Source organism: Erinaceus europaeus, chromosome 7 (assembly GCF_950295315.1).
Source record: "Erinaceus europaeus chromosome 7, mEriEur2.1, whole genome shotgun sequence".
In the NCBI taxonomy this organism is placed as follows: Eukaryota; Metazoa; Chordata; class Mammalia; order Eulipotyphla; family Erinaceidae; genus Erinaceus; species Erinaceus europaeus.
In genome coordinates this window covers 112,804,213-112,910,948 of record NC_080168.1, presented here as the reverse complement: position 1 = coordinate 112,910,948, position 106,736 = coordinate 112,804,213, and the positions used below count along the sequence as shown (strand labels likewise).

At 49.7% G+C, this 106,736-nt stretch overlaps 4 protein-coding genes across 14 annotated transcripts; all 4 read left to right on the top strand.

Annotated features, from left to right (window-relative positions):
* Positions 1 to 6,319: 6,319 nt before the first annotated feature.
* Positions 6,320 to 14,787, top strand: TAMALIN (trafficking regulator and scaffold protein tamalin). The gene is made up of 8 exons (XM_007518235.3): positions 6,320 to 6,703; positions 8,679 to 8,728; positions 10,597 to 10,651; positions 10,742 to 10,844; positions 12,041 to 12,134; positions 12,239 to 12,305; positions 13,065 to 13,131; positions 13,548 to 14,787. The coding sequence occupies exons 1-8, from the start codon at positions 6,455 to 6,457 to the stop codon at positions 14,039 to 14,041; spliced, it is 1,179 nt and encodes a 392-aa protein (XP_007518297.1). The 5' UTR covers positions 6,320 to 6,454; the 3' UTR covers positions 14,042 to 14,787.
* A 21,108-nt stretch (positions 14,788 to 35,895) lies between these two features.
* Positions 35,896 to 65,447, top strand: NR4A1 (nuclear receptor subfamily 4 group A member 1). 7 transcript variants are annotated; one of them, XM_060195326.1, is made up of 9 exons: positions 35,897 to 36,163; positions 37,389 to 37,446; positions 41,773 to 41,891; positions 57,348 to 58,225; positions 58,966 to 59,095; positions 59,446 to 59,597; positions 60,316 to 60,518; positions 60,605 to 60,783; positions 64,618 to 65,447. In XM_060195326.1, the coding sequence occupies exons 4-9, from the start codon at positions 57,350 to 57,352 to the stop codon at positions 64,875 to 64,877; spliced, it is 1,800 nt and encodes a 599-aa protein (XP_060051309.1). In that variant the 5' UTR covers positions 35,897 to 36,163; positions 37,389 to 37,446; positions 41,773 to 41,891; positions 57,348 to 57,349; the 3' UTR covers positions 64,878 to 65,447. The 7 variants fall into 7 exon arrangements, with proteins under 7 accessions (XP_060051306.1, XP_060051309.1, XP_016041538.1 ...); XM_016186052.2 differs by lacking the exon at positions 37,389 to 37,446 and having other exon boundaries at positions 35,897 to 36,155; XM_060195323.1 differs by lacking the exons at positions 37,389 to 37,446; positions 41,773 to 41,891 and having other exon boundaries at positions 35,896 to 36,155.
* A 9,853-nt stretch (positions 65,448 to 75,300) lies between these two features.
* Positions 75,301 to 85,039, top strand: ATG101 (autophagy related 101). Of its 4 annotated transcripts, none has more exons than XM_016186025.2 (3): positions 75,301 to 75,419; positions 80,681 to 81,001; positions 84,363 to 85,039. In XM_016186025.2, the coding sequence occupies exons 2-3, from the start codon at positions 80,750 to 80,752 to the stop codon at positions 84,765 to 84,767; spliced, it is 657 nt and encodes a 218-aa protein (XP_016041511.1). In that variant the 5' UTR covers positions 75,301 to 75,419; positions 80,681 to 80,749; the 3' UTR covers positions 84,768 to 85,039. The 4 variants fall into 4 exon arrangements, with proteins under 4 accessions (XP_016041511.1, XP_060051305.1, XP_007518293.1 ...); XM_060195322.1 differs by lacking the exon at positions 75,301 to 75,419 and adding an exon at positions 75,443 to 75,464; XM_007518231.3 differs by lacking the exon at positions 75,301 to 75,419 and adding an exon at positions 75,567 to 75,669.
* A 2,103-nt stretch (positions 85,040 to 87,142) lies between these two features.
* SMIM41 (small integral membrane protein 41) lies at positions 87,143 to 91,546 on the top strand. Of its 2 annotated transcripts, XM_060195319.1 has the most exons (4): positions 87,143 to 87,453; positions 87,550 to 87,608; positions 88,343 to 88,388; positions 90,213 to 90,294. In XM_060195319.1, exons 1-3 carry the CDS (start codon positions 87,195 to 87,197, stop codon positions 88,379 to 88,381), a joined length of 357 nt encoding a protein of 118 aa, XP_060051302.1. In that variant the 5' UTR covers positions 87,143 to 87,194; the 3' UTR covers positions 88,382 to 88,388; positions 90,213 to 90,294. The 2 variants fall into 2 exon arrangements, with proteins under 2 accessions (XP_060051302.1, XP_060051301.1); XM_060195318.1 differs by lacking the exon at positions 88,343 to 88,388 and having other exon boundaries at positions 90,213 to 91,546.
* The last annotated feature ends 15,190 nt before the right edge of the window (positions 91,547 to 106,736 follow it).

Below are 106,736 nucleotides of genomic sequence, written 5' to 3'. Positions count from 1 at the left end.
AATAAGCATTTGGTGAGAAGCCTTAGTGTGTAAAGCAGTAGGCAGAATACAAAGACAACTTCAGGCAAAAGAGATTGTTCATGTGCACTACCTAGGTTCAATCCCTGGCACCATATTGGAGATTCTATCACAATGTCAGTACTATGGTGTCTCCCTCCCTCCCCCTACCCCCCTCCTCTCCTCTCCTCTCTCCTCTCCTCTCCTCACCTCTCCTCCTCTCCCCTCCCCTCCCCTCCCTTCTCTCCTTTCCCCTCCTCTCCCCTCCCCTCCCCTCTCGTCTCCCCTCTCCTTCCTTCTCTCCTTTCCCTTCTCTCCTCTCCCCTCCCTTCTCCCCTCCCCTCCCCTCCCCTCCCCTCTCCTCTCCTCTCCTCTCCTCTCCTCTCCTCTCCTCTCCTCTCCTCTCCTCTCCTCTTCTTTCTCCCTCTCCCTCTGTATGAAAAAGTGGCCCAGAATAGTGAAATCACACAAGAGGCTCCAGTTCCACAAGAGAAAGAAAAGAAAAGCGCTTTGTAGCCCCTGCTCTTCAAGATAGAGAATTTTCACAGAGAGAATAGTAAGACAGACATTGGTTAAGTCTCGTTACAGAGTAACGGGTCTGTAACGTCATAGCAGCAGGAAGGTACCCTCCCTGCCCTGCAAGGTAAACTAGTGAACAACCAGCTGGATGGATTGAGATTCAAGTGCTATGATGGGACACAGCATGTGCTGGAGCACAGGACATCAGTGTCACCCACAGCAACATTTACCTTGGAGGAGGCACTGACCTGCTCACTGTGAGGACGGTTTTAGTGTGTCTCCATGAAAAAGTCACAGGCAGTTTGAATGAAGCAGGGGCACAGTGAGGGGAGTCTGGGAGCCACTGGTGGATGAGAAGTCATGACTTCACTCTGGGGGCACTAATGCCCTCAGTGGCTGTGACTCAGTTTGTTTCTCTTGAGTCTGGACTTGGTCTCCAAAATTTCCTCAGCAACATACAGATGGGGACTTGTCCCACTAATCCAAACCTCTGTCCCATCCATCAGAGGTCTGGGGGGCAGACACAGTGCTGACTGAAGGAAAGCGACTTTAGAAAGGGTGGTGCAGGAAAGCTGAGTGTAAAGGACAGAAAACAGTAGGGTTTGACCAGTGTGGGCATGGTGGGACAAAGGGAGCCACTGGTTTGAGTGGGAGGAAAGGAGAGAGTCATTACCTGTGTGACTCCTGGAAAGAGAAGCAAGGGTTATCACTGGGCAGCTGTGTTTGCCAAGAGGGAGGAGATCTGGGGATCTGGGGCCCTAAGCGCTGGCATCTTCTGCTCTGGCAATGTGCACCTGTTCTGCGGTGAGGCAGGACAAAGAACGCGCTCCTTGCCTCCCGCCATTCAGACCTGTTCCAGTCAGAGGACTTTGCTAGTCCCTGGCCTCCAGATCCATTACAAATAAACTGCCTGGGTCCTGCCTACTTCCAGACCTACTGGAAACTGGTCTTTAGGACCTACTCTGTGGCAGGGCTCCCTACCCCAGTACCACACAGACACTAGTCTGCAGAAGAACAACAGCAGCCACCCAGAAAAACAACCACTCCCTATACAGTCAGCTGCCCACCGGCTGTTCCTACCTCCTTTGAAGGGTGTCACTGTGCAGCTGGGGGCCCAGCCCCTCATTCCTAACCACCAGAGTCAGCGGAGTCCAGGCTCTGTCCCTCCCAACCTCCCAGCTTAGAAGCAGTGGCCATACCCAGGGAAGAGTCCCAGCATACTTGTCCCTTCTTCTGGTTCTGGACGGAGTGACTATTGCTGTTGCTGACACCAGAGTTAACTCCAAAGGGGTCTGATCATCCAGAGTCCTCACCCCAAGTGTCCCAACTTCCTAATGGTATCTAGAGCTTGAGCTGGTTGGCAGGGTCTGTGCATCTCACCATGGAGACTTCTGATTGCTACCTCAGCCTTGGCCATAACCCTGCCCCTCTACAGACCATTTCCATCCTGAGTGCTTGTAGCTGGGTAGTAGCAAAGGGAAGGAAGACTTCGAAGGCTCACTCTGAGAGGAACATTCTCAGGAATGAATACAGATTGAGTACAGATGTCTGGACCAGATCAATAAGGGATTTGCACAGAGGCAGAGAGTGAGGGTGGGGGTGAGAGGGAGGTGTCCTAGCATGTGGCTGTAGGCAGTGTACAGTGTTCCCCCACCCCCTGCCACCCCCAGTTTAGAAGACTACAGAAGTTGGCTGAGAACAAATGTGAGACAAGAGGAAGTTGGGGGGTGGAGGTGGGAAAGACAAAGCTTTAGGGCCCTCTGGCTCTATCTGGTATATCACCCAGGAGCCCCAGCAGCTATCTGGTCCCTCCCTGATGAATCTCACCTGCAGCTGGGCAGTGCTGGTTCAGATTTAGAAAACCATTTCCTAAAGCAGAAGGAGAAAAGCAAATGCCAGATGATCTCATCATAGGTGGGACCTAAGAAACAAAGGAAAACACAGTGAAGCATTAACAAACGGTGGTCTATTTCAGCGGGTCTGGGGAGTTAGATGGCAGCAGGGTAGGGAATGAAGGCAGCCAGGGGGCCAGTGCCTATAGTGGAAGAATAAAGTTCTAGTAGGGGTGAGGTCTGCTGGCAGCTAGCTTGGGTACATGTGGAGCTGTACCCCGTGACAACAACAATCCTATAAACCAACATTTCTTAAAGGAAGTGATTTTTAAAAATTCATAGCTAAGACAGGTGTGAGATTTCAGAATTTGGTGACCACAGAGGGGCTTATCAGAGAGAAACACTGACCCTCTTGGGCAGAAGAGGAATGGCAGAGACCCAGAAATAGGTTGGGAGTCCAGGACAGTCAGACAAGAGACAATCAGACAACCCTTTCAGGGTCTGCTTTGAAGACTCTCCCGCCAAGCAACTCATGGCCACCAGAGGGCACCACCACCTCATAGTGTGGCATCCCAGACTCCCCTAAACTCCCTGGAGAACCGGAGCAATTGGGAAGAGGAAACAGGAATCCCTGGATTGCTAGGGGAGCTGCCAGCCGCTGAACACCACAGTCTCCTGAGCCAAGAGATCTGGAATCTAGTGAGTTCTTGTGGGTCCCAGTGCTTGGGCCACAGTCCCTCCACCCCCTCCCTGGCCTGCCTGCCTCCAGGTTAAATGAGGACGTGGACTCCATGACATCCTTTCTGGACCACAAGGCCCTTTCCAGCTTGAAAGTCCAGGACTGGAGGACACCAGGCAGCAGGCCTGACAGAAATGGCAGTGACAAGACGCACCTTCACTCCGCTTCTCAAGGCTTCTCTGCGACGTCACAGGAGGAAACACACTTCTCTTCCATGGTGTTCTCTCCCTTGGAGACAGAGAGGCAGACAACCCACACATGGAGTGAGGTCTCTGCCTCCGTGTTGGTCTGAAGGGGGGATGTTTGTACCCAGGCACAGTGACCCTAATAGGCCAGCCAAGGGTCCGGACAAGGTGTCAGGAAAGGTAAGGCTGTGGTCCTTCCCAAAAGAAGTTGCTCATAATATCCTCCCATGGGTCCTTTCTGAGATAAGCACAGGAGTGAGGAGAATAGAAATTGTTGCCTCTCCTGCCTTTCCTCACATCCCCATCCCCCACCGCAGATGCCGTCTGTCAGGGAGCCGGCAGCAGACGGTCCAGGGGTCCATCTGTGCTAATGCTTCACAATAGAGTCCCATATTTCCCCACCAACACCCCCTCACCCCCTCAGCTGATAGCCACTTGGTGGTGTCATGGGAGAGGTGGGAGGAGGGAGAGGAAGGCACCTACAAAGCTAGCTCTTGGCTCCCCACAAACCCCAATCCAACCCCAGCCCCCTAACCACCAAGCATCCTGCCATCTGGACTTGTGTAATCACTGAGGGTGGAGAAGCACCCCCTCCACCTACACCTTCTGAAGGGGCTGGGGCCCTGGGAACCTAGGGGCAGGGATGAGAAAGAAAATCAGGGAGACCAGAGAAAGGAGCTAGGAGAACATGAACTGAGGGAGACACCAGACAAAGCCTCACCTGGCCACCCAGGGAGATGTGGTCACTAGCTGTCCTGTACCCCTCATGCCCTGTGTCTTAACAGTACATACACATGTGCCACTCTCGACCACTCGGCAGCCTCTGTAACCCAGTGCCTGGCCCACCTGACACCAAACGGGGCTTAATGGAAAGCAGAATCACACTTGTCTTCTGTCATGGGAGAAGAGGGACATTTTCTAACAGTTTCAGAGATGACAGGCTCTGGAACCAGGTTGCCTGGGTTGAAGTTCAGCCTTGTTGCTAAATGGCCTTGAGAAAGTTGCTTCATCTCCCTGGGCCTCAGCTTCCTTCTCTGTCTCATCTAATCTCATCTCGTCTATCCAGGATACCAGTACCTATCTCATAGAGTTATTAGGAGGCACAAACAAGTTCACACATGTATGTAAACACATGGTGTTCACGTGCACAGTAAGCAGTCAATAAGCGCTAGCTACAAAGGCGCAGAACGTGTTTAGGAAGACTGGAGGGAAAGCACAAGGTAGAAATACCCCTGACCTGTTTAATGGTCAATGTGAGGATGTGGTGCCTCAAGTTAGTGGTGCTGCTACTGCTCGATGGTGTCAGCTGCTCTTCAGACGCCAGTTCTGACCTTCTACTTCCTCCTCTCACTTCTTATTTGGGTACCACTGACGACAGAGCTGTCAGTGGAGAGAGCCCCCCTCACGCACACTCTGGCAGCCACAGTTACATACAGGCAGAGGGCTGACCCTCAGAGCACCAGGAGCTGACGAAAAGTCTGTCCAGGAGAGACCACTCCTAACACACAGGGGAGACAGGCCAGAATTAAATCCACTGCTCTCTGAGCTTCCACACTCCTTGTTCCTTCACCCAGCAAAGAGGAGGCAGCCTCTGGAAATTCCTTCCGGAGCTGCTGTGTACAGGGAGACCTTCCCAGTCTTTTCACTTCTCAGAGATCTGCACACGCAGGTCATGGGCATCTGAGTCCTCCCTCCTACAGGGACCTCACAATTCCCACTCTCCACACCCAGAATTCCCCTGCCCAGGCCACTGCCTCTCCCCTGCCTAAATATTCCTAGCTCTCGGGGTCAGGAGGTAGCGCAGCAGGTTGAGCGCAGGTGGCACAAAGCGCAAGTACTGGCATAGGGGTCCCGGTCGAGTCTCCCGCTCCCCACCTGCAGGGGAGTCGCTTCACAGGCAGTGAAGCAGGTCTGCAGGTGTCTTTCTCTCCCCCTCTCTGTCTTCCCCTCCTCTCTCCATTTCTCTCTGTCCTATCCAACAACAATGTCATCAACAACAACGATAATAATAATCACAACAAGGCTACAACAACAAGGGCAACAAAAGGGGGAAAATGGCCTCCAGGAGCAGGGGATTCATAGTGCAGGCACTGAGCCCCAGCAATGAACCCTGAGGCAAAAAAAAAAATTCCTAGCTCTCCTAGAATCTTCCTCTTTAAAACTCTAAGCCTGCCCTTACAGCCCTCATCCCATGATTCTCCAAACTCACCCCCCCCCCCAAATTTTTTTTGTTGGCCTCCAAGATTATTGCTGGAGCTTGGTGCCTGTACTATGAATCCACTGCTCCTGCTGGCCATTTTTTCTGTTTTGTTTTTTAACTGGATAGGACAGAGAAATTGAGAAGGGAGGAGGAGATAGAGGAAGACGCCTGCAGACCCGCTTCACCGCTTGTGAAGCGACCCCCCTAAGGTGGGAAGCGGGTGGTGGCGCTCTATCCTTGTGCGGGTCCTTGCGCTTCACACTACGTGCGCTTAGTCAGGTGCGCCACTGCCTGACCCCCTCCCCCCAATTTTTTTTCTTTTCCTCCCTTTCATCCCTTCCCTTCCTCTTTCTCGAAATATTTGTATAAAGCTGGCATGACAGCGCACTTGAATAACGTGCTTGCTTTGCCATAGGCACCCAGTCCCCCACGGCACTGAAGGAGACTTCAGTGTTGTAGTGTCTCTCCTGTCTTTATGGGAAAAAAAAAAAGCCTAGAACAGCAAATCCGCAGTGATGAGAAATATCGAGATACAGAGAGATTGAGAAAATAAGAGAGATGCTTATTTATTAATGAAAAAGGCACGGAGAACCAGGACATCACTTCTGGTGATCCCAGGGATTGAACCTCGGACCTCATGCTAGAGTCCAATGCATTATCCACTTCGCCATCAGCAGGGCGTCCATCCCCACATTTTCAAAGCTCCTGCAGACCCCTCTCGCTGCAAACCACAGTATCCCGGGGACCCCTAGCTCAGCGACGACAACCACCCCTCCGCAACTAGATTTTGCTCAGATCACAAGTTTCCTGGGCTGGATCGGCTCCGGGCGATGCGGGCGGAGCTCCGGGAAGGGGCGGGGCCAGCAGAGCCCCCCACACCCTAAGCCCCACCCCGCGCTGCCACCCTATAAAGGGTGGTGCCCCGCGCCCCGCAGGCGGGCATCCCTGAGCGCCGAGAGCAGCCAGCCGGGGCGCCAGAGCCATGACCCTCCGCCGGCTCAGGAAGCTGCAGCAGAAAGAGGAGGCGGCGGCCACGCCGGACCCCTCCGCCTGGGCCCCCGACTCGGAAATCGCTCCCGCCGCCCCGGCCGCGACCCCAGCGCTGGGGGCCCCAGCCGCCGCCGCCAGCCCGGGGCCCGGGGACGAACTGTACGCGGCGCTGGAGGACTATCACCCGGCCGAGCTGTACCGCGCGCTCGCCGTGTCCGGGGGCACCCTGCCCCGCCGAAAGGTGCGTGCCCCCACTCAAGAAACCTCGACGTGCCTACACACACGCACACGCACGCACACTCTCTCTCTCTCTCTCTCTCACACACACACACACACACACACACACACTCACACACGCACACACACTCACACATGCACACACACCATTTTCCTTCTGACCCCAACCAGCACGGAGCCTCAGGGCCACCCTTGGGCCCTTGCTGGCAATCGACCCCCTCTGGAGCGCGCCCCGCTCCAGTGCCGCCCTCATCTCGTCGGCCCCCCGCTCCTAGCCGCCGCCCGGTCTCGTTCCCCTCCTTCTGCGGCACCCGGCGCTCCGCTTGCTTTCTGGCCATTCCTGAGGTCCGGTCGAGAAGCCTCCGGACTCTCACCCGAGGCTCCTGCACCAGAGCTGGGGACGCGGTGCTGGGGTCCCGCCGCGCCCGGCTAAGTTCGGGATCGCGAGCCGAGGCGAGGGGAGCAGGGGGAGCGCGCTCTGCACCCTCTACTCCCGGGAGCTCGCTCTTCCGAGGGGGCGGCCCTGCTTGGGAGGTGCGGGTACGAGGCCACCACTCTCTGGACCTGAGCCGCCACCGGACGCGGTGGGAGGGGTCGCGGGGCGCCCACAGGGCGCCCGCGGGGCAGGAAGGATGCGGGCCGCGCCCGCCCTCTGACTCCTTCGTGAGACTCTTCCTCTGCCCCATGGGAGACCTGAACGCTCAGAAGAGGGTGAGGGGTACACAAGACTCAGGTTAAGGGGGGCATGGGTGGGCTTTCCCCGCTTGCCCTCTTTTTTTCCTCCCCTTGCTCCACCCCCAACAATGAACAGCTTGTTGAGGATTTGCATTTTATGAAAATCGAGTGGAAAGACAAAGGGGTCTCTCTATGCTCCATGGTCCATTTGGGAACCGTCCCCACCCTGAGGCCAGTCTTTGGTTCCTGGGAAAGAGCTCCCTTCTCTTCCTGGCCCTGAGACTACCTAGGGAGAGGGTTAATGGGAGCACAAATCAGGAAGGCCCAAGGTTGTTAGGAACATAAGGCCCTGGGGCTGGTTCCGGACAAGATTTATTCTAAGAACCAATAGTTTTGGGAGGAAGAGACACTGCAGTAGATTCTCAAGGATTATACAGAGGCAGGAACCCCCCCAACACTGTCCTTGACCCCAGTGGGGGAAAAAACTCTGTCTCTTCTTAAGTGTAACAAAACTTTAAGGACAAGTCTGACCTAAGATCTGTGTATGCGTGTATGTGTGTGTGTGCGCGCAAGTATACCGGAAAGCAACAAAACACATGATGATGTTGTGACCCGGGGTGGGGGGGAGCTGGATACAGCAGACCACCTGCAACTGGTTGGTCCCTGAAGTAGCCTATACTTTAGGGGAAGATGCTTGTCTCTTCTCTTCCCTGCCTTTCCATGTTCAGGCTGAGCTAGCCAGCCTTCCAGTCTTGGGTGCCTAGCCCCAGCTCCCTGAGCCACTATCTGTGTTTGAGAAGATAGGAAAGTCCTCCATGGGCAGGGTTGGGGTGGGGTGGGAGTGTCTCTGGGGTGCCTTGACAGGCAAGAGGGGCTGCTTTGGGGAACATCTAGGGGGAGCCTCTGTCTCAGCTTACTGGGCCTGGGCAGGCTTGAGCCCCTCTGGATATGTGGCCAGGGTTGAAATTATTCTCCAGAGTAATAAAACTGCCTCTCCCCTCCCCCTGCACACACACACACATACACACACTCCCCTGGGAACCTGCACTGGACAAGAAGCTTATTCATTGGACTAAAGTCTAGGGAGAAAGCTATGGAGTGACACTGAGAGTGGTACTCGTCATATAGTTAAACCAGCACCAAAGCAGATGAGGACCTTGAGTGGACAGGCTTCAGGAAGTGAGGTGCTGGGTCCAGAATTAAGCCCAGGTGAGCCACCCCTGGCCCACCTCGAGTAGAGCTGAATATCTGCTCAAGGACACTCCTTCTCTCATCTGCTCCTTCCTAACTCTCTTCCTGTCCAGGGCTCTGGATTCCGCTGGAAAAATCTCAGCCAGAGTCCTGAACAGCAGCGGTGAGTCACACCCACCCTCCTTGCCCCTGCTCTGGTCCAAAAGGATGAGGTGCTGAGGTGGGGAGTGGGGGGGCGACAATAGCATATAACCACTCAGCTCAGCCAGGGGAGTCACTCCCACCCTTTTAGTGTGATTTCTAGCTGAGTGTGAGGGGTAAGAGGGCTGTGTGGAGGGGGTGGCAGAGAAAGGAGGTAGGGACTTTTGAGTCATCAGGTGCTCTTCAACCCACCCCCAGGCCCTGCCAGTTACCCCTGATTAGGAGAGCTGGATCTAGGAGGTGGAGGAAGTCCAAGTCTGTGTCTCCTCTGCACCACACTCCATGGGCCCAAGTCAGAGCCTAGCTGTGTCCAGCAGCTTGGGCCTGGCTGATCCTGCCTCCAGAACTCAGTCCAATGCTGATCCCCTCCCCAGTAACCCCAAAGAAGGATCAAAGAAAGGGGAAGAAGTAGATACTGATCTTGCTCCACTCTACCTGAGTCCTGTCCTGAATTGCGCTTCTTCTAAAATGGATCAGCACACTCCAGCTAGCTGGCCAGATTGGTCTGTTTAGCCCTGGAGCTAAGAGGGTTTTTTTTTTTTATGCTATAAAAATATAATGGGAGTTGGGTGGTAGTGCAGCGGGTTAAGCGCATGTGATGCAAAGCGCGAGGACCGGCCTAAGGATTTGGTTCAAGTCCCTGGCTACCCACCTGCAGGGGAGTCGCTTCACAGGCAGTGAAGCAGGTCTGCAGGTGTCTATCTTCCTCTCCCCCTCTCTGCCTTCCCCTCCTCTCTCCATTTCTCTCTGTCCTATCCAACAACAACAACATCTATAACAACAACAATAATAACTACAACAATAAAATAGCAAGGGCAACAAAAGGGAAGATAAATAAATAAATATTAAAAATATGTAACAGAACCACTGCATTTTCTTACAAAAAGAAAAAGAAAAAATATATATGACAGAGGCTAAACTAAGCTTGCAAAGAAAGCCTAAACTGTTAACTAGTTGGCTTTATGCAGAAAAAAGTTTGCCAACTGTTCTGAAACCAGCCTAAACTATTAACTAGTTGGCTCTTTACAGAAAAAAGTTTGCCAGCCGTTCTGAAACCAGAGAGCACTAGGACAAACAGAAGTCACTCCCCATACCCCTACATACACAAGGGGTGGCAGTGATCAGAGCCAGGAGGTGCCCAGGCCGGGCCTGAGAATTGCTGCCGTACATTTGGTGGCTATCTGGGTGAGGTCTGGAGCTAGGGTCTTGGTCCACTGCATGTTTTGAGGCTTGGAGACCTGACAGGGCCTTTGGAGACTGCTTTAATTCTGCCTCTGGCAGGGCGGGAAGGAAGGGGGTGGGCAGAGGAAATGCTGGGCTCCCCAGCAGGCCGGGATCTGGAGTAGCTCCAGACCATTGTGTCCAGTGGGCAGGCCTTCAGTGCGGGAAGGGGTGGCCTCAAGGTTCCCCTCCCCCAGCCCTCACATCTGGTGGGCTGGCCCCACCGCAGCTGGGAGGAGCAGCTGTGGTCTGGACTGAGTCTCCTGACTGGTCTCTGGGGGTGGGGCCAGCCCTCTCCCCAAGACTCTGAAGCAGAAGAGGCTCCAGGCTGGGGCCTAGTTGGGGGCCTATACTAGTCAGTAATAGTACTCTGGGGCTCCCTAATGAGCTGGGGTGTGGTTGAAAAACTTCAGCTAGTCCACTCCCTCTAGGGGCCAGTCATCCTTGATAGCCCCCACAACTGGAGGCTGTATTGTTTCTGTACTATTGGACGAAGCTGACTGCAGCTAGACAGAGGGAATATTCTAGCAACCTGTGCTGGGAGTATGATGTGGGATCACTAAACTTCTTGACAGTCCCAATGAGATGGCCCCTCTGTGTCTCCTGCAGGAAGGTGCTGACTTTGGAGAAGGAGGAGAACCAGACCTTTGGCTTTGAGATTCAGGTAGAACTGGGGATGGAGGGAGAAAAGGCTTGGGAGGCCAGTCTAAGGGATGAAGGCCTCCCACCCCAACCCCCACCCCTTATATTACAGACTTATGGTCTTCATCACCGGGAGGAGCAACGCGTGGAGATGGTGACTTTTGTCTGCCGGGTTCATGAGTCCAGTCCTGCCCAGCTGGCTGGGCTCACACCAGGTGGGGCCTGACCCCAGGACACAGGGCTCTGGGAAGTAGCATGACTTCACTCCCATGCCAAGGGTTTAAGAAATATCTTTTGAAATCAGTCCTCCCTCTCCCTCTTCCTATCTTGGCAAAACCAGCACTTACTGTGTGATCTTGAACAGTTCCATTTGCAAAATGGTCCTCTGTGATCTTTGATGACTTCTCAGAGGTTACCACACTGTGGTTAAGGGATTCCTGAGCACAGAGCCATGGCCTGGTAAATGGCAAAAGCTTCAGCTGCTGGTCAGTCCGTCATTAGCAGTTTGTCATGAACTCTGTTTAATATTGGGCTATGTCGCCCACAACCTGTCCAAATCTGGGGCTTATGTGTTACTTGCTCTAACAATGAAATGATACCTCCAGTAGGAAACCCTAAAGATCTGCCAGATCTAGTCCCCAGGTCCCTGAAAAGGGCAGCCTGAAACCCCATGAGCTGACCTTCCTCCCCAGTTCTATCACAAGGTTCTCCCTTTATCTCTTTGTCCGCTTTCTAGCAGTTGTTAGTAGCCACGTGATAATACTGCAACTTTGCAAAGTGGTTTCACATCACATCCACTCTCCCACCTGGTCCTCAAGGAGTCACTGTAGGGATCCACAACCCTTCCCCCCCGCCCTTTTTTAGAGATAGAAATGATGCCTTGCCTGCCTGAAGATAGGTGGTTCTGCTGCAGTGACAAAGGGTGTCAGATGCAGATACCTCTCAGACCTAGGGCTAATCTTAATGCCTAGCATACTGCTTCTTACCTTGCCCCCTTCTTGTCTCCACCAGGTCTCATGGTAGGGCCTGTGGGTTGCCTAGAAATAACTGACTCTAGACACAGTCCAGGATTCCTGGGAGAGTTCCACCTTTAGGACAGAGCTTTCTGAGGATGTGGCTGTCTAAGGGCGCTCAGCACCTTGGCTGGGACACTAAATCTGGATAAGCTGGTAGTTCTTATGGGCATGGTTCTTAGGGGCTCATGGCTATGGTTTTGTGAGTATGCACTTTGGACAGAGCAAGAACTGTCTCAAAAGTTCTCCCTACAAACAAGCAGAGCAGGAAGTGAGAGTTCAGGGAAATTCTATTGGCATTATCACCCCTTCCTTCCTTTCTGGCTAGGGTAGGGAGCTAGAATTCTTCCAGCAGGCGCCACAGAGCAGGTGATGATGACCTACTCTCTGCTTGGCAGGAGACACTATCGCCAGTGTCAACGGCCTGAATGTGGAAGGCATCCGGCATCGAGAGATTGTGGATATCATTAAGGCTTCTGGCAATGTCCTCAGGTATGTGCAGGTGCCCAGGTCCCGGGGATTCCTGAGCTCAGCCTCCCTGGATGCTTCCATGCACACTGCCACAAACTCAGCCTTTGATCTTCCAACCTCCTCAGACTGGAAACGTTGTATGGCACGTCCATCCGGAAGGCGGAGCTGGAGGCTCGGCTGCAATATCTGAAGGTAAAGTAAGCTGGATAGTGTCTGAGCTCTGTCCCCTTCAGAGGTCTTGCAGGCCCTACACTTTCTGAGGAGTCATTTAGCTGTCCAAGGCTATTCTTATTGCATTATTATCACTTTTTAAAAATCATTCTACTTCTTTTTTAAAAATATTTTATTTATTATGGATAGAGACAGAAATTGAGAGGGGAGAGATAGAGGAGAGAGACACCTGCAGCACTGCTTCACCACTTGTGAAGGTTTCCCCCTATAGGTGGGAGCCAGGGGCTTGAACCTGGGTCCTTGTGCACTGTAATTAATGTGCTGTCAACCAAGTGCTCCACTATCCAGCCCCCATTATTATTACTATTACTATTATTCTATTAGAGCACTAGTTAGCTCTAGGTTATGGTGGTGCCCAGGATCAAACCTGGGATCTTAGAGCCTCAGGCATGAAAATTTTGTTATTTCCCTATCCCATAAACTTTTTTTTTTTTTTTGAGAGAGAGAGATGCAGAGTGAGAAAGACACAGAGAGAAACACCAGAGCACTGCACAGCTATGGCTTATTGTGGTGTGTGGGGCGGGGATAGAACCTGGGACTTTGGAGCCTCAGGCTTGAGAGTCTCTTTGCATAACCATTATGCTATCTTCTCCCACCCCCATAAACCTTTTTTCACCTCAAAATTTCTTCTGTCTGTTCCCTGGTCTCTCTGTCTATACTTTTCTCTTGCTAGTTTTCAGCCATCTCCTAACAGTATTTGGGCTGTGGGTTCTTTTGCAGCAAACTCTGTATGAGAAGTGGGGCGAATACAGGTCCCTAATGGTGCAAGAGCAGAGGCTGGTGCACGGTGAGTTGATTGGTTGTGAAAGGACACTTGTGCCTCTACAGACACCCCTATTTAATCCTTGCCCCCCCCGAAAAAAACTCTGTAATTACTTCCCTCCAAGAAGAAAAAAGCTTTGCTGAGCTATTCTCTGGGTACAGAACTATGCTGGGCTGGTGCAAACACACATATCTGTAGATTATTCTTAAAGCTAGCCTTCTGAAGGGAAGTATTAGTAGGCCAAAGAGCTTGTTTCAGATGACATTCCATGACTCCTTGTCACAAACATTTGCATTTCTAATTCCTGTTTTCCTGTTTTACAGAGAGGGGGTGGGACTCAGGGTGGTGAGCCCAAGGCCACACAGATGTCACTAGGAAGGAGCTGAGGTCCCCTCCTACGTGCCTTCTGATGACAGCTCTCCCACTCCTCTCCCTTGCAGGGCTCGTGGTAAAGGACCCAAGCATCTATGACACGTTGGAGTCGGTGCGCTCCTGCCTGTATGGGGCAGGCCTGCTGCCAGGCTCACTGCCCTTTGGGCCTCTGCTGGCTGCTCCCGGGGGTCCCCGAGGGGGCGCGCTACGGGCCCCGGGCGACGCTGAAGACTCCGTCTACCATACGTGCTTCTTCCGGGGTGCAGAGCCGCCTGCACTGCCGCCCCTGCCGCCCCCGACACGTGCGCCCGACCCTGGCCTCTCCGAGGCCCCCGGCGCCCCCGCCTCCCGGGCGGTGCTGAGCCGCAGCGCCAGCGTGCGGTGCGCAGGCTCCTCCGGCAGCGGCGGGGGCGCGCCGGGCACGCTCTGGACTGAGGCCCGGGAGCAGGCCCTGTGCGGCCCGGGCCTGCGCAAGACCAAGTACCGCAGCTTCCGCAGGCGGCTGCTCAAGTTCATCCCCGGACTCAACCGCTCCCTGGAGGAGGAGGAGAGCCAGCTGTAGGGGTGGGGTCGGGCGAGGGCAAGTATTTATTTTATTTATTCGTTCCAGCCAGTACAAAAAGGGGATGGAAGCCAGGGGGACCTCAAGAGCCCAGAGCAGCGGGAGAGGGTCCTTGCCAGTCCTGGCGCCTTGTGTCCTGGACCCAGACTCTTTTACTCCTCCCTGAAACCACAGTAGAAGCTGGGGCAGGGGAGGACCAGGAGAGCTGGGGCTGGGCGCCAAAAGTGGGGCGTGCCATCCTACATCAGGGTCAGTAGTGCCTTGTGGAATGCCCAGGATAACTCCCTCTTGGGGGACCCAAACCCACGAAGCCTTCTTTACCTGAACCTTCTTTACTGAACCTTTACCTGAACCTTCTTTACTGAAGCCTTCTTTACCTGAAATGGCCTATGGTTGGTTGTTCCCCCACGTACACACACACACACACACACACACACACACACACACGCACACTCCATCTCCCCCCACCCCACCCCCTCAGTTAACCAGTGGGGCCCTGAACCAGGGGCATAAGGTGCTGGTCCCTCTCCCTCCCGGCCGTGACCCTAAGGGCTTGGCCCCTCCCAGGGGGGCTTGTAACTAAGTTGGGTCCTGCCAGGCAGGGGTCCTGGATTCTGCACCCCTTGAGAGGTAGGGACAGGGATGAGCATATCCACGTGGGGTGGAGGCGACCCAGACTGTCCCACCACTTGCATAGCATTGTTTCTGAACCACAGACTATATAAAATGGACTTTTTTTTTCTTTTTGCATCTGTGTCATCATGGTGACTGCTGAGAGGGAGGACCGGGGCAAGCTCTGCCTCATACCCCCCTGCTCCACACTTGTGCACGTTGTATTTTACATCTTGTTTATTGAAAGCCTGTGGCCAAGGAAAGTATGTTCGTGCGCGTGCGTGTGTGTGTGTGTGTGTGTGTGCGCGTGCGCGCGCTCGTGTGTAAGAAAGGAAGAGGGGAGATAAGGAGGGATTTTGACTTGCATGTGTGAGCCTGAACTGGAAGCCCCACACCCTCTTCAGAATGCAGGCTTCTTGTTTAAGCACATCCCTGGAATACCCACAGCAGGTGGGGGCCTAGGCTTTCTAACCATTCCTTTGTAAATAACTGCTGGGCACCCTTTCTTCCTGAGTTCTGGGGTGTCCCAGAGAGATGAATGCTAGGCCAACAGGAGACCTTACACACCCACCCACCCTTTGACAAGCCCAGTCACTTCTGTGCTCTTGAAGCCCCCAGTGGTTGTCCAGTACTCCTAGAATAAAATTCTAGGTCTGGGCTGGGATATCAGATCCCACCTGCCTTGTTTGCTGTCTTTCCCTCTCATGCTGTGCTCTGGCTAGCTGGCTGGACCTGGTGCACTTCTGATGCTCTCTGTTGGAGTCTGTGCACTTGATCTTCCCATCGCTGGCTCCTCTGTACTTAATTTGCTTCCCAAAGTTCTCCTCACCCAACTCAAAATATTCTCACTCGCCTCTGTGGCAGAGCCCTATGGGTTTTGTTTTTGCCTGCTCCTCCCATCCCTTTAGGATATGCATTAGTAGAACCTCAACAGAGAGTTGGGCAGCGGCACACCTGGTTAAGCACATGTAGTACTAAGCACAAGGACCTGCTGTGCAAGGATTATGATTCAAGCCTCCGGCTTCCCACCTGCAGGGCAGATGCTTCACAAGCTGAAAAGCAGGTCTGCAGGTGTTAAGCTTTCTCCCTGTCTTCCCCTCCCTCTCTCAATTTCTCTTTCCTATATAATAAAATGGAAAAAAAAAATGGCCTCCAGGAGCAGTGGATTCATAGTGCCGGCACAGAGCCTCAGTAATAACCCTGGAGGCAATAAATAAATAAAAATAAAAACCTAACAAATACAGTGCATTCTCAAACCACTTTTGAAATGATTCAGGCATGTAGCATGGCTAGGATCACACAAGTAACTGTCATAGCTGAATCTGGAACTGAAGACTCCTTCTCTAGTGTTCTTCCCTGTCAGTAGCCAGCACATAAGGCGTGGCATAAGACAAGTGTAGGATTGGCACAATAGCTCACTTGGATAGTGAGCCTGACACAGGTTTGAGCCTGGCCTCTACCACATTGGAGGATGCTTTGGCACCATGGTCTTTCTCCCTCTCCCTCTCTCTCTCTCTCTCTCTCTCTCTCTCTCTATATATATATATATATATATATATATATATATTCTCTGAAAAAGCTTGGAGTGGTGAAATCTCAGCAAAAACAACAAAAAGATGGATATGAGCCAGGGTGATAGCATCAGGTTATACAAAAGGACTTCCATGCCTGAGGTTCCAAAATCCCAAGTTCAATCCCCAGCACTACCATAAGCCAGAGCTGAGCAGTACTCTGGTTAAAAAAAAAAAAATCTAAATTATATTATCCCACCCAAGCCACACTACCTCCTACTCTCCTGCACTACTGCCCTTTCTCTCTCTTTAAAAAACTTATTTATGAGAGATAGAACCAGAGCATCACTCTGACATATGCTGTGCAGGGAATGGGCCCTGGTACCATTTATTGGATAAATACAGTCAGAAATTGAGAGGGAAGGGAGAGATAGAAGGGAAGACAGACACCTGCAGCATTGCTCCACCACTTGTAAAGCTTTCCCCCTGCAGGTGGGGACCAGGGGCTCGAACCTGGGTCCTCATGCATTGTAATGTGTGTACCACCACCTGGCCCATGCATACGTATCTAATGCACTACTCAGTGAACCATCTCCTGGGTCTCTGCCTCTCTCTTGAATGGGTTTCTGCTTTCTCTCTCACCCCTGGGCCATTCATTCTTTAAACAGAAGTCAGGGCTATCTTCCCAAAATGGAAACCTGATTACAATTTTCCTCTGCTTAAAACCCACTGTAGTTGGCAACTTCCCACTCTGCTTCCCATAATGATGTATTCTTAGCTGAGTTTAGGTGAGAAATTAAAAAAAAAAAAACCACTGTAGTGGTCTGGCAGGTGGCACAATGGGTAGAACATTGGACATTCAAGTGCCTTTGCCAAGTATAATCCTCAGCACTGCATGTTCCAGAATGATGCTTTGGCTCTCTCTCCCTCTCTTAAACAAATAAGCAAGCAAGTAATTCTTAAAAAAAAAAAAAAAGAAAGAAAGAAAGAAAAAAAACCCCATTATAGCTTTCTCTAGAAAAAAAAACTAAACTCTTTACAGTGACCTATTCATGACATGCTATCCCTTCAGGCAGACCGCTTACATAACATAGAACTTCCTCTGAGCTGACAGCAGACACACTGACCCAACAATTTGCTAACTGGGAGGCTTTGGGTGGTACATGACCTCTGCCACTCTCTTGGGATAATGTTGCAGGATCTGGTCCTTTCAAGTTCAAATTGACTGTCTTTGCATATTTCTTGTCATATTCCAACCACACTACTCATTCTGGACCTATTATTCCTCAAGTATGTCAGGGTCCTTTCTGCCCTTGGCCTTTGCCTATGTTGTTTTCTTTGGGTGGAACACACTTCTTTGCAAGATAGGTTCTGCCACCCACTAGATACAGTGAAACAAATATCACCTCTTGGGAGTCTGGCAGCGCAGTGGGTTAAGTGCACATGGCACAAAGCACAAGGATCCCAGTTCGAGCCCCTGGCTCCCCACCTGCAGGGAAGTCTCTTCACAAGTAGTGAAGCAGGTCTGCAGGTGTCTATCTTTCTCTCCCCCTCTGACTTCCCCTTCTCTCTCCAGTTCTCTCTGTCCTATCCAACAAGGATGACATTAATAACTACAACAACAATAAGAAACAAGGGCAACAAAAGGGAAAATAAATATTAATAAATAAATAAAATTAAATGATTAAAAAAAAAATATCACCTCTTCAGAAAGTTTTCCCTTATCTGATCAGAGGTAGTTTATGTCCCTGTTAGTCTTTTTAAAAAATTATTTATTATTGAATAAAGGCAGAAAGAAATTAAGAGAGGAGAGGGAGGGAAGAAGACAGACACCTGCAGCCCTACTTTACCATTCATGAACTTTTCCCCCTGCAGGTGGGGACCCAGGTCCTTGCACACTGTAATGTGTGCACTTAATGAGATGTGCCACCACCTGACCTCCCCCCACCCCGTTAGTCTTTATCTTGACATTATTTTTTTCTTTATGTTTCTCATTCCCTGTTGACAATTATGCTAGCTTTTTTTTTTTCATGTCTGTCTTTTTCCTCCTAAAGCAAGACACTGAGTCTTGTTTCTCATTGCCCCTCCCAGGGGGCACACAGCAGGTGCACAATAAATGCCAGTGACTCCTGAGGCCAGCCCTGCTAAGGGGTGACCATCCTCTTCCACCTCTCATCCAAGGTGAGAGGGGGTGAGGAGGCCCCTTCCCAGCTTCATCTGTGGCTGGTGTCTGTGGGCCCCTCACGTGAAATCCCTTCAGGGCTGGGTGTTACCTGCACCTGGCTGCCCTGCCCACCCTGTGGGCCCTGGGGAACAAGAACATTTGATTAAGAAAATGGAGCTTCCCCAAGCACATGTTTGAACAGCTGCTCTGTAGGGATGACAAACAGCAGCTCCCAGGGGTTCAGGTTTAGGGGAGGGCTTCCCCACCTCCCTGCTGCCTGGAGACCAGCTGTCTGGACACAGCTTAGCACCTCACTGGCGGTGGGGTCTCCAAGCCCCCCACCCCCTGGGTCTCTTGTCTTGGACTAGATTCCCAGCTTCTCTCCTACAAGACTATTTTCCCTTCCCCCAGGCAGCTAGTCGGGTATGATGTCAGTGCCCCTCTTCCAGGCTGAAGGGGGTGCCCAGGGCGGGGCTGAATCCCACCTCTCAGCTGATGAGATGACGGCACCAGCACAGCAGCCTCCTGCCGTGTAGGTGGGTGACAGGGAGTGACTAATGTGTGAGCTGCGATGCTAAAAATTAGCCCAGGGATCGTGTTTGGTGGAGGGGTGGGGGTGGGTGGGGACTGAGTGGGGACTGGGACTATTGTGTAGTTGGTATTCCCCTGCCCTGTCTCCCCTCCTTCACTTCCCACCAGCCTTCTGGTCCTCTCCAAGCCTTGGGAGACTCTGCCTCCCCCCCAACAAAGCCAGAAGGGATGATCCCCACCCCCAGGGAGGAGAGAGTGAATATCAGGCCTCATTCATAACAGAATGAGACCAAGGCCTGCAGATGGAGTGCTGGCCCCCATGGAGCCACATCTGCCTCCATCTCCTCAGTACAATGGCTGCCCACCTTCCACTTTAAGCTCCCTGGTTTTCCCCATTTTGTTCAGGGGAGTGCTCTGTCCAGGGTGAAAACAGTCAATGCACAAAGACAGGGATAGGCACCCATCAGCAGGCTGGAGCTGAAGGTAAAGACTAGGGCCTGTCTCCCAAAGCACCATGAACTCTCAAGCCAGAGCTAAGCATCTCCACACGCATCTCCTCTTCACTTGGGCCTCACATCAGAGCACAGTGCTGTGTATTACTGCCCCCCTTTTACAGATGGAGAAGCTGAGGACTCCAGTCTTTCAGATCTGCCCTAGAGATTAGACTGGGAAGAGAAAGGGCTTCCTGGAGGTATGAGGGTGGATCAGGGCTAAGATGATCAAAGAACCTCTCAAGCAGTGGGACTCATTGTGGGGAAGGAAGGAGGGAGTGTGGAAGGCAGGATTGAGGGAACTGAGTCTGATATGGGTCAGAGAGCAAAAGCAGGAAGTCAAAGAGTGGAATGCTTCTCCCTCTCTGATAGGTGGGCTAGTGGAGGGTGGTGAGAACACACCCATCAGGGTTGAGGATGGGGCTCTTGTGACTTGGGAAAAAAAAAAAACCTGCTAGAAGGACTGGACCCAGGAACATTCCAGTTTTCAGAAGATAAAGATGAGCTAAATGTGAGAAACTGGAGAAGAAGTGGTCAGACTGGAGAAGTCACATTCTGAGCTCCAGATAGTCACTTGGGAAGTTGGGAGGTGAGAGAGGCTGTGAGGCTCTCCAGGGGAATCAGTTTAAAGTCCCACATCAACAATTGCAGGAGGTGGCCTAAGGGAGGAATAGAATAGGGCAAGGGGAAGGTTTCTCATTGGAAATAGGGTTAGATGAGACCTAGAGTAGAGCGGGCATGCCCGACCCCTGCTGGTGACCTAAGAGCAGTGTGCCTCTTTTAGCCCTGACTTAACCCTTTCAGGGGCTGTGAAAGTGACTCTCCATCTTTTCAACCCACTTCTTCACTTCCTCAGCTCAACTCCACACTCCTCCAGAGTGGAGCCACACAGTTTACCAGAAGCTCCTGGTAATCCCTGGTGACCTCTGGCCTGCAGTGCCCCTCTCTCCCCTGGCCTCACTTTAAACTCCCAAGAGTGTACTTTTTCACTTATTCCTCTGTGACCTCATGGTGCCTAGCCCTGGGAGAGCCTGGTACTCAATGGACCTTCAGATAGCATAGAAAGCAAGTATGTCTGAATAAATGAATGATTTTAGAAGGTAAATGTTTAATTTCTTTCTTCTCCTTCTTTAAAACAAAGCACTTACCAGCTCTGGCTTATGGTGGTGCAGGGAGGATTGAACCTGGGACTTTGGCATGAGAGTCTTTTTGCATAACCATTATGCTATTTATTCCCACCCCTAACTGTGTTTTATGTTCCTGAAGTTTAGCCTTTCAGAACACACAAGCTTATGAAAAGAATAAAAATTGTGCTGATGCTGTCCCTTCTCTCTGAACCTCCTTCCCCCATTCAGCAACCCCTGAGTGACAACTACCCCCCTTCCAAGCTCCAACACACATAGCACTTCTAACTCTGTAGCTATCACTCAGATGGAATACCTTGCTCTCAGAGCTCACTTTCTCTGTGACCCCTGGTTAAGTGACAGCAAGGCAAGTCTTTGCCAACCACAGCAACAGAGCTCCTCGGGGACATTTAACAGTAGGTTGAACCTACTTCTCCCCCTAAAGATTCAGATTCAGGGGTTCTGAGTATCAGGATTTTTAAAGACACCCCAGACAATATATATATATTCCCAGATCACTGCTCAGATCTGGCTCATGGTAGTGCTGGGGATTGACCTTGAGACTTCAGGGTCTCAGGCATGAAGAAGGTCTTTTGCATAAACACTATGTAATCTCCCTCAATAAGAATTATTGACAGACGGTTGAATGAAGATAATTCTGGGGGGGGGGTGTTTGCTATCCTAGGGAGTTGAGGACTCTGTCTCCCACTGGCACAGCTTTCTGCTGTGGGGGACAGCTTTCTGCCCCATGGAGTAAGCTTTGGTATATGTAGTTCTCTCACAGGACACACCTGTGTCTCCTACTTTGGTTGGAGAGGATGGTCAGTATAGAGCATGGGTGTCCCTGACCTGGGAGCTCACTGGGAGTAGCCAGTGTTCACAGTCGAGGGGAGAGGGCAGAAATCTGGGGCTGAGGAGCAGACGGCTAGGGTTTCCTGTTGAAAGAGTTGTTGGGAGTCAGTGTGGGGATACCGTGTGTGTGTGTGTGTGTGTGTGTGTGTGTTTGTTGGGGTGGAGAGAGACACACAAGACTGACCATCAAGTTCTAGACTTGACTGAAGCAGCGGAGTGGATGTGGGGTGAGATGTGTGCACTGCGGTGGGTGAACTGGAGTCAGCTGGGCATTCTATGCCCCATCCTGGCCCACTGTGAGGATGAGGGCTGGCTTGAGGGGGCAGGTTCCAGCCTAGGAGTGCGGTATCGTCATAAGCTACCGTGGGGGTGGAGATGGGGACTGGGTTGTGTTTTGCTGGGAGCTGGGAGGGAAGCAGGTGGCAAAGCCAGAGTGAGTAACCGCCTCCCCAGAGCAGCAAATCCTGCTGCCGCAGGAAGTTCCACAGACATTCTGCACTCCCGCCCCCTCGCCCACTCGCGGACCTTCTCCTGGCACCAGAGCACCCCCGCTCCCCACCACCGCTGACTCCCCTGGCTGCAGCGGACACGTGGAGGCTGGGCACATTTAACAGCATCGTGGACCCCCTGCTCGGTTACCCTACCCCTGCAACTTCCCCGGAGGCTTCCCCACCACCCTCTGCCTCTGGTTCTACTTTGTCAGTTGCCCCTCCATCCTGACACTCTCAGAATTTTAAGAAGCTGGGAAGATGCCCTGTCGCTCAGTTCTCGGCTCCAGGGCCCCTCCAGGGAGGGGCATGCCCCAGAGGGAGCGTAGCCAGGCAGGTTTGCTGGGCTTTGGAGTGACGTCGCCCTCTACTGGGTACGCTCGGCACCTGCTTCACTTCGACTTCATCGCGCGTCCTTGTCCAATCCTCGTGGCCACCTCGACTTCCTTGTGCACCAGCCAACTTTTTTTTTTTTTTGCCTCCAGGGTTATAGCTGGGGCTCGGTGCCTGCACTACGAATCCACTGCTCCTGGTGGCCTGATTTTTCATTTCTTGGATAGGACAGAGAAATTGAGAGGGAAGGGAGAGATAGACACCTGCAGTCCTACGTCCCCTCCTGCAGGTGGAGAGCCAAGACTCGAACTTAAATCCTTGCGCGGGTTCTTGTGTTTCATACTATATGTGCTTAATCGGGCGCACCATGTTGCACCACTGTCTGCCCCCCCCCCCCAACTGTTTTCTTTCTTTGGTCTAATTCTTCTTCTTTTTTTTTTTTTTTTTGCATACACTATGAATCCACTGCTCCGGGAGCCATTCATTCCATTTTATTGGATAGGACAGAAAGATTGCGAGGGGCGAGGGAAACAGAGAGGGAGAAAGAGACACCTACAGACCTGCTTCACCACTTATGAAGCGACGCTCCTTCAGGTGGGGAGCCGAGGGCTTGAACCTGGATCCTTGAGCGGGTCCTTGTGCTTCGTACTATGTGCATTTAACCCGGTGCACCACCGCCTGGCCCCCCGACCTCACCCTTCTGGTCGCAGCTATACTACAGGGTATCTGCAGAACAGCAGCGGCTTCCCTGGTCCTCGGTTGTCTCCCCTGTTAAATAGCAGTAATAACAATTGCAGAATGAAAGAAAACACACTGTAAACTGAAAAGGAGCACCTGGGTCTGAGATATGGTTACGATGAGCGCCGAGGGTTTTCTCTCTAGCGTTTTTTTCGGCAGTAGGGGGTGGGGAATGGATGGTGGGGGTGGGGTGGAGAATTACCTCTTGTCACCAGTCACTAGTGGACAGAGAGGCATACTTTATCGCTAGAGAGCACCACATTTTGATATATTGCCTTATAGTATTAAAATATATATTGGCCCAGGAGGTAGCACAGTGGGTAAAGAATTGGACTCTCAAGCATGAGGTCCCAAGTTAGGACCATAGTAGCACATATACCAGGGTGATGCTCGGGTTCTTTCCCTCTCTCCTTCTATATCTCATTAATAACTCTTCAAATATATACATGTGTGTGTGCTTTCATTCAAATGTGATATATTTAATGTGTTGTTTTATGCCTTGCCTTTTTTCTTTCATCCAACATTTTAACATTTCATAGTTAAAACCTGGATTCTGGAATCAGGTAAAAGAAAAAATCCAGATTCAAATCCTTGATCTGTGACTTTATATTTCCATCCTTAGGCAAACCACATGACCTATACCTTTCTTTTTTTTATAATTAAAAAAATATTTATTTATTTATTCCCTTTTGTTGCCCTTGTTGTAGTTATTATTATTGTTGTTGTTGTTGGATAGGACAGAGAGAAATGGAAAGAGGAGGGGAAGACAGAGAAGGGGAGAGAAAGACAGACACCTGCAGACCTGCTTCACCACTTGTGAAGCGACTCCCCTGCAGGTGGGGAGCCGGGGGCTAGACCCAGGATCCTTGTGCTTTGCGCCACCTGCACTTAACCCGATGTGCTAACGCCCGACTCCCTACCTATACCTTTCTTAGCCTTAATGTTCTCATCAGCAAAATGGTTCTAGTGCCAAAAATACTCATATCATAGGCTATGGGCACAGCTGACTCAGTGCAAGTTAGAGCTCATATTCTGATATTCTGACTCTTCTCTAGTCAGGGAGTTCTTGAATTGTGCCCTGATCTTTTCTTTTCTTTTTTCTTTTTCTTTTTCCTTTTTTTTTTTTTTTTTTGCCTCCAATGTTATTGCTGGGGCTCGGTGCCTGCACCATTAATCCAGTGCTCCTGGAGGCCATTTCCCCCCCTTTTGTTGCCCTTGTTGCTGTAGCCTTGTTGTGGTTATTATTGTTGTTGTTGATGTCATTCATTGTTGGAGAGGACAGAGAGAAATGGAGAGAGGAGAGGAAGACAGAGAGGGAGAGAGAAAGATAGACACCTGCAGACCTGCTACACCACCTGTGAAGTGACTGCCCTGCAGGTGGGGAGCCCAGGGGCTTGAACTGGGATCCTTATGCTGGTCCTTTCACTTTGTGCCACGTGCACTTAACCCGCTGTGCTACTGCCCGACCCCCTCCTCCTCTTTTCTACATACTCTGTGATGATGAGAAAGTGGAAGATCTCTATCTCTAGGTTTGTCCCCATCCAGCACTGCTACCTGCCACATGGATCTCATTATGCCTTCTGCATTCCCAGAATCCCCCCTTTTCAGTACTCTCCATTTCTCCATGGCTTCGTCTGCCTTTTCTCCAGATTAGGACTCTCTCACTGCCCTGGGCTTCCTTCTCTATCCACTCCCCCACAGTGAACTGTCTCAGTTCAGTTATAACTAGCATCCATTCTATGTCAATCTTTAATACTTTTTTTAAAGATGTGCTTATTCATTAGTGGTAGAAAGAAGGAGATAGAGAAGCAGAGCATCACTCTGGCACATTGATGGGGGAGCAAACTAAGAACTTCATGTACTGTCCATGGAACCACCTCCCTGGCCACCATAGTCTAACCTCTAAGCTACATGGCATTATGTTCTGTAAGTTTTTATCTATAGCACTCTGCCCCATGCATCTCTATGGAGGACAAGAATTTGATCAGTTTTCTTTTTCCCATCACTGTGATTTCTAGAAGACTGTCTGGCACATAGTAGATCTTGCATAGACTTTTGTGTGAATCTGAATGAATCCATCACCCACATTCCTTCCTTAAAAAAAAAAAGGCACAAGCCTCCTAGGAGGTTGTACAGTGGGCTGAGAACAGGACTTGCAAGCATGAGACCTTGAATTTAATTTCCAGCATCACAAATGCCAGAGTGATGGCCTAGTTCTTTCTTTATAGACACCAGAGTTATTGCAGGAGCTCAATGGCTGCACAACAAACTCACCACTCCCGGCAGCCATTTTCCCCCTTAGTTGATAGGACAGAGAAAATGAGAAGGGTGGGGGAGATATAAATGGAGCAAGAGAGAGTCACCTGCAGTACTTGCTATAACACTCGTGAAGCTTGCCCTCTGCGGATGGGGAGCTGGGATTCAAACCTGGGTCCTTGCATATAGTAATATGTATGTTAATTAGGTGTCCCACCACCCATCCCCCTCTCTCTTTCATAAATAAGTAATCTTTTTTAAGGCAACAGATGGGACTCAGGCGATGTGGCTCAGTGGTAGAATGCATGCCTTACATGGTAAAGGCCTGGGTTCCATCCCTGGCACCATATGAAAGCAACAAAGACAAAACACATGGAATTCAATAGTTGGTAGACTAGTCCTCTCTCTTTCTCGCTCTCTTCCTTTCTCTCCTCATAAAAATAAATTGAACCAGGGTTGGGCAGCGGGTTGAGTGCACGTGGCGCAAAGTACGAGGGCTGGCATAAGGATCCCGGTTCGAGCCCCAGGCTCCCCACCTGCAGGGGAGTCGCTTCACAGGCGGTGAAGCAGGTCTGCAGGTTTCTATCTTTCTCTCCCCCTCTCTGTCTTCCCCTCCTCTCTCTATTTCTCTCTGTCCTATCCAAAGACAATGACATCAACAACAACAATAATAATAACTACAACAACAAAACAACAAGAGCAACAAAAGGGAAAATAAAAAAAAATAAATTGAATCAAGGAGATAGTATTTAAAAAGAAGTGTGAGGAGATAGCATGATAGTTATGCAAAAGACTTTCATCTCTGAGACTCAGAGGATCCAGTTTCAACCGTCAGCACCAGTATAAGCCAGAGCTGAAAATGTGATAAATACATTTTTAGGGCAGCAGTCCAGTGGGTGCCACTTATTTCCAGTAGAGGGCACCACCACACAGCATTTTGGATTTCCTGGGACTGGCGCTTGTTCTGGTGTTTATAAAGCCCACAGGTGTCTCTTTCTCTCTCCTTTTCTCTTTCTCTCCCTCACCTCCATTCTGCGGGTGCTCAGACTGAGACCAGAAGCAGGAGGGCCCCCTGTGCTAATCTGCCCTGGCAATGTGGAACTGGCGTGCCCTGGAGAAGTCAGGATATCCTGACTGCTGTCCTGGACACACCCCTCAGGAGTTGATGCTCTGGGCAGTTCACACCGCATCCTGGGTGTTGCAAAATAAGAGCAATGACATGAGCATCACTGCCCACTCCCTGGTTTGCTGGGAGGCCCCGACATATGCACTTGTTCACATGGTGGCGTGAGGCAGGCTTAATAAACTTGTTGGGATTCAGTTAGCACCTGACAAATGTGACAGCAGTACAGCCTTCGAGGTGTGGCTGTGTGTCCATGAGTGCTTAGAAGTCAATTCTAAGAGGCTGAACTCAGGGCTATATGTGCTGCTGTGGGCAAATTATTTAAGGAGTATGTGTGGAATGTTCTGTGAGTCTAAAGAGCAGACAAACAGAATGTATGCAAACAGTTAGTAATAGCAGTAGATTAGCAATGAAAGGGGAGCAACTGGAGGGTACTTAAAGGAAATTACAAAACTGAATGAAGGTGGATTTATAAAAGGAATTAAGATAGTTAAAGAGAGCAAGAAGTTAAAAATAACAACAACTTTCCACTAAGAACTTATTAGGAACCAAGGCTGAGGAGAGTACTCTCTAAACATTGTCTAATTATAGCCAACACTTAGATGGTGCTGACCCAGTGCCAGGCACTGGTTTTAGGTCTTTATGCAGAGAAGCCCATCAAACCCTCACCATCCAAAGAGCCAGGCAGAATCACTGTCTCCAGCCTACACATGAGGAAACTGAGGCAGAGAGCTTAAATAATTTACCCACAGCTGCCCAGATAACCCTGAGTTCTTTCTCCTAGAATTAACTTCTAAGCCCTCATAGACACCACCACACCTCGAAGGTGGTCCTGCGGTCACGTTTCTCAGGTGGAAACTGAATCCCAACAAGTTTATTAAGCCTGCCTCATGCCACCATGTAAACAAGTGAATTTGAACTCTGCTCAGTCATCAAATGGTACCTCCTCAACCTTGCAAGAGTCAGGAAAGGGACTGTGAGGTGGGTACAGGGTATTCTTCCAGAGGCCAGCAGCAAACACCTGCCTCCTGTGGGATCAGAAAGAGTCTGATCCACCCTCTGGGTCAGGTCGGGAAAGGGGAAGTGGAAAGGGTGCTAGAAGCAGGAGATGGTGTGATTTCCCCAAGGCCTGTGAGTCCCCACTCCACACATTTCCAGTTAGAACAGGGACTGGCCTGACAGTGGGTGGTGGGAACAAGCCTTAGCACAAGCCCCCTCCCCCCAGCACCACCTCCCCAGCCCAACCCTTGGCTTCCAGCCTGTTACATAAGCTGTTCCATCCTTAGGGACTGGAAATAGCTGGGGGTGCCCTGAGCTGGGCAGGGGGCATGATGAATGGTCTTGGGAGCATCAGCTGACACTCTGAAGTGACCTGAGGGACTGCCAGTGGCTCGGGTTACCCAGCCCTCCCAGGAAAGAGGTCCTGGCCGGTCTGCAGAGGACAGTTCCAAAGTGACTCTGTGTCTGGACATTTATGGTACTACTGAAGGATCCTTCCACTCACAGGCCTGAGCACCAATGCAGCTCACAAGGTAACCACTGCAGCCTCCCTGACACAGCCAGAGAAAGTGCTTTGATTTCTCTGCAGCCTATAGAGGAGGACTGGGAGTTCTGCCTTTCTGGGCCTCTGCTAAGGGCCCAAGTAGACAGCAGTGCAGCCTGAGAAACTAGGGGTGGGTGCTGGTAGGTACAGAAAGGTAGAGGTTTCAGGATCCACCATGTCAGGGCTGCACTCCACTCCCTTCCCATGCCTCCCATGTCACAGCCCCCTCTGTTACTGCACTCCTGACTCCTGGGCCCAGGGGGTGCCCACATACCCTGATGCCCAGTGCAAGGGTAGAACTACATGCTCATCCAGAGACAGGTACAAATCTCTCTACTCCTGAGAGCATGTGGGGCAGACCTGGCATGAGTCTTAGGGCATGGGAGGGCACATTTTACTTCCCCCCCCCTTATTTTCTATTGAATATGACAGAGAGAAATTAAGAGGGGTGGAGGAGACAGAAAGGGAGAGAGAAAGACACCTATAGACCTATTTCACTGCTCTTTTTAAAAACCATTTCTCTCTTTTTTTTTTTCCTCCAGGGTTATTGCTGGGGCTCAGTGCCTGCATTTGAATCCGCTGCTCCTGGAGGCCATTTTTCCCATTTTGTTGTTACCCTTGTTGTTGTTGCTGCTGTCGTCGTAGTCATTATTATTGTTGTCACTGTTGTTGTTGTTGGATAGGACAGAGAGAAATCGATAGAGGAAGGGAAGACAGAGAAGGGGAGAGAAAGATACACACCTGCAGACCTGCTTCACCGCCTATGAAGCAAATCCCCTGCAGGTGGGGAGCCGGGGACTCGAATCGGGATCCTTATGCCGGTCCTTGCGCTTTGCGCCATGTGCATTTAACCCACTGTGCTACCACCCGGCCCAAATCTTTCAGTGGGGTGGGCACTCCCAGGAAGCAAGGCCTTGTTTATTCCATCACCTCAGGATTTACCCACATGTAGAAAGCCCAAAATTGGATACATGTGGAAATTTTATAAATAAAAATGGAAGGTGGGTGAGTTGCCTCATTGCTAGTCTTCTTGGGGCTCAGAAATGGGGACGGGACTACCCACCCACCCCCAAACCCCTTGCAGCAGTTTTTCCTGGAGAGCCCTGCTTATGTCTTCCTTTTCCTTGCTAGCCCCTTCCCCCTTGTGTCCTTGGTGGAGGCATAGGAAGGGTAGGTCTCAAAGCTAGGGTGGACAGCTAAGGATCCTCACCATTTGCCACCACAGTGGAGGAGGGCTTGGACTCCGGAACCCTCTTGCCTATCTCTATTTCTCTCCAGGCACTCTTCCAAGAATTGTGTCTGGTAACCAGAGCTGGCTCCCAGGTGACAGACAGAAGGAGCAGAGACTGTTGCTGGGCAACCAGACAGCACACAAGATCCAGCTAATCTGGTCTATCTGGCAGGCAGGCCAGGCACCCCACAGCCTCAGAGCTGCTGCTTGCTGACCATCAGGAGATTTTCAGAGACTGAGTCTTACCAATTTCCACTTCTTTCTGATCCAGCAAACCCCAAGGGTTAGCAAAAAAAGAAGAGTGCTCAGCCCAACACTCTGCCTGAGTTCTTGGGCTGCAATCACTGGCTTCATTCTGCCCTCCCCTTGACAAATACTTCTCGGTTTAGAGATATTTCCTTGGAAAAGCATTATCTTATCCACTCCCCACCTTTTAAATTACTCTTGATTATCTCACTGACACCCTACATTTTGTCATCTCTCCCTGGCACTGATTTACTTATTTGCAAGATGGTTTAACATTAACCTTCAGTTGAGTCAGGAACAGGTGCTGTGTCTATACGGTTCTTTGTCGCTCTCCCCAAACAAAAGGGTTGACCTAGGTGGCCTCCAACAGTTTTCAGCATCTCTTTACTTCCTTTTTAATTTGATCTAATTTTTTGCACCATTTCTTAAGTTCACTGGATTTCCAAGCAGCAGGGTCTAGGGCAGAGGTAGCTAGCATAAAGGTTATGTAAAGAGACTCTCATGCTTGAGGCTCCAAAGTCGCAGGTTCAATCAATCCTCCTCCCCTCAACCCCACAATCATACACCAGAGCTGAGCGGTGCCCTGGTTAAAATAAATAAATAAATAAATAAAACTGTTCTAGAATTAAAGACACTGGCAACTGGCACTAATTTACACCCCATCTTCCTTAGGACTAACTGGACCAGGTTTGGTCCCAAGAGTATTGCGGGACCCCGCCAGTGACTCCATTCCCCCCACATTTCATCAGAGCAAAGGTGCCCATTTACACTAGACTCAAAGGGGGAGAACACCGGGTGGTTTATTTGCATACTCTCCTGCTATTGGTTGAGAGGGAAGAGCGGTAGCCAATGCTTTGCAGCGGTGTTTGCCCAGCCCCGGGCTGACCCTGCCCGGTGAGGTAATGGAATTGTGCCTGAACTCGCAGCCGGCTCCCTCCAGTCCGCCCCGTGACGTAGCGGCTTCCCCGGCCGCACCCGCCTCGTCGGGCCAGAAGCGGGGCTGCGTGGCCGCCCCCGGGAGCGCGGCAGGGGACGCGGCTGAGGCTGCAGAGTGCGGTGCGGCCCGGCCCTGTTCCTTCCGGTCCCGTGTTCCAGTCCCAGCCCCTCTGGGAGGCCCCACCCGGCTAGATCCAATCTCTGGAGGAGACGGAGAAATCTGGAAGCAAACAGCAGACATTACCAAACTCCAGTCCTCTGGGAGCGAGCCACCAGTCTCTAACTTTGTAAATCACACTGTCTTGTAACGTGTCTTTTGTATGTTTACAGCGAGCATATTTAATGCTGTAATTTAAAAAGTAAATCCGGAGAATCCAGAGAAACCTATTTGTTTTTAATAAAGAGTTTGGCTCGGACTTAGTGGAAATCTGGCGTTAATTCCAGGTCTGTCACTTCCAGCCTGGTGACCTTGCCACTTTTTTCGTGCTGGCCCTGCAGCCTTCCATGGCAACCAGGCTAGAGTACAAGCCGAGGCACTTCCTAAGTCACCTAGCCAGGTCTCCTCATCCTTATGTAACTCGAAACATGTAACCGCATCCTTGCGGTAATGTCCCCGGAAGACCCCTGATACCCGGGCAGTCCCAGCAAGGTTCTGTCTTTGTGACCCCCTTTTTTTTTGGTTTGGCCTTTTAATTTATTTTAAATGTAGGGAGGGAAAGGGGGGAGACCCCTGCAGGTATTTCTCCATTCTCAGTCCGAGGGTAGGAACCATGAAGGGAGTCCCCTCCACAACCCCACTCCTCTGTCAGGGTCAGGGCCTGGGTAGGGGAACCCCTTCTGGGCCCAAAGGGCTAGGGAACCCCCTAGACCCCCCCCACCCCCCCACACACTCAGGTGGAGTTAAGCTTTCATTATATATTCCTGATGGAGTAGAGTTTGACTTCTACTACTGTGAGGTGGTAGGGCAGGTGGGGACAATTTCTTTTCTTTTTTTTATTATTTTATATTTATTTATTTTCCCTTTTGTTGCCTTTTTTATTGTTGCTGTAGTTACTGTTGTTGTTATTGATGTCGTCGTTGTTAGATAGGACAGAGAAATCTAGAGAGGAAGGGAAGACAGACTGGGGAGAGAAAGACAGATACCCGCAGACCTGCTTGACCTCTTGTGATACAATTCCCAGGCAGGTGGGGAGCCGGGGGCTCAAACCGGTATCCTTACGCCGGTCCTTGCGCTTTGCACCACGCACGCTTAACCAGCTGGCTACCGCCTGACTCCTGGGGACAATTTCTTTTTTAAAATTTTTTTATTATTTATTTTCCCTTTTGTTGCCCTTGTTGTTGTAATTATTATTATTGTTGATGATGTCATTGTTGTTGGATAGGACAGAGAGAAATGGAGAGAGGAGGGGAAGACAGAGAGGGGGAGAGAAAGAGAGACACCTGCAGACTACTTCACCACTCGTGAAGCGACCCCCTACAGGTGGGGAGCCGGGGGCTCAAACCGGGTCCTTAGGCCGGTCCTTGTGCTTCGAGCCACCTGCACTTAATCTGCTGGGCTACTGCCCGACTCCCCCGGGGACAATTTCTAAGAATCTACCTTGTGTCTTGTTTCCTAGAGCTCAGTGCTTCTCATCCCCACCCTGTCCCTGTGAGCTTTGAAGTCAGCCTTTTTCCTCCTTGAGATGCTTTCCTTTCTCCCTGCTCCAATCTCTCCTTTCACACCCTGCCTCATGTTCTTTTTTTCCAGGGATGCTTAGATTAGCTCTCTGGATGGTTCAAGGCTTGAAGCCTCTTGAAGGCTGCCTTTTGGATCTTCTAGTGGTGCTTTTGCACTTCTTTTTTCTTTTCCCTCCAGGGTTATTGCTGAGGCTTGGTGCAGAGAGAAATTGAGAGGAGAGGGGGAGATAGAAAGGGAGAGGGAAGGATAGACATCTGCAGACCTGCTTCGCAGCTTGTGAAGTATCCTCCCTGCAGGTAGGGACCCAGAAGCTGAACCTAGATCCTTGCATTGCTCTTTGGCTTAGGAGTATGTGCACTTAACCAGCTGCACCATCTCCCAGCACAACACTCTTTTTTTTTTTTTTTTTTAAGACTTATTTATTTGTTAAAGAGAGAAAGAAGAAGAGAGAACCAAAACATCACACTGGCACATGGGATGACAAGGGTTGAACCCAGGACCTCAAACTTGAGAGTTCTTATTCATAGTGCCACTTCTCAGGCCCTTCATACTATTCTTGTGTTCTGCCTCCTTATCAGACTAGAAACCAATTTTCTGCAGCAAGACATTGTTCTTCTCCCTTAATTGCTTCCTAGAATATGAGGAAGTACTGGCCAGGATGTCTGTGTTCCCCTGGAGCCATGCAAACAGGCAACCTTCCTTTTCCTCACTTTTCCCATCTGCACCAGGAGCTGAGTGGTAGTTTCTAGCAAATGTGTAGAAATAAGAGCTATGAAAGAACAAGATTATGAGCAAGAATTAGAGCACTGCTTTGGGAGTTACTGGACTTGGGAGTGGTCTTGTCCATTGACAGACTTAAGTGACCTGTGTCAAGTAGACAACAAAGAAGCTAAATGTGGACATGTGTAGTGACACTAAGAGCAGACCTTGCTCCTCGTATGTGTAGTTCCTCAAGCCCCCAAATAAACATATCTGCTGGGTAAATCAAAAGTGAATGCTTTCTGTTTGTGACTTCAAGACAGTATCCTCCCTTGTCCCTTGTGTGGAAATAGCAGGCGTCCTATAGGTCAGTCTTCTCACTGCATCTTTAAGAAAAAAGACTCTGGGGGGGGGGCTGGGGGATAAAGAAGGCCTCAGAGTCTTGATGTACCCATGTGTCAACAGTTGTACTGTAAACCATTAACGTTTCCCAGTAAAATGGGGGGAAAAAAGTAAGTATTTATTAGATTGCAGTCCCCATCCTCACCTATAGGGGAGAAGTTTCATGAGTAGTGAGGCAGTGCCGGAGGCATCTCTCTCCCTATTTCTGGTTTGTTTGTTTGTTTGCTTATTTATTTATTGTCTCCAGGGTTATTGCTGGGGCTTGGTGCCTGCACTACGAATCCAATGTTCCTAGAGGCCATTTTGTTGCTGCCCTTTTTGCTATTATTATTGTTGCCATTGCTGTTGTTATTGTTGGATAGGACAGAGAATAATCGAGAGTGGAGAGGAAGACAGAGAGGGGTAAAAAAAGACAGACACCTGCAGACCTGCTTCACCGCCTGTGAAGCAACCCTTCTGTAGGTGGGGAGCTTGGGGCTTGAACCAGGATCTTTATGCTAGTCCTTGTGCTTTGCACCATGTGTGCTTAACCCACTGTGCTACCACCTGGTCCCCAAAAATATTTATTTTATATGAGGTAGGGGAGATGACAGAGAAAGAGAGAGAGAGAGAGAATGCACTCATGTGGAGCATCACTCTGGTACTTACTGGAGAACGAACTGTGAGCCTCAGGCATGCAAATCCTCCTCTTAGTGTATTAATCATATTTCATATCTATTATCAAAAGTGGACTCTTCATAACAATTTTTATAGAAACAGGAAAGACAGAGAGAGAGACAGAAAGAGAGAGAGAGAGACCAGAGCTTTCTTCAATGCTGTGGGGATGAGGCCTGAACCTGGATCACACATATGACAAAATAACACACTATCCAAGCACTTCATGACAATTTTGAAAGATGGGTATATTCTCATCCATGTATTTCAAAGTAAGAAATTGCAGCCAAGAGCAAATGAGTAAGTTCCCCAAAGTCACACGGTAATAGTTGGAACCAGCGTCAATGCCAGGTTTTCCAAGACTCTGTCCCCCTTCTAATACCTGATGATGCCATCACAAGCCACATGGGTCTGGATGTTTGAGCATTACATATTTTAATATAAGTTTTATATGCTTATAAAACAGTAGAGTTTATAATAAAACCAAGTTGTACTAAAGTATTTATAGTAGGAGAGACCTCAGTGGGCTGGAAGTCTCCATGGAAAAACTGGTAACTGAGTCTTTTTTTTTCCCCTCTCTGTCCAAGTAAATGTATTTCTCCTACACAAGCAAATATTTTTAAAATGTATTTCAAAAGTTGAATTTCTGGGAAAAGGAAAAGAGGAGGTAGTGACTTTTTAAAAAGCCCACTAGGTAGTAACATGGTGTGGGGGGATTAGGGTGTATGCATGTTTGTGAGGGAGTCAGTGTCACGACCAGTCCCTCCACCATCACCATTTTTGAAGCCTGTTTCTTTACCTCTGTTTTGATCTAAAACTTAAATCTGGAAAAGAAATTCAAAGGGCCTGAGAAAGTGATTTTTGAGACAAGCCAGAAATTCTTGGGATTATTATGAAAAAGGAGAGAAAAAGGCCTCTGAGCTTAGCCGGGGTTTAGGATCTGTGCAAAAGATTTCTGGTGTTGGGCAGGGGGTGGAGTGAGGAATGTGTCCCCTGGAATGAGGGCTGAGTGTTGATGTATGTGGGGCCTCTTTTAGAGAGTTTTGAATGCAGAAGAGATTCTTTGTTGTGTGGGGTCTAGCCTAGGTGCTGGGCATTGGATCAGAATTTAAGGTGGCTCCAAAAATTAGCAGAGGTGGGTGGGTGCTGTGACAGCGCATGGGGCTGGGCCCTATCTAGCCAGTATCCTCAAGACTAACAGCAGAGGAACAGGTAAAGTCCCAACTAGTCCCTGGCTCCAGTGCTCCAGCCTTTATCTGACTCCCTGAATCAGCCAGGACTCTTCAGAACAAAATGATCTTCCCATTTCCAGAATGTTCCAAGCATGCTCAGGAAGATTCTGACTGGGAAGGCCTTTGCTTGGAGACTTTGGTCAGGAGAGGGGGTCCATATGAGGCTTTTTGGTCACTGTGGTGAGCTGTTTAATATTTCCTGCATTTCACTCACCTGAGGATTGGAGAAGTCAAATCCCTGGCAGAGAAAAACAGCTGAGTATAAGGCACTTCCAACCTTTTCAATTCTCTTCCAGAAAACCAGAAAAAGTGGGTAACACCATTTTCCTCATTTTACAGATGAGGACATGGGGACCCAGAAAAATGAAGTCACTTGCCCTTGGCCCCACAGCAGCAGTGGAGCAGACTAGATCTGCAAATCTACCACCTGGATCCTTGACCCCTCATTGTACTCCAGCCTCTGGAGAATTTCATCTTCCCCAGAAATGCTCGCTAAGCTGCCTGCTTGTGTGGAAGGTGGGCATTCTGCTGGCCGGGCTCCTAGTTGCTGGAGTGGCACAGAAGCCGAGCAATGCTGGTGGTGCCCAGGGCTCAGAAGGCCCTGATTCTGTGCTCTCAAGCCTGCCTAATTGCTGGGTGACTTTTGGGGCTCTGCTTCACCTCTCTGGGCCTCACTTTTTCCACCTCTTTCTCAGGGGAAGCCCCGGGTACATTTATTTATAACCTGGCTTCAGGTCTGCTGCCTGGGAGGTGTCAGCAAGGTCACAGAGCCCTCACCTGGAAAACAGCCCCCCCCAACCCAGCCGCAGGGAGGCGGGTTATGTAACAGGGTGTGCCGACAGCCTGTTGGGGGGTGGGGGGGGGTTGGCGGGGCGGGGCGGGGCGCTCAAGGCTATTCCGAGCGCCTCTATTTTTAGCCCCATTGAGTAGTCTGCGTCGGCCGCCGCCGCCGGGATTCCGGAGACGTCAATGGGTTCGCGTCACGGTCCCCGCCCGCCGGGGGAGGCGCGCCCCGGCTCGGAGGCCCGCGCGGGCGGCCGCGGGCTGCGGGGGCGGGGGGCGCGGCCGCCGGAACTGAGGGGCGGGGGGCTTCCCGGGGCAGGGGGCGCGGAGCTGGGCTGCGCGGCTGCAGCAGCGCGAGGCGGCGGCGACGGAACTGGTGGGGGGCCCCCAGACATGGGTCCCCCTGCGGTGCGGAGCAGCCCCGGGGCGGCTGGTGCACGACCCCGGAAGGCGGAGGTGGAGAGGCGAGCCGAGCTCGCCCGACCAGGTGAGGTGGTCCCCGGGAAGGATGGGGTTTTTGCGGGTGCACCTCGGGGTGCTGGGGTCTAGCTGGGCGTCCAGCGTGGAAACGGGAATATGTTGTGTGTGTGTGTGTGGGGGGGGGCGGGGTTCCTGGATTCTCGGTGGAATTTGCTAGTTCAGCGTCAGCCCCAGTGCAGCAGCCAACGCTTTCTCTCCCCAGCCTGTCCAGGGTGGGGTTTGGCCCGCGAGGGGCGCTGGAGGTGGCCAGGCCGGAGAGAAATTCCTTCCATTTCCCCGCCGGCTGCGGGAAACGAATTCCAGCAGTTCGGGAGCCCCGCTGCCAGGATGCTGAGCCGGGAGACACCAGAATTATCCCCGTGCAACCCTTTGGTGGGACTGAGTGGAGAAACTGAGGCCGGAGAGGGTTTCATGCTGTCAGGAGCCGACCAGGGCTTAGAAATGGAGCAGAGTTGTAGTTGACAGTGGTTTGGAGCGTTCATTTGGGTCGGGGCGATTATTACAGACATGCTGGGGCAAAAGAAAGGCTGGATGGAGCTATAGGTAGGCTCACAAGAGTTATATCCAAAGAGTGCTTGTGGGTTAGGGGTCCTAAATCCATTCCAAGTGAATGTTTAAATGAATGACTTGGATGAAGACTTCAGAGAGAAGCCAGTTGACTGCAGTGACCTAGACTGGAGGAGTGACAGTGTACACTACAATCAAATCTAGTTCTAAGTGATGGCAACTGGGCAGAAGGATGGGCCAAGACTAGCTAGGTGCATATGACTGATGACATTTTTCTTTTACTCTTTTAAAAATATTTACTCCCTTTTGTTGCCCTTGTTTTATCGTTGTAGTTATTATTGTGTTATTGATGTCATTGTTGTTGGATAGGACAGAGAGAGATGGGGAAGACAGAGAGGGGGAGAGAAAGACACCTGTAGACCTGCTTCACCGCATGTGAAGCAACTCCCCTACAGGTGGGGAGCCGGGGGCTGGAACCGGGATCCTTGCTCTGGTCCTTGCACTTTGCACCATGTGTGCTTAACCTGCTGCGCTACCGCCCGACTCCCAACTGATGGTAATGTTGAAGCCTGTGCTGAAGTTGTGGAAATTAGCTCTGAAGTTCAGACCTACCTGGTGCCTGGCCCAAAGATCCAGCAATCCAGACTCCCGAGCTTCCCATTTGTGGTCTAGTGTTCTCTGTCAAATTACTCTGTGCAGACTGAAGCATTTATTCACAAAAACCGGTCCTGAGTTCCATAGTTTGGTTTCCTGGGCTCTAACACAGCTCTTCCGGTCCTGCCTGACATTGGGTAAGATGCTTAATATTTCTGTACTTTGGTTTCCACATTGGCAAAACGTTCATAATAATAATAATAATCTCTTCCTCATAATGTTGTGAAGCTAAAGTGAGGAAATACATATACAATGACTAGTATTGCATTCAGCACATGCATTCAACAAATTTTGCTACTTTTTTAAAACATTTTACTTGTTTTTTTTTAAATTATTTATTTATTTATTTGTTATTGGATAGAGACAGAGAGAAATTGAGAGAGAAGGAGGAGATAGAGAGGAAGAGAGACAGAGAGACACCTGCAGACCTGCTTCACTGTCTGTGAAGAGACTCCCCTGTAGGTGGGGAGCCTGGGGCTTGAACCAGCACCCTAACCGGTCCTTGCGCTTTGCGCCATGTGCACCTAACCCGCTGCGCTACCGCCCGACTCCCTTTTTTTTTTTTTTAAAGATTAATTTATTTATTAATGCGAAAGATAGGAGCAGGGAGAGAAAGAACCAGACATCACTCTGGTACATGTGCTGCTGGGGATTGAACTCAGGACCTCACACTTGAGAGTCCAATGCTTTATCCATTGTGCCACCTCCCAGATCACCATTTTACTTGTTCTAATGAAAGAGAGAAAGAAATAAGAGATTAGCTTTTATGCTGGTACTGGGTTTTGAACCTCTGACCTCAGAGACTTAGGCATAGTTGGATATTGTAGTGTTTGTTTTTACCAGAGCACTACTCAACTCTAGCTAGGCATTGAACCTGGGACCTTTGGTGCTTCAAGCATGAAAGTCTTTTTCAGAACCAATATACTGTCTCTCCAGCCTTGATATTAATAACAGTTGTCCATTTATGAGTGGGGATGAACAGAGTGTATGCCTAGGAGGCCACCATAATTCTAAGGGTCTGTTGTCCATATCCCATTGCAACTAGGTTCAGAAAAGACTCAAGTTAAGTGATGGGAGGGAGGAGAAAGTTATTTCTGGTGGACCCATATAGAGCTGAGACCCAAGGCTGGGGTTTCTTGCAATCAGGGCTGTGATGCAACATAGGCGAAAACCCTGACTTTGGATCTGTGCCCAAATGGAAGGGATGGCAGGCATCTTAGCTAGACTCCTTCCATCTGCTCCCAGCCCAGTGCCAGTGCAGCCAAGTGGGGATCCTCCCTCACCCCATGGTCACCTGGAGTGCACCTGCTTGTGCCGAGCTCTGCCTTACACACTGAAGATTCTGCAGTGCTCGAGACAGACAAGTTTGACCCCCGCTGATAAAGAAAACCAATTAGTGTGGCTAAACTGGGGTGGAGACTCTTTTGGGAGGTGCAGTGGTAATGGGAAGCTGGTTGACAAGAAGGTCTTAACCATACAGACATGGCAGGACAGAGAAAACAGCCTATGCAAAAGGATTTAAATGGGAATAGAAAGAAAAAAAAGAAAAAAAAAGAAAGAAAAGAAAATTGGGGACGGGGGAGATAGCCTGGTGATTATGCAAAAAGACTCCAAAGTTCCAAGTTCAATTCCCTGCACCACCATAAGCCAAAGCTAAGTAGTACTTTGGTAAAGGAAAGAAAAAAAAAAAAAAAAAAAACACCTCAGCAACAGCGCTTAGCGGTGAAATCTGGCCTTTGCGTGAGGATCACTTTCTCTCCCAAGTCCTCTGCCCAGTACTGATTGCAGCTGACCTTGGGTCATCCCTGCATCTTGACTTTCAGAGATCTGGGTCTACCCCTTGTTGGATTTCCCACTGTGCATGGCTTAGTGCTGACTTACAGTGTACCCCCAGGGAAGGCGTATGGAATGCCCATTGAAGAGGAATTTTGGCTCTGCGACAGGAGATGTGATCACATACCTCAGAATCAATTTCTAGGTTCCCTAGAAGTTTCTAGGTTCAACGAAGTCCCTCACTCTAGTTTCCATTCTCACCTGCAGGCGGGAAGATATGGGCACTCAGGTCGAGCCCGGCTATGGTTGGAAGTGTGTGGCCATTTCTGCCCTTGCTCCTCAGCTACTAGCTGGCAGGGAGAAAGGGGGTGAAGGATTGGGACCTGATTGCAGGCATGTTTCTGCAGGATGAGAAGAAGACAGTGTCATTTTGGGGAGCAGGTGAAACCCATGGGGTGGGGGTGGGAGTCAGAACAGGCTTAAGACGTGGTTTTATTTTTTGTTTGGGTCTGGATATCTCTGAGATCTTGCTGAGTGCCCACACTTCTTCCTCTCCTGTGGCTTTTGTACCCCTGCTTGCACACACAGTGACATGGAGGGCACTTGGATAGCTCAGTAAGAGGAGAGTCTGGGAATCATAGACCGAATGAATGTCCTGTGAACCCTGGGGTAGAGATGGTGGTGGTGGGAAAGCCTCTCATCGCCCTCTGCAGGGGGCCTCTTTACTCCCTTTGTCTCGCGTCGTGCACACATTCACTTCTCTTCATCTTGGGTTGAAGGGTAGCCTGATGACTAGAGAAAACAAAACTTTGGGGGACCAGGTGGTAGTGTGCCTGCCTGAGCACACATTACAATGCACAAGGACCTGGGTTCAAGCCCCCAGTCTCCACCTGCAGGGGGAGCTTTGGGAGTGTTGAAGCAGGGCTGCAGGAGGCTTGCTCTTTCCCCCTCCCTCCCTCTCTCCCTCCCTCTCTGTCTCTCTGTCTCTGTCGCTCTCTCCCCATCTCTTTTTCCCCCTTCCTCTCAATTTCTGGCTGTCTCTATCCAATAAATGAAGATAATAATAAAAAGAAAAAGAAAGTAGCAGCCAGGCAGTGGCACACCTGGTTAAGCACACACATTACAGTGCACAAGGACCCAAGTTCAAGCCCCTGGTCCCCACCTTCAGGGGGCAAGTTTCACAAGTGGTGAAGTAGTGCTGCAGATGTCTCTCTCCCTATTTCTCCCCATCCCCCTCTCAAGTTCTCTTTGTCTCTATCCAATAATAAATAAAATAAAAACTGGCTTGGGAGGTGGCCTAGTGGATAAAGCATTGGACTCTCAAGCATGAGATCCTAAGTTCCCCCTCCCCCTTTGCCTTCAGGGTTATTGCGGGGGCTTGATGCCGCTACTATAAATTCACTGCTCCTGGTGGCCACCTTTTCCATTTTATTGGATAGGACAAAGAGAAATTGAGAGAGAAGGGGGAAAATAGAGAGGGGGAGAGAAAGATAAACACCTCCAGACCTGCTTTGCTCCTTGTGAAGTGTCCTTCCCTGCAGGTGGGTAACCAGGGCTCGAAACCGGATCCTTGCTTGGGTCCTTGGGCTTAGTACTATGTATGCTTAAATGGGTACACCACCACCCAGCTCTCTCCTCCTGTCGTTCTCATTAATAAAAAATAAGATCTTAAAAGAAAAAAGAAAGAAAGAAAGCCACAGTTGGGCTGCTTTTGTCCTGGTTCTAGGCTCAGCTGAGGAGGAGAGGGCCGAATGAGGGTGGGGAAAGGACAGGAGAGGTGTGGTGTGCGGGTGTCTTGAATGAAAGGTGCTCTAGCAACAGAGGGCTCAGGGGTGGGCCATGGAGAGCCTGAGGAGGCTGGAGCGCAGGTACACATAGCCGGCTCCAGAAGTGGCATGGCCTAGGCACCAGCATCTGGGTTAAGGCTGTATGTGCCCTTATTTAACCTCTTGCAGTGCCTCTAGGGCATTCTTAGTCTTTCACAAATGGTAGCTCATTTTCAGCCTGGTGATAACCGTATCGTTGTTCATTTTAGAGATGTCAGTTCCACACTGTCGTTTTCACAGATGAAGAATGTAACGCACAGAGAGGTTATATAACTTGTTCAGAGTTACCAAGTGTCTGAGCTAAGATTTGAACCCAGACAGCCTGGGATCCCTGCTGTTAGCTACTCTATGCCAAGCTCGACATTCCCATTTGAGACTGGAGCCCTTTCACAGTTGATTTCCTTTAGCCCCCTTTGCTCTGGTTAGGAGGCTGGGCTGCTGGAGTGGTGATGTTGAGTCAGATCTGATGTTTCAGGAGTCCTTTGGGGGTGAGTGACTACTCCTTGGTGGGCAGGGTGGGGATGTTCTTCTGTGTCTGTAGAGCTCCCTTTTCTCTACATACAAAATGCCCTTTTGTTCACATCTTGGGGCTGAAAGTGGGATTGAGACACTCCTCTCCCAGGGTGAGGCATGAGGCTGAAGGGCTGAGCACTGTGTGTATCTCCATGGCTCTGAGGTGTCCCAGAAGCTGTCAGCTCCTGGACACACCCATGTCTCTGAAAGCTGTTTAGGGCATGGACCTCCAGTCTCCAATGTCCAGCCTAGGAGTTCTTTCTTGGTCTGGCTTGTCTTCCCTGCTGGTCTGTTCCTAGTCCTGTTTCTGCTAGCTGCTGGCTTCAGCTTACACTGCCTCTCCCCCTCTAGGCCTCCACCATGGACAGAGGCCAGCCCCAGCTCCTCCCTGGTTTCCCAGCTTCTGCCAGGCCCCGAGGCCCAGGGAATGGTTTAAGTGTTGTTCAAGATCTGTGAAGCCATCTGGAGTGGTAAGTGTTCTGCTGCTGTCCTTTGTACACCTCTGCCCCCCCCCCCAAGCAGGTGGGGTAGAGGGGAAGGAGTAGGTATGGATCTTCCCCAAATGGATGTGGTTGGGTGTGTGTTGGGGCAGGGGGAGGGGCTCTGCAGATGTGGCAGCAGGTGCCGCTGTGCCTGAGAAGGTCTGGTTTACTCAGTGGCAGTGGATGGGAGTGGGGGGGGGGGCATGGTTTTCTTAGCAGACTAGCAGCTGACAGCAGCTAGTGGGGGACATAAAAGGAGGTGTGAGGGAACTAGCACATGCCTGGTTTCAGGAAGCTGATGGTGTACAGCTGAGTATTTCAAGGCCAGGCCTGGAATATCCTGAGTGAGGATCTGGGGAGTGGGAAGCAGTTTGTTGCTAGAGTATGAAGGGAAGGCTGGGACCCCCACATCCCTCCTGCTAAGGGGTAATAAATCCCCCCTCCCCACCCCCACACATCCCATAGCATACTGTGGGACCTGGTAAAGGGCATATTTTTGTATGGGGAGGATCTTACTGGTAAAGTATTGGTACAGACCCTGCCCTGTTCACCCCGCATCTCTAAGAAAGATCTTTCTCATATATGGTCGTAGCTAGAAGGCTTCTTGACCATCTAGTTTACCTCCCCTTCTTACAAATGAAGAAACTGAGTCACAGAGAAGCAAAATGACTTTTCAAAGTCCTACAGTGAGTACGTATAGAACCAAGATGAGAATCTGGGTCTCCTTGATTTTGACCAAGTCCAGTGACCTGGTGTGTTGGAGCACACACCTTTCTTGTCTGAGGATGCTTCCAGGCAAAGTACAAACTGATCTGACAGTGGGGGTGGAGGGGTGGGGAGTGGCATGTGGATATAGGGCCTCTGTCAGTCCTTCCCCTCGGGACCTGAGATACTGAGATGGCACCACTAGGGCACCATAGACCTGGTCACCATCTTATTTTTGTCTCCAGGATTATTGCCTGGCACCACGAATTCACTGCTCCTGGAGGCCATTTTTTCCCTTTTGTTACCCTGGTGGTTTTACCACCATTGTTGTGGTTATTTTTATCATTGTTATTGATGTTGTTGTTGTTGGATAGGACAGAGAGAAATGGAGAGAGATGGGGAAGACAGAGAGGGGGAACGAAAGACACTTGCAGACCTGCTTCACCACCTGTGAAGCGACTCCCCTGCAGGTGGGGAACCAGGGGCTCGAACCGGGATCCTTCCGCTAGTCCCTGTGCTTTGCACCACATGCGCTTAAAACCCGCTGTACTACCTACCGCCCAACCCCCCTGGTCACCATCTTGACCAGGGCAGCCTGGCACCCTAGACAAGAAGCCTGTGAGTCCCTTTTCTTCCCTTCTTGGATCAGAGAGCCCTCTCTGAGCAATACCCTCTACTGCCCTCAGGCCTTGAGCGATCTCAGATGGAGCAGGGCATTGTACCTCCATCCTATCTACCCCCTCCCCCGACACACACACACTGCTTCAAGGTACAGAGCTCCATAAGAGTGGTGGCTGGGATGGAAGGAGTAGAAGCCCCAGAAAGCAGGGCCTCCTTCTGCTCTGGGGACCTGGATTACTGCTGGCAGCAGGCTCTGTGCCACCAACCTCAGGCTAGGGGCAGGGAGAGGACATACTGTAAGTGGGAGAGGCAGGTGTCCCTGGCTGCTGCAGAACTGGGCTTAGGGAGCACATGAGCGGAGCTGATAGCAGCAGGCAGGTGTCTTCCCTCCTCTCACCCCCACTGTCCTCTCTGTTTGGAGCCAGTCTTGCGAGGTCCAGCATCCTCTTGGGCATACAATGGCCCGGTGTGCAGTGTTCCTTGTGTTCACCCCGTTGTCTGGGTGATGGTGGCAATTGGGTGGAACTCCCATGCCAGACCCACTGCCAAGGCCACCCTGAGGAGCTGCCAGTCGAGGTCCCACGAGTGCTAATGCTGCTGGTCTTGTGACGTGGGCACCTGTCTGCCAGGCCTGGGCATGAGCCCAGGGTCACGCTCATGCTGGGGCTCCTGTCAGCTGACTATTTTGGGCTCTTGCTGACTTGGGCCCATGTCGGGCCTTGGCCAAGAGGGCCCCAAGGCAGCTCCCTGTGTCCCCAGAGACCGGCTCTGGTTTCTGCTATATAAACAGAGGAGGACACACTGGCTTGGAAGACAGCTCTGAGGCCCAAGCTGTCTCAGCTGGTGTGCAGCCTCACTGGCCGGCTGGGCTAACCAAACAGTAGAGACTCCTGTTGGGGCTCTCTGAGGTTGCCAGGAAGAGCCCCAACCAACCCTGGGATTCTCTCCTTGGTGTCTGTATCTCAAGGGGGCCAGAGCAGGAGGAAGTGGGTGAGTCTTGGGAGTGGGGACACTGAGGAGAGGGAGATGGGCTGTTGGGTTCTTTCACTGTTGTGACTGTACTGCGGTTTCTTTGGCCTTGAGAAGAAGAGGAAGGAGCTAAGGTGGGTGCCCATCATGGGTGCCCACCCAGAGGAAGGCATGTAAAGGCATGACCAGAGCTGGATGATAGAGTTACATGAGTGAATGCATGTGGCCCTGAAATGAGTACCATGAAGACAGACAGAGTGATGTGCTCTCTCTCCCTCTCTTCTCCTCTCACCCTTTGGAGATATCCAGCAGGGTCGCCACTCTTCTCTTCCCTTAAACCAGCCTGGGTGAGGGGAAGGGGCACTGGTGAAGCCAGGGAGGGACTCAAGAGTGAGCTGCGGTTTCGCCAGGAGACCTCAGCAGTGGTGTGGGAATAGGGCTCTTGAGCCCCCTCAGCTGGTTGAGACAAGGGTACTGAACCCTCTACCCCTGCCCTGCTCACCTTGCCTGGCTTCCCAGCTGGTTTTAGTGCCTGAGAAGAAAGGCTGAGCAGAGACTGAGCAGGGCCTGGTCAACATGCCAACCAGTTTGCCACAAACATGTTCCCTGGGCTCAGGGCCAGGCTTCTCGGCCCAGCCTGGAATAAGCTGCAGCTCCTGACGTGGGCGGCTCCTGTGTGCTCCTTCTTAGTTCTCAAAAGAACATTTTCCCCCCTTTTCTGAACGTGAGTCTCTAAACGAATCCAGAGCCTGCGACTAAAAATACTTTTAACAATAGGAAAAAGCATCAGTCTTTCCGGCTGGGGCTGGTTATCGGAGGGTTTTATTTTGGAATTTGAAATCTTGCCCAAAGAGGCAGGGTGGAGACCTCTGGCAGGGGCTGGGGGGCTGGAACTGGGTGGGTGTTGATGTTCTCAGGGTGGTGGGAGACCCAAGGGTGAAGGAATGAGGAGCTGGCCAGGATCAGAGCAGACTGAGGGGGCCTGTTGGAAGATTTGAGGAGGGCACAAATGAAACATGAAACTACCTTTCCCAGAGGAATGGCATGATCTGGACTGTGTTCCCCAGTTCTCTCTGGCTTTTCTTTCTTAACGGGTCTTCTGCCTTTTGTGCTGGGTTTAATTCCTTCTGTCCTGTGAGAGGGCAGGGGCAGAGAAACCACTAGACCTGAGTTAAGTCTTTTTGGAGAGATGTTTGGCCTCCCTGTTTTTTCTCTGGGGGGTGGTGTTAATTGAGCACTTGCTGTGTCTGGGATCTGGAACTTGCCCAGTGCCCAGTGGAGCTATGTCTTTGGGCACTTTCCTTCTAATTTCCTTTCCCCCAGCCCTAGAAGGGAGAGGTGGGGACATTTACTGCTCATTTCTAGTTCTTGAAGAAGGGGAGCAACTGGCTCCCAGTCAAGCTTAGGACCCTTCTGTCCCCTTTCCCTGGTACCCCATGCTGCTACTGTGGGTCCCTGTGCCCAGGTCCTCAGACTGCCCCATCTCGCTGTTGAGAATCCCCTTTCCATAAGCCAGTTGAATTCTCTGCATCCATCAGAGGAGGAAACCAGCTCAGAGAGGGCAAGTTTGATCAAACATGCCTCTGAGAGTCTGAGAGAGCCTCCATCTTTTGTATCTCCTGGGGCCTTCAGTGATGGACAGGGGCCAATGACTGACCTATTCGTGTCCTTAGAATCCTTTTTTCAGAAGATTTTTATCCCAGGAGGTCATGGCAGGATTTGGGTGGGGGGCGGGTAGGGGGGGGCAGGAGGTCAGAGCCAGAGGCCTAGGCCTGACCTTACAACCTCAAATCCCATAGTGCCCATGGGAAGCCCCTGGGGCAGGAGGCAGAGCTTCCCTGCCCACAGCACGAATTCCTTCTGCCCACTGCCAGGTTAGGAAGAGGAAGTGGTCAGGCTGGGGCTGGCAGTAGGTCTTGGGGCTGAAGAGGGGAAGCTCCCAGGCCACTTCTCAGGGGAGGAGGTGAAGCTCGCTCCCTCAGCCCACCCTGACGGAAGGGTGTGGAGGCCCATGGGTGGGGAAGGTCTTGGTGAAACTAGGGTAAGTTCCTGCCCTTCTCTGCAGAAACAGGGGCCCGGCTGAAGTGTGTGTGTGTGTGTGGGGGGGGGGGCAGTGTGGGAAAGGGCTTGCACAGTTCCACTTCCTCCATCCTTGACTTCCCAAGCTCAGACTCACCCTCTTGACTGGAGACTGGCCCATTTGGGGCCTGCTCCAGGCTATGTATTGGTATGGGTGCAGAAAGTATCCCCCTGCCAAGGCAGAGCAGACAGATCCTAAGTTTCATTTGTTCATACTGTGGTGGGGGAGTTCCTGGGTGCCCTAAGATTTGATGTGGGGCTGGTTGGTGGTGTACCTGGTAGTTCGTGTTACTTAGTATACACAAGGACCCAGGCTCCAGCCCCCAGTCCCACCTGCAGGGGAAAAGCTTCACAAGCAGTGAAGCAGTGCTGCAGGAGTCTTTCTCTCCTTTTATTTTATTTTTTTATTATCTTTATTAGATAGAGACATGCAGAAATTGAAAGGAGGGAGGTAGATAGGGAGAGAGAGAGAGAGAGACAGAGAGAAACCTGGGTCCTTGTGCACTGTAATATGTGTGCTCAGCCAGATGTGTCACTACCCCGCCCCTTTCTGTCCCTTTCTAGCTCCCCCTTCCTTCTCAATTTCTCTCTGCCTCTATCCAATAAATTAAATAAAATTAATAAATTTTAAAAAAATAAATTAAATTAAAAAAAATTAAATTCAAAACACTTGTCTGTGTGACAGTCTCCTTTCTCATGACAGCTATTGTGGCCTCTCCTGACTCTAATAGTGCCCTGAGTTGAGATTTGTAGAACACACACATAATGAGAACCAGCCACAGATTCTCTGTGATTCCAGAAACACACACTTACATGGACTTTACTCAGTACATTCCAGGGGTCCTAGGTGCATTTGAATGACTGTGCCTCTCCTGCTCAGGCATATCTTTTAAAATAGACTTCTGTGTTGAAAATTACACAAAGCATAGGTACACAGTGTAAAAGTGGAGCTTCCTCACTTTCCCAGAGTGAACACACGGTGAGGGGGTGGGGAGGGGGATGCTTCCAGTTCCCCAAAGGCACTGCTGTTTTCAGTGTATTGGCCATGTGTGTACCCAGTTTTGAGGTTCACTAACTTTTTTACATAACCAACACTTAATTTTCTAAAGATTTATTAATGAGAGAGAACCAGAGCATCACTCTGGCATATGTAGCTAAGGATCAAGCTCGGGACCTCTAATCTCTAGACTCTGTGCCACCTCCTGAGCCTGGGATTTATAGGAATGAAGGCTCATGGGATCAGAAAGCCACAATCTCTGGAGTTGACATTTATTTATTTTTATTTTATTTTTCAGCAAACCACTTAGCTCTGGCTTATGGTACTGTGGATTTTGGAGCCTCAGGCATGAGAGTCTTTTTTACATAACCATTATGCTATCTATCTTCAACCTAACCTCTGGAGCTGAGAGTGAAAGGCCGCATTTGTCCAGCACAAATCAGGGATTAGAGGATCTGAGTTTGAGTCTTGCCTTGTGCTTCAGTTCTGTCATGTATAAAATGTGGGTTATAATTCTAACTCCCTGGATGTTTGCAGAGAAGGTTAACTAGAAGAGTCCATGTGAAGTGCTGTAGCCCAAAGTCTGACCCTTGCTTGGTCCCCTGCCCCTCTCCCCCCACACCCTCAGTTGCCTTTGTCATCCCCCCATTTCCCAGGAATGTGTTTGTTGACCAGAATCAAGTTGGTGGAGAAGGGTGGCATATGAGCTAAAGTCTTGGTAAAGCAGCATGATTACAAGAGGAGGAGGAAGAGAGCGATCTGCCTGCTGAGGGGGGGAAGGCCCAGCCCAGGTCACATGTTTGTGGGTGATGAGGCCAGAACGGTATGCGCCTGACTTGACAGCGTGCTGTCTCTTATCTCCAGCGTGACATCTGTCCTGCCCTTCTTGTGTTGTCTCAGTTCTGCTTTGCCATTTGGTCCTCTCTCCTTTGGGAAACTTGCCCATCTTTGCTGCTTCCTCATCTCTGGTCCCTCTTACCAGCAAACCTGCTTATTCTGCCCATGGCTCTTGAAGGCTGGAGTTGAGAGGTCCTTTGGGAGTCTGTGTGCAGCCTAGGATCAGTTTATAATCTAACCTTTTCAAAGTCTGCACTGGGGGCTGAGAGGTGGCTCACCCAGTAGAGCATACACTTCGTCATGAATGAGAACCTGGGTTCAAGCCCCTGGTCACTACCTAGGAGCCCCATACAGAAGGAGAGCTTTGTGAGCAGTGGAGCTGTACTGTGGAGTCTCCTCTGCATCTACCTCTATCAGGGAAGAAAGAAAAGGGGAATTAATAAAAAGTCCACCGGAACTGGGGAGACAGCATAATGATTCTGCAAAAGACTTTCATGCCCGAGGCTCTGAGGTCCCAAGTTCAAGCCCTGTCTATCACTGCCATCTAGAGCTGAGCAGTGCTCTGGTATCTCTGTATCCTCCTCTCACTATCTCCTCTTCTGTTAAAATGAAAAAAAAAACATAATTAAAAATAAAAATTCCACTAGGGGTGTTAGAATCATGCAGGTGCAAAGGCCCATCAAAGTCTAGGTAAGAAAAAAAAAACAAAAACCACAGAACAGAAAGAGTCTGAATTACTTATGCCTTTTGCCAGATTTCCACTGATCTCAGAGACAGCCTACCCTTTATGGTTGGTTCTGGTCAGTATGAATAAAACCCTTCTTGCCTTTCTCCCTCTGTCTTATGCTAGATGCTCCACTTGAGTGCCTGAATAGGTGAGCCTAGTCCACAAAGGGACTCTTCCTTATATATACACACACACATAGTTTGAATGGGAGAAATACAGAGAGAAAGGCAGAGACAGAACACTAGAGCCCTGCTTAGCTCTGGCTTATGGTGATGCTGGGTATAAACCAGAGCCTCAAGTATCAAAGTCTTTTGCATAAACATTATGCTGTCTCCCCCAACCCAAGGGATACTCTTTTCTTTATTATTTTCAGAGTGCAGTATATTTGGACCCCTAGGACTTCCATGTCCACAAGCATAGTCCAGTGACAGCTGCAGTGCCTCACCCTCTCTGTCTCTGAGGCAATAAGATGGCAGCTCCCATAGTTTACAACAGTCCAGGGACTTGGGGCCTAGGCTGCAGGCACAAGATGGAGACTTGATGCTGAGATATAGCCCAGGCAGTAGCTCTTAACACATGGCTTCCCAGGGACTTTTCTCATCAATCTTCCTTTCTATCTCATGAACTGTCTCCATTTTTTTTTTTTTGGCCTCCAGTGTTATTGCTGGGGCTTGGTGCCTACACTACAAATCTACTGCTCCGGGAGGCAATTTTTTTCCCTTTTGTTGCCCTTGTTGTTTATCGTTGCTGCTGTTATTATTATTGTTGTTATTGTTGTATAGGACAGAGAGAAATCCAGAGAGGAGGGGAAGACAGAGAGGGGGAGAAAAAGATAGACACCTGAAGACCTGCTTCACTGCTTGTGAAGCAACTCCCCTGCAGGTGGGGAGCCGGGGGCTCAAACTGGGATCCTTATGCCCGTCTTTGCACTTTGTGCCATGTGCACTTAACCTGCTGCACCATTTTTTTTTTCTTTTCCCAGAGCACTGCTCAGCTCTGGCTTATGGTAGTGCTAGGTATTGAACCTGGGACCTTTGGTGCCTCAGGCATGAGAGGATTTTTGAATTTATTTGTTTATTTATTTATTTATTTGAAAGATAGGAGGAGGGAGTCAGGCAGTTGCGCAGTGGGTTAAGCACACATGGTGCAAAGCACAATAACTGGAGTAAGGATCCTGGTTCGAGCCCCCGGCTCCCCACCTGCAGGGGTGTGGCTTCACAGGCAGTGAAGCAGGTCTGCAGGTGTCTGTCTTTCTATCCCCCTCTCTGTCTTCCCCTCCTCTCTCCATTTCTCTATGTCCTATGATGACATCAGTAACAACAATAATAACTACAACAACAATAAAACAACAAGGGCAACAAAAGGGAAAATAAATAAATATAATTTAAAAAAAAAGAAAGAAAGATAGGAGGAGAGAGAAAAAAAACAGACATCACTCTTGTGCATGTGATGCTGGGAATTGAACTTGGGACCTCATGCTTGAGAATCCAATGCTTTATCCACTGCACCACCTCCCGGACCACATAAAAGGCTTTTTGCATAACCACTATGCTATCTCCCCAGCCTTGCATCTCTGTTTCTCCCTTTCCTCTCAGTTTCTCTCTGTATCTAAAATTAATTAATTAAAAAATGCTCATGGCTAAGGAGATAGTATAGTGGTCATGCAAAAGACTGTCATGCCTGAGGCTCTGAGATCCTAGGTTTAACCCCCAGCATCACTGTAAGCCAGAGCTGAGCAGTGCTCTGATAGGAAAAAAACCTAAAATAACAATAATACATGTAATACATGAAATAAACAAATTGGGAGAGGCTGAGAGGCAGGCTGAGTTAGGCTTCTGTAGCTTGGTCCACCCATCTAACATCCATCACCCTCCATGGGAGAATGAAGATGATTTGTATTACTTGTGACAGATCTGGTGCGGGAGAAGGCAGATGTGGGGGGAACCTTTGGAATCCTGTCCATCTTCCAGAGATCAGAATTAATGCTGGCCTTGAGCACAAACAGGGCCAACTAGAGCTCAAACACCTGTTTTGATTGGTGAGGGATGGAGGGAGGAATACTGACCTGGCATTGGCACATTAGAATTGTTTTTGTTTTCTGAGGAATTTGTTGCTAGGTGTGGGGGGGGGGGGCTACGTGGGGGATACTGGTACCATAGTGACATTGCAGGCCTAGTTTTGCCACCCCAGATTCACTGTGTATCCCTCAGCAAGTTGCTGCTCCTCTGTGACCCCAAGGTGTCCAACTGTAAAACAAGAAAGCCTGAATTATATTAGTGGTTTCAAACCTTAATAAAAAAGGGGGAGGGGCGGGGGTAGGTAGCTTAATGGTTATGCAAAGAGACTCATGTCTGAGGCTCCCAAGTCCCAGATGCAGTCCCCCCTCCACCACCACCACCATAAGCCAGAGCTGAGCAGTGCTCTGGTATTTCTCTCTGTGTCTTTCTCTCTCTCCATCTCTCTCTAAATAAATAAATAAATACTTTTTAAAAATAAAAAAAATTAAAAAGGGGGAGGAGGAGGTGCTGGGGATACAGCATAATGGTTATGCAAAAAGGCTATCTTGTCTGAGGCTCCAAGGCCCCACGTTCAATCCCTAATACCACCATAAGCCAGAGCTGAACACTGCTCTGGTCTATCTCTTCTCATTAAAATATTTATTAAAAAAATTTTACAGACAACCTCACCCTGGAACCAGTGCATCCTGGAACCCCACCTCTCCAGGGCCCTGCCTCACTAGGATAGAAACTAGGCTGGGAGTATGGGTTGACCTGCCAACACCCATGGTCAGCAGAAAAGCAATTACAGAAGCCAGACCTTCCACCTTCTGCACTCCATAATGATTCTAGGTCCATGCTTCCAGAGAGATAGAGAATGGATAGGAAAGTTTTCAAGGGAGGGGATGGGATAGGGAACTCTGGTAGTGGGAATTGTACCCTTCTTACCTTACGGTCTTGTCGATATTTTTTATTTTATAAATAAAAAAAAATTACAGTGGGATTCTCCCCCAACCCCCACCCTCAGAAAGCAAAATCTTAGAAGCCCAAGACAAGGGAAATCAAATTTGTCTGAGGAGGGTGGGGACCCTGGATGGGCCTTCTTTGAATCACCCTACCCATGCTTTAGTGAAGAGGAAATACTAGTGCAGGGGCTTTTTTTTTTTTAATATTTTATTTATTTATTTTCTCTTTTGTTGTCCTTGTTGTTTTTTGTTGTTGTTGTAGTTATTATTGTTATTGATGTTGCCATTGTTGGATAGGACAGAGAGAAATGGAGAGAGGAGGGGAAGACAGAGAGGGGGAGAGAAAGACAGACACCTGCAGACCTGCTTCACCGCTTGTGAAGCGACTCCGTGCAGGGACTTTTTAACTTAATTTTCATTTTTCAGGTGTTGGCAAGAAGGGCAAGTGGTCACTATCTTCACTTGGCTGCTCTGTAAGCTGGCTCTAGCATGCAGTAGGAAGGGGCGGGCGGATTCAAGAGAGGCTCCAAAGTCAGGTTTCAGGGGGTAACCGAGAAGTTGCATATCAGGTGCTAGGAGCAGAGGTGGCAGTGGGCTGGTGATCTCTGCACCCCAGCCCCATCTCTGCTCCTGATGCCCAATATGCAATTTTATCACACACACCCCACACGCACCATTTTTGGAACCTCTTTTGGAGATGCTGGTAGGACATTTGAGTGGGCAGAAGTGGGGGCTGGAGACCAGGGTGGGGGGTAGTGAGAAGCAGGAAGTGCTTGGGGGCAGTGGAAACTGCCAGCAGAGTGAGGGGAAAGTGGGGCTGGTGGGGTTGAACAAGGCTCTGGAAAGCAGAAAGTCTTGCTGGTGATGACTGTTAGGGGGATGAGGAGCAGGGGGGCCCCAGCAGGGTAGGGAAGCTTTCTTCTTTTTTAAAATTTTTATTTATTTATTTTCCCTTTTTTGTTGCCCTTGTTTTATTGTTGTAGTCATTATTGTTGTTCTTGATGTCATCGTTGTTGGCTAGGACAGAGAGAAATGGAGAGAGGAGGGGAAGACCGAGAGGGGGAGAGAAAGACACCTGCAGACCAGCTTCACCGCTTGTGAAGCGGCTCCCCTACAGGTGGGGGGGGGCCTTGAACAGGGATCCTTCCGCCTGTCCCTGCACTTTGCGCCATCTGCTTAACCAGCTGTGCTACCGCTCCACTCCCAGGGAAGCTTTCTTCTTGTAATTACTAGCCCTCCTTCCCTCCCGAGGGCCCCTCAGGCTTGGGCAGGAAGGGCATGGAGAGGTGACAACCATACAAGTGGAGGCTCAGGTGGCTGCAACCTCTTTCTAGGCTCCCTGAGCAGATCACAGTTGGTCTATCATAGTTGGAGGTGGAGTGTGGAGACTCCCGGGTCATGGACTGACAGGCCAGGAAAGGTGTATTGGGGCGGGGGATGTTGGTAGAAGGACTGAAATGGTGGTCCTGGTTCCAACACTTCCTTATGTGACCTTGAGCAAGTGACATGACTTCTGTGAGTCTGTTTATTTATAAAATGGGGAAGAGTTGGCACATATTTGTAGATTTCTCAGGCTCCACCCGGATCTGAAATTTGGTAATTTCCCAACGAGAGTGCACTCACCCTCTTAGCTAAGGGCTGGGGAGGGTACTGGTGAGAAATCAAGTTTGGGGTGTTGAGCAGAGCCCATTGGCTCAGCTCAGACCAGCGAAACCCCGGCCCTCCGGAAGGTACTTTGCATGGGAAATTGGGGGAGGGAGAGGGAATAGATTGTGTCTGCGTTTTCAGACTGCCGTCCCCCAGGCACCCTCTGTGCCTTTGACACCGCCCTTCAGGACGGGCCAAATGCACACGCTTGCCTCCCACTGAGTTGGGCACAGGTTTTCTCAGGGTGTCCCTGAACGGGCCGCCCTGCAGAGGCAGAAAGCAACCCCCGGGTCTCCGGGAAGGCCTCGGGAGGTTGCAAAGGCGGAGCTGGGCATCGAGGGAGCCTCTGGGGCCTGGTGCGGTCAGAGAGCTCCTAGGAGCAACCTGAGGGTGAGGAGATCCTCCCAGGGGAACCCCTGGGGCCTTAGCTCTCCAGCGCCCTCTACTTGGGTTCCAGCCTTCTGAGTCGGTTATTTCGGACCTGGGGGCCTCCAGGAGCCGGGTCCTGGGTCCGGTGGGGGGGAGCCTCGGCAGTCTGCGGGCTCTATTTTTAGCCCAGGCGGCAGGCGCGAGGGGACTATTTATAGATCAAACACTCCGCGCTCCCTGCGTCAATGGAACCCCGCGTGCGTCACGCGCGCAGACATTCCAGGCCCCCCCTCCTCGCCCCGCCTCCTCGGGCTCCCCGGCCCTGCACCTCCTCTCGCCGGAACCGTGCCGCCCCCCTCGCCCTTGTATGGCCAAAGCGCGCCCTGCCGTGTGCGTCAGTGGCGCCCCCGCCCCTCCCCGTGCGTCACGGAGCGCTTAAGTGTAGGGTCGGGGCCGGCTGGGGAGCCCCAGTGGCAGAGGCTACGAAAGTTGGGGGAGTGTGCAGAACCGGCGGCTCTAGCGCACGCGGAGCGGGACCAGCCTGCGACTCGGGGCACTGGTCCCGGACAGGGCGAACCGGAACCGATCGGGTAGGTGCTTTTGTGGGGGAGCGTGCATCTGAGCAGGGCTCTCTTTTTTGGGGGTAGTTAGTGCACGCAGGTAGGTGGATGTTGGAGAGGATGGAAAGGGTGTGTAGGGTCAGCATACAGGAGAGGGCAAAAGGTACGATTCTGCAATTGGATCGGTAGTGCTTGGAAGTGGGTGAGGACCCAGATTAAACTAGCCTACTGGGTGGGTGGGGGGAGTGTCTGCAGGGTCGAAACCACAGGCTTCAGGGTTGGTGCCGGGAGTGGGGACTTATCCAGCGGGTGCTGACTGTGGTTTATCATCGCAGGGTGCCCAGTGGACACACAAAGTGGTGGGCTTAGGTGCTGATGAGTCTTAGGAGAGATGGTGTGTGTGTGTGTGTGTGTGTGTGTGTGTGTGTGTGTGTGTGTAAGTAAAACCTCCACTGCTGGGGTCCAGCTTATACCCACCAGGATTGGATTCCCCAGAGCATCTCCTTTCTCTCTGCTTGTCAGCTCTTTTCTTAACACTTCTGAGACGGGCGGTTTAGTGTTTGCAAGGATTCCCAGCCTGAAGTTTCTGTCTGAACTTTATTAGGAGACTGAATGATGGGAGGAAAAGGCCAACATTGGTGGCTGAAACTGGGAGGCAGGAGGCTGAATAAACCAGTCTTTTGTGGGACAGGGTCGCTGTAGCACAGACAAGACTGCTTTATCTGTAGCTTGGATTCCCTGTGAGGATATGTGTGTGTGTGTGTGTGTGTGTGTGTGTGTGTGTGTGTGTGTGTGAGAGAGAGAGAGAGAGAGAGATGTGGAAAGCCTGTGTCCTTGGGGGATCCTGGATGGGAGTTGAAAATGTCAAGAGTCTCTGGTGTGATTGTACCTGGAGGATAACCCTCACTCACTGCTCCAGCTCCACTTGTTGGTCCCCTCTGTGCCCCTTCCCCTTAGTCCCTGTTGGCTTTTACAGGTAGAGGTGGTGCAGCCTGAGGCTAGTTCAGCACAACAGGTGCAAACCACATTGTTGCCAAGACCTGCCCAAAGCCGGATTCTCCCTGTTCCCTCCTTCAACCCCGCCTCTTCCTCCTACCTGTGGGACTGCCCTCCCCCCCCAGCTGTAGGTCCATATCTTGTATCATTAAGTACCTGTACAGTGGACAGAAGAGGGGGGAGTTGGTAGGGGTTGATCCGGATGTTGGAAGTCCAAGTGGAGAAACAGGATTTGAATAAGGCTGAAACGCCCAGCCTTGTGTGTCTGCTGCCTCTCCTCCTCCCCAAACCCATCCCTGCCCAGGCTGTCACAGTGCAGGTAGACGTGGCCACCCTTATCTCTAGAAGGTTGTGTGCCTCTGGATTGGTGCCACTGGTGGGTGGGGCCAGAGCTGCTAGGGGCTCTGCTGTCTGTATTGGCTGTGGGAGTGTCTGCCCAGGGTTGCAGCTGCTCTTCCAGAGCCCATGGAAATGAGAAAGGAGGGGTGGGGGTGGGGGGGAACTCCCTGGGCTCTTGGCCAGGAGGTGTTATCAGCCTTTGCCACCTCTTGCTGCCCCCATGATTGTGGCATTCTCTGTCCAGTTTGCTTTCTACTCAGCCTCTCTCCTTGACTGGCGAGGACAACCCAAGCTTGGAGATGGAGTGGGAAGATGAACCCGGAGCCCACCCCCCCTTTTTTTTCACTAGTGCATTGCTCATTTCTGGCTTATGGTGGTGGGGGATTGAACCTCGGACTTCGGAGCATCAGACATGAGATATTCTTTGCCTAACCATTATGCTGTTTCCCCCAACCAAACCCCTTCTTTTTAAGTTTTTGACCACTTTGTCTGTACATCTTCAGTCTTGGGATTTGGGCTGTGGGGGCATGGAGTGGGTGCTCCAACTCCCCTTTGCCTGAGATCTTGAATTCTTTTGGACACAGTGACTCTTTAGTGAGAGGACATGGAGACAGACGGGGGGTGGGGGGGGTGGGGCAGGACACCAGCATGTTCGTTCCTTCTCCTTTGTTCATGGCCACTTCAAGTCTCCTGCCAGGCTCCCAGAGTGTGCTTACAAAAACAACAGGGAGAAATGCTTTGGGGGTAGCAGATGAATTCTTCTCAGGGGCTGTCCATTCTGCTGGAAGTCAGGAGGCTGTGTTTTCCTCCCTTCTGCTGTCCCCCTCCCCACCTCTGTCCAGCATCTGGCCTTTAAAGGTCTGGAGCCAGGTTCCTTGATCCCCTGGGGAAGCTGGTGGCTGGGTGAGATGGCCTGGGCTCCCTTCCTCTCTGCTTCTGGGAGCATCCAAGGAGGTGCCCATTCCCAGATGACTGGGGTGTGTGTGGGATCTGTAGCCTTTGCTCAGTATGTGCGGTGCTGGTGGAGTTGCAGGACAAGTGATGATGGCCTTATGGCTGGGTTCTCACTCCTGCTCCTCTGCCATTTCTGGATGCCTTCCCTCTAGTGCATGGTGTGAGCAGGGTGGTAGGGGCTTTCGTCTTAAAAAAAAGGGCTGGGCTGTTCAGAAAATGCCAGGCTGGATAAACAGTGACTGCCCCTGTTGACTGGACTCAAGCTTTGCCTGGCTGCTTCTCCCACCCACCCTTCTCCTAATCCCCCACCGGGGCCTAACCCAGTGAGGGAGGGGAGGGGGCTGGAGGAACACAGCTTGCCCCTGTTCCAGCAAAATCATGCCTGCTGGCTGGATGCCTCCTCTGGGGCTCCCAGGCTGACCGGGGTGTGGCTGTCCTTCCAGCTGAGCCCACTCACTCGGCCTGTGCCCAGGGGTTTTGTGACAAAGAGGTTGACACAGTTCTCTGTCTGGGACCTAGGGGGAGGACTCCTGAATTCTGCAGCAGTGTGGATACTAATGCCTGTATCCCATGTCTGGCTAGCACTCTTGCCACATGGCTGCTCTGGGGCATGTGCTTCGAGACCAGGCTTCACCTCTGCTGACTCCTCCTCACCTCCCTCTCCTCTCTCCTCCCTTTCCAGAGATGCCCTGTATCCAGGCCCAATATGGAACACCAGCACCTAGCCCAGGACCCCGAGACCACCTAGCCGGTGATCCTCTGACTCCTGAACTCAACAAGCCTACCATGGACCTGGCTAGCCCTGAGGCAGCCCCCACAGCCCCCACTGTCCTGCCCAGCTTCAGCACCTTCATGGATGGCTACAGTGGGGAGTTTGACACCTTCCTCTACCAGCTGCCGGGAACAGCCCAGCCGAGCTCCTCAGCCTCCTCCTCAGCTTCTTCCACTTCTTCCTCATCTGCCACCTCTCCAGCCTCTGCTTCCTTCAAGTTCGAGGACTTCCAGGTGTATGGTTGTTACCCCGGCACACTGAGTGGCCCATTAGATGAGACCCTCTCGTCCAGCGGCTCTGACTACTATGGCAGCCCCTGCTCGGTGCCATCCCCCTCCACACCCAGCTTCCAGCCCCCTCAGCTCTCCCCCTGGGACAGTGCATTTGGCCCCTTCTCACCCAGCCAGACTTTTGAAGGCCTACGGGCATGGACAGAGCAGCTGCCCAAGGCTTCTGCCCCCCCCCAGCCATCAGCCTTCTTTTCCTTCAGTCCCCCCACCGGCCTCAGCCCCAGCCTGGCTCACAGCCCCTTGAAGCTGTTCTCCGCACAGGCCCCCCACCAACTTGGGGAGGGAGAAAGCTACTCTGTGCCAGCGGCTTTCCCAGGCCTGGGGCCCACATCTCCACTTCTGGATGGGTCCAGGATGCTGGATGCACCCATGAGCTCAGCTAAGGCTCGGAGTGGAGCTCTGGCTGGAAGTGAGGGTCGTTGTGCTGTGTGTGGAGACAACGCTTCTTGCCAGCATTACGGGGTGCGCACCTGTGAGGGATGCAAGGGCTTCTTCAAGGTACTGTGCAGCCCTGGGATCACATTCCAATGGGAAATGGAGGGGAAGCTGGGCTCTTTTCCCAGTGGGGTTTGTAACCCACTTGGCGCTCTCCAACTTGTTCTGCCCAAGGAATGGCCTGCCTGTCAGGGGGCTGGGAACTGCAGAGAACTAGAGGAAAGGTGCAGGCTGCAGGAGACCCAGAAGGGGAAGTTATGAAGAGCATCCTCTGGTTTTGCTCTCGCCCTTCTCCACCCCCGTCGAGGTCCTGGTGGGAAGGGGGCCCCAGGCTCCCATGTTCCTGGCAGGAGATAAAAGACTCTGGTGCTTAGAGGGCTGGGGGTGGACTCAGGAACAGGCTGTGTGTTTGTCCCAGTGTTGGGTGCCTGTTTAGCTTCCCGTCCCCACCCCTTACCCTTGCCCCTCTTAGGTCTCTCTGCCTGCCCCTCTCCCACCCACCCGCCAGGCCCTTCAAGCCAACATAGAAACATTAAGAAGTGCAGGTGTCTGGGTCACTAAGGAGCCCCTAGCCCCTAATCTTGTGTGTTAGGGGTTTTCCTGCTGAGGTTGACACTTCCCCCCAGTGTCCCTAAGACTTTCTTTTTCCTTCCCCCACCCCCCATTTCTCCCTCCCCTGCCACCCAAATGTTAGAAAAATAGCTGCGAACAGAGAGCGCTTTTGTCTGCAGTGGCAGCAGGATCTGGTCACCCCCCCCCCCCCAGTCTCTGACAGCCTGTTCCGCGTTTGTCCCCCCCTCCAGCGCACAGTGCAGAAAAATGCCAAGTACATCTGCCTGGCTAACAAGGACTGCCCTGTGGACAAGAGGCGGAGAAACCGCTGCCAGTTCTGCCGCTTCCAGAAGTGCCTGGCTGTGGGCATGGTGAAGGAAGGTGAGTGGCTAGACCAACCTGGGGGACAGAGGCAGACCTGAATGGCTGTCCCCCAGACAGCAGGACTGCCAGTTCTGCCGCTTCCAGAAGTGCCTGGCTGTGGGCATGGTGAAGGAAGGTGAGTGGCTAGACCAACCTGGGGGACAGAGGCAGACCTGAATGGCTGTCCCCCAGACAGCAGGACTGCCAGGCCAGAGAGGCCTGCGCCTTATTTTCTAGCCTAGCTCAGGTCCACCTGTTTGGCTTATGGGGCCAGTTCCTGTAGGAGCCCCTGGGTCTTAGGACTTCTAGGTCTTCACAGTCCTTTTATTAGGTCCTCCTGCCATTCTCACCCCTGCTCATTTCTCTAGTTGTCCGGACAGACAGCCTGAAGGGTCGGCGGGGTCGGCTCCCTTCAAAGCCCAAGCAGCCCCCGGATGCCTCCCCTGCCAATCTCCTGACCTCCCTCGTCCGAGCTCACCTGGACTCAGGGCCCAGCACTGCCAAACTGGACTACTCCAAGGTGAGGCCCAGACTGACGCGCTCTTTCCAGCACTTCAGCACTTTCATGCATATTAGGTAGGGGAAACACTCTGTCCCCCCACAACTTCAGTTCTACAAATCGAATTAAGAAGATTCCCTTGGAGCATAACTAATGAAGACTGTATCCTGGGGGTGGATAGCCAGTTGGGAAAATGGGCTCCTTCTAGCACGATACCCTTAGTTCACATGTGAGAACTGTAGCCTGGGTGGTGGCACAGTGGATAAAGCAGTAGACTCTGAAACACAGGCTCTGAGTTTGATTCCCCAGCATCACGTGAGCCAGAGTGAAACTCTGGTTCTCTTTCTTTCCTCATCTCTCTTTAATTGATTATTTTATCTTTTGCTAGAGCACTACTCAGCTCTGACTTATGGTGGTGCTGGGATTGAATCTGGCACCGAGAAAGCCTTTTTTACATAACCATTATGCTTATCACCCCAGCTTCATTATTAAGTACTTTTTGTTTGTTTTTTTTTCCAAGATCAGATGAGATTGGGTGTGTTCCCGGTGGTATGGCCATCGACTTTGTTATTTAAAGTGAGATCTATCAAGCCAGAGTTGGACAGAATGTCAGCTCCACCTTTACCCCCTACTCTACCACCCCCACGATCTGGCTACTGATCCCTGACATAGCAGACATGGGGCCCTGATGCATGCATGCCCTCTCCTGGTGTGCTCACCTCCTTGGGCTGATCTTCAGTTTCAGGAGATGGTGTTGCCCCACTTTGGGAAGGAAGATGCTGGGGACGTGCAGCAGTTCTATGACCTGCTCTCGGGGTCCCTGGAGGTGATCCGCAAATGGGCTGAGAAGGTCCCTGGCTTTGCGGAGCTCTCCCCAGGTGACCAGGACCTGCTGCTGGAGTCCGCCTTCCTGGAGCTCTTCATCCTCCGCCTGGCCTACCGGTGAGCTGCCCGCTGTCCTCTTGGCCACTTCTCCTCCTGTCCTGCCCTTGAGCTGCCTGACCATTGCCTCTGTTCCTCTCTACCAGGTCCAAACCCGCAGAAGGGAAGCTCATCTTCTGCTCCGGCCTGGTGCTGCACCGGCTGCAGTGTGCTCGTGGCTTTGGCGACTGGATTGACAGCATTCTGGCCTTTTCTCGGTCCCTCCATAGCCTGGTTGTGGACGTCCCTGCTTTCGCTTGTCTGTCTGCACTTGTCCTCATCACAGGTGTGTGATCTGCACCAAGTTGGGTCTCAGAGTGTGGGAGCCACATGACTCTCAGGAGGGCAGAGTCACAGGTCATTGAGGAGGGCTTGTGGGATAGCATTTGGTACTTCCTGCATCTCTCCCACTCCCAGCCCATTGTGAAATGAGGGTGACTTTGCAGAGAGGATCATAGAAACACAGCTGGTAGAGTAGAAACGCCTGCAGAGTTGGGGCTCAGGCCCAGCAGAGTATGCCTGCAAAGCCTAAACCAGTCTGAGAACTACCCTAGATAACCCAAGAGCCAGACTATTGGTCTGATCTGACCTTTTGTTTATTTATTTATTTATTTACCTACTTTATTGCCACCAGGGTTATCACTGAGGCTTGACACCAGCACTACAAATCCACTGCTTCCTGTGACCATTTATTTATTTTCTATTTTATTTGATAGAACAAATAGAAATTGAGAGAGTAGGGGAAAATGCTGGGGGAGGGAGGAGAAAGAGAGACATCTGCAGACCTGCTTCACCCTTGCAGGTAGGGAATGGGGACTTGAACCCTGGTCCTTGCACATATTAATATGTACACTCAACTGGGTACACCACTGATTCGGGCTTCACTGTTGGGGTTGACTTTTTCAGATAGAAAGAATGAGACAAAGAGGCAAAGATAAGGGAAAGATACAGTAACACTAAGGCTTTCTTCAGTGTGGCGGAGTCTGGGTTCAAACTTGTATTGACCACATGGTAAAGCAGCGTATCAGTAGTAGTAATAGTCTTGTTAGTATTATTTATGTTATAGTACCAGAGAAGTGTTCGGCTTTGACTTAATGGTGGTGCCCAGGATTGTCTACCTTTGACCTAAAGCCTGAGGCATGAAAATCTATTACACGGGGAGTCGGGCTGGCGGTAGCACAGAAGGTTAAGTGCACATGACATGAAACACAAGGACCAGCCTGCGGATCCCGCTTCAAGCCCCCGGCTCCCCACCTGCAGGGGAGTCGATTCACAGGTGGTGAAGCAGGTCTGCAGGTGTCTGTCTTTCTCTCCCCCTCACTATCTTCCCCTCTTCTCTCCATTTCTCTCTGTCCTATCCAACAATGACAACAACAATAACTACAACAATAAAACAAGGGCAACAAACCTATCCAACAATGACAACAACAATAATAACTACAACAATAAAACAATAAGGGCAACAAAAGAGAATAAATAAATAAATAAATATAAATTAAAAAAAGAAAATCTATTACACATCAAAGTCTGTTTCCCTACTGAGGTGCTTTCTCCCCACCCTCTTTGGGAGTGAGGTGCAGTCTTGCTTAACTATACTGCATACAGAAAGGCACGTATGAGACTTTTCACATACTGAGCACAGATGTAGAATCACTACCTTTATCTGTGAGAAACAGATTTGAGCAACACCCTAGAGCCCCTCCATGTGCCCTTCTAGGTCATTGGTTCCCTGGCGGGGGGGGGGGGTGGGGGACGGGGGCGGCACCTACTTCCTTGATTCCTTTTTCTTTCTTTCTCCCTCTTTTTTTTTTTTTTTTTTTTTGTGCCAGAGTACTCAGCAGCTCTGATTGGTTTATGGTGGTGCAGGGGATTGAACCTGGGACTTTGAAGCCTCAGGCACTAGAGTCACTTTGCATGCTATCTACCCCTGCTCCAAAACTTCCTTTATTAGAAAAATTATCTTTATTTATTTATTGAGTAGTCACAGCCAGAAACTGAGAGGGAAGGGGATGCTAGAGATACAGAGAGACACCTGCAGCACTGCTTCACCACATGTGAATCTTTCCCCCTGCAGGTGGGGACCAGGGGCTCAAACCTGGGTCCTTATGCATTGTAACATGTGCGCTCAACCAGCTGTGCCACCACCCGCCCCTACTCCCCTGATTTCTATAATGTCACAGATTAACTAATCCCAGTGTGTGTTTTATATAAGTATGTTTGTGCAGGATAGACTCTTTGATGTTAAATCTAGAGACTTTTCAAAAAAATTTTATATACGTATTTATTTATTTTCCCCTTTTTTAACCCTTGTTTTTTTATTGTTGTTGTAGTTATTGTTGTTGTTATTGATGTCATTGTTGGCTAGGACAGAGAGAAATGGAGAGAGGAGGGGAAGACAGAGGGGGAGAGAAAGATAGACACCTGCAGACCTGCTTCACTGCCTGTGAGGCGACCCCCTGCAGGTGGGGAGTTGGGGCCTCAAACCAGGATCCTTAAGCTGGTCTTTGCGCTTGATGCCATGTGCGCTTAACCTGCTGCACTACCACCTGACTCCCCTCCCCTTTTTAAAGCATTTGTCCCTATCCTTTGTATACTTAAATTGCACTGGGAGACCCAACTATAGAAGACAACCTGATTGGGAGTGGTAGCGCAGCGTGTTAAGTGCACCTGGCGCAAAGCACAAGGACCGAAGTAAGGATCCTGGTTCAAGCCCCCTGCTCCCCACCTGCAGGGGAGTCGCTTCACAGGTGGTGAAGCAGGTCTGCAGGTGTCTGTCTTTCTCTCCCCCTCTCTGTCTTCCCCTCCTCTCTCCATTTCTTTCTGTCCTATCCAACAACGATGACATCAATAACAGCAATTAACTACAACAATAAAATAACGGGCAACAAAGGGAATAAATAAATAAAATACTTTTATAAAAAAAAAAAAAGAAGAAGAAGAAGAAGACAACCTGATTGAGGCAGTAAGGCAGCGGTGGTGGGTTTGGAGACCAGTCTTGCAGGAGCTGGTTTTTAAAACACTTCTTCTTCTAGCGTTTGCCCTTCTTCCGTAGCCAGTCAACAGCGTCAGGTTGAGCCTGATGTAAAGTTTCGAGACCTCCTTTAAAACACTGATACTTAAGAGCAAGGGAGATAGTATAATCGTTATGTAAAGGACTTTCATGCCTAAGGCTCCAAAGTCTCAGGTTCAACAACCCCCCCACATACACACACACACACACACACACACACACACACACACACACACCGTAAACCAGAGCTGAGTAGTGCTCTGGTCAAAAGTAAATAAATGAAACAGTGCCACTCAATTCTAGGGCTTCTTGGGACAGAAAAACAAAACAAAACAAAGCAACAACAAAAAACACCTCAGTGACCTAGCAGAAGACCTAGGTGAGGATCTTTTTTTGTAACCTTGGGCAAGTTATTAAACATTTTGGTTCCTCAGTTTCTCACCTTGAAGATGAGGATAATGACAACGTAGGGCTTCCTAGACTTCTAATTTTTTAAAATTAACTTTTAGGGTGGAGGAGATAGAATAATGACTATGCAAAAGACTTTCATGCCTAAGACACCAAACATTGCAGGTTTAATCTCCCTCAACAGCATAAGCTAGACTTGAGCAGTAATATGGTGGGAAAAAAAAACTGAAAAAATCTTTTTTATTGTGTCTTCATGAGTCCACCACTCCTGGTGGCCATTTATTCCCCGCCCCCACTCCCCTTTTTCCTTTTTTGATAGGAACAGAGAGGAGAGAAACAGAAAGGGAAGATAGAGGAGAGAGAAAGAGAGACACCTATATATAGCATTGCTTCACCACTCATGAGGCTCCCCCCCACACACACCCATAGGGAGGGGAAGGGGGCTTGAACCAGGGTCCTTGAGCATGGTAATGTGTGCACTATACTGAGTATGCCTCTACCTTCCCTCTTCTCCCCTCGACTCTCACCCCTGGCCTTTCTTAACTTCCAATGGGACTCATTTCCAGTGTGAACCCATTTCAAGCAAAGTGCCCAAGTAACATGCTGGCCAATTCATAGCTATAGTTTTAGGAGACCTGGTGGAGGCTGGGAGATTGGGGAACTCAGATTCTAAGGCTCGTGGTTCATCCTTCCTCCTCCCAGCAGACAGACACGGGCTGCAGGAGCCCCGGCGGGTGGAGGAGCTGCAGAACTGCATCGCCAGCTGCCTGAAGGAGCACATCTCGGCCATGTCAGGGGAGCCCCAGCCGGCCAGCTGTCTGTCGCGCCTTCTGGGCAAGCTGCCTGAGCTTCGGACCCTGTGCACCCAGGGCCTGCAGCGCATCTTCTACCTCAAGCTGGAGGACTTGGTGCCTCCTCCACCCATTGTCGACAAGATCTTCATGGATACACTGCCCTTCTGACCCCAGCCCAGGAACTCTCAGACACCATGTGTGCATACTCAGACTGCCACCCCACGTGCCTTTAGCCCCTGGCCCACAGGCCCCCCAAGAGCCACCTGCATCCCCAGGACTGCCCTGCAGCCTGACTAGCCTCACTGGTTCTGGGAGGTTGACAGGGAGCTTAGGCCCTGGGGGAGGAGGGTGCTTTCTGGGGGTAACCCTCTATTCTTTTATTTGTCTTATCACCCACCCACCCCCAACCCAGCCCTGGCCATCATGTTTTTGTAAGATAAACCATTTTTAACACATACCGCTGTGCTGTAAATAAGCCGAATGCTGCTGTAAATACAGGAAGGAAGAGATTGGGGTGGGGGTGGAGTGGGGAGGAGGAGCAGTGTCCCACCAGCCAGGGCAGGCTTTTCTCAGCCCTCTCTTCCCACCCTCCTTCCACATGTACAGAAACTCACTCTAGGAAGAAGACAAATGACAGATTCTGACATTTATATTTGTGTACTTTCTTGGATTTATAGTATGTGACTTTTCTGATTAATATATTTAATATATTGAATAAAATATAGATATGTAGCTGAACCTGAGATTCTATGTATTATGGACAGCTCGCTCTTACAGACCCTCTACTCTGACCCCAGAACCCAAGAGAGACGTGGCCCTTGCTACATTTCAGGCCTTGCTATTTGAGCTAATAGGCCTTGCTGACCCCTCTTATCAAAGATGTACAATAATGACATCTGTTTCAGGGGTTGTTTTTCAAAGTGCTTAGACAGACTCATCTAGCTGGCTGGCATATGGGGCCTGCAGTAGGGGGTTGACTGAAGGGTGGGGGGTGATGACTCTGTCACTCTGGGTGAGTGCCACTTCCTAACCTGGTCTCCTATTCCAGGCACCTACATCTATAATCTCACCTCCCATTGCTATTGGGATTACAGTAGGGGATGTGGTGTTTTGTGTGGGGATTGGGGGCACTGAGTACAAGTACAAATAAGTTCAGAATGGGGATACCCCTGTGTTATTCAGTGTGTTGTTCAGTGCCCAGAACCTCACCTTACTGGTGCTTTCTGCTTGGCAAGATTGTTCTGTGTGCCCCCATAAAGGTTCTCTATTCCCCACACTCCTCACTTGCTTAGTCAGTTGCCCCAGAGACATGGACTTGATGAAGTGTGGGGCCATGAGTTTATACTCGACAAGATGCCCAGGTGCTGGTGATGCAGGTAGTCCGGGCAGTACCACCCTTCTGAGAAACATGAGTGAGTCATACCCAGTCTGAACCCAAGGTAGTTGCCACCATATTGGTCACAGCGCCCTTCACTGCATTCAGTGCTGGTGCAGTCTCAGCATTTCCTTCTCAGGGGCCTAGGAAGAGCCCTAAAGACAATGCCAAGGTAATCCTTGGCTTGAGACCCCTGAGTTTCCACCTCACTGGATGAAGGCCAACGTTGGATTCCAGAGTCCAGAAAATCAGGGGTCTTCCCCAGTGCTCCAGTTACAGCCTGCAGGGGTGGGTCTTGGATGTGGTGTCAGAACATTGGCTCTGTGTTCAGCCCTGCCCCCAACTCCATGTTGCTGTCTTGAGAAGCCTCTCAGCTTTTGTTTCCCTGTCTGTTCAATGGGAAATGAATCTGGTGGGCGTGCTCTGGTTAAGAGCAGAGCTTGCGGGGCAAGTCTCCCACAGCTGTGCCTAGGAGTGTCCCTCTCCCTTTGGGTTCCTTTCTGTATCCTTGCCTGTTGGCAAAGACAGATGTGGAACAGCACAAGCCCCTGGGGAAGGTACAAGGACAGCTTAGGAACTTGAGCAGAGGTCAGGGGTCAGAGGTCAGTGAAGATTCTAGGTCCAAAGAGATCTCCAAGCCCCATAGTAATAACAGCTACTATGTGCTCTGCTCCTACCTGCTCTACCACCCACTCTAGGTTACCTGAGCTTACTGAGAGAGAGAGAGAGAGAGAGAGAGAGAGAGAGAGCGCAGAACACTGCTCAGCTGCAGTTTATGGTGGTACTAGGGACAGAACCTGGGACTGCAGAGCCTCAGGCATGGAAGTCTTGCAGAACCATTATCCTGTCTTAACGGCCCTGAGCTTACTTTTTTTCTTTTTTAAAGTTTACTTTTTTTTTTTTTTTTGGTCACCAGGGTTATTGTTGGGGCTCAATGCCTGCACTACAAATCTGCTGCTCCTGGAGGCTACTTTTTTCTTTTGTTGCCCTTGTTTATCATTATTATTGTTGTTATTGCTGTTATTGTTGCTGGATAGGACAAAAAGAAATCGAGAGAGGAGGGGAAGACAGAGGGGGAAAGACAGACACCTGCAGACCTGCTTCTCCACTTGTGATGAGATACCCCCCCTGCAGGTGGGAAACTGGGGGGCTTGAACCGGGATCCTTACGTTGGTTGATGTGCTTTGCGCCATGTGTGCTTAACCAGCCTCCTGAGCTTACTTTTTGACTCCAGCTCTTTCTAGCTGTGGAATTGTGGGCACATTACTTGACCTTTCTGTGCCTCAGTCTCTTACAGTATAAATGGGGAACATAATTGTGCCTGTATCATCAAGTTGCTGCGATGACTCCATGAAGGAATACAGGCGTTGTTTTAGTAGTACCTATCATACAGAAAATGCTGTGGCATAAATTTATAAATGTGCCTTTTGGTGACATAAAGCTGGTGGTGCTGGGCAGTAGCACACCCAGTTAAGTGCACATATTACCAACCATAAGGGCCTGGGTTTGAGCCCCCACTCCCCACCTGCAGGTGTCTGTCTTTCCCTCCCTATCTTAATTACTCTGTCCTATCTAGTAAAAATTAGGGAAAAAAAAAAAAAAGGAAAAACGGGCTACCGGGAGTGGTGAATTGATAGTGCTGGCACCAAGCCCCATTGATAACCGTGGTGGTAATAAGAAAAAGAAATAGAAGGGGTTGGGCGGTAGCGCAGTGGGTTAAGTGCACATGGCGCAAAGCTCAAGGATCCCAGTTCAAGCCCCTGGCTCCCCACCTGCAGGGGGTCTCTTCATAAGCGATGAAGCAGGTCTACAGGTGTCTTTCTCTCCTTCTCTCTGTCTCTCCTCCTGTCTCGATTTCTGTCTGTCCTATCCAACAACAACGACATCAGTAGTATCAATAACAGTAATAACCACAACAACGATTAAAAAAAGGGTAACAAAAAGGGAAAAAAAAGCCTCCAGGAGCAGTGGATTTGTAGTGCAGGCACCAAGCCCCAGCCATAACCCTGGAGGTAAAAAAAAAAAAAAATAGAAAAAAGAAAGCTGAGCAAAAAATCAGCCTGACAAAAGTCACACTTACGAATTAACGCCACAACACCAAGCGCCCACTAATAGCCATTATTTTTACCAGAAAGCCTTCATTTTAGAGAAGAGAAAAGACTTGCCCGACACCATGAGGCCTAGCAGAGGCTGAGTTGGGTGTGTCTAGCTGTTTAGGGCTCTGTGCTCAGGCCCGTGACAAATAAAAGGAGATTGAGGAGTGGTGGCTCTTCTCCAGCTTCAGGCACTGGGGTGCTGGGTGGGGACTGATCTCTCCAGCTCCTCCTGCCCTGCCCTGCCCCACCCAAAGGCTGCAGCCTGGAGGCAGGTTCTTTCTTTCCATCCAGTAACTGGAAGAACTGGCCTTCAAGTCTTGCTGGGGGCCGCTGGGCGAACAAGGGGGCATTGAGTCTGGTGGGACCTCACAATGGCCACTCTGTCCTTACTGCCTGGGGGGTTGGGCCCATTTCCGATGGGGACAATAGTCAAAAGGCAGTGATGCTGGCAGGTCCTGGAATCCCGGGCAGGATTTTCCAAGGCCTCAAAGCCTGCTGTTTGTCCTCACCAGGAGTCCCAGGAAGCCTGCCTCCCTGTCTCCCCCTCACCCCACCCACACATTCTGGGCGCTGTGCCCTGGGGCCCTGGACCCCTCCTCAGCACTGCGGTGCCACTGAGACTGAGGGGTGGCTCTGACTCAATGTCCTAGGGGTCTGTGCCACGTGGCCTTTCCCTGAGGCGAGATGTGGAGGAAGCAGACTCAGGCCTGTGCTCTGCTCCCCAGTACTTGGTTGTGGAAGAAGGAGGTAAGTGGAGCCTCAAGGAAGGAGAGGAGCTCCTGAGAGTTGTGAGAAACCACACTGCTTCAGCCAGGTCATGCTACATGGTCAATTTAGTGTCTGGCCCACTGCTTCTCATATCCCCTCTCATTCTTCCATGTTCTAACATGACAGCTGGTCCTGGGGATTCCCAGAGAATCTGAGCTGAAATCTGGCTGGGCTACTGGGCCTTCTTAGAGGTTGGGTCTGAAGAGTGAGTTTCTATCCAATGTCTTGTCTATCTTCCAGCATGTCTGTGTCTAACCTTGCAGCCAGCAGCTCTTCTGTTCTCCTGAGAAAGGAGCAGCCAGAGGCCCAATCCCCAGACTCTGCCTTCAGCCCTGCTCCAAGCTCAGGCTTCTGCAGGCCCTACTCTTGGGGGGTGGGGGGTGGACATGTGGCATGCCTAGATGAGCACAGTCCCCATCCCCCCTGGTTTGTTGCTATTCTGATGGAAAGAATTCCAAAGGACACGTGTTCAGGTGTTGGTTTCTGAATTCTTTATTAGCCGTGCAAAAAAGTTAAAGTTAAAGGGAAAGACTCGGGATAGATTTCCCAAGGGTCTGTGTGCCAAAAACCCAGACTAAAACTCAAGGTTAGTGACCAAGGCCCAAGACTCCCTTTGTCCAGGGTCTGTTTCCTTTATAATGCCTATTGTGTCACACTGGGGCCCACTTTTCACTGGTCCGATGGAATAAACTCCTCCCCCTTCATATAGTGCAAAAAGGAAAAAGAGAAACCCTTCAGCAAGTGAATCTCCACTTCACACGTGCAAATTTAGTGAGAACAAATTATATGTTAGAAATGCGCTACGTGCATCACAATTCCATGTGTGCAAACTTAGTAAAAGCAGGATATACTCCCCAGGATCCCCTGTGTGCTGAATTTTCCCTCAACATTACCTTAAAAAAATTATTTTGTGGGAGTCAGGAGGTAGCGCAGTGGGTTGAGCGCACATGGCGCAAAGCGCAAGGACCGGTGTAAGGATCCTGGTTCAAGCCCCCGGCTCCCCACCTGCAGGGGAGTCACCTTGCAAGTGGTGAAGCAGGTCTGCAGGTGTCTAACTTTCTCTCCCCTTCTCTGTCTTTCCTTCCTCTCTCCATTTCTCTCTGTCCTATCCAACAATGACGACAACAAGAATAACTACAACAATAAAACAACAAGGGTAACAAAAGGGAATAAATAAATATTAAAAAAAAGGAACCTAATTCTAAAAAAAATATTTTGTGTGTGTTGCTGGAGGCTTGCACATGTATGATTTTACTGTTCCAGGCTGACTTTTTTTTTTATTCAGATAGAGACAGACAGGTTGACAAAAGAAAGAGAGACACCACAACACTAACACTGGGCTCCCTCAGTGCCATCTTAACACTCCCCATGTTTGAACCATAGTAATGGTTCAAAACCAGGCTGCATATAGCATTGGCAGGTGTCCTACCCTGTGGGCTATTTTTTACCAAGGCCTTCCTTGACTCCAGGATGGAGGCAGTTTGGGGAAGGCCTAGGCTGACTAGTGGAATTCTGAAACCTGGCTCCTCACCCCCTTCCTCCCCTCACAACTAGGAACATTCTAAAAGCATGAGGAGCATTTCAGGGTCCCCAACTGCACTTAGAGGTGGCCTCAGGGCTCTGGTTCTTGTTTCTGGCCCCTATCTCCTGCCCCCAGCTCATGCTCTGGCCATCCTCCCTGTACCCTGGCTCTCACTGCCTCCTGCTGGGCATGAACACTTCTAGACAGAGTGGGGCACTTGAGGTTCCTGAAGGTCTGACCCAGATGCTAGCTAGCACTCTCCAGCTCCTACTAAGGATCATAAATCAGACTGAGGGGGCTGGAGGTGACAGCTGGGCAGGGAGGGGAGTGAGGGGGCGCTCTCCTGGTACATGCTGCGTTAGCAGGAAGCAGTGCCCAACCGCCAGCCAGCTAAGCAGGGTGCTCACTGTCACTGCCCTCCCAGTGCTGACACTTTAGAAGGAAGGGGAACCCAACCTTGAGAGAACCAAGCAGGCTACCTGTACCCCATTCCAAGTTGTGCACGCACATGCTCTCTCTCTTAAATGTATTTATTAATGAGAGAGAGGGAGAGAGAGAGAGAGAGAGAGACTCTATGCTGACACATGAAATTCCAGGAATTGAACATGGGATTCCATGCCTGAAAGTTTTTTTTTTCATTTTTTTAAAGAAAGATTTTATTTATTTATTAATGAGAAAGATAGGAGAGAGAGAAAGAACTAGACATCACTGTGGTACATGTGTTGCTGAGGATTGAACTCAGGACCTCATGCTTGAGAGTCTAGTGCCTTAGCCACTGCACCACCTCCCGGACCACTTCATTTTTTCTTTCCAAACTACCAGTATTTATTTATTTATTTATGTATTTATTTATGTATTTATTTATTTATTTTCATTGCCACTAGGGTTACTGTTGGTACTGGCCTTCTGAATCCACCACTCCCAACGGCCTTTTTTTTTTCCTTCTAATTTTATTAAATAGGACAGAGAGACATTGCGAGAGGACAGGGAGATAGGTTAAAAAAAAGTCTGCAACAACTGCAGACTTGCTTCACCACTTGTGAAGCAGACACCCTGCAGATGGGGAAGCGGGGGCTCGAACCTGGGTCCCTGCACTTGATAATATATATGCTTAACTGGGTGCACTACCACCCACCCCCAGGAGTCTAACATTTTATCCACTGAGCTATATTCTGGGCCACAGGAGAGGCAACTCTACCCCAATGACAGGCACAGAAATCAAGCCTCATGCCAACCCTAGCTGAGTCAAAGAGATCACAATATAGACCTTCTCGGAGAAAGAGACATACAGCCGTTCCCAACACATAAGACACCAATCTTTCCCAACCCTACATGTCCCAGGAGAACACACAGAACACAGGCTGCCTCCTGACCTAGCCCAGTTTTCCAGTTTGCTGATGAGGTTTAGGCTGGAAGGTACCTTCTTTCTTTCCTTCTCTCTGACAGCCAGGATTTCTGCTCTGGGCTGACTTTTTCAGATAGGGGGCTGGAACCTGGGTCATACACATGACAAAACAGCACACTATCCAGGTGAGCTATCTTTCTGGCCCTAGAAGGTGCCTCTTTTTCATGCTGTCACTCTTCCATCCTCTCAGACACAGAGGATGGCGGAGACATTTCATTTCCAGGGTCAGATGTCCTACAGAGACAGTGAGTCCACCTCATTGCTGTGGCTGGGTTTGGGCTAAAGGGTGAGCAGGCCGGCTGCTGGCTATTCAGCTAGGCTGGCCACGTCAGGAGCGCCCAGTCTGACGTCAGTTGCTGGGATTTGACTCACTCCCTATGACACCACTGAGGTCAAAGCTAGAGTGGCTGGGGCAGGCACACAGGACTACCTCAGGGCTTAGGTCTTCTCTTGGGCTCACATTGAGTTGGGGTGACGCTGTCCGAGGCCACACTGACTATACAAATCCAGCTGCTTGTTCCCAAGGCCTTGGGTTAGTCTTCAAGGTCCTTCTGCAGGTCTTTGTGGTGGGGATGGCCCAGAGGTCCTCAGCCCGTGAACTGTCTGCCTTGCTGAGGCCCTGGGCTCTAGCTGAAAAGTTTGGTTTCTCTGTCCTTGCTTTTTCAGCCACAGAATCCTCAGTTCCCACCCTTGGCTCTCAGTGAGGTCTCTCATCAAAACTCATTCTTTCTCTTCTCCAGGAAGTCTTCCAAAATAATCCCCTGCAACCCCACTTCTTCCTGGAATCACCAACCCCACCCCCATCTCCTTTGCTAGCCTGTCCTCTCTGTGGCCATGCTGATTTTGTCTGGTGTCCTCACCTCCCACTTTGTTGAGAACAAGCCCTCTTTACTCTGTGTCACTTTCTGTTTGAGGTCTAGGAAAATCTCAGGATTGATAGTAGGCACCTCTATCCTCTCCCCCTTGTCCTCTGCCACCAGCTCCCTGCCTATCGTCACTGCAAACCAAACCAAACCAAACCAAACCGAATCTTCTATGATTTGTTTCATACCATGTGTCATTTTCTCTTGCTTAGGCTCACTTTCCTGTAAGATTCTGAGCTTTCACGGCACCAGGTTTGTGACTGGTTTACTCTGGAAGGACACGGACCTGGCGTGTAGACTGTCACATATATGTGGCGTGAGTGAGTGAATGAATGAGTGATTACATGTTGATTCTCAGGAGTAGTGGCATATGATGGGAACACTCAGACGACACAGTCTCACTTTCTGGCCAAGGCCTTCCTTCTTCAGATGACCAACCAGTGGGGTGTAGGGTCCAGCATCTGAGGTTCAGGAGAATGGCCATGTAAGGGTTCTAAGTGGTGGGAGAGGCAAGGATTGACTAGAGACAAGAGAGCTCCCTCTTAAGCAGGAAAGACTCCTGAGAGCTTTTATATCTTTATCTTATTTATTTCATGAGTTAGATAATTTGATGAGAAAGAGCCCGAGCACCACTCTGGTGCACCCAGTGAGGATCAAACCAGGAGCCTCAGGCTTGCAAGTCCTATGCCCTGCCTGTAGAGCAATATATCACAAGGCTGTTGAGGTTTTTTTTGGAGTAGGGACAAAAGTGGATAAAAGGATTGGTGGAATGAAGAAAGAATGCTGTGTGGCCTTGGTAAGTACATGAGTGTTCTCTAGAGAAACAGAATGAGTAGGGTGGGTGGGTGGAGATAGATAAATCATGAAGAATTAGCTCATGTGATTATGAAGGTTGAAAGTTAGTGAGATAGAGACCCAGAGGTGAAGATATCATTGTAATCAAGATTCAAAAGCCTAAGAACCTGGTGATCCAGTTCAAAATACTAGAAGAAAGCACAGATATTTAATTTCAAATCTATGAATGGGAGGGTAGACCCTCTGTATTATATTCAGACCTTCAATAGATATGATGAGACCCATTCACTTTAGGAAGGGAAATATGTTTCATTAGATCTAAAGATTTTTTTTGGGTTATCACTGCGGCTCAGGGCCTGCACTATGAATCCACTGCTCCTGGTAGCCATCTTTTCTCCATTATTGTTGTTGTTGCTCCTGTTATTGTTGTTGCTTCCACTATTGTTGTTGGATAGGACAGAGAGAAATTGAGAGAGGATGGGAAGACAGAGAGGAGGAGAGAGAGATAGACACCTGCAGACCTGCTTCACCTGCTTTGAACTGGGATCCTTGCACTTCGCACTATGTGCGCTTAACTGGTTGTGCTCCTGCCTGGCCCCCTAAAGATTCATATATTAATATCATCTGCAAATACTCAGAAATTTGACTAAATGTATGAGTAACCTGTGGCACACTCAAGTTGATACAAAGTGAGTCATTAAGGCAAGTTACTATAAATCGTTGAGACTTAGTTTTCCTTTCTTTCTCTTTTTCTATTTCTCACTCTTCCTCTGTTTCTCTTTTAATTTTATTTATTTATGATAAAGACAGGAGGAGAGAAAGATTAAGAACCAGAGCCTGGTATATGTGCTGCTGGTGAATGAACTTGGGACCTCATGCTTGACACTCCAATGCCTTATCCATTGCACCACCTCCTGGGCCACATCTCTCTCTCTCTCTCTCTCAGAGATATACAAAGAGAGAGAGAAACAGAGAGAAAAAGGCCAGAGCACTGTTCAGCTCTGATTTATAGTAGTGTCTGGGGATCTTATGTGGGTCCTCAGAGCCTCAGGCATGAAAGTCTGTTGCATAACTATTATGCTGTCTTCCCAGCTTCTCCCTCCCTCTCTTTCATTCTTAAAGAGAAATACAGAAAGAAAGACGCAGATGGCCAGAGCACTGCTCATCTTTGGCTTATCATGGTTCTGGAGACTGAATCTTGGACATTAAAGCCTCAGGTATGAAAGTCTTAAGCATAAACATTATGTTGTCATAAACATTATGTAGCCTCCTCCTCTCCCAACCCCTTTTTAGGTTTGTTTATTAATGGACAAGGGAGATGAGGAGAGGGAGGCAGAAAGAAAGGGAAAGGGAAAAGGAAAATCAGAACATCATATGAGCACACGTTATGCTCAGGATCGAAATGTGGACTTCATGCTTGTAAATGCAATGCTCTATCCACCGCTACCTTCTGGACTGCTTCCCTCCTGGTTTTGTTCAGGATCCAGAGAGGTTGCCGGTCTGTGAAGCAGGCAGTTTTCCCCTTCCCCAGGTTACTCTGAGCAAGCCTGGCTTTTGACCTTCGTTTAGGCCCAGCTCCAGGACCCCTTTCCAAACCTCATCTTGGGAGTATCAATGACCTTTTCAAAGTCTCAGCCCAGAGCTAGGTACCAGGTCTCCTTCCTCGCGGACCGGCTCACCGCGATGACTCCTCCTAGCCTACGGGAGCAGAGCGGAGCTCCTTGGCCTCTCCTTCCATCTCATCTCTATGGCGGAAGTGAGCCGTCCCAGCCGAACACAACAACATCTCCATGATGCAAAGAAATGGACGCGTCCACGCCGGGGGACGCCGGGTCGCTGTTAGGTCGGGAAGCGCTAGACGCAGTTAGGAGAAAAAAACATCGCAGGTACGGAGGAGCATTAGCTAGTGCCACTTGCCCTCTGGAGTGAATGTAAAGCGGTCCTGGAGGCTGCGCTTGGTCTCAGGGCCCGGCTGGCAGTGCCCGCGCCCCCGCCGGAGGCCGCTGGAGCAGTGGCGCGGTCGGGCGTGCAGGGCGGGGCGCGAGCTTCCGGGGCCGAGCAGCCTCCTGCCGCTGGGGTCTGGCGGGCGGTGGGGCGATCGCTGGGTGCGCAGGTCCGGGACAGGTCTTCTGGCAGGTAGGGCGCTCTCCCAGCCGTCTTCCCGCTTCTGCGCTGGGGCGGAGCCAGCAGTCCCCTGTTTTCTGGACTGTGGACCTGGCGGGCAGTGGCGGTGGGAGAAAAGGAACCCCAGTGGCAGGTCTCTAGCAGGCGAGCCAGAGTTGGGGAGATGGCGAGGTGACAGGCTCATCGCTGGGGCCAGTCAGTACCTTCCTGTGAGTCAAGTCTAAACTGGGGCTGCGAATGATGGAAGAGCTAGAACTTAGGGCATATGTGAGAAGAATGAAGTATGACGGTTTGAGGCTTAACAAAAGGCATAAATAAGCAAAAAGTCCTGTCTTAGCTTTCACTTGAGACTTAGAGAAGCCAATCCAGCAGCCCTAGGAAGGGCCTGGGACTCCTGGGTCAGAATGAATGGGGTTGCTCTGTTGTATTCGATTTCAAGTGCTGCGTTTACAGTGGTGAATAAGGTACAGTCCCTGCCCTTAAGGAACTGTCTGCCTGGTGAGAGACACAGACAGTGCCTGTGAGAAGATGACTGCCAGTGCAGGTAGGCTCTGGCTGATTGCCAGTGAGAGAGAGCCTGGGCCAGCTTGATGGCTGAGTGCACTTCGTGGGCTGCTGTTGAACTGGAATGCTTTAGAAGAGAGCCGCCAGGATCTTGAAGAATTTGATTTGATGCTGAACCAGCATGTTCGCAGAGACTGGAGACCTTTAGTTTGTGGAAGGGGTGTGATAGAAGAATTAATTGCCTTTCAAGACTTACTCATCTTAAATATTGGTTTGAATACATAAAAAAGAAATTTCCGTATAAGATATAGAGAAAGAGAAACCATAACATTATTTCAGTACAAACAGCATTGAGGATTGAACTGGGGACCTCAGGCATGCAAATCCCATGTTCTACCAGTTGAGCCATTTCCCTAACTGTGCCTCTAAATATGTAAAAGGTATATTTGTGGGAAATGGGTGAGACTTATTCTCTGTGACTCTCAATGTCATATGTCAGATCAATAGTTTGAAACAGTAAGAGTAGAAGGAAGGACTGAGTACAGCTGTCTGAAGACTGAGTAGTCAGCTATGAGAGTTCATGCCCTGTTGGTAGGTATGTAGGCTGAACACTCTCAGCGAAGAAACTTGACTATTCATTGTCCCTCAGTTATTCGCCAAATTCTGTTCTTCCCCCTCCAATCTTCACAAATGCCTTGGTGTAATCTTGTGCCGTCTCTGTCGGCTCTTGTAATATAATAGCAAATTATAGCAGCTGGTATTTATTGAGTGTTACTACTTGGCAGGTACTGCTGAAAGTATTTACAGATGTTAACTGATCTAATCCTTTCAAGGCAATCATCATTAATCTGTTTTATTCAAAGACTGGGAAACTAGAGCATACAGGAATTAAGCTTGCCAGAGATCAGGGTGAGCCAGTGGCAGAGCTGGGGTTTCAACCTCTGTTTTCTGGCTTGAGAATCATCCTTAATTACTATTCTGCTGGGAGTCGGGCTGTAGCGCAGCGGGTTAAGCGCATGTGGTGCAAAGCGCAAGGACCGGTGCAAGGATCCCGGTTCGAGCCCTGGCTCCCCACCTGCAGGGGAGTCCCTTCATAGGTGATGAAGCAGGTCTGCAGGTGTCTGTCTTTCTCTCACCCCTCTCTGTCTTCCCCTCCTTTCTCCATTTCTCTCTGTCCTATCCAACAACCACTACAACAATAAAACAAGGGCAACAAAAGGGAATAAATAAAATAAATATTGAAAAAAATTACTATTCTGCTGTGCTTTACCTTTGTTACCTTAATTCTCATCGTAGTCCAAGTTTACAGATAAGAAATCACACACAGAGGGTGGGGTAGATAGCATAATGGTTATGCAAAGAGGCTCTTATGCCTGAGGCTTCAAAGTCCCAGGTTCAGTCCCCTGCACCACCATAAACCAGAGCTGATCAGTGCGTTCTGGTAAAAAAAAAAAAAAAAAAGAAATCACTCAAAGTTAGGCGGTGACACACTGAGTTGAGCATACATGGTAACATGCACAAGGACCTGGCTTCAAGCCCTTGGTCCCCACCTGCAGGAGGGAAGCTTTATGAGTAGTGAAGCAGGTATCTCTCTCTCTCTAACTACCCCATTGCCGATTTATCTATGTGGAGTGATTTGCTTAAGGCCATAGAACATAGGAGGACTGGAATTCAGACCTAGGACAAAACCCCCACAATCTCTACTTCACTCCATTTTATCAAATTGTACTGCCTTTGTAACTGCCTCTAATTGTAAATGCCCTCTAATTGGACTCCTTGTCCATACATATATATATATTTTATCACTGGGACTTAACTGTTCCAGGTCAATGTTTTCTACTAGAGAGAGAGAGAATGGGAGAAGGAAAAATGCTACAACACTGGAGCTTTCCTGTATGTGGTTGGGGTTGGGCTGGGACCTGGGTCATATGAGTGATGAACAAGCACCGTCCCAGGTGAAGTCTTTCTGGGTTTAGGCTTTCTTTTCTTTTTTTTTTTTTTTTTTTGCCTCCAGAATCATTGCTGGGGCTTGGTGCCTGCACTGTGAATCCACTGCTCCTGGAGGCCACCTTTCTTTTCCCCATTGTTGTTACTGCTGTTGGATAGCACAGAGAGAAACTGAGAGAGGAGGGGAAGACAGAGAAGGGGAGTGAACCATAGACACCTGCAGATGAGTTTCACTGCTTGTAAATCGACCCCTCTACAGGTAGGGAGCTGGGAACTTGAACCGGGATCCTTTCACCGGTCCTTGCGCTTCACATTATGTGCGCTTAACCCAGTGTACTACCACCTGCCCCCTGGGTTTAGCCTTTCTACCATAAACATGCAAGTTTTTACTGTACAGTCTGTACACACAATGTGGTGTGTATATACATTTGTCACACAAGTCTTATTATTTAAAAAAAATACTTAAAGAAATAGGGGTGGGGGTATAATGGTTATGCACATAGCATAATGGTTATGCCTGAGGCTCCATATTGCTAGGTTCAAGCCCGCACACCACCATAAACCAGAGTTGAGCAGTGTTTTGGTAAATAAAATAGTGTAGATTAGATTGTGATCTTTTGAAGAAGTTTTATTTTGTTTATTACATATGAGTGTAAGAGAGGAGAGTTGGGGTTTTGAGAGAGAGAGAGAGACAATCTGGTAAATTATCAAGGATCATACACAGGACCTCAGATATACATGTCTGATCTACCAATTTAGCCATTCCCTCAGATGCAGTTTTTTTTTCTCTCCTTTTTTTTCTTCTTGTATTTACTTATTTACTTTATCAGAGCACTGCTCAGCTCTGGCCTATGGTGGTGCGGGGAATTGAATCTGGGACTTCTCTGGCACATAAGTCTTTTGCATAATCATTCTGCCCCCCTTCCCACTTTTTTTTTTCCTTCAGATTTAGTTATCTGTGTGAGAGAGTGACAGACCAGAGCAACAGTCAGCTTTGGCATATGTAGTGGTTGGGATCAGACCTGAGGCCTTATGATATAAGTTCTGTGCTATACTGCTGAGCTGTCTCCCTGGCCTGTAGGTCAGGTTATTTTTCCCCCTTAATCCCTGGCCTACTTTCATTTAGCTTTTTAATCTTTTATCTCTTTAACTATTGTCCACCAGAAGACAAGGATGTAAGGGAATTCCCCAGCCCCCTTTAAATTCAAATTTTTGCTCTTTGGAGTAAAGCAGACTACTTTTCACAAGGTCAGTTCTGAATTGTAAATTTTGAGTGTGCTCCTACTATATTCCCCAATTTGATCTTGGCTGCCACAGTCAGACAGAAGGTGCAGTGATACATTTCTCTTGCATCTGTAGTGAGAACCTTGGAAATGGGACAGTATCTGATGCAGGTCTATGAGAGAGATGCATCTATAGGTCATGCTTTAAAGTGCAGTATTAAGAGATTTTATTGACTTTTTTTAAAAAAAGATTTTATTTATTTATGAAGATAGGAGAGAGAGAGAGAGAGAGAAGGAACCAGACATTACTCTGGTGCATGTGTTGCCAGAAATTGAACTCAGGACCTCATGTTTGAGAATCCAATGCTTTATCCACTGCACCACCTCCCGGACCACTTACTTGACTTCTGAAAGCAGGTTGTGACTCCAAAATAGTTAAGAGCCATTTATTGCCTTTATTTATCTATCTATTTATTTATTTAGTCCCTTTTGTTCCATTGTTGTTTTATTGTTGTAGTTGTTGATGTAGTCATTGTTGGATAGGACAGAGAGAAATGGAGAGAGGAGGGGAAGACAGAGAGGGGGAGAGAAAGATAGACACCTGCAGACCTGCTTCATCGTTTGTGAAGCGACTGAAGCGACTCCCCTGCAGGTGGGGAGCCAGGGCTCTAACCAGGATCCTTAAGCTGGTCCTTGTGCTCATTCATTGCCTTTTAACCAGAGCTAACTTTCTGATGTATCTTGCCCTCAAGGCAGTCCAAATGCCCCTTAATCTGATTATTCAGGGTCTCAGGAAATCAGACTCCAGTCTTCCTTTTCTTCCTTGTAATATATTTATTTATTTATTTACTTGTTTTGGATAGAGATGGGAGTTGAGAGGGAAGGGAGGAATAGACACCTGCAGCACTATTTCACTACTCCTAAAGATTCCCCCCTGCAGGTGGGGAGCAACGTCTTGAACCCAGGTCCTTGCATATTGAAATATAGGTGGTCAGACAGATGCAGCACTGCCAGCCCCTTTCCTTTTCTTCTTAGCTCTCACATTGATCCCTCACCTCTGGGGAACATTTACCTGTCAGCCTCTTCTCTTTCCTGCTGGCTTCTCATTGACTGGAGCTGGACTTGCCTCTGGCCAGTACCTAATAGCTGTTGCCTAGGTAGTATTTGCTGTAAATTGCACTGGGTGCCAAAATAGAATTCAGGCTTTGGGCAGTTTGGGGACTTGTAATTTAAGGCTCTTACCCATTCTCATCCTGAGTCTCTCTGATAGTACGTGTTGCTGAACCTGGAAGGAAGTAATACACAGATTAAAAAAAATACTGCCCTTCTGACTTGAGCTCTTTTTGCAGGGTGACCCTTTGCTGAGGTGAAGCCCTTTATTCTTGTCTCCGGCTCTTGTGGGGACTACCAGCTGCAGGATGAACTGTCGCTCGGAGGTGCTAGAGGTGTCAGTGGAGGGGCGGCAGGTGGAGGAGGCTATGCTGGCCGTGCTGCACACAGTTCTCCTGCACCGCAGCACGGGCAAGTTCCACTACAAAAAGGAGGGCACCTACTCAATTGGCACCGTGGGCACCCAGGATGTGGACTGTGACTTCATCGACTTCACCTATGTGCGTGTCTCCTCAGATGAACTGGATCGTGCCTTGCGCAAGGTGGTCGGGGAATTCAAGGTAAAGTGTATGGCACAGTGGACCTTAAAGGCCCCTCTTTTGGGTCCGGGTGGTGGTGCACCTGGTTGAGTGCATGTGTTACAATGTGCAAAGACCCAGGTTTGAGCCCCCGGTCCCCACCTGCAGGGGAAACGCTTTACAAGTGTTGAAGCAGGGCTGCAAGTGTCTCTCTGTCTCTCTCCCTCTCTATCACCCCCCTCCCTCTTGATTTCTGGCTGTCTCTATCCAATAAATAAAGATAATAATAAATAAATAACTTTAAAAAACTGTTAAAAAAAAGTCCCCTCTTCCCCCAGCTTACTTAGCTTTTCTCTGTGGGTATGCTTTTTTATTAGTTAATTTATTTTTCTTGCCACTAGGGTTATTGTTGGGGTTCACTCAGTGTCAACACTACAGATCCACCACTCCTGGCAGCATTCCCCCCATTTTATTTGATAGGACAGAGCAATTAAGAGGGAAGAGGGAGAGAAAAGGAGAGATACTTGGGGGCCAGGTGGTGGCACACCTAGTTGAGTGTACATGTTATTGTGTACAAGGACCCGGGTTCAAGCCCCTAATCCCCACCTGCAGAGAAGCTTCGTAAGTGGTGAAGCAGTGCTACCGGTGTCTATCTGTCCTCTACCCCCTCTTTATTAATAATAATAATAATTTTCTCCAGGGTTATTGATGGGGCTTGGTGCCAGCACTACAAATCCATTGCTCCCGTTGGGCTCCCCCTCCGTTTTTTTTTTTTTTAAATTAGGCTAGGACAGAGAGAAATTGAGATGGGAGGGGAAGATAGAGAGGGGGAGAGAAAGATAGACACCTGAAGACCTGCTTCACCACTTATGAAGCTAATCCCCCCCCTGAAGGTGGGGAGTCAGGGTCTCAAACCAGGATCCTTCTGCCAGTCCTTGTGCTTTGTACTATATGTGCTTAACCCAGTATGCTACTGCCTGCCCCCCCTCCTCTCTATCTTCACCTTCCCTTTCAATTTTTTGGCTGTCTCTACCAATAAATAAAGATAATAGGAAAATTTAAAGTTTTCCTTAAAATAAAAGAGAGAAAGACACCTGCTCCATCACTCATGAAGCACCCCCTTTGCAGGTGGGGAGCAGGGACTCAGACCTTGTGCATGGTCATGTGTGCGCTCAGTCTACTGCTCAACCCCTAGTTGGTAGGGAGAGTGAGGTTCTGAGGGAGAAGTGAGGTAAGAGCTCTTTTGCATAAGCAGGATTTGTGGGGGGAAGAGAAGAGGGATTTGTAAATGCACCCAAGGAAGGACCGGAGAGAGAGGCTCACTGGATAAGGTGTATGCATTGCCAGGTTTGAGCTGCCAACACAGTGGGAAGTCCTGTGGCATGGAAGTCCCAGTGCTGTGGTACCTCTTGTTCTTGCTGACTTTGTCTCTTTATCAGAATTAAAAATCTGGCCAGGGTGTGCTAAAATGGAGTCTTTGCACGGTTCCCTCGATGGGGAAGAGTGTCCGGAAAGGGGGTGAGCAGGAATCCCAGTGCTGGTATTCAGATCCTCTGTGCCTTATCTGCTCTTGAACTCCTTAGCTCTGTCTGCTGACTGCCTTTCAGGTGGGGTATCCCTTTGGGCAACGTGGCTCAAGTGTGGGTTTGTGTGGTTGGAGAGACTGGGATGGACACCAAGCGGCTCATGTTGGTGGCCTCAGGAAACGGCAATGAGGGAGTGGATTCTGATTCCCTCTTACTCAGGGCTGCAACATTCCACTAGGTCAGCAGTAGGTATTAATAGGTTTTCAGGTGACAACAGGAAATTGTAGTTTAAAAAATTTTTTTTTAAATTTTTTAATTTCAACTTAGTTGTTCATGTGACATTGATTTATTAATGAGAAAGAGAACAAAAGTATCACTGTGGCACATGTGATGACAGGGCCTTTTTGCTTATAAGTCCATCTCATTTGCCTCCTAGACCTTTTTATTTTAATTAATTAATTTTATGAGACAGAGATCAGAGCACTGCTCAAGGATCTAGGCTAGGGTCTGCATCAAGCATGCAAGATCCATGTTCAAGCTCTTGGTTTCCACCTGCAGGGGTGTTTAATTGGCAGTGGAGAAGGCAAATGGGATTTGCCTGGGGACAAGGAGAGCTTGGAGAGAAGCTTGATTTGAAGAGTGTTTTGAAGGGGGTAAAGGCTAAGAAGTGGGTCCAGGGAATGAGGAAGTCCTTTATGCACAATGAGGATCATTTTTGAAATATGACAATCTGGTCCAAACCTTGGTACAGCCACTCACTGGCTTGAACCCTTTAGTAGATTACCTTTTTAAAAATTTCTTTATTGGGGAATTAATGTTTTACATTCAACAGTAAATACAGTAGCTTGTACATGCATAACATTTCCCAGTTTTCCATATAACAGTACAACCCCCACAAGGTCCTCTGTCATCCTTCTTGGATCTGTATTCTCCCCACCCACCCACCCCAGAGTCTTTCACTTTGGTGCAATACGCCAATTCCAGTTCAGGTTCTACTTGTGTTTTCTTTTCTGATCTTGTTTTTCAACTTCTGCCTGAGAGTGAGATCATCCCATACTCATCCTTCTGTTTCTGACTTATTTCACTTACCATGAATTTTTCAAGGTCCATCCAAGATCAGCTGAAAATGGTGAAGTCACCATTTTTTATAGCTGGGTAGTATTCCATTGTATATATATATACCACAACTTGCTCAGCCACTCATCTGTTGTTGGACACCTGAGTTGCTTCAGCAGATTACCTTTTCTGAGACTCATTTTGCCTTGGTCAGATGGATGTGATATGTCTGTGTCAGAACTGTAGAGGGAGTCGGTGGGATTGTGTATTTCAAGTGCCTGGTCCAGAGGGAACATTTAAAAATGTCAGTTCTGAAGGGAGCTGGAGGAGTTGGTGAGGAAACTTTTTTGTTGTCGTTTTTTACCAGAGCACTGTTCAGCTCTGGCTTATCACGGTGTGAGGGATTGAACCTGGGACTTGAGAGCCTCAGGCATGAAAGTCTCTTTGCATAACTATTATGCTATACCCCCACCTGAGGAAACTAATTTTTTAAAAACTTGGGTATTGAAAGAGAAATGGGGAGGTAGATTGGGAGAGAGACACCTGCAGCCCTGCTTCACTGCTTGAGAAGCTTCTCCCTTGCAGGTGGGACTAGGGGCTTGTAACGTGCATTCAGCTGGGTGCACCACTACCTGGCCCCAGAAACTGATTTTGTTGGTTTGCTTCCCACTCAACTTTAGGCTGGCAGTGGCTGCCAGTGCCACTTCACACAAATCCTTTCCTCTCTTTGGGTCCCTTTTTCTGGGTTGTAGCAGGCCCCCTCAGTAAGAGCTCCTCAGAGGTCTTGGTTTGTCATCTGTCACTTTTTTTTTCTTGCTCAGGATGCACTGCGAAACTCTGGTGGTGATGGGCTGGGCCAGATGTCCCTGGAGTTCTATCAGAAGAAGAAGTCTCGCTGGCCTTTCTCAGATGAGTGCATCCCGTGGGAGGTGTGGACAGTCAAGGTGCATGTGGTAGCCCTGGCCACGGAACAGGAGCGACAGATCTGTCGGGAGAAGGTGGGTGAGAAGCTCTGTGAAAAGATCATCAACATCGTGGAGGTGATGAACCGGCACGAGTACCTGCCCAAGATGCCCACGCAGTCGGAGGTGGACAATGTGTTTGACACTGGCTTGCGGGATGTGCAGCCCTACCTCTACAAGATTTCCTTCCAAATCACCGATGCCCTGGGCACCTCAGTTACCACCACCATGCGCAGGCTTATCAAAGACACCCTTGCTCTCTAGGCCCCATTAGGACCTCAGGTGCTCCTGGCTGACTCCTGACTTTGACTCTTGGAGATCCCTGGGACTCTGGAACCTTCCACGGGTTCTTGATGAGACTTGAAAGGGGCCACTCCTGGCTTCCTTGTTCTGTGGTTGCCAGTCTCTGGCTGACAGTCAAGTCTGGCCTACATTGTACCTCCACACCTCTGGTGGAGGACCTACTTCCTTCTCCACTGTACGGAAGAGCCATCACTAGGGTAGTGAATAAAGTTGAGAATGTAAGTTTGGGTTGAGCCATTTGTCCTGTGATGTATGTTCTACTCTGAAACGTTAACACTTTCCGGCAGACCTGTGGGGACATAATTACAATCTGATGAGAGTGAGTAGGCAGGTTTTAAGATAGAATATAACTGTTTTTACACTTTATTGGATACCCACTTAAGCAGGTGTTACTCACCTAGTTGTGACCATGTCCAATCCCATGAATGAGGACATGGGTTGGGATCTACTGCTTTTGGATGTGACTGAGCTATTTCTTCATCCTGCCTAAGGAACTTCTCACATCCTGATTTTTTAAATATTATCTGGTCCTTTTTAATTATGACCCCAGAGAATATCTTCTCTGTCTTCGTGGAGCACACAAAGATTCTCATGTACACCAGAAAGGTCCTTTGTGATCGGGAGATAACTCAGCTTATTAGAGCACCAACTTGTATGCCTGAAACCATAGAGGCTGCAGGTTCAGTCCCTGGCACCACTAGATCACCAGAACCAAGAAATGCGATGTTCTCTTATTTTCTCACCATGAATCTTAAAAAAGATAAACTAAAGTAATTTGATATGGAATTTCTCTCCCTGAAGAGAAACCAGCGTGGGTGTTGGCTCCTTTCCTCCCTTCCAAGCCACCCTTGGCCAAGTGCTGTCTCACCATAGGCCTTTTCCTGGGGTGCCAAGGAATTGGAGAATTCAGATTTACAGGGTTCTCCTGGGAGAATTTGGAGTTGGGGAAACCCATCCAATAAGTCCTTGAATTGGCCACCCTCACTTGGGCTGTGGTCTAGGGGACTTTTTTTTTTTTTTTTTTTTTTTTAAACAAGTACTTCTCCATAAAGTTGCTTGTTTGCTTTTTTTTTTTTTAATGTATTTTTCCCTTTTGTTGCCCTTTTTTTTTTTTTATTATTGTTGTTGGATAGGACAGAATGGAGAGAGGAGGGGAAGACAGGGAGAGAAAGATAGACACCTGCAAACCACTGTGAAGCGACTCCCCTGCAGGTGGGGAGTTGGGGGCTCGAACTGGGATCCTTACTCTGGTCCTTGTGTTTCATGTCATGTGTGCTTAGCCCACTGTGCTACCACCCGACCCCCTTTTCTTTTTATCAAAGCACTGATAAGCTCTGGTTTATGGTGGTACAGGGGATTGAACCTGGGACTTCAGAGCCTCAGGCATGAGAGTCTGTTTGCATAACCATTATGCTATCTGCCCCCCTTAAGGGGACTTTCTATTCTTCCTATTAGCCATCAGTTAATCCCTCCTGACTGGCTGGGCTGGCTGACACAGGTATTTGCTGGCAGTGATTTTGTTTTAGTAAAGAGGACTCATGGTTGCTATTGGAGTCTTAAGGAGAACTAGACGATGGGTCTTCCCTCCATTCCCGGTCCCCAGACTTTCTGCTTTGCTGGAGCCAGGCTCAACTCTACTTTCCTTCCCTGCCTTGATCAAAGGACACCAAACTGGCTGTGAGCCCCCTTGAGGACAGGGCAGTAACATCTTGGTGGTGTGATTTCTCAAAGTAGGACTGATTTACTCAAGGTCACAATGATACTGGATTCCATGTTCTCCCATTAGTTTGTAAACATGGCTCTTGACCTCGGACTTCAAGGAAGGAATTAGCAGACCTTGAAGCCCCCTCACTCTGCTTCACCCTCTCTTCTCCCTGTCAGGAGGCAATGCCCAGCCCCAGAAGGCTCCCTAAGGCGTGGTGAATGGGGAAGGGTGCCTATCATGTTCTGGTGGCTGTGCATTTGCTTCTTGTTCTAGAGGCCTCTGGGGGTCCCCTAGTGGCACTTAGCTTTGACCCAGGACCAGTTTTTCCTGTGTCCTGCTCAGTGGGGACAACATCCCAGCCAGCACTTGGGTTAGGTGAGAGGGGAGTGCTACCTCCAGACAACCTCTGCCAAGGCTAAGGGTGAACCTTGGGGACAGCTTGGAAACATTCACAAGTGTGTAGAAGTGGGGGGTCTCAGAGACAAGATATACGGGCCCCCACCCCGCCTCTGAGCTGGGTCAGAGCCCACAGTGGAGGAGGCCTTTGTCAGGAAGTGTCCGAACGCTCCCGCTAAGGGACCCGCCCCTCTAGCCCCTCCCAGACGTAGCCAGGCCGCCCATCCTCCTGCAGTCTCTTGCACATCTGGCGGTCCCTCGCACATCTGGGCAGCCGGCGCCCGAGCATGAACTCCACTCGGGCAAGCGCAGCGACCCAAGCTGCCTGGATCAACTGCTGCAACCAGTCGGTGGGGTCCCTGGAGCCTAGCGAGGTGTCGCGCTCTGCTGTGCAGGCCGTGGTGCTGGGCGTACTATCGCTGCTCGTGCTCTGCGGGGTGCTGTTCCTGGGCAGCAGCCTCCTGCTTCGTGCCCAGGGCCTCGCAGAGCTGCTGGTCCAGGAGCGGCACGCCTCCCGAGAGGCGGAGCCCGGAGGTGCCAGCCTAGGTGAGTAGGGAGGACACCTAGGCGTCCCGTGGAGCCCCTAGGGGCTGCAGGCTCCAGGTGGATCTCAACGTCCCCGCCCTCACCCACTCACCACAGCTGTCCCTGCTCCATCAGATGACTGTGGAGTCCAGGCTCGGTCCTGCACACTCGCACAGGTGAGCACCGCCTTGCAGCAGGAGTGCAGCTCAGTGGGGCAGCCTCAGCACAGAAGCAGCTTCTCAGAGAGTCTTGTTGCTCGCTGTTGTAGTCAGTGGCGGTGGGACCCCAGATTCCGCGGTGTCCTATTACTAACACAGCCGTGAATGAGTAACTGGGCTAGGGTGCTGAGCTAAAAGGGGGTCTGGAGAGTCCCTCTTCCCAACAACCCACCCCACCGCCGAAGCCCTCATTGCTCTAGCCCAGCTTGGTTCCTGGGTTCCTCACAGTGGTGCTCAGCTGTGCCCTGCACCTGCAGACAGGAGACAAGCCTGGTCTGTGATTTTGTCCCCTTCTGTCCTTGAGGCCTCAAGCATGGATAAGATTCCTCATTGTGGTCCCCCTCTTGAGGCGGGGGTGGCAGAGAGGGTGTATTAGGGCTGAGCTGGGGGTCTGGATTACCCTGGGAAATGAGGTCTGTATGCCTCCAGCCCTTGATCCTGGTTAGGTTGGAGAGGGTGGAATGAAATAACCGTGCCTCCCTCCCGACCACCTCTACCTCACCTCTGGCCCTTTCTTAAGTTGGAGGGAGGTATGCCATCCACAGCAAGTTCTGTGGTATGTTTGTGGGGGTGGGGTGGTAAGGATCCTGACAGCTGGGGGGTCTCAGGAGCATGTTGCTCCAGGAAGCTGGGGCTGAGGACTCACAGCTGTGGGTCTCCGTCTGGCTCTCTCCTGTGTCTGTCTCTTCCAGGATAGGAAACATCTGGAAAGGAGGCCCTGGGTGGCCTGAAGACAAGGTACTTCTAGGCCAAGCCCATCTCCTGCAGAGCCATTTGGGTTGGGAAAGGGAGGCTTTCACCGTCCCTCTCACCTGTTACATATTGTACCTCAAGAGTGCCGGGAGGCTTCTGTGAATGGGGCTATTCACCAGGAGGCCTTGGGCCTCTCTCGCTCCAGCTCCCTGACTGCCAAGGGCGGAGACAGGGTCCCAGCTGCCCTCTGAGGAGGATGTCACTGCACCTGAGCAGGGACTGGTGAGGGGCAGGGACGGTGTGGGCAGGGTGCAGCTCAGCAGCTGTGAAGCTGACAGCAACGACTTATGATCTTGCACTGAGCTGCCTGGGATTTGGTGCTAATCCTTGCCGGCCACTCCACGCTGGCCTTGCTGAGCCCTGGGCTTCTCACCTCAGGGATGAGGGTGAGGGTGGCCAGACCAGGGAGGTGTGTCTTTGAGGCTGCTGTCCCCACACCTCTTTTCTGTGTCCTCTGGAGGGATGGGGACTGACCCACCCACCCCCACTTTCTCCAGGAACGGTCATTCACCTACTTGACACATTCCCGCTGCTTTTCTGACCTTTGTCCTGCCTGCACCCCATGGTCTCCTCTTCCTCAGCTGGGGCAGCAGTGTCCCATGTCTCTAGCAAATCCTTCACTTTACAAATGGGGAAATGTGGGCAGAAGAAAGCAACATGCTCAAGTGTATGTCAGAGCTGGAACTGGTCCCGGGGCCTGATTTCAGGTTCAGTGCTAGAAGCCAAGAGCTCAGAGGCCCCTCTGGACTCATCCCTACTGCTCTGCACTCCCCCAGCTTTCCCACCATGCTTTGAGAGGTTGATGCAAAATATGGAATCTGCCTGAAAGAATGAACATGTATACACACGCGCGCGCGCGCACACACACACACACACACACACACACACACACACACACACACACGGTGCTGGGGATTGAATCTGGGGCCTTAGAACCTCAGTCATGAAAGTCTTTTGCATAACTGTTATTAGGTCTCCCTAGCCCCCCACCCCCACATAATTGGCAAAAGGTGCTAGGGCTAGAACCCCAGGCCTCCCAAGTTGCTACTTCCTTCCTGCTTCTACTTCCCTGGTAGTCTTGTTAGATGTCTTCTTACTGCTAGAAAGAGTGTTCAGACACTAACAACAGCACCCCTGCCAGCTGGTCTTTGCTTGCCTTATCTGGACCTGAGGGTGTGGGTGGTCTCAGAGGGTCATCTGGATACAGCTATGGAAAAACCTAAGTGGGTGGAGCAGAGGGGTCAGTGGTAAAGGTGATGGCTTTTGGGTTGGGTTTTACGGGTGACCCCATAGAGAGATTCAGTGGAGGCCAGGCCAGTGTCCCCAGCTCCACTGTGCCTGCTCACACCCAGGTAGGTTTCTTCATCTAACTGTCTGTCTCTGCTGTCCCTTCATTTCAGTGCCTGGAAAGCTGGGGTGTGTGATGTGCCCAGGAGCTCAGTGTTCTTTGGGAAAGATACTGAGATGCTTGCTATGGACCCCTGGCCTTGGACAAGGCTGTCAGACCAAGTGGTCAAGAAAGGAATTTAGAACATTAGGAAAGGACATTGCAGTCACCCCAGCTCTGACTCCAGTGGCATCTGGGGAAGAGGCTGTATGTCCAAGTGTCATGGAGTGGAGCCAGACCTTTGGACCCCCAGTAGACCCACTGTCCTTGGGGACAGGGTGGGATGACAGATGGGTAGAGTGTTGGCCTTAATCTCCCTCTCATCCCTGATTTCCTCTCTGAGCTGGAGAAGCCAGTACATTCCTTGGCTTCCCCATAGTATCTTCCTTTCCAGCAACCGTGGGGGTGGTTGTTTCTTCCAGGTTCCTGATCCTTGTGTGGACCGTCTCCCAGAAAGCTCTCCCTCCAGCCTGCCACACTGGTCACCACACCAGGGACTTCCTGCCGCCTTTGATCTGTGCAGATGACAAACTGGGAGAAACCGAGATTGAGGGAGAACCTTCATGCGACGTCCTTGCCCCCAGCGGTCGTGTCTGACTGCTTCACTTGCCCTCTGGAAGGACTCATGTGTGAGGACCTGGGTGTCAGTGGTCCAGGAAGGCAATGGTCCAGGAATGGCCACCTGACTGCTCTGTGTAGCAGACTGTACTGTGGCCTCTGCCTGCTGGACCTCTGAGGACAGGAAGGCTGTCTCTGGTGTGGGACACCATGGGCTGACCAGCCAATATCTCTCCCTGTTGAGGGCTGTGGGTCACTGTGACACATTTGGAGGTTCTAGGTGCCACAGGAATACTTTGTCACTTTCTGTACTTGTCGTTAGATGTACTTATTTTTTTTTATTTTATTTTTTTTGCTAGCAGGGTTATTGCTGAGGTTCAGTGTCATCAGTGTGAATTCACTGCTTCCGACAGCCATGTATTTTCATTTTTTTCTTTCTATTTTATTTGACAGGACAGAAATTGGGGGGGTGATATAGAGAGGGAGAGAAAAAGATAGGTACCCATAGACCTGCTTCACTGCTTGTAGATGGTAGCACTTTACCTGCTGCAGGGAGTGGGGACTCAAATCCCAGGTCCTTGGGTATGAAATATGTGTGCTTAATTGGGTGCACCACTGCCTGGCCCCCTAGATACACTTATTTTGTTTTAATTCTTTATTGGAGGATTAATGATTTACAGTCGATAGTAAAATATAATAGTTTATACATGTATAACTTTTCCACATAATAATAAAACCCCCACCTAGATATACTTCTAATGTAGGTTTGGGGCACAGCCTGTGGTTCCAGTGGTGCTCTGTAGCACCGCCCCCTCCATTTTGAACACTTTCTGGTAGATACTGAAATAGTAACTCTCCCCTGACTGCCAGTCGGCTTCCCCACTCAGATCAGTTCTCCCTAATGGTGCACAGGAGGTGGGCAGACAGGGATTCTCACAGCAGCACTCACTGCCCCCTGTGGTCAGTGTGTGCAAGAACACTGTTTGATTCAACCAGTGCACTGAGGGTCTGATCAGAGCCTGGCCTGAAGCTAGTGCTTGGAAATGAGAGTGGGCTTTGCAAGATGTACTCTGAATTGTAAACTGTAAACTTTTCCTGAAACTCCAATTCTTCATCCATAAAATGGACACAACACTATTGTCTTGAGGATCAAATATATTAAGTCTTTGTCCACAGATAAAAGCTTTGTACATTACAATTACTGTGTAGTGTTTTAATATTTTCCCCTCCATCCAACCACCCCCAGGGTCACTCACTCTGCTGCTGGGGGTACTCCAATTCTAAGTATTTTCCACGGTGATGGATGTTATTGTTACTGCTGGGGTTTTATCTTCCAGTTGGCTTTTCAGATAGAGTTCTCCATCCTTTTCCCATTCCTTTCCCTTCTTTCTTTCTTCCTTCTTTGCTTTCTTTTTCTTTTTGCCTCCAGGATTATTGCTGGGGCTCGGTGCCTGCACTATGAATTCACTGCTCCTGGAGGCCATTTTTTTCCTTTTGTTTATCATTATTATTATTGTTGTTATTGTCATTGTTGGATAGAACAGAGAGAAATCTGAGAGAGGAGGGGAAGACAGAGAGGGGAAGAGAAAGATAAGACACCTGCAGACCTGCTTCACCGCCTGTAAAGTGACCCCCCTGCAGTTGGGGAGCCAGGGGCTCAAACTGGATCCTTGCACTGGTCCTTGAGCTTCACGCCATGTGCGCTTAATTTGCTGTGCTTGAGCAGAAGGGGATGCATCTAGAAGGGGTTGGTAAAACTAGCAGGTGGTGTGCCTCAGACTCCTACTGACTCTGGCCTCACACAGTTTATAGTCTGCTCCCCTCTACCAGGCCCTGGGAGGTTGGTCTAGTGGTCAGAGCCAGGGTTTGGTTTCAGACCAAAGATTCAAAGACTTTACCACCCTCACTACTGTGACTAGGGCGAGGTGCTCAGCCCCTCTGTGCTCCATTGCTGCCTCTCTGGAGTGAGAAGGAGAAGCTCTGTGGCACAGCTTTGAGGAGGGTGACACAAGCTTCACATGAGCACAGGATATTGTCACTGTCTCAACCTCCAAGTGAGGCAGGATGCTGACTTACTGACCTTCCTGGATTGAAGGTGTTAGGAAAATAGGGGTCAACTGCCAGGTCCCACAAGTCACACGCGCGAGCAGTGTGACTGGGCCTGTCTGCCTGAGCCCTGGCATAACACTGTGCTGCAAGTATGGAGAGTTCCAGGCCTCAGTCACATGCTCTACTCAAAGTGGGAGTGGTGTGGGGAGACACCCTGGACCACAAGGCCTAAAGGAGGGGACTATCTTCCCACCACAGCTTGACCTTTTTTTTTTTGTCCTGGGGTGAGCAAAGGCTGGGTGGCAGCAAAATAACTCAGCTGCTTTGGCTGGGGGTGAGGTGGGGCGGGGATGTGGGTGTAGACAGGGAGTGGCTGATGAGTCCAGTCTGCTGTGCTGACTTTGACGCAGCTCAGGGACATCCAAGAGGAGCTGTCTGGGCAAAGTTGGCATTGGGCTGGACTCAGCAAAGAGCATTCCCCTGTCCTGTTGCTAGAGAAGGAAATGGAAGCTGTGGAGCCATGTGGGTTGTAGGATCACTGAGTGAAGAAGGGAGATGGTTCAGCTAGGGAGGAAAGGATTTCAGCTGTGAGGAGTCAGGCATGTTCATGCCAGTAAAAGGGGTGGGGGGTGTCCAAGAGGGGTCTGCATCCAAGACCTTGGCTGGGTCGCAGAGCCCACATGTGCGAGCCCTGACTCTCTGAGGCTCAGAGGAGAGGTCATTGTACAGCCTCCCAGGCCTGGGAGCATCACTCTAGCTCTTTTAACTAATTATTTAAATGAGATTTTTCTTTGTTGATTTGTGACAGGTTTATTTATTTATTATTATGTTTAAAGGTAGATAGATAAATGGATAGAAAAAGAGACCACAGCACTGAAGCTTCCTTCAATATGATGGGTCAGGCTCAAACCTGGGCCATACACAAGGCAAAACAGCACACTATTCAAGTGGGCTATTTTGTTGGCTTTTTTTTTTTAACTTTTTAAAATATTTATTTTCCCTTTTGTTGCCCTTGTTTTTTTTTTTTTGTTGTCGTAGTTATTATTATTGTTGTTATTGATGTTGTCATTGTTGGATAGGACAGAGAGAAATGGAGAGAAGAGGGGAAGACAGAGAGGGGGAGAGAAAGATAGACACCTGCAGACCTGCTTCACTGCCTGTGAAATAACATCCCTGCAGGTGGGGAGCCAGGGGCTCGAACCAGGATCCTTACACCGGTCCTTGCACTTCATGCCACGTGTGCTTAACCTGCTGCACTACCGCCAGACTCCCTGGCTTTATTTTTTAAAGTAGTGCTTTGTGTTTTATTTATCTTAATTAATTAATTAATTTTACCAGAGGACTGCTCAGCACTACCTTATGGTGGATGCTTAGAGGATTCAATCTGGGACTTCAAAGCCTCAGGCATAAGAGTCTCTTTGCATAACCATTATGATATCTGCTCTGCCCTCTTTCTTTTATTTGATAGGACAGGGAGAAACTGTGAGGGGACAGGCCAGATAGAGAAGGAGAGACACACCTGCAGCACTGCTTTACTTATTGTGAAACTTCCTTCTGCAATTAGGGCCTGAGGGTTTGAGCCAGGGTCCTTGTGTATAGTAATGTGTGTTCTCAACTGGGTATACTATGGCCCTGCCTTCTATTTATTTATTTTTAATGGTAGAGAGACAAAGGGAGGGAGTGGTGGGGACAGAGAGACAGACAGATAGACCAGCACATTGCTCAGCTTTAAGTATTACTGAGGACTGGACCTGGGACCTCTGGGACTTGGGCCCCTAAGCCTGGCGCTCTGTGTTGGATGCACTGTCTCTCTGGCTCCAGCTCCTGTCATTGCTCCTTCACTGCTGGCTCCAAACCTCCAAACACACTCAGCTTTTTTTCTGTCTTAATATAGCCCTCCCTGTCACCTGGTACTCCTCCAGCTACTCCCCTAAGTCTCACTAGGTCTTGCAAGCAAACCTCTCCTGAGAGTCACCCAGACTTGCTCTCCTGCTCACACTTCCGTCCTTTCCAAACAGCTTCTATGTAATCAGGGAGGCCATGGTCACCAATCCCCTAGCTGGCTATTCTAAGTTGCTTTCCAGTTTGAGCTTTTTGACTTGATCATCAGTTTATTATGCAAGGACACAGAAAACTCTGGAACAGCCCCAAGGAGAGAAGCTGCTTAAAATGACTTCTGGGGAAAGGTGTGGAGCTTCCACGCCCTGCCAGCTGCTTCACTGGCTCATGGTTCCATGTGTTCACCAACCGGAAACTCCATCTTTATCTCAGCTGCCCTCCTGGCCACTCCTGCTGCTGCTGGGTCTCCAGTGCCTAGGAGAGAGGAGACTGAAGCTTCCTCATCAGTGAAGTGGGATAAGCAAGGTTTCCATTTGGGGGGCTCCCAAGATGATGGGTCTTCAAGGGGGCAGTCACAGGGCTGAGCCCCAGCACCCCAGGTCCCTGTGAGTGCTCCAGCAGTGCGAAGAGTCTTTGCTTTGATTTTCTGTTTCTTGGAGGACACTGTAGCTGCACCTCCTGGTTCTTGTCTCAGTGTATCCAACCCCAAGATCCTCACGACTGCTCCAGGCTGCTTCTTCTGAACCTGAGGTCTCACCCTAGGTGCTCTCCCCTCTCCTGGAGCTTAATTGCCAGCCATGAAACATGAAGCCCTAGCCTAGTATGATTCTGAGACATTCATCTCCACAGAATGATTTATTCTGTGTAAAGATTTGTTTTGGCGCCAGGCAGTGATACACCTGATTGAGTGCACATATTACCATATGTAAGGATGTGGGTTTGAACCCCTGTTCCTGCAGGTGTGGGGAATACTTCACAAGCCATGAAGCAGTGCTGCAGATGTCTCATTCTCTCTCCTTCTCTGTCTCTCCCTCCCCTCTCAATTTCTCTCTGTCCTAAATCATAAAATAGAAAGAAAAAAATGGCCACCAGGAGCAGTGGATTTGTAGTACAGGTACTAAGCCCCAGTGATAACCCTGTTGACAATAAAGTTTTTAAAAATAAATATTTATTTAATGAGAGAGAGAGAGAGTGAGAACCAGAGCTTGAGAGTCCAGTGCTTTATCCACTGCCTCCGCTTCCCAACTGTACCTAGAGTGACTTATTAATGTACCACTGCTCCAGTCTCTGGAGTATGCACAGTGAAGGAGACCGAGGGGTTCTTCCCGCTGAGGGGTGTGGTGGGGGGACATTTGATGGGTGTGTGAACAAATCCCCAAGGTCACTCCAGTAGTGATTATGTTGTGAGCAACAGGACCCAGGGCTGTGGAAGGAGATGTGAGGGGGACTTAAATGGAGGTGTCACTGGCAGGCTCTTCAAAGGGGACAGCATTGGAGTAGACACCTGATATGGGAGTAGGACCCAGTCAGGTTGATGGCAGGAGCATGGTGTTCCTGCAGAGGGACATTGTATGACAGGGCTGCCCGGGGCATGAGATTGGGTGTCTGAAGGGCCCAGAGGAGGCTGGTGTGGCAGGAGCTTGATGAGCCAGAGGACAAGTGCATGTCAGCAAGGCCGTGTAGGGACAGAGGCCCAGTGCCTGGACCACCTCTTCCTCCTCACAGCTGACTTCCATTCCCCTCTCTCTCACCTTCTGCACACTGCCCATCACCAGATATGGCTCATTATAGCTCCTAGAGACTGTCTCTCCATCTCTCTGACCTCTTACTGGCCCTCAGTGTCCCCTGGTGATTCTTGGCCACACATTCTCCATAGTCACCAGAGTGATCTTCTTCTAAAAGGTGTGTGCAGTCCTGAGAGGTGACAAAGTGGATAAAGCATTAGACTCTCAAGCATAAGGTTCTAAGTTCAGTCTCTGGAATCACATGTCCCAGAGTGACCATCAGGTTGTCTCTCTCCTCTTCTTCTCTCATAAATAAATAAATAAATAAATAAACCTTTGTTTTTCTATTTAAAATTTAATTGTATTTATTAATTTTTGTAGAGACAGAAATAATTAGGGGGAATATAGAGAGGGAAAGAGAGAGAGACCTGCAACACTGCTTCACTGCTCATGAAGTTTCCCCACTGTAGGCAGGGAGTGGAGGCTGGAACCATGTCCTTATTTAACATGTGCAGTCTACCAGCTGAGTCACTGCTTGGCCCATATTTAACATGTGCAGTCTACCAGCTGAGTCACTGCTTGGCCCATAAATAAACCTTTTTCAGAAACAGAAAGAATGTTCTGAAGGCTAGCAAGACTGCTCACCTGGGAAGGTGCTATCTTTTCATGCATATGACTCTGGTTTCAGCTTGGCCCCCACAATATCAGAGAAAGCTCTAGTGCTGCATTATGCATTCTCTATCTCTGAAAAAATTGGCTTGGAGTGATGAAGTCCTGGTGAAAATAAAGGAATGTCCTGTCAGGCCATTTCTCTGTGCCCTCCCACCCAAGGCAGCTTCCTACCACGCTCAGGATAGAGTCAAAGTGAGGTCCCCAATCTGCAGTCCTCGTGGGTCTCTGCCCCCTCTCCTACACTCATCATCACCACTCTAGGTCATGTCCTCCACCAACCAAGGTCCTCTGCATCTTTGCAAAGATGCTCCCTCCTCATGTCCCACTTCCTAAACAGCCATTTCTACTTTGGGTCTGAAGGGCCTTGCTTGAGGAATTCATTTCTGACCCCCCTCCAATCTAGTACCTGTCAGGATTCTCAGAGCACCCTGGGGTGGCCCCTGGGAACCTTCCTCCATGCACAGTTAATCTTCTAGGATCTATTCACTGACATCATGTGAGCTCTGTGGGAGCATTCACAGTGCTCATTCATTGGTGTCTCTCCAATGACTGTCACAGTGCCCAGCACATAGTAGGTGCTCAGTAAGTGTGTGTTGAGTGAATAGAAGGTCCAATCCAGGTGGGAGAACTTGGAGGGGAGGGAGAATAGAGAGGAGTCTCTCTGGGTCTCTCGATGTCTCCCCCACCCCAACCCCAAGTCCATCAGCCTCATCCAACAAGATGAGCCTCTCCTGACAGTCACTGTTCTGAGCTGTTTGGCCCTGATTCCCCTCCAGTTCCTGCATTCCCTCCTTTCCTCTTCTCCCAGCTCAGTTTCCACTCTGCTACAGCCTTGGGGCCTTTCTTTGAGTGCTGTGCTGCTTATTCTTACTTTCTGAGTCAGAGCCATTTCCAGTTTGCTCTGGAAAACATTTGCAGCTAAGTGGTCAGATCCCAGGTCCAGCCTCAGTGCCAGCACAGAGAGTGTAACAACTCCAGCTCACTCCAAGGTCAAGGGCAGGTACAGGTGGCCCGGGCAGATTTGGAGTGGCATTGTGTTGTAGCAGTCTTATGCCCTTCCTCAGAGGTGCCCAGGAGTAGGCAGGGAGTGGTAGACTGGCAGATAGGCAGCAGGTGCTCAGTAGGGATGGAAACCTCATAGGTCTCACTCATTCATTCAATCATTTATTCCAACCTCATTAGGAAGCATGTACTATGATGTACTATGTGCTAGACATTGAAGTAGGCACCAAAGATGCAACAGTGAACAGACAGAAATCTGAGCCTGAGGCTCAGAAGGTAGCACAGTGGATAAAGTGTTTGAATCTTCAGCATGAGGTTCTGAGTTCTATACCCAGCATCGCATGTGCCAGAGTGATGCTCTGATTCTCTCTCTTTCTATCATTAATAAATAAAGTCTTTAAAAAAAGAAATCTCTTTCCCCATGCTGCTGGCATGCTTGTGAGGCAAGACAGATGATAGGTTCTATACATAATTTAAAAATAGAGCCTGTCAGATGGTGTATTGGTTTGCTAGGACTGCTGTAACAAAGCCACACAAACCCAGGGCCTTAAAACAAGAGAAATATATTCTCTCACTTCTCTGGAGGCCAGAAATCCCAAATCCAGGTGTCTGCAGGCCCATGCTCTGTGCATCTTGTTGGGAAGGTTCCTTGCTGTTCTGGTTCCTGAGGATTTTGTGGTCCTCCCTGGTGTTCCTAGGCTTGCACTGTTTAACTCCTGTCTCTTTCTTCATTGTCACGTGGTCTTCTATAGGTCTATCTCCCAATTTCTTTCTCTTTTTTCCTTTTTCCCCCCTCCCTCCTTCCCCTCTCCCTTCCTTCCTTTCTTCTTTCCTTCCTCTCTCTCCCCTTCCTCTCTCTCCCCTTCCTTATCCTTCCTTCCTTCCTTCCTCCCTCTTTCCCTCCCTCCCTCCCTCCTTTCTTTCTTTCTTTCTTTCCTCCTTTCTTTCTTTCTATCTATCTTTCTTTCCTTCCTTCCTTTTCTTCCTCTGTACCAGGGCCTCACACATGTGATCTCATTGCTGTGGGCTGATTTTCAGAGAGAGAGAGGGAGAGAGAGAGGGAGAGAGAGAGAGAGGAAGAGAGACAACATAGCACCCAAGTTTCCCCTAGTGCTGTGGTACTCCCATGTGAAGCTGGGGTTGGAACCTGGGTCTCTCACATGGCAAGACAGAAGGCCTACCCAGAGGCCAGCTTTCTCTCTCTCTCTCCCCCCTTCTCCCTCTCTCTCTCTTTACACTTCTGAATAGTCACACAGAATCAGGATCCCACTCTATTATTCCAGTCTGACCTTATTATAACTTTAGTAATTTCATCTTCAATGACCCTGTTTCAAAATAAAGTCACATTCTAAAATCTTAGTGATTGTAACTGTAACAGTTTTTTTTGGGGGGGTGTGGGGAGAGGGGGAGTGGTGTGTGTATGAGAGAGAGGAATATATATATATATATATATACATATATATGTTAACAAGTGAGAATAAATGTTATAGAGAAAAGCAAAACTGAGTGCACAGAGTGTGCAAGGGCAAGGTTGGAATTTTCATTTTGGTCATCAGGGAAGCTGTTAAAAAGGTGACATTAGCAAACACTTGAAAGAGAGCAAGAGAAATATCAATCACTCTGGGCAAAATCAATCACTCTGGGCAAAACAATGATCAAGACTGAGAGCTTGACCTATATGCTTAAGACAGGAAGCAGGCTTAGGGAACAAGACTCTGTGATGAGGCTGGGAAGCTTCTAGAACATGGATGCTGGGGCTCTCTGTCCTGGTGGGAGGATGAGAGGCTGTAGCCCAAGGAAGTCTTGCAGGGGCAGCCCCACCAGAAAACTACTGAGGATTGAACTTCACCCAGACCAGTGAGGAGCCCAGGACACATAGCAGTGTGGTCACTGTGAGTGAGGACGTGACATAGCAGTCTCTACACTTGGGAGCAGGGAGGGCTGGGCAGCTGTCTCATGAGCTCCCAAGCCTGAGGGCTGGCTCTCTACTCCTCCAGGAATCCACAGGTGGCTAGTTAGAGGGATAGCTTCTTTCTGAGTCCGATTCCTGTTCTTGGCTGTCACCTGTCCCTGGTCCTGAACACATAGAACCTTGAGCAAGATCCAAGATGTATTTTGGTGTGGGGTGAAATAAGGGTTCCAAAGTTGTATGAAAGACGTGATTCCATCATCCCCTGGTTCTACATAGGGTCCCTTATTTTTATTCCTTGCCCCCTCTGTTCCTCTCATGGCCACCTCAACTCAGGCAAATCTGCTGCCTCAGTCTTCGGGTGACCTATGCCATTGCTAGAGGGGAAGCTTCTAGGCTTCACCCCAAGTTCATCTCTCTGCTGGATTCTCTTCTCCTGAGCAAGCATGACTCCTTTACCCCATGACAGCTGCCACCACTTGCACTTGGTAGTCTCTGTGAACCCTCCTCTGCTCATGACCTGAACCCCCTTCCCTGAAAAACAGATAACCTGGCAATAGCCAAATGCATGGTAGATTTGCCTCCTTCTGGATGGGCTGTCATGACAAGAGCTACCACATTAACTGGAAATCTTCCTGCCTGAGCCATCTGCTCAAATGTCAGCTCCATTAGAGGAGGGATTTTTGTTCCTCTGATCACCACTAGGAAATATATTTTTGAACAAATGGCATCATCCCTGAAATTTCTTATTTGATCACAGGGTGGGGAGGAGAGAGAACTATAAATGCATTAAAGCCCCTTCATTTTCTCAAACAAACGTGTTAACTCCCAGAAATGTGCTAGGACCTAAGATATGCACACTGGCATTAATCATGATCGCTGTCGGCAGGAATGAAAGATTTAGAGAAATAACAGCAAAAATTCAGGGGGACAGTTGGGTGGCTTCCAGCTGGTGCATGCTCATCTTTGAAGTTAGCAGCACCAAAGTTTTGAGAGTAAATTGAATGACTCCAAAGTGCTCTCAGTACTGTCAGTTTTCAAGACACCACTCTTCAGAGGTTTGCAGAAAATATAATCAGCACATGTTTTCCCAGCATGCAGGCTGGATGGAGGGGCAGAGCGTGTGACTGAAGATTGGAGGTGCAGCTCCAGTGTCTGGGAAGGTGATGCGGAGATCACAGAAGTGGTAGGAGCAGAGTCAGTCACTTTAAACACACAAGTGACCCCTGGCTGGGGCTATTTTCTGCCTATTGCTCTCCAATTTAGAGTTGTTTTTTTTTTCTCAAAATGCCCTTATCAGATACCAGCTGTTACAGGAATTGTAAGAGAAGTGAATTAAAATTAGAAACTATTTTTTCATTTGACAATCAAGAGAAAAAATGAATATTTTAATATTCATTAAATTAATTAAATCAATATTTTAACTATTGATGCTTGGTAGAAAGCAGTGAGGACTCCCCTTGCCCAGTGGAAGTGCTTCATCAAAAAAAAATTCTACTTAATTATTCATTTTTATTTTCCTACCAGAGCACTGCTCAGCTCTGGCTTACAGTGGGGCAGGGGGTTGAACCTGGGACTTCTGGAGCCTCAGGCATGAGAGTCTCTTTGCATAACCATTATGCTATCTACCCCCTCCCTTTATTTATTTATGATTGGATAGAGTTAAAGAGGAATTGAGAGGGGAAAGGGAAATAGATAGGGAGAGAGACAGATACTTTCAGTCCTGCTTCACCACTCATGAAGTTTTCCCCTGCAGGTGGGGGCCAGAGGCTTGAACTTGGGTCCTTGTGCACTGTAATAAGAGTGCTTAACCAGGTGTGCCACTGCCTGGCCCTGGAAGTGTTTCTTAAAGTGGGGTGCTGGGAACCTCAAGGGAGTTAGTTCATGGTGTTGCTTGAAAATAACAACACTGCCTATGCCAGGACTGAGTAGTGTTCTTGTATCCTCTCTCTCTCTCTCTCTCTCTCTCTCTCTCTCTCTCTCACACACACACACACACACACACACACACACACACACACACACACGAGGTGAAGGGCCAAGCCATGGTGCCCTCGGTGCCCTTACCACTGGGTAAAGGTGCCTGCCTTGCTATGCTTGCAGCCCAGGCTTGAGTCCTTGTACCACATGAAAACAAAAACCAGACAGATAGACACTGTGCAAATGCAAAAGGGATATATCTCAAATATTCTTTTCAGTTCATTGGAGAATCAGTAATATGTTGAAACCAGACATTTGTTCAAATGGCATTTGAAAAGCTATGTGCACATGTATATATACAGTATAAATAATATAATCATGTTATATGATATCAAATATATACATGTATATGTATGTATATATAAATGTAATGTACCATTATAGTAGTCACATTATATATAATTTGTAATATATAGTCATCAGCATCATGATATCTTGTGTAATTACATATTTGCACACAGACTGGTATAGAGTATAATCTAGCGGACTGTTGGGTTATTATGCAATAACGCAATCTTTGGGATAACTGTTCCTCCAAGCTACTGTTTGTATCTCTACCAGAGAAAATTATGGGAGGCAACTTTACTTTCAGAAACTAGAAAGTAAAGAAAGCACTTCATTGAAACATCACTTAGGAATGTCTTTTACGGGGGCCAGGCAGTAGCGCACCTGGTTAAGTGCATATATGACCATCGAAAGGACCCAGGTTTGAGCCCCTGCTCTCCACCTCTCCTCTGTATTTCTCCCTCTCCTCTCAATTTCTCTCTGTCTTATCAAGTAGAAGAGAAAGGAAAAGAAAAAAGGAAAAAAAAAAAAGGAAAAAATGGTTACTGGGAGTAACAGATTCGTACTGTCGGCCCTGAGCCCCAATGACAACTCTAGAGACAATTACAAAAAAAAAAAACATGTCTTTTGCCTACTTCAGGACTGAGATAAGTTTTCTGATAATAGATTCTGCTGAAAGCTCCCTCCTCAGGGTGATTAATGGCAGCTGAAAAGTTCCCCAGACCAAAAAACTATGTCCTGACAGCCTGCTTTAGCATCCCATCCCACTCTGTGACTAGCATCAAGCCTGCAGTATGCACAGCAATATCAGCCATTTATTAAGCACCTACTCTGTGCCAAGCATGCTGGTCAGTGCTCTACACATATAAGCTCCTGTAATGCTTATTCAAGAAAGAAACAAACCGATGATTCTGAGATCTGGTGGGGGAGCACCTGGTTAAGCACACATTACCATGCTCAAGGATCTGGGTTCAGGCCCTCAGTTTCCGTCTGCAGGGGGGAAGCTTCATAAGTGGTGAAGCAGTGCTGCAGGCATCTTTTCTTCTCATTCTCTACCCAAAATCTCTCTCAATTTATTTATATTTTACAAAAAAAGGAGGGGGGAATAAAAGACCTCTAGAAGTGGTCAATTTATACAGCAGAATCAAGCACCCAGGGAGAACCTTAGTGGCAGTAATAACAATAAGTTAAAAAAATTTTAAAAATAAAGTCATGGTCCAGAAGCTTGCACAGTGAATGACGCATTGGACTCTCATTATGAGGTTCAGAGTTTGATCCCCAGCATCACACATTCCAGAGTGATGCTTTGGTTCTCACTTTCCTCTCCCCCACCCCAACCAAATAAATAAATAAATAAATAATTTTCTCAAAGGCTTGTTTGTTAATGAGGGAAAGAGAGAATGAAATAGATAACTAGAGCATCACTCTTGCACATGTGCTGAGTTTGAGATGCCATTCTTGAGAGGCCAACACCTCATCCACTATGCCACCTCCTAACCCCCAATTAATAAATCCAAAAAAATAAATTTGAGTTAAAAATGTAAACCATAATAACAAGGGAAGCTTGCCATAGGTCAGAAATGCCAGGCTATTGTGGGGCTGCCTCTTCCTGAGTGCGTACTCTCTGGGTTGGAGAGAACTCAACTGGAGCCAGCCTGGGCTGCTACTCACTCAGCGATGCGAAGGAGATGACCCAGGAACCAAGCTTGTGGCTGTGAGACAATGCAATTCGATATTGATCAGAGAGCCAAGGCTTTTAAAGGACAAACCTGGAAATGGCAAGTTGAAAATGGAAATGGCTAGGAAAGGGGCGGAGAAAGACAAAAAGGGACTGGAAAGTTAGGAATTTCCTTAGCAACTGTTGCGAGGGTTTTAACTGGTAGGATTAATAATACGCTGCAGGCAGGGAGAGACTTGAGGGTAGAAAGAAGATAGATCAAAGGAATGGAATGAATGGGGATCTTTCAGGCAAAACAATGATTATGTAGCTAGGCCATAGTATCAGGAATGCAGGGTGGAGCAGGGGGAGCTGGCTTAATGTTTTAAGGAATGCCAGGCTCCTGGAGGCAGAAAAATGCAGGGTGCTTTGTGAGGTTCCTCACAATTTCCCAACAACTCCCCCTTTCTTTTTATCTAATGGCCATAGTATCAGGAATGTGGGGTGCTTTGTGAGGCAGGGAGTCTGATAAGACAGGGCAAACCTTTGGGGTTACTCCTGTCCCTCCTTGCTCAACCTCTCGGTAAAGAGAGGACTGACAGGATAGATGCACTCCTCAGGTCAAGCCCTGCCAGGCTCTACCACATCCTCACAATTTCCCGACAAGAAAGACAATTCCCACTTCTCAGTCAACACTGTTAGCTTTCCCACATATCCCTAGCTGTCAGGCTTTTGGGGTCTCAGGGCTTGACAATGGCCCCCACTCCTCAGACAATGTCCCAGGCTGCTGACCTCTGTCTCTAGGTCTGTTCACTTTAGGCAACAAGATTGCTCAGTCATGGTAGGTACTGGTCAAACTACAGCAAACAAAACAATCTTTTGGAATGAGTTTTCTTTGCTAAAGGAAAACCAGCCAGGCTCTACTGCGTGCCTTGTCCCACAAGCACCCTCTCTTCTGACCTTCATACTGGAGGCCTCTAATCATGCAACCTGGAGCTTCTTGCTATAAGCTCAGGCTCAGCCCAAACAGTGCTCTGATTTGGGTTTTGTAGCCCCCATCCCCACCCCATCACACCCACTGTACCCTTGGCATAACTTGACTATAGCTCTCAGCTTGCTGCCTGTCTCTCTGAGGCCCAACTGTGCTGCCTGCCTCTCTGAGGCCCAGCTGTGCTGCCTGCCTGCCTGCTCTTCCCAGATCTAACCTGATGGTCACCCCAGGGGTATGGGGGTGGCAGAGAATGGGGGAGAGACTGGTAACAAACTCTTAAGAAATGCCTGAACTACTAGGAGGCTTTTATCTGTAAGAACACACCTCATTCACCATGTGTGAGCAGTAAAGGGAGTTTGTCAGCCCAACCTACCATGAGTGGAGAGCCTGGGTGGCCCTTGGGGCTGGCTGGATGGGAGCTCAGCAGACTGAGGTACCAGAGTCTGTGGTCTCCACTGGCTGGCCTTTGGCACCATCTGCCTGACACTGGCACCCTTATGTGTCCCTACAAAATACAGCAGTTCGAGGCTGTGCCTCTCCATGTCAGTTTCCCTGTGTGCCCACCACCTTATCCGGTGGGTGGTAATGAGGAAAGTTGTTTTTAGTTTAAACTTCCTCTTAGAAGTTCCCAAAACACGTTGACTCTCAAGATCCCTCATTTCCTCACAGGGCAGCTCTAGATTCAAGAAAGCAATCCGGGCCAAGACCCCTGAGGGGACCAGAAAGAAAAATGCCTTTGGACAGAACAAATAGGGGCCTGATAGCCTCTGGAGTGGGCTTTGCAAAGGTGGAATGATTTTTCCTACAGTCTCATCAGTCTGATTTCTTGTTCCTGGAGTATGCTGGATGCACCAGAAAAGGCAGTGGTGGATCTCTAGCTCCTCCTAGCAGCGATTCTGGAAAGTCACACAGGGGTGACTGCACCCCGCCTCCCCTGGGCCCTTCCTCCAACACTTGTAATACCAGCGGCAAAAACTTCTTCCTCTCCTCTCCTTCCTGAAACCTGGGTGTTCTTTAGGGCTTCAGGCCTCAAGCGTGAGCCTTTCTGGGGGCATATTGGGCAGGGGAGGTGATCCCGAGGGAGAGAAGAGTGAGTATGCTGGGGAAGAGCTGCTGGAAGGTGGGGAACACTTCATGGGAACCCCCTTCCTTGGACAGGCCTGAGACTTTAGATGCCTTCCTTCCAGAAGTCCCAGGGAAAGTTGAGATGGGTGAGGGATTGAACGGTTCCTCTCAGAAGAAGTATTTATTTCCCTTTTATGCAAACACTTAGAAAAGAAATTTTCACATAGGATATATATATTTGGGTGGTGGTGGCTATGGGGTGTGGTGGCATAGTTTCCAGGGCTATTTCATCTCCTTCCACTTTCAGCAGAGAGGATGCCAGCCTGCAGTGGGGAGATCTGTGACTTGGCAGTGACTGGAGAATAAGCCAAAGACACAGGCCAGAGAGGTGAGATACCAGACCTTCTTTGGATGCCCAGGGACCAGAGTCTTTCATTCCTGCCTTCTGGCCTCCAGATGAACTGTGGTTTGGTAGCTCCTTTCCGGTGATCTGTGCTGGGCACTGCGCCCTCCTCCTGCCTCAGGCGCCCTTGCAGCTGGAGTGATTTGGTGCCGCCAGTGCCTATCTGTGTGGGGTGGGGGTGGAGATGCAGGAGGTCATTTTCCTGCCACTCTGCCCACTGACCCACTGCAATTGCTACTTTACTGGGATATTATGGGCTGTTCATTACCCATGCATCAGAGCCTTAGAATGACAGTGGCTTCTACACAATGGAAACTGGCTTCTCCCTCACTCTTACTTATGATTTATTTATTTATTCATTTATTATCTTTATTGCCATCATGGTTATCTCTGGATCTTGGTGCTGACACTGAATTCACTGCTCCTGTTGGCCATTTTTAATTATTTTTTCTCTTTCTTTTTTTTTTAAAGAATTTATTTATTTATGTATTTATGAGAATGATTGGAAGAGAGAGAGAAAGACCAGACATCACCCTGGTACATGTGCTGCCGAGTATTGAACCCAGGACCTCACGCTTGAGAGTCCAATGCTTCATCCACTGTACCACCTCCTGGACCACTTTTTAAAAAAAATATTTATTAATGAGAAAGGCAGGAGGAGAGAGAGAGGGAGAGAGAGAGAGAGAGAGAAAGAATCAGATATCACTCTGGTACATGTGCTGCTTGGAATTGAACTCAGGACCTCATGCTTGAGAGTCCACTGCTTTGTCTACTGCGCCACCTCCTGGACCACTCTTTTTATTTTATTTGAT

What these genes read in the sequence shown, in the direction of transcription:
- SMIM41 (XM_060195318.1), top strand. Translation starts at nt 87,195, where the DNA reads ATGAACTCCACTCGGGCAAGCGCAGCGACCCAAGCTGCCTGGATCAAC. An exon ending in GCCCGGAGGTGCCAGCCTAG is followed by an intron (nt 87,454 to 87,549) that starts GTGAGTAGGGAG and finishes CACTCACCACAG; the next exon opens with CTGTCCCTGCTCCATCAGAT. An exon ending in GGTCCTGCACACTCGCACAG is followed by an intron (nt 87,609 to 90,212) that starts GTGAGCACCGCC and finishes TGTTTCTTCCAG; the next exon opens with GTTCCTGATCCTTGTGTGGA.
- TAMALIN (XM_007518235.3), top strand. Translation starts at nt 6,455, where the DNA reads ATGACCCTCCGCCGGCTCAGGAAGCTGCAGCAGAAAGAGGAGGCGGCG. An exon ending in GCACCCTGCCCCGCCGAAAG is followed by an intron (nt 6,704 to 8,678) that starts GTGCGTGCCCCC and finishes CTTCCTGTCCAG; the next exon opens with GGCTCTGGATTCCGCTGGAA. An exon ending in CTCGGCTGCAATATCTGAAG is followed by an intron (nt 12,306 to 13,064) that starts GTAAAGTAAGCT and finishes GTTCTTTTGCAG; the next exon opens with CAAACTCTGTATGAGAAGTG.
- ATG101 (XM_016186025.2), top strand. Translation starts at nt 80,750, where the DNA reads ATGAACTGTCGCTCGGAGGTGCTAGAGGTGTCAGTGGAGGGGCGGCAG. An exon ending in AGGTGGTCGGGGAATTCAAG is followed by an intron (nt 81,002 to 84,362) that starts GTAAAGTGTATG and finishes TTTCTTGCTCAG; the next exon opens with GATGCACTGCGAAACTCTGG.
- NR4A1 (XM_060195323.1), top strand. Translation starts at nt 36,062, where the DNA reads ATGGGTCCCCCTGCGGTGCGGAGCAGCCCCGGGGCGGCTGGTGCACGA. An exon ending in GATGCAAGGGCTTCTTCAAG is followed by an intron (nt 58,226 to 58,965) that starts GTACTGTGCAGC and finishes CCCCCCCTCCAG; the next exon opens with CGCACAGTGCAGAAAAATGC. An exon ending in CCAAACTGGACTACTCCAAG is followed by an intron (nt 59,598 to 60,315) that starts GTGAGGCCCAGA and finishes GCTGATCTTCAG; the next exon opens with TTTCAGGAGATGGTGTTGCC.